Here is a 106,580-nt window from a genome sequence, read left to right on the forward strand (position 1 = left end):
ACTTTGAAATAGTGTTCCCGTTCCTCTATGACCCGAAAACATCAGGACTCGAAAGAACTTCATTTGCCCTCATGCTACAGTGTCATTTAATTCAATATCCTGGTCAATTGACCCATGTGGTTTAATAATTTTAACTTCCACCGCAGCAGCGCCGCGCTGACCGCACTGTGTTTGGCGCAATGCGTGAAGTATTCCTAAAGTCTTGTAGGCGCTATGCGTTTCACGCCGACCGCTGCTGACCGCACTGTGTTTGACGCAATGCGTGAAGTATTCACGCAGTCTTGTAGGCGCTAATATGTGTTACATGCCGACCGCTGCGCCGAGGGTTTCTCCTTTTCATCTCAAGTCCTCGTCATCATCGCTCTCTGCACCGCGCCGCTCCAGGCCAAATTGCGTGTTTGGTTTCTCTCTTAACTCGACTAATTGAAGGTGCTGTCCTTTGTATCACCCGAAAGACGACAAAATTAGAAATTACTATGCTCTCAGGAAATGAGAAATTTTGTCGCCTTTTCTCGTTTGTAATTTTTTTTCTGAATCCGATCTTCTTTCATACCACATTCCAAAAACATTGCAAAATTTGCACTGGTAAAAAAAAACCTCTTGGTTCAAGAGTGCAGTTTCTTTTCGCCGGATTTAAGAGTCTTGACTCTTGTTTCAATGCAAAATCCGCTTGAAACAAAAGTTCAAGACTCTTAAATCCGGCGACAAGAAACTGCACTCTTAAGTCAATGCACCGCGGCATTGGTCCAAGAGGTTTTTTTTACCAGTGTGCCGCCATGGGCCGCCCCCCCCCCCCTAAAATCCCCCTAAATCCGGCTCTGGTCAGGGAAATCAGGGAATTTCATTTCCTAGATTTGGTGGCAACCTTTGGGTTAATTGCGTGCTATTTTTCTTCTACAGAGGTTTCTGTTTCGGTGGTCGGGGTGGCGGACGAGTCAGAGATGGAGTCGCGGTTTTTCAAGCTGTACCATAACAAGAGCCGAGAGCTGGCGACCAACCCCAACGCCAGCCTCCCCAGCGGCCTGGGCATCGTGTTCCAGGACCTGCCCTTCGACGGGTGCGAGCCCCTCCACCTCAACTACAAGATCAGGCCCGCCTCCAACCAGTTCAACACCGAGGAGCTCTTCCAGGAGTCCGAGATCCCTGCCGAACAAAACTGTGAGTTCTCACTTCCGTCCCCTTTTTCATCCGCTTCTCACCGATTTTCCTCGTGGATTTTTAAAATAATTGGATCGCGTTTAGCAGAAAGGAACAAAGCCACATCAGCTACTGCCAAATTTAATTCAGGGTTGCCACAGTCGGGGAAAACCTGGAAAAGTCAGGGAAAATGACAAAAACGCCAGGGAAAAATTGTTGAATCGCCTCTCCTCGCTATCTAGAATAGGTTTAACGTTTCGAGCAACAAATTTTACCTGACAATTATTTAATTTCATGTCTCTTTAAGCATCTGGCATATCTTTAACTGTCCAGAAATTTCATTAAAATGTGTCATGAAAATCAGAGAAGTGTCAGGGAAATTAAGTTTCTAAAATCTGGCAATCCTGTTACTCGGGCAATTTACTTTTTTACATGAACACGGTTGTGCGGACTCTCGTGCAAATTTTAGTGAATTTTCTGCATAGTACGAAGCACGTTTTCAAAGTTTTCATTTCCAGTCGCAATATTTTCTTTGCTGTACCAAAAGCCCCTCTTTGACAGTCAGAAATTTATTATACACTCGATTTTAAGTCCATTTTTTTTTCTTCTTTAAAAGTTGTCGTCGGTAAAAATTGAAATATTGCCAGGGAAAGCCTTGTGTCGCTGAAGTCACGCATGGTACCTGTACGCATGAGATCAGGAAGTGTTCAAGATCATCGCTGCCGTTGATTGCCGCAATTTGTGTGCATGTGCACGTAATATTCTACGAAAAACGCCAACCTCATCGGAGACTACATGACTGCATGGGTGCACCGTCTGAAGACAATTGGTTCCTCAGCGATGATTCGATCCTTGAATAAAGTTGCCCATGTCTTTGCAAGGCTTTTTGAGAAGGAGTCAAAGTATCGATGGTGAAATTTCCAAACCACGCATCTGAGCTAGAGGTGTTGTAACTTTCTGTCGTACTACGGTGTAAGAGAACAGGCAAAGCGTCCTCACAGTTAAAATCTCATGCGACGAACACTGCCATGCTACGGAAGAGCGCCGTATGAACATTCGAGAGTTGCCAAATTTCCTTAAATAAAACTATGTATTTTTGACGGCATTCATGCAAATTTTTCCTCTGAAATTTTCAGATATTTTAGATTAAATTGCGTACAAAACTGTCTGAAAATTTTGGGGGGAAATATTCACGATTTCTCCAAATTCGGTTTTTATCGAAGGATACTTGCCAACGTCTGAGGGCTCATACGGCGCTCTCCCTTAGCACGGCAGAACATTACACGAATTTTATTTCAACGTCTAGATGCAACTATTCGGGCTGTACGGATGTTCGTGTTGCATACACACAGGTGTGAAGGCGTTTTGAGTCTCCAGACACCAGTCGCTTCACCCGCAGCTCGCATATGAAATATATCAGGCTCCAAAGCATCTAATGGCCTTTGAAGGCACCTGACGTGAGTTTGAACGTACAATTTAAAGGTGTCAAGAAAACGATACATTTCTGGGAGTAAAAGGAAATAGAAAACTAAATTTTAGAATGTCAGAGAACATAAGTCAGGTAGGTTACATGAGTTAACGAAGGCGATAAAAATCAACAAACGAGAAAAAACGTGTTGTGAATCCTGCAGCGTCGTGTGGATTGAGAACTTTTTTTCCAGTGGTGTGGCGTGCTTTGCGATGTATCGATTGATCGGTCATTTAGACCTATGGTAAAGAATCGATGAACAGGATGTTCGCAGCAGACACCTTGATTATCGATTATTTAACATAGCTTTAAATGGGAGAGATATCGATAAATAGCAAAGCACGCCACGCCCGTGGTTTTTTCCTCTCTGACGTCGTCTTATTTGTCACGTGACTTTTGAGACTTCTTGTCGATCGGGGTAGAGTGTGCTTTTCCACCAATCGGAAGCCCGTTTGCGTCTGGTTTTCTTCTCGCGGGAAAACCGCCAATGCTCGTGAAACGGAAAGGAAACGATTAGATAGGCAGTACTCCCTGTTCCATCCAAAATTTTTACAGCTCTTGGTTTTTGGCGGCTATCCGTGCCAGTTTTCAAATAGAGCGTGTGCAAAATTGATTTTTCTCCTCCGACTTATGAATTTTACGACAATTTTGGCAACTGTGCAACTGCATGTCCTAATTTTTACAATTTTTTTTGTATGTAATTACAGCTCCGTACGTGAGGAACAGTTTTTTGCCCGTCTACTTGGCGCTGAATTTCGCCTACATCTATCAAAAAACTGGCGCCTTCATGCCAAGAGTAAGATCCTCTTGAATCTCAATGTCAATCAATGTCTTGGCGTAGATAACTTTGTAGTAGTGTAGTAGGACTTAAATAGAGCGTAAGTCCGAAAAGTTCATTGCGACGCGCTGAAGTCCGCGGTGGTATACGGTAGGCAGCGCTCTCATCAGTCGAAACACTGCCGTCAATTTCAATTTCGCGCCGTTGCGCTGGGTGCAAACGACCAATCACAATTTTTGGCGCGAAGAGAAGCTCCGCCTCACGCACGGCGCGAAATTCAAATTGACGGCAGTGTCCCGACTGAGCGCTCTTGCCAAATGCCACCACGGACTCCGGCGAGTCGCAATAAACTTTTCCGACTATCGCTAAAATCTGATTCTCATAATTATCTCAAGTATTACCTCGAACGAATTTTTACATTTTTCAATTTTTCCTCGGTAAGTTTATTGATATACTAAACCTCATCACTTCACAATGTTGTATTTTTTAGCTAGCTTTAAACCGTATTAACACGAGCATAAACATGGGCGGAACTGGGAATTTTCTGTGGGGGGGGGGGGGCATAGAAAGATATAGAACTTGGACGAAGGGAGGTCTGGGGGGACTCCCCAGCATTGTTTGGGGAAAATTTTTGAAAATTGGAACGTCTCTAGTGCAATTTTAAGCCATTTTCAATGACAATAAAATGGAATTAAATATTACAGATGACAGAAATTTTGCTGACTTGTTTTTAAAAATCTCATATCTTACTGTGGGTTTTGAAAACCACAACCTGATAGAGTCAAACTACATTCCACGCCCCTTAACCAGAGGAAGCTCCTCTCTTTGCGAAAAATTTTCATCTTCTGACATCTTTGTTCGATTATATTAGAATTAAGCTCATATTTATTACATTGCCTTTGCCTTTTACCTCAGAACTAATTAGTAGCTTGGTAGCTTTTGGCTCTAGATATATTTTGGAAAGGGCCAAGCAGAATTGTGGGGAGGGAGCGCCCCCCCCCCCCTATTTCCGCCCATGAGCATTAACCAAACTTCTTGCAACCAATTCCTTTGGACATGGTAGAGACTTTTCCATTGAAATCTCAAAATCTGATTTTTTGGACTCGGCTACCAAAATTTCTGCCTCCTTGAAAAAAGGTCCCTTTTCCCAAACGCAAAGGTCACAAATCGATTTCCTCCTGGTTGACATTCCATTTCTGGCATTTAATATGTTATGCTTAATTCTTATCTTTCAGTTTTATTTGGGGACCTCTTCCATTGCCATCGTATCAACACACGGTCAATACCTATGATGTCATCTACTTTCTTCCTCCCTGCTGTTACTATTGGGAGCTTTTTAATTTTAATTCCTCTCTTAATCAAAAATATCGTCCTAGAAAAAGAAACAGGAGGAAAAGTAAGTTTGTTCTTCCTACCATAATTGATTTCTGTTCTGGAATTCCATCGAAATCGAGTTGTATGTTGAATAATCAAGTATGTAGGTAACAGTAAATTTCATGATTCACATAAACAGAAATCATTTAAAAGTGAAAATAAATTATACAGGCTGTTTCAAACTTGCAAGAGATGCCTCGGAGAAAACAGTGAATAGAATTACAGTGAAGCAGGAATCGCTCATTTCTAATCATTTATTGAGACAAAACCCTTTTGGAATAGTAAAAGATTACTTAATTGCTCTGATTGTGAGTTAGAAAAAAAAAACACATCGCAGACCAACTAATTCTTTTATTGATGGTGAAACTTTTATTATATGTGGCTCCTTTCCGTTTGATGCAGTCCAATGCTCCGTAGTTTTGAACAGCAATGACTATGGAATATCATTACTCAACCCATCTTATTCTAGAACCACTTGTTCAATGTTTTTGAGCCCACAAAGATGCAAAAGTTGAGGTATATCATTGCATGTATGCGTCTGCTAATTTTCAAAAGGAAAGTGCAGCCTGTGTATGATTTAAAGGAGGAATGCTAGTGTAACATATATGGTGAAAGCTGTTTATCTAGTCTGTCGTCTTGTTGCATTGAATTTTTCAGGAATTGATGAGAATGATGGGATATCGAAACTGGATGCTATGGTTCGGTTGGTTGTTGAATACATTGACAGTCTGTTGTTTTTCAGCTGCAATGATCTCATTCCTTATGGTGACGGATGCTTTCTGCTCAGGGCCCATATTTCAAATGCTTGACGGATCAGTTCTCTTTGTGTTCCTGCTCTTATACTGTCTGGTCATCATTTTCTTTTGCTTTGCTCTGAGTCCCATTTTCTCAACATGTAAGTATAATTCATGGCCAACTTCAAATTAAATGAGAGGTGAGACTAGATGAAAAGTGTTTCCATTGGTTTTTTCAATTGTCATAGAATCATGTTTCAATGGTAAGGATATGAAGTAATGTAGGCGAAAAATAGAATAAATCACTATGCCTCAAATAGGTTAATCTGTGGATTATCGTAATTTTATTTTCAGCATTTATCATAATATTATCGGAGCTACAAATTATTATAAGTAAAAAAACTGCTTTGAATGCAAGCAATATAAAGTGAAATTTCTCAAATTTTGATGATTTAAGCAATTTTATCACAGCACACTGGCAATAAAATCCATGCCAGGCCGGCAGCAATAATGTCCATGTAGAATTTGGTAGACACACCGGTAGACAAGAGCGGAGTGAGTGCTAATATGCCCACCAACACTTATTCTGCGACCAGAAAAGTGAAGTTTACGTGCCTGTTGGCCATGGTTATTGCCAGCTGTGACAGGATAGAGCCAGGAAAGCTACACTTTTCCGTTCAGAGTTGTTGTCAGAACACTGAATTTCTACCAATTTTGCAAATTAACAAAGTTATTGTCCTTTGTTAAAAACCTTGCATGATGGCACTCATCATGGTAGAATGGACTGTTGTTTACTTCCAAGAGGACTAAATTAGATGCTTACATCATTTATTAATGACACTAAAATGAAAGAACGCTTGCGCATATAAACTTAGCAGTTTATATTATTGGTTTTTTCTCAGGTAATTTTCAAAGTATATTTTGATGTTTCAGCCAATATAATTAGTTTCAGCTAGTTAATGTGTATCAATCATTATAACATGCTCTATGACAATAGAACTAACTTGATTTCAAAAGTAGATAAATCAAAAATGTTTTGAAAAATTTTGAGAACATGTGGTCTGTTGGACAAAGAAAATTACACGAAGTTTTGAGAGGTCTGAAGGATTGGTTTTTCACCGCAACAGACAAAATGCTTGAAAAAATTTTCTCTCAACATTTTCTTCTAATTTCACCTTGAAGCAATTACAAATAGCAGTTTTAAAATCAGTAATATGCATTAAGATCTCTCACACCTTCATTTTCTATGAAGAAAAACATTTTTTGAATTTCCTAATTTTCTAAGAGAATAGACCACTTACATGAGAACAGCATTTTCTTATCGTTTCCCTCCTAGGAAAATAAAATTTGTGCGTCGACAAAAACCTTCTAAATCTGACTATTCTCATAGAAGAACATTCCGTCAAAAAATAAATCAGAGCATCCATTGCCAAAAGAAGCCGACATGATTTTTTCTCTCTCAAATTGAATCATAAGTTGTTTTTATATGCAATTTTCATCTTTTCCATTTTTTGAAAAAATGGATTTTTATACTTTCCCCAAGCATTGACTCTGTAATGCATTCTACAATATGCACAGTTAACCTTAGCATAAGTTAGAGTCCACGTCAAATAAGCTCATGCACTTTTAGAGTGTGAAAAAATCCGCCATCTGGATACTTTTATTTACTTTTAATGCTAAACTGAGAATAGCTGATCTTTTGTTGCACACTGGAAGTGTGTAAACTCAATCGTCGTGGACTCTAGTCACTGTCTACACTCTTTTTTGTTCTATACATTGTTGGTGTCACACTTGATTACAATTATTTGATAAATGGATTAGTGGTTGCAACTCTGAAAGTAGCTAATCTGTATTTTTTATCCTACAGGTGCAAATATTGTTTGAGAATGAGTCCTCACGAGATGAGAGCTACTGCCTCCTGAGGGCTTTTGTTGTATTACTCTTTGAAAATCGATTTGTCACTGATCCGATGTCTCTTGTGAACAGCTGTCAAGGCGATGTTTTGGGGGATCATCGTTTGGACCGTCACATGTGGAGTCCCAGAGCTCATGTTCAAAAGAAGTTCGTATAAAAATTTAATTTCTTTCGCTCACCTTTTCTTACCAAACGCAGTGCTCATCAAAGGCTGGCAGTCGATAATTTATTTAGAACGAAAAGGTATTGCAGTTTTTTATTTTTTCTCAGCCTTGCTTCTTGAGCTTTTCTTAGCGAGGGTCTCAGTTTCTTTGTAGTCAAATTTTTCCAAGTGGATCTAGCTCAACTTTTTAACACAACGGACAGGTTTACAACTTTGGAAGGAAAGCATTCAATGAATTAACACAGTTGCCGATGATCTCTGGCCAGTGTCTTTATCGATGGGTCCATTTTTTTTAATGTGGTTATCATTGTTTCCAGAAGGGAAACTGAATTTTTGAAGTCGCCCCATTGAAAGAGGAGACATTTTTACTTTATTATAACAAATGACAGCAATGTTTTAAGAAGTGAACGTAATTCACTTGCAAAAATTAAACTCAAAAGATCCTTTATGAAGGCGTTTTCAAAGATTTTGCGTAAAAAACTCCAGTTTACAGGGAATTTCATCTCAAAAGAAGGCAAAGGTTGCACTTCTCAAAGTACAGAGGGTTTTGTATCTTTGATTGTAGTTGTGCTATTTTTCTGGCAAAATAATCAAATTTCAATGGGCTTATTCATCTCTGTAACAACTTAATACAGGGTAAAGGTGCTGTAAAATATAAAAGCTCAAATAAAGAAAAAGCCAGGACGTTTTGGGTTTGTTACAACCTCATTTTCAATTGGAAAAAAAGAAGGTAAAAATAAGTCGCTGATTCATATTATTGTCTCGGACTCGCAATGATAGCGAAGCGACGACTCATTTTGTTTTCTGTTTTCCTAACCGAGAGTAAAGTGATCTTATGGCTGTACTATATATTGTTTGACCAATATTTTCAACTTGATCCAGATATCATCAAGTTTTCTTGAAAAGCCTGCTGTCTTTGGAGAAGCTAGGTCGAGGAGCGTTTGGTGTGGGCTAAAAAGTTCCTGATTTCCGCTTGAAATTGAGATTGTAACTAACTCAAAATATGTCGGTTTTTTTTTTTGTATTTTATTTTTTTAATTTTTCAGTGGCTTCAGTTGTTACAGCTTTTTAACTTAATGACGACTTGCACAAAATTTTTTGCCGGGAAAACATATTTTTTCAGAGGAACTCATTTGAACCATTGAACACCAAAAATTACTGATGAAATGTTAGAATCAAATAAACCACTGAGTTTCTACTGAAGATATAGATGAATGGCTGAACATGAGGTTAATATAAGACTGAGTTAAAATTAAAAACATCAACGGTTGGTTTCAGGATTAAAATGAAATAAATAAAGGGAATTATTTAATCCAACCAATTAATATCAGTCCATCCCATCTTTGCTTATTGTAACCTATCATTCATTTACAAATTTCAATGATTATCCTAAAGGATATCTTTCGGGACATTTCTTCCCTCAAATATTATAACTGAAATAAATGTCATCTATTCATATCGATTACTTTTTGTAAAATCAAATTTTATGAGAATTCAATGTCATCATCTGCTTTAATTCAGGCTATGGCGTCACATGGGATACCATTTTTCTGGAGCCATCCGATGGAAAAACATACTCCTTGATTACCATTTTTTACATCTTTGGTCTACATTGTTTAGTGTTGTGCATAGCAGCCTGGTACCTCGATTCTATTTGTCCTGGTCCATTTGGAGCCTCCAAACCTTGGAACTTTTTTTTGAAGGTAAATTATAAATCTTGAATGAGCTATCAGCAATTTAGCTCTCTGAGGGTATTATTTTCTGCCACAATACAGGAAAATCCTGAAGCCAATGAGAGGCCTAGATTTCTGAATAAGATGCACAATACAATCAAATGCTGTCCATCTTTTTACCAGGCCTTTTCTATAGTACATATTTAAATAGGCCACTCCCTTGGAATTCTTCATTCTATTTGCAAATAATTTCTTGACAAATTTTGTAGAAACATTTTTTCACAAATTGACGGCGGAACTGCGAAAATGTGTATCTTGGTTGCGGTGTTTCAGAATCTCTGATCCTATTTCATTGTTGAAAAAAAAGCCAAACTAACATCTTGGCTTGTAATTTTCACAGAACATTATTTGATTGAAGGAGAAAAATCACCAAGGTTTTTTACAGTAGCGCAACCAAGACTTGCATTTCTGCAGTTTCACCATCAATATCAAAATTATTAATTTTGAAACTGAATTGCTTTTTATTAAAAGAACTACTCATGCCCAATGCAATTGAGATCATTTGATGAGCAATTCTTTCTCGTAATCCGAAATTTGTGGTGTAAGTACCCGATAAGTTTCCTATAAGTCATTATCTCATGTTTTGTAGTATCTCATTTCTACTAGTTACAAGCTGCATGCACTAATATGACAGTTTGAAAATTTATCTCCTTATGTTTTCATCAGTGTTCTTTTTGGCGAACCTCATCATTAAAATCACTGCACATGGGGCTGCATGAGACAAAATATGGATGGAACGAAGCCTTTGAGCTACCCTCAAAAAAGTTGCAAGTGGGATTACAAGTGAGAAACCTTCAGAAGGCATTTTGCGGAGTCAGTGCGGTAGAAAATTTAAATCTGGACTTGTACAAAGATCAAATCACTGTCTTGCTAGGTCATAATGGTGCTGGAAAAACAACAGTCATGTCTATGCTCACAGGTGAGGCTCTATTTGGTTTGAACATATTCATTTTCATTTCCTTCTCTCTTTTTACTCTCTGCTCACTTTCAATATAGATAGATTGTGTGGATTTTGGAATTCAATTTTTGGAAATCATTGCTCTTGCAATTGGAAACTTTGGAATCAATATTTTTTTTCTTAGTATTAATCATTCAGAAGCAGTCTTGCCATGAAGATGTCAATGTCTATTAAATTCGTAAGTTTCAGTTTCCAATGACAATACAAGTGTTTCAGTTATTGTTCTCACCTTAAGAATCTTATTTTATGCCCTCAGTAAATCGTCACGTTTGGCCGAAGTATCACAAGTGCCATTCACACTTGGACGCTATGTTGCCGTACACCTTATTACAGCTTTAATTTTTCTTTCAAAATTTTGTACGGATTTTCATGAAAATTTCAAGGATTAATCTTTATGACAAAAGAAATACCAGGTATTTGCTTGAGATTTTGCTCATTCGATACTCTGTAAAATATTAGGCTTTGAGAATTTTGGCAACATAGTGTTTAAGCATAAAGGTGCTTGTAATACGTTGGCCAGAAGGTGAATAAATACTTTCCAATTAAGAAGGCTAAATTGTAGTAAGTACAGACGAGGAACAGATTTCCCGTTCCTCCATTGCTCAAAGTTTCAATCTTCCCTATTCATGATGTACGAAAAGTAAGGTCCAGGATTCTATTTATTTTGACTTGGAAAAATTCAATTAATAAATTAAGGTATTTTATCCTCAAACTTTGAATTTTTTCAGGCATGCTTTCTCCATCCTCAGGAGAGGTCATCGTGAATGACGTTGATATTTTAAAGAGTCCCTGTCTCTTTCGAGAGAATCTTGGCTTGTGCCCTCAACATAATCTACTTTTTAGTTATTTGACAGTTCTGGAGCATCTAATTTTCTTTGGCATGGTAAGCGCACCCCTCATCTTGTAGATTCTCTCATTTGCTACAAAATTTGACTTTATTGGAAAGAAATGTAGAAATTGTTGCTGTGAAATTTAATTTTTTATTAGAAATTTTACATTGATCTCGAAAAATAATGGTACAGTCGAAAGGAATTTTTGCAGGGTTGTCATATAGCTATTGTATCGTAAAAGTTTGTGAAAAAACTATAAAGCTCATTTAAAAGTTCAAAAAAATTTCCAAGGGGAGAAGAATCTAATCAAAAGCTGATAGTGAAGTTGGTGTAGCAAACCATGCCTTAAGCTGAGTTTAGCCTATCAGAAACGCTGTTTCTCCTGTCTGGCTACGTTATCAAAGTCCGCCAAAAGTATCATTTCAAACGAGCCCCATTTTTGGCATTTTCGTAATGCAAAAAATGGGGTTTCTTTGCCACTTAGGGTTAAAAAAACCTAAAAAAAATTCTAGAGGCTAAGTTCTTTGCGTATTTTTAGAATATGAATGGCAAATAAAAATGGAAGCCACTTACTCATCGGTAACACACTTTTTCAAGTTAGGAATTGTAAATAAACATGTAAAATAAACAGAGGATAAAAACAACATCTAACTCACAACAAAGTTTCAAATAAAACTGAGTTAGTATTTCACTTTTTTCCACAGATGAAAAAATTATCGAAAAGTGAAGCAACTGTGCAAGGTATGCAGTTATTGAAATTTTTACTGATGGAGAGCAAAAAGGATGCAAGGCCGACTCATCTCTCTGGTGGCATGAAACGCAAACTTTCTTTAGCAATAGCGCTGATGGGCTCTCCGAAGGTATTATAATGACTAAATTTTCTTGTCTTCTCGTCAATATTATTTATTTGAGTAATTACGTTAATCAGTTCTCTTTTTCAGTCCCAGAAAGTCTTAAAATTACATGAGCCTGCAGTGCCTGCATAATCTTCGTAATCAAATAATGAATTGGTTATTTCCATTTGTTGTTTTGAATTTCAAGTGCTTGACCTTTTTTGAGCTCTAAAACTCATCTTTCAAATTTTAAATTGCTTATTATTTTTGTTACCATTCTGTTTCGTTTGAGAAAAAATTGGTGGTTCGAGGTCAAAAGTCAAGTTTAATTCTTTACTCTCCTCAGTTCGAAAGTTTTTTTTTATTTTTTTCATACAATATATGAGACGCTGTGTGCAAGGTGGGCTCTTCTTGGTTTTGGTATTTCCAATTCTCTACTAATCTTTCATTTATTGGGAGGAAAATGAATGCATGAATTTCAATGAAATTTTACTGATTATTCTTCATGATTCTACAGTGTTTCATAGGAAGAATTCTTGAAAAAGAACCTATTGAAATCTTCTGTAACACATAAATTAGCTTTGTAGATTCTGAAACACCACAACCTAGAAGTGCCCTTAGCGCACTCAGCATCTCAGTTTTTAACCAATTATTCCAATTTTGCACATTCGCTCCTATTTTTCCTTTTGCTATTTTTTTTAGATTTTGATGTTAGATGAGCCTACCTCAGGGATGGACCCTGAATCTCGGCGAGAAATGTGGGATTTGCTCCTGGTCAGTACAGAACAATTTTATCATATTAACTAAAACATTGACATTTAATTAATTAGTTTAAATTTTAAAATGGTCAACTGAATGCATGCATATTAATTAGTTATAAAGTCGTAGAATTATTTTGATGAGTTCCTTATTTTCATCAAGGATAACAGAATGAAATCTATCATAATTGTATTTTTACGGACTCATGATGAAATCACTTTTTACTACTGAAGCACCATTTCTTCGAAGAATTTTAGTTCATAATTTGTATGAACGGAAATTTGTTTGTCTAATAACAGAGATAGATAAAGTTTATACTTTTCGTATTAGGAATGACTGAAAAGCAGAAAGACAAACTCATGATCTCGAAGTTTGATTAAGTTCTCAAAATTTAAATAAGAATCTAAATGAAAATATATTAATATTAAAATTGACTGTGTGCTTAAAAAATACATTGGTAAATATCTATACCTACATTGGTGGAAAAGCTCTTGTGAAAGTCTCCTTTTAAAAAAAGCTCCATGATAATAAATTATAGTATAATATATATAGATATATTTTAATAGATGAGAGGTAAGAGTTAAAAGGTTAAATCTACTCCAATTGAATTTACGCTCTCTCAGAGTTTGATAGAAGATGTATTGAATGTATTGAAGATTGATGATCCTCTCTCTCACTCTAGAGGGAGTAATTTTATTTGATGTGGACTCTGGTCACTTTAATTTTACCTTTTCCAGAAATTATGGGAAGTGTATTTTTCTATCAGCACCTTTCCGAGCTCAATAATATCACTATGGAATCAGATAGTACTGCCTACCTCCTTAAAGAAAGTGGCCACAACATTGCAATTATTTTTAAAAAAAGTGCGTTTTTGTAACTCATGAGTGCAGACACAGATATTAAAGCTATTGACTTACACTAAGATATGATTTTAGAATGGACACATTGTGCAGATGGATAGGCAAAAAATTCCCCAAACAATTTTTTTTATCAAATTCAAAAATTTTCTTTTTCTAAGAGACTTAAAGAGATTTTTCATCTCTGAATTAGATTTTTCAACTGAAGTTTTCTCCAAATTATATCGTAAATAAGTTTCAGGGGTTTATTTTGTTTCAGACCTTACGAGAAAACCGCACTATTTTAATTACGACACATCACTTGGAGGAAGCGGAAGCCCTAGGTGATCAAATAGCCATCATGTCAAAAGGCAGTGTCAAATGCTATGGAAGTCTAATGTTCCTTAAGAAAAAATTTGGTAAATTTCTTTTGTACAGTCTTAGAAATTTGTTATATCTGTTCATCTCCTCACTTTTGATTCCTTTATAAGTACCTGAGAAGCACTGATGGCGATACCTTGCCATTTGATCTGTAGATTACTGCAATTTTATTGACAGCAAGGACTACATTTTGCAACTGGGAACTACTATTTCTGGCTCATTTCACTAATGACACATGTGCGATTACCTAGTTTTTCTATGCAGATTGGTACCTACTTTTGTGGATGAGCCAGAAATAATAATGCTCAATTGCTAAATGTACTCCAACCTATCGTAAAATCGTCAGAAAAAATTTGTTACGTTTTACAATTTTTGTAATATGATAAGTATTACATAATGTATCGCAATTTTATCAACAATGGGTTTGTTATGGGTTAAAAAACTTTGATGTAAGTGCAATTATATAGTGATCAAATGTCAATTTTATTAACAAGAAAAAATGTCATCCTTATTGTGGTGAAATTGGCTTAAATTTTTCAAATGCTGATGATTGCTGCACTTTTATTTCTATAAGGTGGCAAAAATGTGCACCTTTATTGTTACAAATTGCAACTTCCCTGCTGAAAAATGCTACACGAGTATATGTGAAGCATCGCTGTAAGGACCTAGTAACATTAAATTATTTATCTCTTGATAAATCATCATCAGAAATTACTTACCTAATAAAGTGTAAAAAGTAACATAGCTCATATTTCATGATTGCCCTCAAGCTTTTTCAAAATTTATTCCCAACTTTTTTTAATTCTGATCAAACTCCATCAGATTTTCAATTTTCTTTACATCTCATTTTTTTACACATCTATATTTCCTCGTATTTGTCGATTTTATAGAATACTAAGTTCCCAACAATTGAAGAAAAAACACTAAGAAGTGGCCCGAACTGTATGTAACAAGGTGGAGAAATGATGCTGAGTCCACACCATTTCGCGGGGGGAAAAAAGCCAAGAAGTTCCAAAAATTATAATTAGAGTCAAAATTAAATTTTTGAAACTTCTTGGCTTTGTTTTCCCCGTGAAATGGTGTGGACCCAGCACCATTTCTCCACCTTGTTCCTAACAAATCTAGATCTGTTGGTTTTTTCTCAACAATCAGTAGGTAAGAGGGCAAATCAACGGTAAAACTTGATTGCTGTGTCAGACCTCCTGTTATGCTTATTTCTTTAAATGTAAGAATGCTCAACATCAACTCTTAAAATCTCCAGTGATTTTTTCTCTCTGTGTACAGTACACTCTGTGAAAATTTCAAGCAATCATGTTGAGTCATTCCCCTTTAAAAAAAATTTAAACGGGAGCAAAGATTTTGAAATATTGCAAACGAGGTATGTGGTGTGGGAATTTAACTGTCAGAATATGGTTTTCCATTTTCATATTTACCCAGCATCTTGGAATTTATCCCTTGTATCCTGTTTATTTAACCAAAACTTTTACTTTTCAGGAGCATGCTTCTATCTAAAAGTCAACAGAGAGAATTTGAACTTTGATACAAATGCTTTGACCTCACTCATACAGCAGTCCATCTCCAATGCTATTTTACACTCTGAAAACAGCTCACAACTAATTTATAAGCTGCCCATTGAGTCTATCGAGCAATTCCCCGACATGTTGGCAAAACTGGAACATAATCAAGGCTGTACAGGGATCTCCAATTTTAGTATTTCTTCCGCATCTCTTGAAGAAGTTTTCATTAAGTAAGTTTGTCTTATAAAAAGTCTTTGCCTCTAATCTTATTTTAAAGTTGAGCACCTTTTAAAATGTGGCCTATCACAAATGCCCATGGCCATGGATCGCAGCTACATACATGCCTCACTGTCAGTCTCCTCTTCACTCTTGTCAACCAGAGAAACCTCACGAGCTCCTCATGGATAGCATTGGTGCTGCCCCTTCTCAGAGTCATTGTATAAGAGTTTATTCTCAAAATATCATCTTGTTGTATCATCATTGTAATAAAACTGACAACTCAAATCGGTTTAAGGCTTTTGTTTTTAAATCATCATTTAGGAAGAAAAAAATCATCTCAACTAATTAAAGTTTTTTTATTCACGGAAAGATATTTTTTGTGCAGAGTTGGCGAAGAAAACGAAAATCAGATCAGCGCTGCTGTGGAGGACTCGAAGAATTTCTCAATGCACACATCTAACGGTCATTATAAAAGAGGTAAGTTCTTCAAGTCTCATTGTAAAATCTGTGCCCCCCCCCAAAAAAAATTTTTTTTCTGTATTAACTTGTCAGAGAAGGGCGCCGTGTAAGATATTGAAATTAAAAAATAAGACGGCAATTTCATGGTGAAATTCCTTCTTTTGAATCAGTTCCAATTTTTGTATAAACTCAAAACAACTTGTTAACAGGAAGCAGAAGTTTTAGTGTAGGTAACCATTTTCCTTGTTATATGGTCTCATTGAAGAAGACTTAGTACCACAATGGCATAGTTGCACTCATTTTCAAAATTGAAATGAAATAAGTTTGTTTAAAATTTTTTGATGACGTTTAGATTTTTAGTGAATTCTAAGATTGAAGATGATCAGACCAACAGAATTTTCCCTGTGACAACTTTAAATAATCAATTTTTGTTTGATGAATTCTAGTTTGTACACAAACATTCCTCTTGAAGATAACTCAAGAAAACTATGTATGTTTTAAAATGACGATGTTACCTTCATATGTTACAGAGATTGAATTGAGAAAAATGAGTCAATTTTCTTTATTCAGGCAACACTTTATGGCTTTCCTTGTCAAAAAATGGAAATTTACTCGTCGGAAGTGTCTCTTTTACCTTTTTTTCGTAAGTATCAATTACATCTGTTGCATCTTGCCTTTTTTAATTATGCCTCCATCTGTCCAATATCCGGCAAAAACAACCACTGTCCCTGAACATTTTATGAAAAATTGCCTATAATGTCAAGGACAAATGCGGAGTGAGAAAAAGTGAAAAGATCAGTAACAGAGATATTAGGAAAAGCACGGTACCCAAGTAGCATTTTTTAACAGAAAAATTGCTATTTGTTGCGATTTTGTCGGCAATAAAATCACTAAGATCATCAACATCTGAGCGATTATCCTCGATCTTGTTGCAATAAAATCGCGATTTTATCGCCCGGCAATTTATCGCGATATTATCGCAACAAAAATACGGCATTGCGCATATTATGTAAACCCCCCTCCCTCCCTTGGTAATTTTTCTGGCACTGAGGTTTTTTCCTGTTGGATGGAGAAGGAGAAGCAAAGTCTTAAGAATGTTAAATAGCACTCTTTTTCCATCATTGTTTCTTCTTGTCATTTCATTTTTAACTTCTGAGTTTCACAATTTTGTCTTTTATTCCATACCGTATTCATGCAGGGAGCTCTACCAATTCTCATGGGTTTTGCAGCTTGTGTTAATATGAACGCCTATATGTCAGAGCAAATCAAGCACTTCGATGCGTTGACTCTATCATTGAATGGGAAGGTTTACGGAGGGTTTATTCATTATCGCTCATATCTTGACACACCAAACACTGCCATAATGTTCAAGAACCTTGTAAAACCACCTCTGACAACTAAGGAGATACCAACAGAAAAGAATGTTTTTCGATGTAAGTAATCAATCGGATCTGTTTTTATTTTCAACAATGTCGTCCACCTACTTTCTCAATTATGGACTGATACTGATACTGATTAGATGCTCTTCAAACATATTTTCACATTATCACAATACAGTTTGACTTTAAGGCAAGTCTCAATTCAAAAAAACATTGGGAGTTAAGTGAGTAATGTGTCTGTAAGTTAAAAAGATAGTACCTATAAATAAGAATAAAAGTGAATTTCAAAAGCTTTGAAACAATATCAGAATGATCTAGTTATTGTAAACATTTCCAAAATCACTGCCTGCAAGAATTGTCAACTTTCATCGATTTGTTAAAACTTTACAGCTCAGTAAAATTTAAAAAAGAAAGTAGATAAGTTAAAAAATAGAAAAATGAAAATTTTTAATTTAGATCTTCAGACTCATTGACGGTTGAGCAAGTGGCAATGGGCGTAGTACCGCATTTCATGAAATTATGAGAGGAGCGGTTTTTTTTTTTGTCTGTTCTAATTTTGTCTACAATGTCACAGGAAGCAAAATTGTATATTTTTCATTGTCTTTGGTCACCACCAAAGCGAATCGGTACTTTTCACGCCAAAATACTTAGATTCAGACGCAAACTTAAGTGAAAGTAGCAGCACCTTTTTGCCTTTTTTTGTACTGAAATGATGATACATGTACTTTTTTTTTCTGACTTAGATTTACTGAACATCGGTGAAAGCGACATGATAAAATATTTCAATGAGCATGTCGGTGCAGTTGAGTTCAGGGAAAATAAAACGATTGTCATCTTCAATCAGCACATGATACATTCTCTGCCTATTCTCTTAAATTTGGTGTATAACTCTGTGTCACAGACCAAGTTGGAGAGGTTTCAGATAACAACATCTGTACAACCCATCTTCAGAACGGTGAGTCTTTGGATTTCATGGAGTCACTTTCAGCAAATTTTATTCTCTGTCATTTTACCTATCAAATAATTTAAAGGAAATAGTACCATTCTTGCAGGAATGGTCCTCCGGTCAAAGAAAAAGAGTTCAATTTCTGTCTCCATCAAGTTTATGAGGGATGTTAGATTTTATGCTCGTAATATCAGATGAAATTAAGAAATTACATAAGCTATAATTCCAAAATTTTTGCTATTCTAATATCTATAGAACTGTAAAATTATTTCCATTTATTTATCACGTTAATAATTTTTGGTCTTTTAAGCGTACTTTTGACAAATTGTCACCTAAAATTTAACCCAGTTCAATGTCAGTTTAAAACATGCACTGGTTTACTGTTTCAGGATCCATTTCAAAAAGCTTTTGAAGAGCAAAAACGGAAGTTGACGTTGTTGTTCATGTGGGTTGTGGTATTTGCATCGTCAATCATGACATTTGCTGGATGTTTTATACTGTTTCCTCACACCGAGCGCGTGAATTTTTCAAAACAGCTTCAGATGATGACTGGAGCATCACCTTTCACATACTGGCTTTCTTCTTTTATCGTAGACTACTGTTACACTGCAAGTGTGCTAGCTGTTACTTTGGCCAGTATTTACCTGTTTGACCAGTACGGAATTTTAAGCCACTCTCCAGAATTCGGTCAGTGCACTCTATAGACAGGAGATTTCTCAATTAGTTCAGAGGAATCAATTTTTACTTTACAATACAATTTTTACCTACCTGCAGAAATCTAGGAGAAATTAATTCGTTCAAAAAAATTAGGTAGAGTCATTGCTCTAGATGAAAACTGTGTATTTACAGGAAATTTTGTTGAGTCTAGCGTAAAAATAGATGGTTGCGTCCTGGAATCTTTTGGGGAAATCACATTTTTTTAAAAAGCGCAATGTTGCTGAAAGTCAAAACTAAGAAAAATCCTGATACACTTGGAAAACCAACTGCAAACAAAGTGTCCAAAATATCAAGACCCAATTAATGCCATGATTGACGGGTTTTTAAGTTAGCAGGTTCTTTGCATAAGAAATTTTACATTAGAATAAATGAGTAGAGCTGGAGTTTCGATAATCGAGCCTCCATTGAGAAATGAAAGATCAGATTTCACGCTTTTGTCTATACAAATTCCTCTATAAGAGTCAAAAGTGAAGCTTATTTGAGGCTCATTGCGTTTTAGCAATGCACTTGTTTTTCTGGCGAAAAATTTTACCAGTCCATTACCAATATATTTTTGTAAAATGACCTCATTCAACTTCGCATCAAGTAAGAATAGGTTTTGAATCTCTCAATGCATGTACTAAGAGCGCCTTAAAGCTCTCTCATTCAAAATATAAACTACTTACAACTTTAAATGCAGTTCCATTTAGTGGAATAACTCAAATTGCTCACTGCATTTCTTTTATTATAAAAATACTTTTGTAGTCTCCTAATTAGAATTTCACAAATTTTCGGTTTTATTGTTCCAGATCTTTTGGTAGTAGCAGTATTTTTATATGGCTTTGTCGCGGTATTGTTTGCTTATGTCTGCTCTTACTTTCAAACAAAGTTTGCTACAGCATTCTTCACCTATTTTGTCATCAGTACTGTCCTAGGTAATTATTTTCATTTTAGCTATTTCAAATGTGAAGATCAGGGTCTCTCCGCAAAATTCTTTAAAATTTTTTAAAAACTTTCCCTTAGTTTTATTATTGATAATCATAGTTCTCTATTGTATTCCCATATTTGATCCATAAAGAGTAGGTACTTCAATTCCCTTTCATTTAATTCCACAGTAAGATCATGAAGAAATTGCAGGTGTACTTACATATTTATTTTGTTGCATATATTAGTTCTATAATGAGCTTTGTATAAATTTGAGGATCTCTCGGGTGAAAAGTCTCTTCGATGGAAATTATGTTTCTCTTAACTTGCCCACCTCGCAACGTCTAATGAAACCTGTTACTCTTTAATGTTTGTGTTTCTTGAGTTTTCTAGAGGATCAATGTTGAATTATAACCTTTTGACTCATTTCTTATAGATCATTTAATTTCAGACCAAGTGCACTCCAAAATTTTCGTTTTGTATTGACTGATTTTTCTGATGTGTTTTCTTAGGAAGTATCTGTGCCTGTGTCATATTCAATTTCCAAGAGCTGGACTATTATTTCCGGAAAAGTTCACTCAAGATGACCATTGCACACTACATTCTCCTATTACTCCCTCACTACTCCATCTCCATGATATTGTTCAACTATATTTTTGTGGCCTGGAACAATAAATGTCGCTTTCGGTTGATTGAGACTGAAGATCCATGCATCGGTTAGTACAAGTAATTTGGTAGTCTTGCAACTTGAAGTCATGAAACTTCGTCAAATGTTCAGTATATGAAAACTTAGACAATGGGCAGTTTGTAAAATATATCATGCTGAAAGTTAGATTTTTTTACCCCCTGACCCCCTTCCTCCTTGAAACTCACCTGTACCAATTGTACCATAGGTCTACCTTCCCTAATAAATATTATGATGAAATGCTTTGTTTGACTCCCCCTACTACAAAGAAGCGTTTTGTGATGAGTTTCGAATGAAAAATTACTGACTTGCATCTTAAATTTTTGACAAACGGTCGCTATCTACGCATCCATTCTAGTATTATGTAACACAGTTCTGAAGTCTTCCCACCATATGGTAGGCTCAGACCCTCTCCTTCTTCCAAAAGCACTACTTATTTCATTCACAGCCCTCAACTTAATATTTTAGTGCAAAAATCGGAACTTAACTTTTAAAAATTCTGGTTCCTAGGAAAAAATATTTGAAATACTGTCTCATGCTGACTTTTTCTTTCAGGTCCTTTTCATAATTGTAGTTAAGAAGTAAAGAACAATAACTAAGTACATGTTCACCAATTGGGTAAAAGGAGAAGACTCCCAGTCATCCATTGCTCCTATGGAATTCTCAATTTTTGGAATTCTGTATTTTTTGCATGACATTTTTTACCCATTTGTAACTCTTCCAAAGCCTGTGCAAAATGCAAATAACCCCGGTTTTCCAAAAATATCTGACAATTCGTTGACTTTTAACTGCAAATACCTATTTACTTTTTTGACAGCCACATAAGACAGAGAAACATAGGTACAGCCTAACTTTACCCAAATTTTTTTTTTTTGCAGAAAGAGACTACTGGGTTTTTCGAGATGGTGATGAGAAACAGTACGGAGTGAACGGGGGTTTTGTTGCAGTGGTGCTTGACATATTTTTCTACATACTAATCATCATATGTTTGGAGATGAACGTATTTAAAAAGTTGAACCATATTTGGAGCACATTCATTTTTGGATCACGCCTGCCGAACATTGAGATCGATGCAGAAGATTTTGATGTCCATCAGGAGAAAAAAATCGTTGAATACTTCCGAAAAAAGAATGGTATGTGCACTAATTTCATCAAGAAATATCTAATATCAATTCTAATATCTTTCAAGAATTCCTCACAGATTCGGTTTGAATTAAAAGAGCGATCTTGTTATGGTTTTTATGTGATTAACTGGCATAATAATAAGCGACAAGAAGACATGATGGCTTGCATACAGTTTGGGATTAAAATAGTGTCATCAATGAAGAAGATTTTTTAACCATGATTGTATACCAAATCTGAGGGTTGGATATTTTAGTCTAGTGGATCCTCCTTTTTTCATAGATCTTCAAAAGTTAATATTTAACATAAAAATTCCGTTGCCATAGTGATTGATATCTAGTTGATAAATCCCTGTTCTTGTATATTTTTACAGGTGTTTAAGGGAAGTTTTGAAGCAAACTTTTTAGATTCTCAATTCAGTAGAACTTTTTCTAAGTTGAAATTCACCCAAAAACTAAGGTTCTTGGATACAAAAAATTCTTTTGTCGTTTGAAAAATTTAATTTATCTACTGATACAATTATACTTCCTCCATGTTACAACTTCAATCAGTTCATTTTTTCTTTTGTTATATTTATTTCAATTTTGTCTGCTCCATTTTACGCAGGATTTCCATTTCATATTTCAGGATTACACGACTCAGTACTTATGGTGGACAATTTACAAAAGAAATTTTCACGAAACTTCACCGCTGTGCGCGGCGTGAATTTCATCGTGAAACCAGGTGAATGCTTCGGAGTGCTTGGCGTTAATGGTGCTGGAAAAACAACCACGTTTCGACTGCTAACAGGAGACCTAATACCTACCCAAGGCGATTGCGTAGCTCTAGATACACGAATGAGCTTAAATTCCAAGAAGTATCAATCTCACATTGGTTACTGTCCTCAGTTTGATGCCCTCAACGAAGTTTTAACTGCTGAGGAAATTCTAACACTCTTCGCCACCTTGCGAGGCATCAGCCAGTCAGAAATTGAGAAAGAGGTCAACTTTTGGCTCTCGGAACTCAACTTGGAATCGCTGAGGTCGCGTAGGTGTGGCTACTTTAGCGGAGGTGTCAAACGTAGGCTGAGCACTGCTGCTGCACTGATCGGCGATCCTAAACTGGTCGTTTTGGACGAGCCAACAAGTGGTGTGGATCCTGTCTCTCGGCGGAATCTATGGTCAGCATTGATGAAATGCCGTCGAAAAGGTCAGTCGATAATTGTGACCTCGCACAGTATGGACGAGTGCGAAGAGATCTGTGATCGGCTGACTATCATGGTTTCCGGAAAAATGAAGTGTATTGGCAGCATTCCGCACTTGAAGAAGAAGTTTGGCCAAGGCTACACTGTCATGATAAAGCTGAAACTCCCACATTTTGGCAAAGTCGAAGTGTGTAGGTTGAAAGACGCGATGGAGAGTTTGTTTGTATCAAAAATAGTTCTCAAAGATGAGCACCTGTGTTTGCTCAACTATCATGTGACTGATCCTAAGGTTCCGTTGTCAGAATTATATTCAAAGTTACTGAGCATACAGAACAGGTTCTCAGTCGTTGAGGACTTTACCATTAGTGAGACAACATTAGAGCAAGTTTTTATTGCTTTCGCAAAGAACAAAGTGTCCATCAAATCGTGATTTTTTCTATTATTATTAAAGTTAGTATTTTTTATAAGTCTAATTTATTTCAATCAATATCAGAAAGGACTCCTTGCTTCGGCTATTTAGAAAATACTCTTTTGTCTCGTGTTCTTTTTTGTTGTTTTTAAAAGAAAATTAATAAATAGTAAATTAGTCTTTAAATCTCAAGAAAATTCAAGTGTTCTGAACTTGATTTGTAAATCCACTTCAAAGTCCCCATCTTACTGCCGGCCATTGCTGAAGAAATCTTATTTTTTAGTCGCTTACACAGTGAATTCACAAAATGTGCTCATTGCCAAATTACCTATTTGCTACTTATTGAAAAAATTGCCCTCTTCTTGGAAAAATGCTTCTGCCTTCCTTTTTATCAAGGTTTTAAAAATCTCTCAGTATTTTAATAAAAGAGAATTAAGTACTTTTTTTTAGTGAATCAGTCCAAGCAGGGTTCTTAAAAATCTTCAACCATTTTGTGCATGTACTTAATTGAATTTTTCAACTTGTAGGCCTCACTAAACTAACGTAACCTTCTTCCAGAAATTTTTGGAAGGTTAAAATTTTGAGGAGTGATTTTTGGCATGTATTTCTACAAAAATACAAACTTTGGTCATATCTACAGGCGGTCCAGGTAGGTCCTTTTTTGGGATGACCCTTAAATGAGTAAATGAGTAAAAAAATGTCTTGTTAAGGACTGCAATAGCATTAAAACCCCACAATCTTAATAAAATGTATTAAGGTTGCTTTAGCATGATGTTGTTCAACTGCTATATTAAGATAGAAACTTGTAAGAGAAATTTTCAGAGAAGTATTGCTACAGTTCAATCGCTCAGTTCGAAATCGACCCTTATCGGAAAAATAAAATTTTTCAGGAGACAATAAAAACTGCTGAACAGCCAGAAAAGGAGTGTATATTTGCCAAAAAAAAAAATTAACATGGTAAAAAATACCCGAGTTAGGTCATTTTCGGACAAAGAGATTCAATTGAGGTATAGCCACCATGGAGAAAGGTCCGTCCTCCCCGAGAAATCATAAAAAAACTTGATCATATGAAAAACAATATTTATTAAAACATATAATAAAACTTTTGAAAGTACATGCCCAGGACTTTGCCAAAACAACTTGAAAGAAAATGATTCGCGACACACTTTATTACACTTACAAAAATTACACATAGAAATAGTCCAACTTTACAAACAATTACAATCGTTTCGTAAAAACTGATGTACAATAATTGCAGATAAAATCACAATTGAGAGTATTCTCACTGATAGCTCACCTGCATCGCAAAATGCAAATTTTATTAACAAAATAGTACCGCCTCCACCGATAGTGAATTGAACGGAATTTTCTGTCCTTCATACATACCAACAGATTTAGAGGAAAATATTTTCATGCCTTATTGTTGCCGAGTATTGCTTAGCTGAGTTCAAAACCAGCACCTGATTGAATGGCATAAAGGAGTTTATCTTTTAGCGACTGGTAGTCTGTGAATTCAGGTAGTTTCAGAAGATTCATACACGTGCTTGATGTTGGGAGCCGATCCACAGATGAGCCTGCAAGTTGTATGCAAAATGGTGGATCCAGTTCCTGCCCAAAAATCATTTAAATTTTATTTAAAACTTGTCACATTTAAGATGAATATTTGCGGGTTGGCACAGAATTTAGGAAATTAATTTCCCTGACACATTTTGGTAAAATTCTCTGGCAATCAAAGATATGCCAGATGGTCAGAAAGACACAATTTGAAATAGTTTTCAGGCAAAAGTTGTTGTTCGAAACATCTAATTTAATTCAGAAAGTGAATAAAGGTGACTTAACAATTTCATCCTGACACTTTTGTCATTTTTCCTAATATTTCAAGGTTATTTCTAACATTTAAAATTCCTTGACATTCCCCTGTGACAGGCCCCAGGGTTGACTGTGGCAACCCTGTGTTTTTAGTACCATCGGTTGTTACTTTTTGGAAAGAGATGAAGACTGCCGTTATTCTACATATCATCTCTCATCTTGGAAAATAGATGGTGCACAATTTAAAAGAGTCATTGTTGCAGGAAATAACTGGAAAATTTCTACAATGCTGTAAGTCCTTAAAAAATTTTTTTACACCAGGACAGGGCTGGATACAATGTTGCATCAATATTTCTGCAAAATCCGAAATTCAAAGAGGCAAATACACACTCTAATTTCCGTTGTAATGGCAAAAATTGACAGGAAGCACTTAATGAAGTATAACTTCTTTGGAGAGAATTGATGACAAGAACACTGGCATCCACCTCCATCGTCAACCAAAATGCCTTAATTGCAAGCAGCCTTTTTTTCTCAAAGATATTTTTTTGGCTTACAGTATCAAATTTTCTTACCTTAAATCCTAGTAATGGAGGCCGCGAGCAACTTGTCACAAATTTCAACACTTGCTTCTTCTGCACCTCACTAAAATCCTCCATAACCCTCCAAAATAAGTCAATTGTGGGATGTTTATCAGAGAAACCACCTAAAACAGAATTAAAAACAGCATTTTCTGAGTTATAATTAAGTCCTCACTCTAGATGTCAATTTCTGAAGGAGCTCTACAGAAAACCCAAAATAAAAATTATCTGAACCCGTGTTCCTCAATTTTTTTAGACTAACTGAGATGACAGTTATGAACCCATTTGCTAATAGAGAGTTAGTTAGTTAATTTATTTTTAGACATTCAGCATCTTAGGCTATAAACCTGTTTAAAAAAAATATGGAAGATGGGCGCATATACAAATATTCAGATTTTTAAATTAAGGTAGGCAAAAAGTTTCAATAGTTTGGTTGTGACATTGGGTTCATCGCAGGTTAGTGGGTTTGTATTCCTTTTGGCTGTTGGTGAGTAAATCGATGAGTGGAGATCCCTGAGGGCAGAGCAGTCCATAATCACGTGTTTGACGGTGAGAGGTGATAAATTGCAGAAGTTACAGATGCGTTCATCTTCTTTGCAGATGATATGATTGTGACTGAAAAAACTGTGACGAATCCTGAGACTCGCAATTTGAACTTCACATGATGTCGTTTTGTGGTATGATGTTCTTGGATATGGTATAGGGGCTCTACAGAGACGATGCAATATAAATACAACATATAACATATATACTCGTGAGGGGCACCTCAAAACAACTGTGCATAGATGAGTTGACTCAAACAATTAATAGGCGAGTTCGCCCAATTTCTCAATAGATAGCAATGATAGCACCATGGATATTGCTCTACAGATCATTCAAAAGTATTCTGTTGCCCTTCTGATTACTCATACTGCTGGGTTTGGCGGGCAAAAAATGCTAGTTCAGGAGTGATAAGATATTTTGCTTATGAAACAGGATTTTCGCTAACAATATTTGACGAATGAACACAACATTGCAGGGTTTCCGACTGTCTATGAAAATAATAAAGAGCAAAAAATTTTCAGTCAGTACTAAGTTAAAAGCTTTTGCAAGCTTAATTTAATTGACTGCTCAAAAACAACCTCTTTTTCAAGCACTAATGGTATTTCTTTCTCTTCTTTAATGGGAAACAATTAAAACTAAAATTGAATGAATATTTGTCACGAGTAGGGACTTTAGAAGCAACGATTTCAGTGTGAAGAGGCTGAATGAAGTTTCAATACTCACCACTATAATAGGTGTGACTTTTTAAATCAGCTAAATCTACAGGAACCTCAGCGCCAGAAATCAGTACTTGAAGCTCTTTGCTGTTGAACATATACAACCAATCTAACGGAATGACATTTGCTAATCCCTGAAAAAAGAATCATGATCATCAGAATTTGAGTTCAAAAATAATCAACCAGCGAACATATGAACAAAAATAAGGCCAACAATTTTTACACAGCATTTTAAATGGACTTTCCGTATAAATAGGAATTACCCAAAAAAACCATTGAAGTTCATGCCTTCATTCGAACTTAAGCAGAAAGTAGTGCTGCGTATTACATCATTGACATAATCTACCCTCTATTTCGGTGTCTTGTCTCATCCAGTAGTTGATTTCCGAACTTCCTTTTCTGAGAATTTTTTTCAACGTAAGATTTGAGGAGGAAATGAAAGACGTTTTTTTCTAAACCTCAGACCTTGTCTAAGGGTCCATCATAATCAGGTATTGAAAAAATCATATTTAACATGGATTTTTGCTACGCTCCAAATTCAAGATCTTTCTCTCCTAGTTTCTAAGTATCAGTCCAATAAAGAATTTTGAAAAGAAAACTTTATTTTATAATAAACCCAAAACTTACTTGCTTGAAAGCAGAAACTTGCGCCCTAATCTGTTTATTCAGTTTGTAATCTGCCATTTGATGAATGTATTCTATCCTATTGGCGTTGGTTACAGGGATGTTTGAACCTCCTGGTTTTAATTCATTCACCTGTCAAAAGAGAAAGAACTCAAAATCAATGAAAGAGGAAAAAGGATGAACTGCTGCAAAGTTTTACGACTATGTTTAAAAAAAAGTACAGACAATGTTTAGCATAATTGAGGCAGAGGTTCCATCACTTGCCTGCCTCAGGACGTAAAAATTTGGAAAGGTCCTAAAAATTTGGAAGGACGGAAACTTTTTAAGGGTTAATAGTCAAATATTAAAGGGAAAAAGAGGAAAAAAGGTCGTAAATTAGGAACTTGAACCGTAAACTTTTGAACCGATAGGACGGTTGGTGGACAGTCAAAATTCCACCAACCGTTCTATCGGTTTAGCGTTTTAAACTGCACCGACTCTTTTAATGGGTTGCTAAAGCTGTTCTTCACAACGCCCTTGATAAGATGAATGTACAGGCTAATAGTAGCCTGACTATATAGCCAGCTATGATGATTCAAATAGTTGCCAAGGTGGGAAATGCAAAAATGGACAAAATCCGAGTATATTTATGAGAGAGCTTACAAAGACGCTTTTTGAAGCCCGGATATACTTCAGAGGGATCGGCAAAGGGTTAAAGAAAATCCTACTTTTTACAAAGCGGTTAGTTCATTTACGCTCATACACATTAATTTCAAATCAATCAGTAAAACCCTTGTGAAAATTTTTGAAAAGAGAGATAAAAAAGTCAGTTTTACCTTGCACTCTCCAAAATCATTGGTCATAACGGTAAAGTCCAAACCAAGATCCGCTACATCTCCATCGTATGTTTTAAGATAAAGTAGATTTCGGTAAATGACCGGATCTAGAGACGCTAGATTGTGAAAATCGACATCGCAATTCCGTCCTGTTATTTTTGATAGGAAAAACTCAGCCAAGGGAAGTTCAACCAGTAAGTTTTCATACATAGCCTAAAAAAATCCGACAGGGAAAAACTTGAATACAAACTTAGACTTGGAGTTCAAAAATACTTTAAGAATGTATCATTTTCACTTTTTTCCTGGAACTTATTTTAGTTGAATTTTATTAACAGATCCAGTAAAGATTTGTTACCTGCCTGTTCAAGCTGTGCCAATTTAGCGTGATAATAAAATTTTATTTTGATGCTTTTACAAGGTCAACGATAGCAGTCCAAATACCGAGTAAAATTTGTCTTAGCCTTCTAAGTTATCGGCAAAGGTCCCATTCTCCATGGATGGTCATAATTACAGTAATTTATTTTGAAATTAGCTTTTGTTGCAAAATTCCTTAGATTTTGAAAAATGATGAGAACTCAATCAAGAGGTGCCATACCTTTCCCAACATTCGGCCTATGAAAAAGTAATGTGGTTGAAAGTTTTGATGCAGCAGATGAACGTTTGGGTTGGGGTACAATAGATTGTCGGTGGTCAGTCTGAAGAACCCTCGGTTGGGGTCAAATGCTGTTTTCAACAACTCAGCTAGAAACTCACGGAAAAGACCTCCTCCATCGATGCCCACTTCATCAACCCCTATTGTACTTGTTAATTGGACACGCATGACGTTCCGCAGATCTGGTTCTGAAACAAAGAATTTTGAATTGATGTTATAATACAGGACGTTATTTTGGTTACTTACTGTAGTATAAATCTTTGCAATAGAGGAAAAATTACTCTCTTAATTGTTTGGTAAGTTATACTCTTGGTTCTAATGACAATAACAAGGAAATGAGACTGAGCTTATTCTTCAATAGCTTAATATAGAGTGTTTCGAAAGTCCCGCACCACCTCTTTAATCTCTAGGGTTCTTGCTTCTTTTCTGAATGATCCCTGCAAAAATATTGTGTCCCTCTAAAAATGTTGGAGGGTTCTCAGAGGTCATTTTCTTTGAGTTAAGAAAAAAACACTCGAAAAATTTCAATTCTCTATCCCAATTTGTTAGAAAGTTACATGGGTAATGCATGGTGCTGGTGGTACGGAACTTCTGGATCATCCTGTACAATAAAGCTGTTGCAGTTTTTTTCTCTATTTATCTATTTATTCATTATTACTATTATTAGAGAGTACATAAAAAGAGAGAATGCCTAAGTTTTTCATTTCATATTTACTCAAATTTTAGCTGAGAAAGACTTTTAAAGTCGCCAAAAATGCAACTCTGTTTGAAATGGCAAAACATCGTGCCAACAAATCTCATGAAGGATTGGCCTTCGTTTATTATTTAACCCTTGTTTGTTTATTTACTTTTAGGTCACAATTGTAAAAGGAAGTCATGTTTCATGAGCATGCTTGCACTAATACTACTGTTTGAAGTGAATATTTGTATCCCTTATTTGAAATATTATCATTTGTTAGTGATTTGAATGGTACGATGGCCATGTTGCATCGGATTTAACATGGTTGAAACCATGGGTTGCCGCCTCATTAGACATTATAAGCTTTGAGCTAATGAGGAACGTTCTTTTTGTTACAACTTTAAGCCTCTTTTGGTCAGCCAGATACCTATTTCGAACTTTATAAAACTTGAAAATGCGGTTCTCACAAGAATCTTCGTCAGAAATGTCTCCTTCCAAGGTAATTCCTGGATCTTACGACGCCCTGTTAGTGCTCAGTGCAAGTGCTCTTAAATAAAAACTTATAAAACATCCAAAATGCAGTAGGTTTAGATTTTACTCACCATTTTCTAGGGATAATTTTTCAAAAGCATCCTCATACAGGTAATTCCGACGTACGCCTATTCTAATTTCCGAGCCATCGAAGAAATGAGAGGAGAGCCCGCGATGGATCATTTTATCCTTGTAAACCATGTTTTGAAACACTACCACACGTTCTTGGAATGGAATTGTGAATGGCAGCTCTTTGAGAATCGTCATGACCCTGATTTCTTTCGTTGATGGTGGAGGTCCTTCCTCTGCAAATCGTGATGATAAACACCAATTTTAAACATACGACAAAAATTTGAAAGGCTCCTAACCAAAAAAAAAGGCTAGAAGTGTTCAGTTACCATGTTAACAGTTAAAATTCTCCAAGATAAACTCTCGTTCCACATTGCGAGGGGCTTGAAAATTTGTTACTTTCGTATCTTCAGTTTTTATGTCACATGCTTGAGAAAGAACAAGACTTTTCTTAGGAGAGGGGGAAAAAAGGAGAAGAAAAATACGAAAAATACAGATTTGAAATGAATAAACCGAGCAGAGTAAATCTGAACTAAAGCTAAAATTGTTTTTTACCCTGAGAACCACTGTGGGGAAAAAACAGAAGCTTTGAAACTTTTTTTAGGCATGATCAGACTTCCATTCTATAAACTGCGAGACCTCCTAATTTTGCATAACTGATAAATTCATATATCACTAGCTCTTTTCCTTTTGTGGAGATATAATATAATTTTTTTCAACTATAAATTGAACTGAACAAGTGTGCATCCGCATTTGATCTTTTCCATGATCTTGAAACGTTTTTCGAGAGGAATCTACAGAAAAAAAACAAGTGTGCTTTTCCTCTGCTGAATAGGCACCTATTTGAAATAAAATAAACTTCAACGGTGCTTGATTATAATACTGGTTACAGTTTACCGAAAATTTAACAGAGAGCTTTCAAAGTTAAAAAGACAAAACTTTTCATGCTTGAAGTGAATGTTGTACAGCTGTATGCTGGTCACTTCAGTATTTTTCATTGCGTTTCATGAATTCATCCTTGTGTAATTTTTAGTGCAAGCTAACAAAGCTTGCACAAAAAGCAAAGCTTGCAAAGCTTTTGTTGGCAAATGAATATGAACATGAGTATCCTCCTAAAAAGAACTAAAAATCAAGGGTGCTGAGGATGTCCAATCTTGAGGTCTGCAGATCTTGTTAGATTTGAGGTATATCTTGGGCCATAAGACAATTTGACTTTCTTTATTACTCATCATCATAAAACTAGATCAAACCACCTATTATTTTGTTGTGAAATTCGGCATTCTTTTTTATGAAGTTAGACATCATTCTATGAAACAAAAAGAAGTTAGTCGATAAGCAAAAATACTGGATCACGAGAGGCACCTTGCTCTTTGAAATTTGTTACACCCCTGCTGAGAAGAAAAAGTTTTACTAAAAATGAATGATTAAAGCTCTTCTAATCTTCTATCCCCTACAAATCATCTCAAATCTCTAAATCTAAACCTAATTAACACTCCTATTCTTCTATACCTAAAACAAACTAACAAATTACCCTCTTAATATTTCCAGACCCCATCCAAGGCCGCAGGATCTACCCGATAAAACGCATTAAAACCATAAAAAAAAAAAAAATGAATGATAAAGCACACCTCAGCACTTACTTCACATACAATGTGTTAAAAATGAGAGAGAAAGAGAGAAAAAATTTACCTAGCTCCTCTCTTGTTAGACTGGGTCTTTCCATGAAAGGACGATACAAAGCTCGCAGCCTGCCTCTTCTATGCATTGAGAGAGTCGTGGGTTTTTCAAACTGGTGCAAAGATATGTTACTGCTTACCCAATGATTGTCTGGACAGAACTGTCGACGCAAATCACGGGCGTTCAAATTCCTTAATAGCGCAACGCAAACCTGTAAAGTTCATTTCTTTAGAGAAGCAGTTACAAGTTTGACAATGTTTTGTAATTCATCGATTAGTAAAAAGTTGGTTTCATAATTAAAATCACGGTATCTTTCGACTATTTTTTTTAATGTCTCAAGGATTTTAGAAGACAAACCAAATGAGCGATTATCACTCTGGTTGCATTCAATTGGTAGCTTACTGCAATTTTATCAATGAACATTTTTTCCATATATTATAGAAAATGAAAATTGCGATTTAAAACAATTTACTGAATCAAAATCACTACTTTATCAATGCTCATTATTGACAATATTATCTTTGAAATAATCATGATGAGTTTAGATAAAATTGCGATTGGGCGGCAATTGACTACTGATGATCCTAAAAATAGAAAGCAGTCGTAAACTTACTTTGAACAGATGAGCCCATACAACAGTATCAACAGACTCAAAAGTACTGGAGGAAGATGAGAAGCCTTCAAATCTGTACTGGTCTCGAACACTGGGTCGTGTTTCAGGGTAAGCCAGCTCCACGAGACCCAAAGTTACATCCCTCAAAATTAATGTCATCTGAACCAGTGACGAAAGAGAGAAAGGCATGAGTCCACCTGTAAAAATTCAAATTCACAGAAACTTTAAAATTCAGAAGACTGTACTAAATAGAATTAGGGAGAGAAGATACTTTGGGACATCAGTAAAACAAATAACAGCTTTGTGTTCTTGGAATTGACTTAAAATGACAAAAACATCATGATACAGAATAAAACGTCTCTGATGGACATCTCTAAAATTGCGGGAGGACGTTAAAGAACCTCACAGTGAATTTTTCAGAATCTTTTGAAAATTAACTGTTCTTGTTAGACCAACAGTGCCAATCCATAGTTATTTGTGAGAGAGCCTGTCAAAAAATTGTCCTTTTTCGTGGAAACCCAATTCAGAACCAAATCCACCAAAACCAGTCCAGATTTATTTGCGAGAGCGCCCATCACAAGATTGCCCCTTTTCGGAGGAACTTAGAGACTTTGTTAAAATGTGGCCAAAACGAAACCTCATGATGAGATAATCTTCCACTAAAAGTTTTGGCTTGAGTTCAAAAATCATTTTAGCTATAAAGCAATAAAGTTCAAATTTTTTTACCATTGAAAAATGCTGTTATTTTGAAGTTCCTTAATTGAAAAAACAACTTTGGTTGGTCCCATATTATTTTCTGAGGCACAATATCTTATCAGTTGCCGTTGCTGTGCATCCGGAAATAAAAACAAATTGACTAAAGTTATTTTTTCAAGCAAGGAACTTCAAAATATTACCACTGCTTTCGTACAAGAAGAAATGTACTTTCTCCACAATGAAAAACTGAGTCCGAACTTACTCGGTTGCTGCTGATCATCATTGTAGAATTCACCATCATGCAAAGTAGCATTGAGCAGAGAGAATAATGCGCAAAACGTTGCCAGGAGAGGGACGATACGGTCCGCATCAGTAGGAGTTAACATAATTCCAAAAGAAAGATCAGAAAGTAGAGATGAGGAGTTCCCAAATAAAGTTGCTTGCCTTACAGACAAGATGGCATTCCACAGTTTGGCTAGGAAACTTGGCTGCAGAGCAAGCAGATATAAAATTCTGAAATTGAAAAATATTATTTTTACACAAAAATCGCAAATGCTCTGAAAGAGGACAAGTAGTGACCAGTCTATTGCATCATGGCCAATACCCATTGGGTTGCTGGACAGATTTACACAATAACATACTGTTATATATAAAGACCGAAGAGTTAAAGGAAACCAAAAACATTATCAATTGATCAATCGTAAACTAATTTGTAGGATGATTTTACCGAGACAAAATAAAATGTTCTCTGAAACACTGAAATAGGGCAAAAGTGATACGTTCCTTTGTGTAAGAGATGATGAGCTTGTTAGTGGGTTTCTTGCCTACGAACGCGTTCTAAAGTCTTTTTCTTTCAGTCACTAACTGAAAGAATTTCAGTTGTATTGCAACTGGTTACCTTACAGGCATACAATACCTGTTATACAGCAGATTGTATCTAGATTTTGAAGCCCTCTCTATACATTGCTGCAATTTACTTTGAAGAAATAATGTTGTTAGAAAGACCCCATGATTTCTACCGAAAATTTTCTCACACTGATATTTTTTTTCTTTTTGGACACTTCAAAAATCCCCAGGTGGTAATCTTGCGCTTTCCAGTTATAGCCCTATCTTCTTGCAGTCCCTCATCATCAACCAGCCCCAAACAACTATTATTTGAGACCATCTTTGGGTCGCCTAGCCAAAAATCGCATGGTTTTAAAAAATCTTGAAATTTCTTTACAGATGGAATTGTTTTATTCTCTCTACTCCTGAATATATCATTCAACCCCCACCAACCCCCATTTTTTCGCTTCAAGAAAGGAATATATACTGAAGCAGTCGTTTGAAGGCTCTTTAGTCCCATTTGAGTTTGATTTTAAAAATAAATTTCATGATATGAGTATCATTTCACATCATGAAAAATGAATTGCTTACTTGTACTGATGAACTGCTTGTTTCTGTGAAATCAAGAGGTTATGGCACAATTTACAAAGAGACTGCATGACATGGCTATCATCACAATGCTCCACAGCTTGAAGCAAATAGTTGACCCTGTTAGGATTGTTTATCAGCGCACTACATTCACGCAGTAGCTGAAAAAAAAGTAAAAGGTTAGAATGAGGATGGTGAAAATAAAGGTGATTAACTTATAGTGAACCAGAGAAAACAAATCTCATAACGTCTTTATATGATACATTTTATAATTGCATATAAAGTTAAACACAGAATCAAACACTAGTGTTAGAATATCAACTTAAATAAGTTGGAAAAATGTTATTGACTTTCAGACCTACAAGCTTTTAAAGTTTGTGATTGCATTTTGCTTATAACTCAACATTTCACTATGAGTACCTAGTTTTTACTCAAAGATTATCAATTTTTGGCCCATTCATTAGACTTTAAGAAAAATTTTGCTATGAAAACACGTTAACTTAACTAAACTTATAACATGTGTACGTCTACTCACCAATTTATCAAGATTCCCACAAAATTGTTAAAGAGAACAAAATTTATATATGGTGCAGAAAAAAGGGAGAATACATACTTGGGCTTCATGTTTATTCCTATATGCATTTTCAATGTCCGCTTCTTCATCAGAGGAGCTATCTTCATTATCTTCTGTGTTGGACTTTCGTAAACCATGCAATTTTGTTATGTTACAGCTGAGTAACGCTAAAACTTGCAGATGCTCTGACAGTATTTCCCAGCTGACGTTTTCAGCTGCTGAACAAGAGAGAAATGTCCATATTTTAGAAATTATTAAAATTAAACAAAATTATTTGAAAGTTGATCATTTGTCATCAAATGGTAGGGGTCTACCAACAATGGACTTTTTTAAAAAGTACTTTTCTGTTTTGAGTACTGATCTTTTGGCAGCTGGATTAAAAGTATCATTATACTTCAGTCGTGGTGGAAATCGAAGTTGAAACCTTTAATTACCAAGACAGGGGCCCTTTACACATAGAACTGCTATGAGCAGAAGGAATCTACCTGCAGGAGGGTTTTAAACGCCTAAGTGAGCTTGAAATTGAATAGAATCTTGAGTGGTTTATGCTAATGATACTCGTTCCATGCATTGTAAGATTTTCCAATCTTGTCTGCATCCCAATCATGCATGTGTTTTCAGTCCTAAACTGCCACGCACATATCTTTTTTCAAAATTGATGAGGTGGTCAAAAATTTTAAAACGCTCCTTAAGAATGTTTTGATTAGAAGTCCTTTGGAATTTCCACAAATATGTTACATGCAAGTAAGGAATACCTTAGGAGGTTTCAAGTCAAAGCAATATCAATATGCATATTATTAAAATTCACCCCTAAATGAGGGAAAATCATATTGATGTTAAATTTAGAGATAAGATAAAAATTTCTACTTCCAAGATAGACTTGCCTTCATTATGTTTTTGCATCCATCATATCAATGGCTAAAGTGCAAGGCCTTGTACCTCTAATGCAATGTCTCAAAATTTCCGCTCCATTTTTATCTTTCGAAGAAAACCAAGCTTTTAGCTTGAAATTTATGCAGAGTACACTGCTAAAATAGAAGAAAAATCGAGGAAATTTTCAAGAAGTTACATTGACTAGTTTTCCAAAGAAAGAATAAAGTATGACAGGTAGTCTGGAATGTTGCAAACGGAGTTACAAGGTTCTAAACTTTGGCCATTGATTTTAAGTTTTGCCTCTAATACTAGGTCTGAGATACAAGTCAGATATATAAACATTTACACTTAAATAATAAGTTTAACTGTGCCTATGAAAAAAAAAAAAAAGACGGCCACCAAAATTATTCGAGCCATGACTTACCCATGCATTGTTCTGTGAGGGCTAGGACAGAATAAAGTAGATTGCTCGAGTAACTGATGTTCTCTGAAGTACGGATAAATTGTAAGAACTGCTGATGAGGGAAACCAGACCATGAAGAAAATGCGGGTAAGAAGAACATTTTTACGGGTTCCGACAATGGGTGCACAAAAAAGTTATTTGCGAATTCTTCGTACACTAAATTACTAAGAAAAAAAAGAAATACTTATTAGAGCGGTTTTTCTTAAAAACAAAATATACAGAAGAAAAGCCTTTTCTGAAAAATACTGATGAAATAACACCCCAATACCCCAACCACTGATTATCCCACGCTTCAGTTATCTGAAGTAGTCATGACTGACAATGAGTTTTTGGTTATGACAAGTTGGCTGATACAACAAAAACCGATTTTTTGGCCGAACAGTGTAAGTGGTTTTTTGCGTTTCTTTCCCATTGAATGACTATGTTTTACAAATCCAATGTAAAATTAGCCAACCTTGTATTTTTTGGTTACATAGAAATGACATTTTTTCAGTCTTTTCTAGGTGATTTTGATTATGTGACGCAGCCCTCACCGTAAATCGTCGGTTAATAGGAGCACTATTACTGTATCTGGACCAAACCAAAAGACTAAATTAATAATCTTTTAATAAAATTATTTAGTTTGACCATTTTGGAAATATTGCTGGTTACACTTTAATCAAACTTCATAGTTTATGCGTACAAATCATCATCTGAGCCAAAATAGTGCCAATTTTACACCATCCTCAAGAAATGAGAGAATGATAGACGGAGAAAACTTTTGCATGAAACAGATTTTTGTGAAGTAGACTCCATGAAATTCAATAACATTCCAAACAGTAAGTTGAAGGTGGTTTAGTTTATAACAGTGTAAATAGTTGGCACGAAATTACACTTAAATTCAACAGTTTTGAGCTCTGATCATGGCAAATTAAATCTTTAAAATGTAAATTCTGGAGAACAAGGTTTCCTGAACTTCAAAATATGTGCAGCCAGGACTCTGGTTTAATGTAACCCTTTTGGGGCATTTTTCAATTAAAAATTTTTTGGTGAGGTCTTTTTTAACCTGGCTAATAATTGCATCTAGTGAAATCTTGAGCACTCAAGCTTGAAAGAATCTAGTTTCCTCATATTGCTTTAATAAGAGAGAATAGAAATCAAGATGGAGCCGATTCTGAAAATTTTGAAGATGAGGCTTCTTCTTTGGTTCTGTAGCCATTGAGGGTTAGGCTTAGTTAAACCATCAGAGGTAAGTAAAATAAAACTATGACAGAAGAGCTTTACCAGGAAACAACTGCAGTCTGTGCAAGTAAAGACGAGTAAAGATACACATGGAATCCATGCCAAATAAGATAATATATAAATAAATTCAGCAAAATGGAGGAATGTTGTCTTCATTTTTGCACATAGTTCCAATGTGAAAATAGTAGGTTTTCTTTCTAACAACAAAAGTGTTCAAACTTGGTTGACGTGAACTCTAAAAGGAGTTCATGGGTAAAGAGGAATTTTTGCACTAAACTTCAGCCATGTATTGTAAATAATATTGAATAAAATTGAAATTGATGCCAAGTGACCTACCTAAATTTTTGATTGACACTATTTGAACTTAAAGCTATGGGTTTGACAACTAAATCAAAGAGGCAGCCTGCAAGCGGCGTTGGTGGTGATGGAGAGACATTCAATAAAGGAGGCGTTTTGGCATCTAAAAATTCCTTCAGCCTTCCAAAAAACCCCCGAGATACTAGAAACTCAAGGATCTGAAAAAGAGAAAAGTTTCAGGTATTGAATTTGATAGTCACACAAAGCAAAAAATTAGTTCTCGAACAGCCATTTTATTAGTGAAACTGCGTAATCAAAATTTAGAATTCCATTTTATTTTATTAAGTTGGTTGTGGTGCTACCTAACACTTGGTTACTTTGTCTTTTTTAATTTTGCACACTGTCTTGTGAACCATTGCTGGCAAGAAAGTTCAAACAATCGATGTAAAAGTTATGCTGTGAGACCAAATCGAATATTAATTTTACATGATAAATATTAATTATACGTGTCACAAGAGTGAAGCAAGCACCAACAAATGAAGAGGCAACTTTAACGTTGACCGTCTAATTTTGCCTTTCTACTATTTCTGAAATATTTCGTCCAGTTTGAAGGCCTTTAAAATATAAACTGACATTGGCCATAACTCGTCCAGCACTCTTGCCATTGTTAGCCTTGCAAGAAAAATGTGAAGATTGGGCGATGATGCTGCCTGGTAGAACCAGAGCGAAAGCATTGTGATAATGCTTTCAAACTTATTTTGCCAGTCAGGATGTCATTAGCTGGCAAATGACATCATCAGTACACCTCCTATCATTGGCTGTAACATACATACTCCATTTAGAAGGAATAATCTTCAAAAAATGCTTTCTACTTCCTAAGTAACATAGATTACCTACAATAAATTACAGTATTTAGTATTACAAGAAAATTAGGATTTTTTTGTGTCACAATATATCTCATTTTAATGTTTTCCCCCCATGAAAATTGCAATATGAAAGTATAATCTTGTTGTAATTTTTAAACAGCTTAAACAGGAAGTTGAAGTTCTCACCTCAACTAGATGTTGTGTAGATGTTTCTTTGCTGACAGAGCTGTCATTCACTTCTGATGTGAATACTTCTAAAACTCGCAAGGGAGCTGCAACTGATTCAATATCAATTTTTAACAGCTGAAGATTTAGGAAAAGGAGACGCTTGAGTCTCCAACGCCATGGAGATGACTTGTTTTGACAACTAGAAACATTCACGGCTGGAGATAATTTTAGTAAGTGTTTCGCCAACCAAATCTGAAAGAAAAATTTTCAAGTCAAAACCAATGTACTTAGTATTTAGAAGAAAATTCTGACCAGTTCTGGCCATTCCACCATTTCTGCTTACCTGAAGAATCAAGATTACAGCAATCTAATGATTAAGGAAAGAAGTGCCCATCAACGTAAACTCCCAAACAACGTAACTTGTTTGCAGTGATTTAAAATCTCTGCTATTATATTGTTTACAAGGAGAACAAATCAACATTATACCTTGAAATTTTTTCCAGATTTTACTTGCACCGGGAAGAAAAGTCATAGAAATTTTGGGACCAAGACATTGAGTCCTTTTCCATATGAAAAATAAAGTGTGACAGGAAGTCAATGACGTCGCAAACCAGGATCCGTGGTTTGGGAGTTTCATCGTTGATGTGTTACGAGCACATCCAGACTTTTAAGCAGATGTAGACTGGCCCAGCTAAAAATGGGCAGGTCTAGACTTGCCCGGGTAGACATGAATCTGCCCATATGAAAAATAGTTGTGGGGAAGGCTGCATTTCAATAGGTAACTTTTCACATTTCGAGGTATGTAAGGGTGAAACATTTTTTCGTAAAAATGTTCTTCCATTGGAGATAATTATGTAAAGTGGCAACAAAGTCATGGATAGTAATGATGATGATGATGGTGATGATGTGATATGGTACTCTAGAATAGTATCTACAGATTAAGTTTACTGACCAATCGATGGTTATCCACTTCAGCTTTGTAGAAAAACAAAAGCCGTGTTGATAGCTGTCCCAGGGCATTGAGATCAACTGACTGGCGCTCCGACTGCTTCACAGCTTGGTCAAACTCGCTACGGAGAATTGCCTTGACTTTTTGACGGGCAATGAAACTTCGAATTGCAGCTTGGAGTTGAACTGCACAGACCAAGCGCTTTCTGTCATCCTGAAAATAGGGATAGACGTTGGGTCAAGCTGACATTGCACCGCATTAACTGTTCGATTTTGACAGATCTCTTTTGCCAGAGAAGATTGCTCTTGTCAATTAGTAGGTACTGGACTTTGATTAAATTGGTTCTTCAATTCTACTTACATCATATGAGAAAATCCTCAATATCAGGCTGGAAACCTGAATCCAACCCAGGAAGAAATGTTGATTAAAACTTGAAATTTAAGAGGATAGGTGAATTCATACTCAAGACCCCTGTTTGAAGGCTCAATAAAACATTCATAGCTCGTCGTATCAATTGATGGAACATCAGTACAAACAGGGCTTAGCCATCAGAAGATCTGGCAGTTCTTGTTCAATGCGAACAGTTTTATAATTTTGTCGGGAGAGTTTTGAGGACGACAAATATTCCCGAAGATTGTAGCATGAAAGGAGAGAGCAACTTGGAGGATAATTTGATGAGCATGGATGATTCAAGAAGATTCTTAGATAAGAAAGCAAAACAAACCTCTCTCTTCTTCCTGTCAAAGTGAGCTTTCTGGAGGAGTTCATCTCTTTCCTGTTTCCGACTGGCTCCAGCTAAATTCTGCTCCGGTAGTCTCCGAAATTGGCCCTCAAAACTATACATTTTTCACCAGTTGAGTGCATTAATTCACGAAATTGCGATTCATTAAACTTTTACAAGATGACAAAAACAAAGAATTAACCTTATCACCACGGTAGAGGAAGAACATTGACAACAGCCATGATCAGCTGTGATTGGCTCTCTGATTAGGCATGCTGACGACACTCCTGCATTCTGAGAAAAAACTGGAGTGAGTACAATGTCTACGTCATGAGACCGTGGGGTACCAAATGCTAGACCTGGTTTCATTCAGTTTAGTTTTAAAAATCCCCCCCTCATTGTCCCCCTGTGAGCTTTTACGGTTTACGGTTTTCACTTCACTCATTATCAGTTTCTCCTCTTATTTGCGCTGCTTTTCTCTGTTTCCGTGCTGTAGTTCATAGTTTCATCAAGTGAAAGTGTGGAAATATTATGGATCCTTACTGATGTGCTTTTTAGAGTTCTTCTTCCTATGAGACATTCCTGGGTGATAGTGATTCAGGTTTGTTTGCTTTCTTACTCAGCTCGGTGAACTATCCACTTCAATTCTGGAACACTGCTTATTCTCAGTGCTTAAAGTTCTAACTTTTGTATGCAGGTGTCAGCGACTTTAATGTATCACTATTCACCTGTCCTATCAGTCTTACTTTTGCGATTTGCCAATTCATCATTCTAGGTTAGGTGTGAACGACAAGTTGATTCAAACTTCTTGGAGAAGGTTGATGATTAAAATGTTTTAATGATTCAATTGGGCTGATCTTATGAGTTTTAATTGCCGTTACTGTATGTAGTATTCAAGCAATTTTGCCTGATTGATCGCTTGCTTACTTCTGTGTACTTAACAAATTCTAACAAATTGTGCGTTAAAAGTAAGACAAGTTCAAATTCTTGTTCACCAAAACTCATTATCATGTCCATCAAACATTTCCCTCCTGTGGCCAGGTTGATGCATCATCACTGTAAGCAATGAAGAGAGCGTCTCTTTTGCCGGTAATTGGTCTGTTCCTAGTAATTTTACTGAAATGTTTCACTCGCAGCACTTGCAAGAGACGTATGCTAGAGCTCGCTCATTGTGTGGTGTAACATTCGTCAGATCTTTACTATATTAGGACTCATCAGTGGTACCACCTCAATGCATGCACTGTTTTGCAACTTGCGGAGGGGCGCTATTTTGGAACTAATCAGGGATTGATACTCGTCGCAACATATAATACTTAAGCGAAATCTAACCTTAGGAGAGTTTGTAAGTCTCTGAAAAATCAGACTTTTGATAAACAAAATTGAACGAGGAAATCTTGAATTGAATACAAAATTTGAGCAAATTAGACACGAAATGAATATTCATTTTCTTCTTTGTCAATTCCGTGAACTAAATTTGTTGCCAAATCTTAGGAGACAAAGAACTGGGAAAACATTGTTAATTGACGTCGTGTGGCTGAAAATATAAATCTGTAACTTTTGTGAATGCAACCATGACCCAGAAGTCTTGGCTGTTCTGTAAATATAACTTTTCAAACCAAAATCTAACAAGTCTCTCTCTGAAATTAATTTGAAAATTTTTGTAAAGATCAAAAAAAGAAAAGAAAATATGAATAAAATCAATGACACACTGCTCTCATTGATTTTTTTCTATTTTTGTGTTGATTTTATAACCACACTGCAGCACATAAAATTCGAAATTTCTTAAATGAAGAAACAGGTACATGTTATTCTACTATTAGTACATACTGTCTCCTCATCCACAGCCAGTTTAAGACTTCAGATTTGAAATGTTAGTAATGTCAACTGCTTTATCCCAGGTGTTTCTTCTAGTTATCATAAAGTGGTATTATTTCTATTTCTTGTTTTCTCTTCCTAATTACCCGTCGTGTTTAATTTTTTTAATTTTTTTTTTTTCCTCTTTGTTTTCATTTTTTATTTTATTTTTTTAATTTTATTTTCTTGTTTTTGTTATCTAAGTACCTACTCTCTCTTTTTTAAATTTCTTTTCCATCGTTTTTTAACATTTTTGATCCATGAGTTTTTATAATTTTCTCTTCTTTTAGCTTATATTTTTTTATTTTAGTTTCTACTTTTATTTTTTTGTTAATTTTCCTTTTTTTTATTGCTTTTCTTTTACTTTCTTTATTCTTACGTTTCTTAACTTTGCTTACTTAGTTTTCTTTTTATTTCTTTTTTCCAAAAGAGAAAGTTTTTACTTCCGTTTCACTTTTAATAACATTAATTCTTTGCAACAAAAACAGTTATCAGGTATCTTTTTGTATAATGTCTGTAAAGCCATGCGGTTGCATTTAAGCATTCATTGTTGTAAAAAAGGATCAAGTAATATTTCAACCTGTTGCATTTATTTGTTTAAATTAAAGGGGGGAAAATCTTGTATTTTAATAGCAGAATATCTGGCAATGTTGTAATTATTCCCCCCCCCCCCCTTATACGTAATGAAAGTAGTGGAAGGAGAAATGCCAAATTCATTTGTATCCTCCCATACTCAGTGATAGCTGCTCGAAATTGTTCATAGAAGAAACAGTAAGGCCACAGCTCATGTTCATTCTGTTTTGTTGTTTGTTTATCTTTTTGAGATTGTGAGTTAAGGTCATAAGCACCAGCTAATGGTTCTTCCTCATGTACAACAGAGTTTCTTGCCAGCATGTCATACTGTATAGAGTGCTCTATGTTCTTCATTTATGGCAATTTATCTCATTCCTCTTTTTTCTGAACCTATGGCTCCTTTAAAATTAAAGGGTTTTTTTTGGTTGAAAAGTTTATTGAAAAGTGTTCCTTGCTATGACCTCTCAATCTAATTCATGTCTGTAATTTCCATGTTTTCAACTGCATCTTTAAAGTAACCTACACATTCCAGGCTCTTGCTCATTAAAAAAACTGAAATTCTAGTCAGCAAAAAATCTCTAAGAGGTTTGGATTGGCATTCTTTCTGGGAACACCTTTGTCAACTATTATCCTTGATATCTATTTAAAAGAGCAAGAAAGGATTACCTGGAGTATAGAATCCCCCAAAAACCTAATTTTTCGTTTGTGCAAGACCCTATATCAGGGTATATGGATGGTGAAACAACAGAACCTTGCATCCTGGTTCGAGATGCCATATTTCATTTTTTTTTTTTTTTTTTTTTTTTGAAAAATGACCGAACATAACATAACTCAAAATTTTGGTTGACTATCCTTTGCTTTCTCAAGAATACCCACTAAGAATTTGGTTAAAAAAATAATGGTAGCAGTCTCTCAAGGAAATGAAGTACCAAGGAATGGGAATTCTTTGAAAAAGAAAAACAGTAACCTTATTTAAGTAGTATCCAATCTGCTATTTTTCTATGAAAAGAAAAAAAGAAGAAAAAAATATACTCTAATTACATCATGGTAAAGATATCACATCCATGTCAGTCTTGAACCATGCATGAGTGAATGAGACTTATCAAGCTTTTTTTAATCTCTCTCTCTCCATTGTTCCTTATCATTGTGTGTATTAATCATCCCAATTACCAGCTGTTATTATCCATTTAACAGCTCATATTTTGTTTATCTTAATTTTTCACACATCTGTAATCTTTCAATGGTTTATTTTGAATGTCAGTTGCATCCAAACAGCTCTTTTCTTTTTTTTTTTTTTTTTTTTTTTTTTTTTTTTTTGGAGTCACATATTTTATTTGTTTTTTTTTATTACAAATTGGAATGGGGCCAACAGCAGCCCCACCCGAAATGGGAAGATTCGTATCATACAAATTTTGAAGTGCTTGACAAATAGTAAAGGGCACTCCTTAATCTAGCATTACAGTTGGATTTCTTATTACTATTAAAAATAATTTGTCTATTGTATTTAACTCTTTGTATCTAATTGTGATTAAAAAATTCCATCAAAATTACTTAAAATACTAATGTTACCGCCGGAACCATCCTTACGGATATCACATCGGGGGGGGGGGGGGGGGGGCGGCTCCCTTTCTTTTTTTCTTCTTTTTTTTTTCTTTGGAGTCACATATAGGTTTCTACGGTCAATGGGGGAAAAGGTGAACATCTCCTCACGCCTCTTAACAGAATTTTCAAATCTATAGTTTTCCTAAAATTCCTCATTTTAGATCATATCTTTCCACAGTAATCCCAGAGGCGTCATTTCAGCCAAATCTAACAGATAGCGAGCAAGAGTCGTTACGGGTTACGGGGACACAAAATTTGCAAGGGGGGAGGGGGAGCCTCAAAATATCTGTGAGAATGCCTTAAAATTCATTTAAATTTACCGAAATCTCTCTGTATTTTAATCTGTCATTTTTTTTCTCATTGCCCCCAGGGACGAGCATATGGTGAATCGAATGTTTCTTGTCTCCAAGAACCAGTAATTAAGAGGGCCTGTCTACCAAGTCAAGTGGTTAATTGAAAGGCTCAGCTGCTGCTGTCTCACCACGAGTCATATAAGTTCATGTCATCATGAAGGTAATTTGACACCACTTGATCATTAGCTCCTCTGTCCCTTCATAAATACTTATTGTCCTTAGTCTGCAGCGACTGAAATGTCAGTAGACTTGAATCACTGACCTGCTGCAAACCCTGTTACCTTACCTGTCTATCTCGTTTTTTCTGTTTCTTTCTTTGAATAAAGAATTCATCGTTGGTAAGAGTTGAATAATGTGTACCTTTCATTTTGATGTCATGAACCCTCACTTATACTATCATTTTCAGAGGAAACCAACTAACACTCTCTCTCTCTCTCTCGATTTTGTCGGTGGATTTTATTCTTTAATCAATAATATTCACAGAAAATCCCAAGAAGGTATTTTGATGGGGGTTTTTTCCAAAAATTTTAACGTACCTAATCGAAGATTTTGAAACATTGCAATGGAGTTGCATGTTTTTTGACTATAGCTATTTTGGACAGAATTTGAACTAATAGCATTGCAATAATGTTAAGATCTAGTTAAGAAAACCAGAAAATTTAGAAGGTTTCAATTTATACAACAAAGTGTCAATTAAATGAGAAAATCATTCTTGAACTTTGATTATTAACATGGTTGCCACAGTTAGGGAATTTTTAAAAGTTCGGGGAAACCTAGAAAGGTCTGAGGGAATGATGGAAGTGTCCAGGTAAGATTGTTAAGTCAAAATTTTCTTTTTGAATGGGCTTGATGTTGTTAACAACAAATTTTGCCAGAAAATTATTTCAATCATATATTTGTAATCATCCAATATACTCAATCGTCATTTACCAAAATTGGTCCAGAAAATCAAGGAAATGTCAGGAAATTTCATTTTCTAAATCCTGTGGTAACCCTGTATTGAATGAATACATGCATAACTGCGCAACTTACATGGAATAACTTTCATGCCTAGAAATGCACTCCAAACCGAAACTCATGAATTGCATTTCCGGCTGTTTCTTCCAGGTTCGAGTTGTCTATGATTTCCAAGGAGAACCCAACTCATCAGAACTGTCAGTAACAAGTGGAGAAATCCTAACGGTTACAAGACAAGATGTCGGTGAAGGGTGGTGGGAGGGGACCAACCACCTTGGCCGAACTGGGCTGTTTCCAGCAGCGTATGTTGAGGTCAGTTGGATTTTTTCACTACATGCGCACGAATTTATCCAAATTCCAAGCAGCAGCCTCTTTTTGCATCTTGTAGTTTGAAACCTATCTTTTAGTGTATTTTTTTGTCTTGACTACGATCAAAATGTGAAAATTTACAGCATAGCACACCCTTAAGAATTCTATAACTCTTGGTATTTAGTTTATCAAAAGTATCGTAAAACAAAAATCACAAAAGAGGTGCACTGAGCAACTGGGGAAGTATATTCAAGAAATGAAGTAAAAGTAAAATATCAGGGATTTTCCAGAAATGAAGTAAATTTTTAAATCCTTGAAATCTATCAACATTGCAGAAACTTAGAAAAATATAACTTGGCGACTAATATCAGCCATTTAGCCATTCGGTTGTGCAGAGCTAGGTACACTCAAAAAAACATGTTGGTGGAATAGTTTCTTTTTAATTTTAAGTTACTTGTAAGTAAGTAGGTATTTGTATGATTCAAACATAATCAGGGACTTTTTAAATGATTTGGATAGTATTTTTCACTCCTAAAAGTCGATTTTCTTTTATTTGGCTTTTTTGGATCAGAATTTTTTTCCTTACAATTCTGAGATAAAACTGCGGGAATAGAAATTCAATTTTCTCTGGTCATTGATGCTGGTCGTTTGTGTGTCCATCAGATTCACTGATCTTTTTCAACCTTTTCCTTGTTGGTTTATTTAGCATCCATCGATTGTCAACTCTGTTTGAGCAGATCATTTTGAGGTGTAGCAATACTGGTTTGTTTAGCTCACCTTTGCAACAAACAAAAAAAAAAAATCAATTTTGAATACCATAATTTAAGCCCATTTTTCTTTTGTCGTGCAGGAAGTCAAAGTCAGCGTGCCTCCTGCAGTTCCTCCCCCACCTCTACCGAAAGACTGGGAAACCAATTCAAATAACGCTGATAATCTCTACTGCAATACCCAGCAGGTATGTTGTCATTTAAGCATGCATTTACTCTTTGAACTTTGCACGTTACAGGCCATGTGCCATGAGCAATCTAGGTTGTAAAAATGGAAAACAAAAAGGAATTAGATATTTTTCTTCAAAATGTGTGTACATGATTGCTTTACTGATAGAGAAACCAGCAGCTCAACCAGAAAGTTTTCATGGAGAAGGAGTCGACAGTCAAAAATTCCTCATGGGGAGGGATCCTGAAGATAAAATTCTGAAGAACCAGGAAAAATTAAGTTTTTTGGGGAAAATTTTTCAATCGAGAGGAAGGTTTAGATCTGCTAGACTCCTCCCACTCCCTTGCTCTAGTGCTACCACTGAAAGGGAATAGTAGTTAGTGGAAGCAAGTTGCATACAAAAATTGAACTTCGATTTTCGATGGAGTTTTTTTTAGCTTCAAATGAGTTGTAATCCTTCTAAGATCTCAAGGAATATGATGTGAGTAGTTTAGTTCATTTTCTTCAATAGAGGACTTGGAGTGGCTGTATAACAATCCAACAATTTTTAGCTCTGAACTTGTCAAATCAAATCTATGGTCTCTTTTACAACTGCACGTTTTGCCCACCAAGTTGAAACCAGCAAATTCCTATATGATATTTCTGGACCTTTTTTTTTTTTTGCTGAAATGTTTGAGTTTTTTAGCACTATGAGTCCCTCTCTGTAGATAGTCACAATTTTTCTTTTCAAAAGGAGCAGTAGTGAGCGAGGAAAAAAAACCATTGCTTTTGCGATCCGACAGAAATATCTGCTACCCACAGTTACCTTTGACTCATACACCACTCATGCTCATACCAATACACCTTTAACTCATACTTTTGCAAGGTACAGGAATTTTAACTGATTGATTTTGCCAAGCTTTGGCTTTAGCCGTTTTGGCTCTAGCTTGCATAATTAAGTTTTACACTAATTTAATTTATCATTTTAATTAAGTAAGGTTAGAGATGCAGTATACATGCGTTCTTTGCATTCCACGTGAAATGAAAGTTTTCTTCTAATCGGATTCACTTTTTTAACACATTTATTTTAGACATATGAACCTGTAGATTTCTGGGATGATGACTGGGACGATGATTCAGAGAGTGGAGCGCCACCAGCTTTGCCGCCGAGTAACACAGGCATCAGCAACTATACACCATCCATCAGTGATGCAAGTTCAATAGGTACAAAAAAACTCATGATTATACCATCCCATTTAGCTATCTCTGAGTGATGCCAAGTTAACAGCTTAAAGACATTTTTCAGCTCAATAGGATGCAAGTATTTTTACCTAAGATTTAAAAATAGCTACATGAACAGTCAGAAAGCTACAACTTGGTTTCTACGTATTCCCTCTTGTGTCCAGAACCTATGCGTTTGCAACGTTAAGAGAAAAGTTAATCATCGAAACATGATTACTCGTTATCAAATTGCATTTTATCAAAACCATGTGAAGATGTGCAACTTTTAAATTGGTTTAATTTCATGACATGATTTTCAGGCACATCTCAACTTGTTAGAATTTGACCGGATGAATGCAAACTCCAAATCTTGATAGAACCTGCTTCAGTGGAGGGCAGAACTAATTAAAATGTGAAGAATTTCTCTTTGAGTCAATTTGGGGGTGGAACCTTTCCAATATCATGGACGAGCTGCTCGAAAATTTCTGTTTCAATTATCATAGACAGTAATATTGACTCAAATTCATTGTGTAGCTTAAGTATCATAGGAAAATTAAACAAATTGGTAAAAAAGAAATTTAAAATTGCCAACTGGGAAGTATACATAACTCCTTCAGGAAATATCCAAAAACAAAACAGATTAAGAAGTAATCTGAATGATCTATTACTACCTTGATGGTAAAAGCTTAAGGACCAGTAAATACCAGGACAAATCGACTAAATTTGGTCTGATTGCAAAATTGAATAATAAAAATTTAAACCAATGTGCTCAAATCAACAATGGAGCAGGTACAATGGTACATAATGAGCGATGAGAATGTAAAAAAGAAATCAAATTAAATTGAGATTTTCTATGTGCCAAATCAAGAGAAATTCCTTCTAAATGTTTTTGAGTGCAAATTTTCTTGATGTCCTAGCCTTAACATTGACGCTAATAGAAACTTCATCGTTTCATCCTTTTTCAGCTGGTGATGGCAAAGGCACCATTAATAAGAAAAGCAGCCGATTTACCAACTTTCATAAGGCTGGTGGAGACAGTTACATCATGGGCACTCTGAAAGTGCCGGTACCAGATTCAGAAATTGTTCGAATCATAGAAAACTCATATGGCGAAGGCTACGGTAGTGTGATCGTATGGGAAACTATTGACAAACCTTATGCCGTCATGGTGGCCTCTCCCAAAAAAGATTCCAAGTTTAAAGGCTTGAAAAGCTTCATCGCGTATCAGCTAACCCCAACATTCAACAATATTCAAGTCTCCAGACGGTACAAACATTTCGACTGGCTTCATGAACGGCTGGAAGAAAAGTTCAGCCTTATTCCAATCCCTCCACTGCCAGATAAGCAAATTTCAGGTAATACTTCCGAGTATTTAGTTGTAAATTTGTCATTACCTAGTCTGTTCTCACAATAATAATTTATGAAGAAAAAATGCTAAAAATTTGTGTACTGCAAGGCTTGAAATGTTAAAAACCCTTTAGAGGCAGAATATCATGCAAAAGTTTTTTTTTTTTTTTTTTTTATGCTTTTTGCAGTTGAAAATGAGCCTGTGATAGCTCAAAACGCTTCAGTTTTTCAGTATTTTTTAAAATTTCAACTTTATTTTACTTGTGTTTTTGCCTTACACTTTATGTATGTTTCTCCATGATGTTTGAATAATATAGTTTAAAAAGTCCAATGTGTAAATACTGAAAAAAATACATGTAAGATTTAATTATTTTTTTTTTTTTCAAGTAAACCTAAATGAACATGAGAGAGGTCATGAAGATGTTAAGTGAAATTTTTGCTTTTTCAAATAAAACGAGTCTCAAGTTGAAAATCACTTGGATTTACTGACCCGAAAAAATAAAAACTGGTTTTGAAAGTAGAACTTAATTACGACTCAGTTTTCTTGAGTATAATACTTTGAGCCTTGCTCCTCTCAAAATAAAAAAATATGTTTGTGATGAGAAAAATCCTATGTTATTTTCAGAATCAGGGCTGAAAAATTTGTAAGAATCATGTAGCCGAAGCGCAGCACTTTAAAAATAAATTGTTCGTAGACTTGTGTAATTTATGCTCCCTATCAGTACTGAATCGAAGTTAACCTCTCTCATTTTATTCCTCTGGATATTAGAGAGCAATTTCTGTTCAAAACACTGAAGTCCAATCGCACTATCCGATTTTTCAAAATTTACTAACCTGATAAACTTTTCTCCGTGCCCCAGGGTCTTTTTTCCATTGGACACAGTCCAGGTGTCAAAATTCGCGAAACAATTTTTAAAATTGAAGAAGTTCAAATTATTAGGACTAAATCTTTTTGATCTCCTAATTTTTCTCTGTAAACTTGAATCAATAATTTTGTTTCAGGGCGTTATGATGAGCAGTTTATCGAGCGGAGAAAAAACCAGTTGCAGGCTTTTGTCTCGTGCGTTTGTCGGCATCCAGTTTTGTCTCGGTGCAAAGTGTGGGAACACTTCATCACATGCACTGACGAGAAACTGTGGAAAGATGGTAAACGAAAAGCAGAAAAAGATAAACTTTTAGGAGCAAATTATTTCCTTGCAGTGAAGGCTCCTGAGAAGGCACTCAACCCAGGCACCTTGTAAGTATTGGACTTTTTAGCATGTGCTTGGAAATGAAACAAATTTGTGGATTAAAACACCAATGGATCATTGAAATCAAGGGCTGGCAGCTTTATGGAATTTTGTGAAGACAAAAAAGATAAGACTCCAAGAAAATATGGAGTTGTGTGCCGCTTTTTTCTTTAAGATGAAAATCTCGTTATTTCCTATCTCCCTAATCTTATTGGCTTCTCATTTCATGTAAAGTATCCTCTGTGAAGAATGGCACTCAAAATTTCAGAATTTTTACTCCCCTCCATGGCAGACGTTTCACGAAAAGTTGAGTATGCACGACCCCCTTCCTCTGGCATATGGTACTACGGAGCACTATGGTATTATGTTATGGCATATGGAGAGAGGATCCAGTCAGCCAAGCATAATATGTGTGCAAATTTAGGCAAAAATAGTAAACACTGCTTTGATCTGAAGCAGCCTGTATCATAAAATTTGGCGGATGTGATCCGATATAAGTGAGTTTAGTGAGTGTATTTTGGTGAAGTGCTTTTGAATGTTCTCCTCTAGGCACACAAACAAATTGAACTGTTTATTTTCCAGTTAAGTGAACACAAACAACATTGTGAAGAAAGAAAGTTATACTGAATTCGCTGAAAAATTTGGCAAAATTGATAGAAAATTGATCAATACTTTTGTGATTTTCCCTAATTCGAGAAAGTGGTGCTGATGTTTATTGGAAAGTTATTGCTTTTATGTTGAGGGATCTCATAGCAGTGTATAACTGAATGTCTGATTTTCCATTTAAAAAATAAGTAAAAAAGCAGGTGTTCATTTTTAGCTCATTTCTTAGTGCTAGCTTGATTTTATATTTGACCTTAGGGATCAGGACACTGAGAGCTGTTCGAGGTATATCCACAGCCTTGATGGAGCAGCAAAGAATCTTTTTGCCGTGGCTGGAGATCAGTCTAAGAAGAATGTTGCTATGTATAAGCGAGAGTTCCAAAAAGTAGGACATGCTTTTTATTCTCTCGGCCAAGTATTGGGAACCGAGGAACGAACAGGTAAATGCGTTTTCATTTCTTCCCGTTTTTTACTGATCATCATTATGTGGTTTGACAGAAACTTCTTATTTATTTTTGGTACTTTATCTGTTGCAAAAATATAACATGCAAATATCCTGGGCCGAAGTCATTCCCACTATTACAAGAGTCTGAATTGTAAAGCCTGAAGCTGAAATTTTCCTGGCTACATTATTGAATCCTAGAGTTCACCATTTTTGGATGTGATTGAAAATGAACATCAAATTTCTTGAGGTTTGAACAGCTATTTTCCCTCTAAACTTCCATAAACTATTTCTAGCTGTCCCAGATCCAATGTGCCTGAAATCTTCAAAATAAAAATCTCTGAATTTATTTGAAACATGATTTAGTAGGCTTCAAGTCACTACTATGAATACAAATGATGAGCCTTTAAATCGATCTTAAAGTTCTTAAAGAAGTAATTTTTCTCTTTTTTGGATTCGTGACAGTAAATTATTTATCAAAAGTAAAGTAGAAATACTTACCGTTTTGGTCATGTAAGACCAATAAAGTCAGGAATTTTTCTACTGGAAATGTGGTAATGGACCCCAGGTCTGGGGAGGGGGGGGGGGGGGTAACAGAAGAATGTTTGAATACTTTTAACCTAGAGAAATCAGAAAATGTCTCCAAAAACTGTAAAAACTCATATAGTCCAATTGTAACTCCCAGTCTTTACCCAAACAATGATGGAGCAACGGATACACTGATTCTGTTGCTAGAATTTTGTTTTTTAGCCCAGCTTTTTGTTTTGACTTTTTTGTCAGAACTCAAAGAAATAAAATACTGAGGAAAAATGAAATAAATTTGCCAATTGTTCATCAACCTTGGCAGTTTTATGATTTCACATCTAACTCGGACGCCCGATCTTTAAAACCCGCCATTGGTTAATTTATCCATTTATTTTATCTCATCAGGGTACGATAGATCCAGCATAACAGCTGCGATCAAGAAAACTGGTGATACTTACAACGACATAGGGAAGCTGTTTGAAGAGCAAGCCAAGTTGGATTGGGAGCCTCTAGGGGACACGTTACACATACTCAAGGGTATTACAGCATCCTTTCCAGAAATGTTGACGGTTCACAAGGTGAGGTATTCAGAATAATTTCAAGTATCCTTTTTATTCAAGTCATTTTCAACAGAATTGAAACAAGCCGAATATTCTTCATAAAAAAATGTTAAATCGAGATGAAAGGAGATCAAATATCAAGGAAGTATTTAGTTTCAATGTGCTGAATGTTTCTAGTAATCTGGTATTTTTACTGCTCGAAAAAGTGACTGCTTTCATCGCAAAATGTACTATGTCGGTGGCTGAAGAACAATGTGTACCACTTATCTGCTAACCGGCAATTTTTAAGGATGAAGAAATCTCGCCATTTTTGTAATTTTGAGGATAGGTTTGCAATTTTTCTTACACATTACAGCACCAATACAGGGCTTACATGCAAGATTAGAAAAAACTGGAAACATCAGTTAGTGTATAGCATACTGTAGAATACGGCAAAGTTGCAAAGTAATTTTCATCAAAATTGTCGGTTAAGCGGTATCGTTCCTTAGCCCCTGATATGTCTCCTCTTTTCAAAGAAAAAAAATTAAAAAAATGACTACATATCTCGTACATTACCCCTTGACCGAAAATTTATCTATTGTTTTTCGCAATCCATGAATCATTATTTTGAATTGGGCCTTTTTCGCTCCTCTGCAAAAATCATAGACCACAAGGATAGAAAGGCTGACTATCACATGGTTAACTTAATTGAATTTATTAAATGATGAATCTCATGAAACCAAGAAGTGAGAATCCTATGAGAAAACCTACGTAGGGAAAATCCATTTTAAAATAAAAATTGTCATACTTGAGATCTGAAACAGTCCATTGCATTGTTATTCTCTACTTTTATGGAAGAAAAACAAAATACAAAATTACATTATTCAACCATAACATAAACAAAACTCATTCTTTGTGATCATGTTTTGAGCAAGTGTTTTGTATCTGAAACTTAAATTCCAACTTTTCAGTCCAATTCAATAAAAATCACTCTTCTGAAAAGTTAGTTTCCAAAAACCAAGGTCCTCTCCGCAGGATAAATACAACTCTCTAGTTTATTCCAGCTAAAAAATTATCATTCCTCACCACTTTCCTTCATCATTTCAGGGAGCAATCCAAAAGAAGAAGGAGTGTGAAAAACTCTACTCTGAACAGAAAATGGATCATGACCAGCTTGCAGAAGTATCACGCCGAACAGATACGGTATCTTATGCCCTTCTTGCAGAAATTAATTACTTTCATGCGGATCAGACTGCCCAGCTGAATGAAAGCATCAAGTCTTTTCTAACAGAACAGATCACATTCTATCAAAAAGTAAGTTCCTAGAAGCATTTAATTATCTTTGAGCTAAGTTCAGCGGAAAGGAACCAAGTCCCATTTTCAAGAAAATTAAATTATATCAATCCTGCTCTGGAACAACTGTCACTAGTTTCTCACTTTTTCTGCCAAATGATCAAAGCTTATAAAATTCTGTAGTGTTCCTAAAGGGACTGAAAGCGAATTTTTGCTGTTGAGTCTTAGGAAAAGAGAAATCAATCCACATCTTTTCTCTGCTTGGATTTGACAGAACTTGGTTACTTTTTGCTGATGACAGTATATTTTTAAATTGATATTTAACTGAACCACTAGATAAGCTTAGGAAAGAAAGTCGCGGTGGTTTAAGTAGTCGAGGCAGTTTGCTACCACCCTTGAGGTCCTTGGTTTGATCTCTGTTGGTGACAGATACATCAGGATACTGAACAACCCTCATTCTTTATTGATGAAGACTGTGTCCCTCCTATATACAGGAGGGGCACGGTCTTCATCCTTCCCTGTTTGTTCTTTAGAGGTGGCAGGGTGAGGTTGGGTCATCGCCAATGGGAAGTCATCAGTTTGTATTATTCGACTGTGTTGTAATTAAATCACGGATCAAGTGTTCGTGATTGCCAGCATCACCAATTATTGTGAGATTTGTCCAACTGAGTCCAACTCTGGATGGGCACAGTTATGCTCCAAAATTGTGTAAGTCTTAATTTTTACAACAGTCGTTGCTATGACCTACCCAGGAGTTTGTTCCTTTGCAAATATTTTTACCTCTTTCTTGTTGGTTGAGATCATCAAGGAAGAAAATGTCGAAAAATGCGGAGGCTTTAGAATGTTGTATTGTTTTCTGCTGACAAAGAAGCCAAATTCATTTTGTTTTGCTCATTCAAAATATCATCCTCAGGGACGCAAACCAGATGAAGTGTTTTTGCCGTAAGGCCAAAGATCTAGCTTGTTTGGTAGGACATTGTCCAATTTTATGGCAACATGTACAATTTACCCCACCTGGTTAAAGTGGTTACCAAAGGAGAAAAGAAGAAAAAAAATAATCCATTTTGAAAATTGCCTCACATTTGCTGCGATGGATCACAAGGTCAGATATTTCTTGCACCTCTTGTCATCCTTATCAGTGTTAATTTTCTACCTCTCAAATTCATATTTCTTTTTCAGGTTGTCGTAAAACTCCAGGAAGCTCTACACAAATTTGAGGAATAACCTCTGTCATGTCTAAATAATTCGACCAAAATGTCTTGTCTGTGATATTCTGTATGCCTACTTGTAAGACTACCTTTTTTAGATGTTGTTAATCATTGAACTTTTTTTTCTTTCTCTCTTTCGTCTGTAAATATAACATTTAATAGTGACTGCTGCTTAAGGTGGCAGTCCATCGCTCTTGAAGACTCTATGAATTACAGCAAACTTACATTGATAGTCAGCAAACATAAACACACATGAAATTATTAAAATAAACCCAAAATATCGATTTTACTCGCTATTTTCTGAAAAATAAGACCCCTTCTCTTTAGCGGCACATTTTGACCAGAAATAACCTAGTTTAGGCAAATAATAGAAGTAAAAATTCTATGTTCAATCTCGCTAATCCAAGTGCACTACTGTTTCCTCTCTGATAATTTTAGCTCCAATTTTAAGCCTCTGCAAGAGGTTTGACAATAGATAAGTAAATTGTGCCTCTAGATGGTATGGAACTATTTGTCACTGAAAATTAATAGCGGAATCATCATCGTAGTAAATATAATGATGATGATTGTGCACTGGAGATGAATATTCATTCAAAAGTCGCAAATATCCGCTGATCAAGATGATCTTTGTATTTTGGTCAGAATGGTTTTTATTGTTTTGTACACTTCTATGTTTTTTTAATTCTTCTGAGGCTTTTTAAATCATCGGAATGGAAAATTTCCAATTTTAGGTACAATTTAGTACCATTGTATGGTCATTGGTTAGATTATTTTATTTTATCTGCACTGTGGGATGACTGATGTAAAGTCTTTTTTAGAAAGTGTTGTTTTAAATAATGCCCTAATTATTTCAGAGTTTTTACCGCCGTTTTTGTGGTTTATTTTTTCTAAAGCTCAATATTTTATGAAAATACAAAAAGGAAGAATACTTGACTTTCTTAATCGTAATGGAAAAAATCAGAATTGTCGCTAGTCCACAAAAATCAATGTGATTTAATTATCCCTATAAAAAATTGTACTAACCAATCAATCATCTAACTTTATTTTTATCAGCATGCATTTACCGATGTATTATTCTAGTATTTACTTTTACTCTGTTTCAAACAAGATGCTGCGTCTTGGTCACTGGCTGTGGTCAAACTGGAGTTGAGGTTATTAAATACATAACTTTTGCATATGAGTTTAAAGAATTATTCGCCCAAAACAAAGAGAAAGAAAGGAAGAAATATAAACAGGATTTGTCTGTGAAGATAGAATCACATTTTAAAGCACATTAAGCTAATTTTATTTAAAGTTCCAAACTCAAATGAAGTGACAGCTGCAAGGTTTGAGCATAAAAATAGTCCCAAAGCTCAAATTAAAATTTGCTTAATTGAGAACTCAGATTCGAACAAAGCACTTCCCCATTGCAGTGCGACAGAATCTCCACCAATACTTCTTTTTTTGCAAGGAGTCTATTAAACTTGAGAAAAGTTCTAAAGATATCGTCATATATTATGAATATTCGGTCAAATTTTCATCCCCCTTGAGCACTTTTTTCTCTGTTAAGTTCAAGTAAAAAGAAATTCTGAAATACTGAAATTAAGAAGTGCCCTTTTCACACACAAGTCTTAGACGAAGTTACTTATCAGATTCTCTTTTTTTTACTGTGGACAAATCTTGTTTTTATTGCTGTGAATTTTGCTCTTTTTTTCGTCCTTAATTTTTGCTTATAATTCCTGAGACTCATAGGAGTAAGCAATCATCTTTTTTAGTCAAAAATTTACCCTCATTTTTCATTAAATTGATGCAATTCATCATATGCAAGGTAGTTTGCTCACAACCGGACTGAGAGACGGATCATCTTAAAACAAACAGCTTATCTGAGACTATATGAATAGTCCAGATCTGATCTGGACTTGTGTATCGGATCTATTAATGTACCTATTTTACTTTCCAGGATAATCTTATCTCAATTTATTTACATGTCTCAGAGATTGAATCCTGTTTATTTTTTGCAATTTATTTTTCATTGAAACATAATTTTACCAATGGCTGTCGTCATTCTCTTGAAAAGTTGAGTATTCTGTACACTGGCATTTATTTTTATACACAATAGCAGTAATTTTTTATCTATTCAGTTAAGTGTTTTGCAACCCATTTAAAGTGGTGTCGAAAAAGTAATTTTTCTCTCGTCGATATTAATCATTACAACAACGACTAGAAAAATTGCCAGCATTTATTAGGTATATTATAAATGATTCTTTCAGTGCAAATTGTTCTTCATATTTTTTGGTGTGTTTAAAGGGGTAATGCGATTCATGAAACTTTTGATGTTAGTTCGATTTTTTAGCTTTTAATTTTGGAGAAGCATGTGTTCAGAGTCTCTCCATGTTTGTATTGCTTTACGGAGAAAAATATCACTTTTATATCACTGAAGATTCATACTGAAGCTTGAAGTATAAATATCAATGGCCAAAAAGCAAAACTATGAATCTCAACTGCCGTGTTTAAACATTTCCGCTCCTATTTTACTTTTTTGATGAGAAACAAGTTAACTTTATAGCATGAAATTTATGAAGAATCTTCACCTTTCAGAGAAGAATAGCAAGAAAGTTTTCAAGAAATTACATCAACCGGTTTCTCAAAGGAAAAATAAAGTATGATAGGAAGTCTGCGATGTCACAAACGGAGATACGTTGTTCCGCACTTTGGTCATTTACATACGATTTTACCACCTTAAATTATAGTGTATGATCCTTGCCAAAGGAGTTTCATACTTTTGCTGAAAGTCTCATCTGTGACTTTTTTTTCTTAAAATCTTGCTTTTTGCTCCCTAATTGTATAGCTTGCTATAAAATCTTGATAAGATAAATAGAAAACAGAATTCTAGTATTTATTTCATAGTAAAACCATCTCATCAAATTATTGAAACACAAAAATTTTAATTTATTCTACTGGACTTGGTGCAATTTGGAGATGGCGTCTGGTAAGATAAATGAAACCAAGTAAATTTCTGTAATGTAAGATAAAGGTATCATTCTCTGTCTGTATTCAAATTTGCTTGTGAAAGTTTTTTTGAAGTCTTAATCCTATTAATTTTATAAATTCGCAATCTAATCTGCAATGAATAATGTCACTGTATCTATTTTATTGCAGTTCTTTTTAAAATGTATGTCGAACTTCTCAAATCATAGAGATAAGTTTTTTATACGATCACCCTTTTTATTTTACTATCTTGCCACCATCATTTTTACTTAAGCTTTTATCTAATTTTACATATTCATTCTTGCTGGTTGATGCCTAGAGTCTCTCATCACCCAGATCAGAGGGTGTAGATTAGGTCGCTTGGAACCTTTGACGTCCCAACTTTCTTACCCTAATTTAAGATTTTTTTGAGTTTTCGAGAACTAACCTAAGTGCAAACCTAGGAAGGATTGAATCCATTTTATGGCAGGAATTATTCACCACAACTAGCAAATAAGTTTTTGTCTCACTTTGCTCTAAGCGATTTTATTACCGGTGTAGAAGAATGGATTTCTAGACATGGTAGGAGCTGCAGCATCAGATGGTTTGATTTCTCATTGAAATACCATATAAAACTCTGTGTTATCACATTACAAATTTCCAAGAGGAGTTCTTGAGAAAGATTATGGCATTTATAATTTGAATTACAGAACTCTCTTCTTAGAGATAAGTTCAAAATCATTGTAAGTCAAATTGGCTCTTCAGAATTAATTCGTGCATCCAATCAGTTATGCAAGACTTAAGTACTTAATTTTTAGAAAACTTCCATCCCTGCTTTCATTCACTCATCAACTTATCGACAAAAATTAGCTGACAAAGAAAGCTTGATAATAAAGTTTATCGGAATTAGTCTAGCGCTTGGTTTGATGTCAGTAGACTTTAGTTTCCTGCAGCCTGATTGTTGAAATTTTTTGTTTGTCGGGATGACATAGATGACACAGGTTAAAAGGCAGAGCGTGATTGGTCGGCTATGTCTTATCGCTGTTTTTTCGTGTCTTTGTCTGGTGGAGTGGACAACATACTGTCGGAAACTTAAGAGATGCTGTTATCTTGTTGTGAGTTCAACCCGACATAGACATGACAAAGCAGCGATAAAACATAGCCGACCAATCATGCTCCGCCTTTTAACCTATGTCATCTGTGTCGTCCCGACAAACAAAAAATTTCAACATTCAGGCTGCTGGGGAGCAAGGAGTTTTAATAGATGGACACAGAAAATGCAAATTTCTCCATTATGAGTTGCTTTTTAAATGTTCAATGTGTCTACTTTTTACTCGGTAAAATTTTTTCTGAGAAAACCTGTGTTGCGTTGCTGAAGTTTTAACCCTGTCTAGTAGTCTATTTTAGTACAAAAAGTCACGAAAACTTAAGCTTGCCTTTTTCTCTCTTATATTTTAGTTTTTTAAACTATTTTATTATGACTATATAAATGTCTGCATGAATTTTATCATTTTCATTTCATTCCTCAAAATTTTATGTTTAGATTTGTGAGGAAACTTTGAAACAATCTTGCCAATGTCTGGAAGCCTCAGTGTTCTGTTAAAGCTGATTTCTAATAACGGTGTGCCTTTTGTGTCATTCCGAGCATAGAATTTTGCATGGTGGCTAAGAGGAGTTAAGCTTCATCACTTTATCAATGGTGTAGCCTTATAGAATTAATGAAACTAATCACTGAAAATATGTAAGAATCATATCATAAAATAAATGTAAAATGTTAAATTTTTCTGATTATATTGGCCAGAAGAGTCATGGCTTAAATGTTAAAAACTTATGCACCCATCCTTTGCACAAACTAAAGGACTCATCGTAGGAATAGTTGATTGTTGCCCTTCATAGAATGTCTGCCTGATGATATTTGTAGTTAATGGATCATTTCAGGACACATCATAGATCAGATCTTGAGATTTTCAAGGAATTTTATGCAGAAATAGCTGAGAACTAGAAGAATCAGTGTCAGTTCCAGAGCCCCAGTTTGTGCAAGGGACATGTGCTTTCCTTTAGGTCTTAGACCTAGAGTAAATGTCAGACTTAACCCATTCGACTAACACTTTTTATCCTAAATTTTTTTAACATCCCAAAGGTTACTTGGTTAGCGTTATGCAAACCTGTCTCATTCACCTTGAGAGTTTTGAAAAAAGACCTGGGTCCAAAAAATAACTAACCTACACCCAAGTTTTTCTATTTCATTGTGCACTAACACCTGTCACTACCTTTTTCCTCCTGAAATTTAGCACGATCCTCCGCTTTCAGGATTCAACTATCAGCATCAGCATGTCTAACAAAAAAATGGAAGTCATGAAACGTGAATGACATTGTAAGGGACCCCTGGAATTTGCTCATCATTTAAAGAGATCCAGCAACAGAAAAATCTCATTGAAATAGATCTTTGGAAGCTTTGGAAACTTTCAGTTTCTAAGCTGAAGTCGGAGCAGTACCTTTGGATGGTTAGTTTTCAACCTCGAAAAATAGTTTCCTTCACCAAACGTTTGTAATCGTGAACTCAAATGACCTTTCATCTTGATGTCAAGGAACTTATTTACCGAAAATAAATATTTTCGAAATTTGAAAAAATTAAAACCTACATAAATCAAAAACCTGTTCCCCATTATTTTCTCATTCAATAATCCTCCTATTCCACATGGCAAAATCTTAGCAAATGTTGCTATCGGTTTATCAAGACGTTGGGCACAGAAAAGGCTCTTTGGTTCAGGTGTTTCAGAATCACCACTGCTAATTTACATTTCAGAGAGGAATTTACTAGGTAAATTTCCTGAAATTCACCCAGCAATTAAGAGCATTTTAAAGTCATTGAGAATATTTGAGAAACGAATTACATACATTTGCCTTGATCATAATTGATAAAAAGGTAGCAAAGATTCTGAGACACTGCAACTGAGAATTGTCCTTTCTGCACCCAGCGTTTCATTTTATAGAGAACCGAATTAGTGATATCATAATCTGAATAAATACTGAGCACCTAATATGTAAGTATTATAAAATGTCAATTTAGTTTAATTTTTTGAGGGTGTGCACGAATATGCAAAGAAAAAAAATTCACCTATTCTCTACAGTCTACTGTATGAAGATTATTGCCTCAAGTTGTTCTCTTTCACCCAATCATCATGCAAATATTTCCTGTTCCATCGATTGCAGAGTGAAATAAACAAAATTATCCAGTCTCCTTAAACCTCGGAATTTCATATTCCTTATTGGCTCAAGAGGTCTGGTGCTCAGTAAACCCAATTTAAATTTTCTGAATTGCATAGATAGTGAACACAATTCATTTTTCCAGAAATTAAAATGGATCAAATGTATTAAGAATGGATTGAGTTTCTTGAAATTGATTAATTTTAGCCTTGGAAACAAACATGAAAGTAGCAATGCAGCATGTGATTATCTATCGAAGCTAGAATTCCTCAAAAAAGTGTAAATAAACATGGAACGCCGGAAACAAGGAGCGCTGGCCAATCAGAACCCTGTTTTTTTTTTATTTGTTATGCTCTCATTCGTCAATATTTAAGCGGGAATAAGTAATTCACAGGATTGCAGTAGAGATAGCGCTCATATAAATTTTGGCGGGAACTAAGACGTAAGGCGGGAGGGGGATGTCAAAGCTGAAACCACTGCTCTAATACGCACTCCGTCTTAACAAACAAATCGAGAGTAATTAGGTAACCTAAGCGCACTAATCGTTCTTAATTTGTGGCTCTAACAAATCTCTTATTGACAATGATAAAAATAGGAGAGAGGAAAAAATATGGACTGAAATCTCTCATGCAATAAATGCGTGTATCGTTCCCGTTTGCGGTGCCTAATAATAATAATCTACGTTCCAATTTTATTTTTTTAAGAAGAACGAATCGACATCATGACCTGGAATTATTGCAGAATATTTCTCCTACGAGAGAAAAAAAATCTGGGAAATTTTCATGGTCAGACGATAGTTTTTGATAGGGGGCTGTAAATAAATTGGAGAATAGGACGAAATCAAGTCGATCCAAAATTTTATTGGTGGGTCAATTTATACATTCTGTAAAATTTTTCGCAACAGCGCATAAAACATTAAAGGAACGAGAAATAAAAAGAAAAGAAAAAAAGTGCTTAAACTAGGTAAATTGAAATTAAACATCTACTAAAACCCATCGGTTCTTCAGGTCAACGGCTGGTTGAGGCCACTATGCAGAAGCAATCCTCCTATGAAACCGGTAGCAGTGTGTAACATACAAAGCATGTATTTTTGGGTACCTACACAGCTATACAACACGTATGTATTTATAACTTTTTTATCCCTTTTTTTTAGGTTGTAGTAAAAAGAATAAAAATTGAAGTCAGTGAAATATGAAAAATACAAAAAAATTGTGCCTTAAAATTGGAACAATATACAATTTATTTGTAATAGTGTCTCACTTAGGATTTTAGGGCTGATATTTGTGCAGGTGTCGTGCAAGAAGCGGAATTGCCATGGGAGATAAGTATCCAGTGTGTAGGGATGGACGAATATCGAATTCGAATGCCAATATTCGAAACTTTTCGAGTGCGATTATTGCGAATATTTGAGAATTCGAATCTTGCGATTGCGAATAGTTCGGATGCGAATATTCGAATATTTTCGATTATTGCTTCGATTTTTGATTGTTTATGAACCGTGAGAGATAAAATGACACTTTTGAATGCGATTATTCGAATATGCGAATGCGATTATTTGAATATACGAATTATTCGAATTTGCGAATGCGAATACTTCACCGAAAAAAATAATATGCTGTTTTAGCATCTAGGATGTCAAAAATGTGTCTGGTGATCCCAAGATGCTGCCTTTACTGCCTCCGCAGTTAATTTTACATCCTGTGAATGCAAATTCAACTGCGGGGGCAGTAAAGGCAGCATCTTGGGATCACCAGACACATTTTTGACATCCTAAATGCTAAAACAGCAATTTATTTTTTTCGGTGTTCGGAAGCGAATATTCGAATGTGATGCGATTATCTCGGTGCCGATGATTCGAATATCGAATATTCGAATATCTAAATATTCGACCATCCCTACCGGTGTGGATATTGGTACTTTTGTGAGCCGACTCAGCTGGTAGTTCCGACCTCTGCGCGATTTGGACCGCGTTTAACAGAAAGGAACCAAGCCACATCAGCTATTGTTAAATTTAATTCGGCAATTTGAATTTATACGTGAAAACGGTTGTACGGATTTTTGTGCAAATTTCAGTGAATTTTTTCCGCAGTGCGAAGCAAATTCCTTTCAACGGAATCCGCACAAACGTTCTCACGTACGAAATTATATTGCCCTGTTAAATTTGGCAATAGCTGATGTGACTTGGTTCCTTTTCTGTTAAACGCGGTCCAATTCTCTCGATTAGATGTCTGCCACATTCAGATGAACTTACCTTAAAATATCTGATTTTTGCTCAATTCTTTTCAAGGAAAGAAGAGAGAAAAAGCGCGCTTTTTATCTTGACCTGAAATTATGTTTCTTGACTGGAAGTCTGCGACGTCGTAAACGGAGATAGGTGGTTTCGCACTCTAGCCATCGATATCCAAAAAGGAGTCACTGCACTACCGGGTTGTGAAATAGAGCAGTAAAAGCATTTCTGTATGAGCAACGGTTAGCACATGCTCCTTTGCCTCAAGGCTCATACCAGAAGGCAATAACCCCGGTAAAAATTAGCGATAAGAGCTGCATTTCAAAATACCATAGGAATTCGTATAGCCGGCTAAAGGAGGCTACAGAAAATCATATAGCTGGCTGTAGCATGCGGAGAAAATCATACGGCCGGACTATACGAAGCGATAAAAAATTATGCAGAAGGGCTATAATAGTTCCTGTCGCCGGGCTTTACACTTTATCGCCATCGGTTATAAAAGACTATAAGAAATTGTGTAGAAATTCGTGTGCTTTGGAAATCATTAAGTTTGATACGGAGCCAACATAATATTCACAAAACAATAACATTATATTTTCCTTTAATACATACTTTTTTTCATCAATTAAAATGAGAATAATCCATACAGGATGTGCAAACATTTCAAAATCATGAGTTGAAAAACGCTGACTCCGCAAGATTATATTGGAGCATAACACAGAGCGGAGCGGCGTGCTGCCAGCGATAAGCGCGCACCAGCGCCTACAAACCTAACTGGGATACTTCACGCATGGTGCAATGCGTGAAGTATCCCTGTTAGGTTTGTAGGCGCTAAGGCGCTTTTCGCGCTGGCTGCCCGCCCGCCGCGCCGCAGCGTGCCGCGGCGCTTGAAGCAACTATTTCACACCAGAGGTATTGCACAGTATCATACGAAATTGAAGGCGCTCCAACATATCAGGAATGGCAGGCATCCTTCAAAAGAACGGAGCCTTCCTCGCAAAATAAATCAAGATACTACGGCCCAAAAGTAAAGCGGTAGTCCAAAAACTCACTAAGTCCTAGCATCCGTAATTAGTAACATGTAGCATACGCTTTATCGCCTGGCTGTTGCTCAATCGCTATCGGCTATAAAAGGCTATAAGAAATTATGCAGCCGGCTATAGAAGCTCTTGAAAATCTTACAGCCGGCTTTAGGTCTATGGTATTTTGGAACACAGATTCTACTGCCAATTTTTACCAGGGAATGGCTCTTTACCGTAGGTATCACGGCAATGAATCGGACATATTTTGGAAACAACGTATGTATCATTGGTTTCCCTATGTAGATAAAAGCTTTTCTGAGCGAGCCAAATTATCATTTTGCTTAAAGGAGGGGTGGGGGGTGGGGGGGGGGGGGTCGAAAAACCGCAAATTTAAAGTCACGTAATTTAGAGACGGCTCCTAAGGTATTCGGAGCAAAAACCTACGGTCAATTTTTACCTAGGATTTTCTGAGGGAGATTTTTTTTGCATCTCGAGTCTTGGATCTTTTGACTCGATCTTCCTACTGAGTGTGCAAGAACAACTACAAGAATTCCGCTAAATCGCTGCGATGTGAAATCTCCCTGGAACGATATAGAATCCATCAGTGGCGTGGCGTGCTTTCCGATGTATCGATTGTTATGCTATTTAAACCTATGGAAAAAGATCGAAAAACAGGGTGTTCGCAGCGAACACCTTAATAATCGATTCTTTACCATAGGTTTAAATAGCATAGCAATCGATACATCGCAATTCACGCCACGCCACTGCAATCCATATAGAAAGGAGGCGTTACCGTCCCTCCAAGGAGTTCTCAGCTTGAGCCAAGGAGCTACCTTGCCAAGGCAACATTTCGCAGAGTTCAAAGTATCTATTCTAGGAGAAACTTTCCCCAGTAATGTTGATTAATTTTCCCCTGAGGCTAGCATAGTTTCTCTCTTAGATTGAGAAAACCTCGTGGTCCGATCGTGCTCCTAAAAGCATCTACCTTGGAGAGCATCGTGGTCAGTTTTTCCTGCGGGGCGAAATTGGGCATAACTTTTCCTTTCAACGGGCTGGCCAGCAAATTCCTAACGGTATCGTGGGAATAGCTGACATTGATCGAGATTCTCGTATTCAAAAGCCCTAGAACGAGATTCTTAACTGTCTCTCCGACGAGCAGGTAAACTTGCGCAAACGCGCTCATAATAGATAAGAAGTTCTCAGCTGCCATGAAGGAGTAGTCCCAGACCGCCGCCAGGATGTGCCAGACCTCGCGGTAGAAACTGGCGGTGAAAGGTGCGACGGCAGCGCTGGGGAGCGTTTCGCGGTAGAATTTGGAACTAGCTAGGGGTGCGATGCTTTCCACGATGGGAGTGAGGAGTTCTGCGATGGCTTTTCCTAGGCTGAGAAGGGCGCGCGGGACGGTCTCCAAGTAGTAGCTGGGGCTGAGGAGGACGATGACGAGGTTGGCGAGGGCGCGAGCGACGGTGGCGCTGATGGTAGCGAGAAGTGAAACTAGAGGGCCGTAAAAGCTGGGCCGGGTGAGGTTGACGAGGAAGTTCTTGAACTCGGTGAAGAAGCCATCGTGGTGGAAGCGGCCGCTGAACCAGAGGACCCCGTCGCCTTCCGACTGGGGTTCGATGAAGAGACACTCGATGGACTCCCGGAGGAAGGCCTTCAGGATCGGCGTCGAGTCGTAGTTGTAGTAGGCGCCTGGAATCAGAATGATTTCGGGTCAAACTTGATGGTTTCCTAAAATGAGATACCTAACGGATTAAAGTTGCACGTCAAGTGATCGTGCTTTGGTGGTCGAGTCCAATACGTGGCGAGTTACTCGCATCCCTTAGGATCCCCACGAATGACTCTCGTGGGGACTTAAACGCGCGGTAAGAAACCTAAACTAGGTTAATTAGGTATTTCATTAACTTCGTTTCTTTTTTTGGACGAAAGGGGGAAAAATCTACCTAACCATACAACGGTTGATTAACACTATCTTGGAGACTTGAACGCGCGGGAAGAAACCTATCCCAAGTAGAATTTTTCGACGGAAGAATCGCGATATATTGCGATTTTATCGGCGATAAAATCGGTAGGATTATCAACATCTGAGCGATTATCCTCGATCTTGTTGCAATAAAATCGCGATTTTATCGTAACAAAAATTGCGATATATGGCGATTTAATCTAGATTTTATCGATGAAAATTGATCGCGATTTTACCGAACAAAAAATTGCGATGCATAGCGATTTAATCGCCATGAATTGCAATTTTTTATTCGATAATATTGCGATCCATTTTCATCGATAAAATCTCTATTTGTCACGATCACTGCTACTTGGGATACTCGGTATAATACCTGGATGTATTGACGATACTATCTTACGTTTATTTCAAAGTAAGTTTGTAATAAAATCGATTTACTTGGCAAAGTAGACTGCCTCAGCAGTTACAGAATCGATTATTTATGATAAATTCAATTTATAAAAATAAGCTTTTTTACCAATGCCCAGTGCCTCTGTCGCTTAGCCTTTTAGGAAGTAACATTTGCTTATAGAAGGATAGCTATTCAAAGTAGGTATTCAAAAAGTCAATCAAATCATCCAAAACTGCTACGAAAGGGTAACATTCCCAAGTCTAAGGATTTGCGAGCTTTCACACTTCCCAGAAATAGGAATCGAAGTATCCACAAAAATTTAAAATTGAATCCTTAATCGAGTTCCAAAACAGCATTGATAGGGGGTTCTACGTACGTAGATCTTTAGACAGGATTGGTGCCCAGAAATAATGAATCGAAGTGAAGCTATACCTAGGCCTTATATGACACATCAACGTCGGAAATTTCGATTTTTGTCCGATAATAATTCGATTTCGGCTCGCAAAATCGATTCCGATTTTGAATCACCTCGAAAAATCGATTCGTTTTAATCGCGCACAAAATCGATTGAAAGTCGCTACCCCTAATGCATGCGTGGAGGGTGAAAATAGAGAAGTTGCAGGTGTCTGAAATTTGATGAATTTCGTGTTTGAGTGGAAACTACTGAGTGAACTGAACACGAGGATACCCTTGGTTCATGAATTGAACAATTATTGGAGAAGATATGACTAAATGACCTAATCTATTAAAATACATGCGTTTAAATGGGAAATGGCGCCAGATGACGTCACTGGGCGGTGCATTTTTTCACTTTTAAATATATTTTTATACCGTTTCCCATATCAGGAAAAAATTATAAAAAATACTGGGAAATCAGCTCTTCAAGCACTTTCAGGTGAAGCAATAAAAAGTTGACGTCACTGGGCGGTGCATTTTCTCACTTTTAAATATATTTTTATACCGTTTCCCATATCAGAAAAAAACTATAAAAAATACTGGGAAATCAGCTCTTCAAGCACTTTCAGGTGAAGCAATAAAAAATTGACGTCACTGGGCGGTGCATTTTCTCACTTTTAAATATATTTTTATACCGTTTCCCATATCAGAAAAAACCTATAAAAAATACTGGGAAATCAGCTCTTCAAGCACTTTCAGGTGAAGCAATAAAAAATTGACGTCACTGGGCGGTGCATTTTCTCACTTTTAAATATATTTTTATACCGTTTCCCATATCAGAAAAAAATTATAAAAAATACTGGGAAATCAGCTCTTCAAGCACTTTCAGGCGAAGCAATAAAAAATTGACGTCACTGGGCGGTGCATTTTCTCACTTTTAAATATATTTTTATACCGTTTCCCATATCAGAAAAAAATTATAAAAAATACTGGGAAATCAGCTCTTCAAGCACTTTCAGGTGAAGCAATAAAAAAATTTGCGCGCAAAGTCTAAATTGTATCTCAGCATGCGAATTTAGCTTACCTAGGATAGGTTTGATGGCCTCGGAAGCCTCGACGGCGTGGTAGTGGGGGATGGTGGGGAGGAGGTGGTGCATGACGTGTGTGTCGGTGATGTGATGGAGGAGGTGGTTGAAGACCCAGTAGTCGCGGTCGACGGTGGAGAGGGCGCCGCGGAGCCAGTCCCACTCCTGGGAGGCGTAGCGCGGGAGGGCCGGGTGCGTGTGGTTCAGGTAGGCCACCACCACCAGCCACCCGTTGAGGAACACGAACGGCATCAGGTAGTGGCAGGTCAACCACCACAGACCGAAAGTCGCGCCCAGGTAGTACAGGGTCCCGATCATGGTCACGATACCTGAAATTCAAATTTCATGGAATTTTAAAGATGAATAAATGAGGGGCTTGGAGGACAAGGCGCATAAGGCCTTGTCTCCACGGGACGTTTTCATGGGATTTGTCCCAAGTTCGAATCGCAGAAATGAAACTTCTGGGATTTTTCCCAGTCACCGTCTCCACGGGACGGGGCTCATGCAGTCCTGCGACTAGTTTTCGCGGGAAGATAAATTGGTTAAAGTCGAGTATTTAACCGGGATTAAAATAATAATTGCACTCAATTGACAATTAGACACATTATTTTAACTAAACAAACATTAACAATGTAGTAATGAATGAAATATCGCTCAATTCGTTTTCACTTCTTCTTCTTCTCTCAGTGGGTCCTAGGGGTACAAGTACCATACTTGGTACTGGGAAAAATATTGATTAACTCGATATTTTTCCCAACTTCGTAAGTGGGATTTTTCCCTGGGACAAATCTCGTGAAACGGCTCGTGGAGACAAGGCCTAGGTGCACACTCAAAAAACAAGTATGGGAAGAGTGACTTACCGGCCGAGTTATGGATCATGGAGCCATAAGATATAGTTCGTGGAGCCATGCTTATAGGTTCACGACCAATAAAGTATGGTTCAGAAAGCCATACTGTACACGGTGAGTCACTTTGGTTAGAAATTATGGATCTCCGAGCCATTTATTATGGGTCTCAGAGTCATATATACTTTTTTTTTGAGTGCAGTTTTTGAAAAAATTGAAATGTTATTGATTTCAAGTTAAATTAGTCTTAATGCATATTCTGTGAAAAATTCGCTCCCGAATTCGAATTTTTAAGTATTGAAAAGTCATTTTGAACTTTCTTTCCGCCATAAGGATCTATCTGTTTTCGAAGCTTCTAACACGTATTTCTTGAAATGGTAAAAATTGCACTTATGCGCCTTGTCCTCCAAGCCCCTCAAATGATAGATATCGACGGTGAAACTACCAAACCACGTATCTCGGTTTGCGACGTCGCAGACTTCCTGTCATACTTTATTTTTTAAATGAAAAACTACTTAACATCCAGTTTTGAAAATTTCTGTGATTTTTCCTCTTTGTGCGGAGAAATTTTCCGTGAAAATTTCAAGGAATGATATTGATTTGGTCTACTTCAAAAAAATAAAATGTGAGCGTAGATTTTTAAACACCGCAAACGAGATACGTGGTTTGGTAGTTTCACCGTCGATTTATTATATACACACAGATAGCAGTGGCGTGGCGTGCTTTGTGAAATATCGATTGTTACGCCATTTAAACCTATGGAAAAGGATCGATAAACAGCGTGTTCGCAGCGAACACCTTAATAATCGATTCTTCACCATAGGTTTAAATGGCATAACAATCGATACATCGCAATTCACGCCACGCCACTGACAGATAGATAAATACACATACACACAGATAGATAAATATACACTAGAAATCCCTTCATAAATATTGAAATTGTTCATCTGAATGTCACTGAACAGTCAGTGTCGCACATTCTGCCATCAGGTTCTTCAATAATCTTCCACTGAAATTAAGAGAACTATTGGAAGACTGCGGGAAGTTAACGCTTTTTTCAAGGGTTTAAACACCCTCTTAGTTTGTAAAGCATTTTATTCCCTAAATGTTTTATATAATGATGTTTAAAATGTGCTCAAAGTGCTCAAAAGTGCGCATGGCTCCAACAGCCAATCAAAACGCCTTCAATCATGGAGAGTAGGCAAGAAACACACTTCAAAGTTCGAATAATTGCGTACGCCGCTTTTGGCAGTGCCCTTCGCGGAACAGAGTACGTTGCACGTTCGTGTCCTCGAACAACGAGGCATAGGATGTTTTCAAAGATGAAACACAAATGAACATCTAAATTCTGTCTCGACTTTTATGACGCTGTGTTTTGTTTAAGCCCTGTCCCGATCAGGGTTGACCCGAAAAAAGTATAGTTGATGGCTCCAAATACTCATTCATAAGTTGGTACCACCGAAAATCCTCCACGAATTCTACCCAGAATCCATAAGAAAAGCTGTATCCAGATCTTAAATTAAATTAGCTATTATGCTCCAATCAATTTTTATTCTATTGCTCGAGAAGAAGTTTGATTATTTTCCGCTATACAAGGTAGATTTTGCCTGCAATAAGAATTCTCGATATAACGATGTAAGTTTTTTTAAAAATTCTGCAAACACCACAATGATGCTATACCGGGTTTTTGTTATAATCAATTCCAATGCTCAAAAAAGCTCGCTTTACTGGATTATACGAAGCATATTATGCTTATACCTACATTATATGTTGCGCGCTGGGCATTGAAACGAACAAATGTGTAATGAAACACAACAAATTGAACGAATTATTGGACGCTTCAGATCGAAAATCCCTGGTGCATGCGTCATAAGTCGTCGCTCCCTAGACGAAGGAACGTAACCCTATTCCGAGGTTGCATAAGTTACTCAAATAATTCAATTTTGTAAAGAAATATGCTGCCGTACTAAGGAAGAACGCCGTATGAGCCTTCAGGCTTTGCCAAATTTCCTTTGATAAAATACGAATTTATCGGGAAAGTTATGGATATTTTTCTCGCAGATTTTCACACAATATTGTTCGCAGTTTATTCTAAAATACCTGAAAATTCCAAGTACCACTATATGTATAACTTACTTACAAATTAAACATTTTATCGGTGGAAATTTGGCAACTCTCGAATGTTCATATGGCGTTTTTCCTTAGCACGGCAGTATGACTCCGCATCCTCGTGAAAAATTTTGTTGATTTCCGCAGGTTATCAGAGGACTAATCCGACTAAGCCAAATTGCGTGTTTAGTTCCTCTCTTAACTCGACTAATTAAAGATGCTGTCTCTTTTATCACCGAAAAACGATAAAATTAGACATTACTATGCTCTCAGGAAAGAGAGATTTTGTCCTCTTTTCTCATTGATAATTTTTTTTCTGAATCCGACTTTTTTTATACCTACATTTAAAAAAATTGCAAAATTTGCCACCCCCTTTTGCCGCCATGGGCCGCGGCCCATGTGGCCACCCCCTTAATCCGGCCCTGATTTCCATCCCACCTGTCTCCGAAAGGCCAGTGCAATGTCTCTTTGTTTCTGGAGGAGAGGTGGAGACGGGTACTTACCTAAATCGGAAAGAAGGACCTTGAGGCGGTGGGAGTCGCGGAAAATTGGGCTGAAGGGATCGAAGTGGGAGGCGAGGCCCTCGTAGCTGCGGCCGGTGATGTTGATGGCCAAGTAAAGGGGCCACCCGGCGGCCATAGAGAGCACAGACTTGAGGATCCGACCGGCAGGGTTTTCCGTCAGCCTGTGCAGCGTCCCCAGACCGGACCTTTGCTTCGGGCAGAATAACTGGAAATGAAAATACAAATGATTAGAATTTGAAGGTGTCTCAGAGTTATTGATATAATCGGCAAACTCAGAGAGAAGTATTATGTGCGCACTGAAAAAAAAATCTCGGTGTATTTACTAAGAAAAGGGTAAAATTACCAAGAATTCAGGGTTCTATTTGATCCCAGTTTTTTCTCGGTAAAATTACCATTTATGGAATCGGTAATTTTACCGAGAAATCTCCGTAAAATTATTGAACTTTCTCGGTAATTTTACTGGATCTTGGTAAAAACGCCAATATTTTTTATCGACTGTGGTAGAACCGAGATAAAATGGCAAAGTTACCGGGAATTGATTACCAATAAAAGTGGTATTCTTGCATGAAAAAAACAGTAAAAATACCGGTTTTTAGGTAAGCTTACCAGTCTGTCTTGGTAAAATTACCAATAGTTGGTAAAAAAGTGAGATGGTAAAGGTACCAACGGACCGTGGTAAAAACGCCGAGAATTTTTTTTCAGTGCGATGCAGGGCCGGACTGGCAGGGGTCCTGTAGCACCCCAGGCCCCCTGCCCCACGGACCCCCTGAGCGATTTTTATTATTATTCTAGATCCTCGATAAGGGTCTCTGAAGTTTAAAATACGGATTTGAAGAGGTCCTAAGATTGAAATTTTGGGTATAATGCGGCTTTTAAATTTTATAATTCGGGGTCCCTGATGACATGCACTCCGCGGCATCGGAGCGCTAATCTGACCCTGATACGATGGAAGGCAACAAGAGGATTTAGCCATTGTGTCACTGCATGGAGAGTTAAATTATCAGTGTTCGAAAAGGCATGAGGAAAACTTTCCCAGCACGTCCGTGTAGGTATGACGGTTGTCGTAACAAAGAGTTCTATTGGGACAATGAGAATACAAGTTGGCTCGAAAAGATATTGGATGAGCGCTTCTTGAGGAGTTGAGAACTAAGCGCAGTAGCTTGATTGGTCCCTTGTGCAGAAGGAGTATACGGTGAAATTGAAAATACACGGAGAGATTGATAAGAAACGCCAATATTATACCATAAATCGTGCCGTCATTACTGCCGTGCTAAGGTGAAACGCCCCATGAACATTCGGGAGTTGCCGAATTTCCTTCGATAAAAAGTTAATTTATGAGGAAAGTTATGAATATTTTTCTGGGAAATTTTCAAGAACTTCAGGTGAAATTGCGAACAAAATTATCTGAAAAATTGGCGGAAAAATATTTAATTCGTGATTTGCCAACAGAAATTTGGCAGCGCCTGAAGGTTCATACGGCGTTTTTCCTTAGCACGGCAGATTGGGGGTCGCTCATGAAATACGTGACACTCTAGGGATAGTCGAAAATAACGTTACGCCATTTCGATGTTACGTGTTGGATGATTAAGACTTACGCCATAAAAGCGTCGATGGATGAGGGGGGATTGAAAAATCCAAAATTTAGCGTTACGTATTTAATGAACGGCCCCTGACATCAAAAATTACTTCCCTAACTTTTCTGGCTTTGCGTTTAAGTCTCCGAAGAAGTGCTAATAATGTGTATTGCACGTGCATGCATAAACATGCGTGTTTTTGGTCGAAAAATTCGAAAAACGTTACGTATTTCACGATTGGTCCCTTATGGCAAAAATCACTTATCTAACTTTTCTAGCCTTGCGTTTAGGTCTCCAGAGGAGCACAAACAATTTGTAGCACTTCTATGATGAAACGTATTTCTCGTTCTTAAATCAATTTGTCCAGGCTCAAAACGTGAAGTGATAGATTCATATGTATGGTAAAAAGTTTTCAGCCCCTGGGTGGCTCTAACTGTTTTGCCATCGGATTAAAGCGCGCTTATATCAGCGCCTGCGATTGCGCTCCACGCGGCAAGCAGCAGTATTTTGATTTTAGCAGAGATTAATTGCTATAGTCTGTGAATATTACTCTTCGAAATTTTCAGATAGTTTTATTCTAGATCAGGTGTAAATGATTTGAGACTCTTGGGAGAAAATCTTCATAATTTTCTTCAAAAATAAACATTTGATCGGAGGAAATTTGACACCTCCCTGAATGTTCATACGACATTTTTCCTCAGCTCGGCAGAGAGAGAGACCATGGATTTTGGAATTTTTGGAGCTTTCATGATAGTTTATGTTACGAACTGGAGTACCTGTATGGGAATAGTAAGGGCAGGTCGAAATATGGAGCTCTTAGGGACCAAAATGGCAGCCAACTGGCTAACACGTTAAACAGACTAGAAAAATGCCACTGTCAATCTTCAGATTCCAATATCAACCCAAGACGGATAAAAATGCTAGTAAATGAGAGTTCTCCCGTAAAAATTAGTAAATGTTTGCCAAAAGTAGGTCAAATCCGTGCTTTACAAACGAGGGGTCGTAACAATTCTGCCGTGCTAAGGAAAAACGCCGTATGAAAATTAGAGAGTTGCCACATTTCCTCCTCAAAAATGTTAATTTTTTTAGGATAGTTATGAATATTTTCTCTTGAAGTTTTCAGATGATTTAAATCTGGTCGTGAATGAAAATCTCTAAAAAATTCAAAGAAAAATGTTCACAGAATTTCCTGAAAATTTATATTTTATCGAAGGAAATTTTGCAACGTCTGAAGGCTCATACGGCGTTCTTCCTTAGCACGGCAGAAGTGAGGGGCTTGGCGGACAGGGCGCATGAGTGAAGTTTTTGCCCCTTCAATAAATACGCGTTTAAAATTGCAAAATTGCATGGAGCCTTATGGCGGCAAGAAAGTTCGAACTCACTTTTTGATGCTTAAAAATTGGATTTTCGAGGTGAATTTATCACAGATTATAAATTTATACTATAGTTTTAGTTGAAATTATTAATATCTCAATCAGTTCAAAATCTGCACCTATCCCACTTGTCTTTCAAGCCCCTTAATTGAAATGATGAATCATTTTGGATAGTTGCAATTCATAGTTTGGCTGCCCTTTCGGCAAGGTAAGTGAAACGAACCCCGCCGTCCGACCCTTCCGGCCAGAACTCGGCTTTCGGCTCCCGCCGCTAGAGCTGTGGCGCGAAGTTTGAATTTCAATAATTTTGCAGTCTTGGCTGCATTTTTATCAACTGGCTGATTTTTATCAACAGCAGGCGGTCATGTTTGTTTTCGGCCAAAACTGCAAAACTGTTGAAATTTAAACTTCGCGCCACAACTCTAGCGGCGGGAGCCGGAAGGGTCGGGAGAGCCATAGAGTACATAGAGTCGTAATGTAAGTGGGAGAGCTGGCGCCACTTTTAAGCATTTTCCATGTCCCGAATTCCGAGACTCCTGTGTGACGTCGGGTCACTTTTTCGATGCATAATCGATTGTTTGCGATACACGGGTACCCGGCCATCCGATGACAACAACAACAACAACAACAACAACAACAACAACAAAAAATGAGATAGGAATTACCACGTATTCCACACCGCCATTTTGGATCGAACATGTATCGAAAAAGTGACCCGAACCTGGCGCACACCGGGCTCGGAACTCGTCGAGCAGAACATGGCGCCAGCTCTCCCATTTATTACGACTCTATGCACTCTATGGGAAGAGCATACCTTTGGGTTCCATAACCTAACCTCCAAATTATCGGCTTGTCCGTGCTCTTCCCGTACATGCACACTTAAGTACGAACCTCATCGTGTTCAGCGGATCCGGTGTTGGCGTGATGGCGGGCATGCGAGACCTGGAGCGAGAAGTAGGGGACGAGGAGCGAGGTGTGGATGGCGAAGCCGACGGCGTCGTTGACGCGCTTGTAGCGGCTGAAGGCGTGGTGCCCGCACTCGTGGGCCAAGACCCAGAGGCCGATCATGAGGGTGCCTTGCAGGAACCAGTGGAGCGGCCAGGCCAGGAGGGCGCCCCACCACGGCAGCGCCGGGATGAGGGCGCTCCCGGCGACGCCCAGCAAGACGTAGGCGCCCACGTCGGCGAGCACGTGGGCGGCCGAGCGCGGGAGGGAGCGCTCGAAGCAGTGCGCCGGGACGGCCCGCTTCAGGTCGGCCAGCGTGAACGGAGGCCGCGCGGTCGGCGCCCGTCGTCTCGGCGCCTCCGGCAGGTGGTTCCCGTTGCAGTCTGACTGAACGCCCATCTGAAAGAATAAAATTATACTTTTTACAGAAAATAAGCTATCGTTGTTCTCTTGAAGTTTGAAAACGTTTTGGAAAACTTTCAATTTTTTTATTTTTTAAAATTTACTGTGAGGTTTTCCTCCGTTCCAAAGTTAACTTAGTTACACCCTATAGTTGCATATAACGTAAAATTTACGAAAAATAAAATTACAATGTTTACAGACAATAAGCTATCGTCGGTCTCTTAAAGTTTGAAAACGTTTTTGAAAACTTTCCCCCCCCCCCCCCATTTACTGTGAGGTTTTCCTCCGTTCCAAATTTAACGTAATTACACCCTAGTTAAACATAACGTAAAATTTACGAAAAATGAAATTACAATGTTTCCAGACAATAAGCTATCGTCAGGCCCGCCACATCCCATCTCGGGCCGAGGTACCAGTTTTAAGGTCCGGGCCCCAAGCACGGAGGGGGGAGGGAGTCCGAGGGGCATCCACCAAGAAATTTTAGAATTTATACGACTAATCGGACGCATTTTGAAGCTTCCATAAAGAACTTTTCCATCAATTTCTGCGGAATAATTATGTTTTTTTTTTTTTTTTTTTTTTTTTTTTTTTTTTTTTTTTTTTTTTTTTTTTTTCTACTTTCAGCACAAAATACTTGCGAATTGTTGCATTCAAAACATCTGGAAAATTTTTATTTTTTTTTTGGAGGGGGCATATGATACCTTTTTCAGTTCTAGGAGGGCCAGGCCCCCCTGGACTCCCCCTTTGTTTGTCTATGGCAAGGGAGTTGAGCCATGAGCCATTGAAGTCGAGGATGCCCAGTCTGGAGACTCTTAGCATCTGACGACGGAGGAAAATGAAACGCAGTTACTAAAAATATCCCTCTATACTGAAAATCTTGAAAATAGATAGACATTTTTTAAGAAGTATACCTCTTTGAAAATTTAAGAAGAATTCTACAGTGCCCCAGCGTGTTTCTGAAAATCTATTCACCTTTAACGAAATTTTTAAGGTAAATTTTTCACTTTTTCTTACGAAACAAGGGTTGCATGTGGATTCGTAGTGGTTTTTAACGGGTAACGCGGGCCCCCTCCGGGGCCCGGGCCCCGGTACCAGGGACCCAGTATCCCCCCCCCCCTTATGGTGGGCCTGGCTATCGTTGTTCTCTTAAAGTTTGAAAACGTTTTGGAAAACTTTCGATTGTTTTTTTTTCCATTTACCGTGAAGTTTTCCTCCGTTCCAAAGTTAACTTAGTTACACCCTAGTTGCCCATAACGTACAATTTACGAAAAATAAAATTACAATTTTTTCAGAAAATAAGCTATTGTCGTTCTCTTGAAGTTTGAAAACGTTTTAGAAAACTTTCAATTCTTTTATCTTTTAAAATTTACTGTGTGGTTTTCCTCCGATCCAAAGTTAACTTAAGTACACTCCAGTTGCACATAACTTAAAATTTACGAAAGGAAATAGGTATTAAAAAGCACATGGAAAGAGTAATCAAATACGCCAAAAACGAAATGTCGATGTACTAATTTTTACGAGAAAAATACGTAAATGGTACGAATTACCGTACTTTACCTCATTGATCACAAATTTTTTACGTAAAATTCTTGAGTTCCAACATTTACGACCTCTTTCCATGTTTCTTTACGTACAACTTCCGAGCTCGTAAAAATGACCGGTTTTACACTTTTCCTCGAGATTTTTATAAGGTGTGCTATCAGGGTATTTATTTGAAGAAATGTGGATTCAACCTCTTTTTCTTTGGTATAGTGAATGCTTTCAGTCACTACGGCAAATTTTAAACCCGTATTTCAGCAAAATGTGTTCGATATTTCGATGTTGGCTCACTAACTATTGCCTCGTCTCTACGAAACGTTTCATTGGATTTGTTCCAAGGAAAAATCTCACTTGCAAAGTTGGAAAAAATATTAAGTTAATCAATGATGAACTCAGTACCAAGCAGAGTCTTCATGGAGTCCCAAGAGCGACTCGGAGAGAAGAGGACGAAGAAATTTTATCGTTTTTTTAACGGGGTAAAAGTCCGCAGAAGTTTCATTCCAGCGATTCGAACTTGGGACAAATCCCATAAAACGTCCCGTGGGACAAGGCTGCAATCGATGGTGAAACTGCAGAAATGTGTACATCAGTATGCGGCGATACAGATTTCCCGGCATGCTTTATTTTTTACACGGAAAACCACTAAATGTCATTTCTTGAAAACTTTCGGTGATTTATTTTTCTTCTTTGTGAAGAATATTCTATGAAAATTTTGAGCCATGATGTTAGTTCATACTCCTTTTAAAAAATAAAATAAGGGCGGTGATTTTGAAACACCGCAACCGAGATGCAGTTTTTTTAGCACCTCATTTTTGCAGTTTCACCATCGCTATCATATATCCGGGATTCGGAACTTTTTGTTGCAATGACTCCCACTTCATGACCGTCAACAGTTCCGGGATTTCTTTTAGATTTTTTCACAAGTTCCAAAAAAGTTCCGGAAAATGCAAAAGATCCGGAACATTTCGGGAATGGAGATGTTGCATAAGTGAGGGATTTGCGATCTGACCATTGATTCTTATGTAAAAGTTCGCAAGAAACACGATGGTGCCACTGGTTTTCTCTGAAATCATCTCCCAAGCTCAAAAAAAGCTCTCAAGTTGGGGCCAAAATGGAGGGGATATCCCACCCTACCCTGAGAGTCCACCTCTACATCAAAACAAACTCTCCATGCAAAGATAGGGAGCAAATACATTAGCAGTGATGCCGTGTTTTCAGTTTTGGAGTCCCCAAATAAAGTGGCAACCCTGCCAATGTATTTGCTCCCTATCTTTGCATGGTGAGTTTGTCTTGATGTAGAGGTGGACTCTCAGGGTAGGGTGGGATATCTCCTCCATTTTGGCCTCACTTTGAGAGCTTTTTTGAGCTTGAGAGATGATTTCAGAGAAACCCAGTGGCACCATCGTGTTTCTTGCGAACTTTTACATGAGAATCAATGGTCAAATCGCAAATCCCTCCCGCATGCAACATTTCCATTTCAAAAGTTCCGCTAAAAATTCAGGGAAATCTCAAAAGCTCCGGAATTCGGGACTAGTTCCGGGGAATGAGAGCACTGATCGCTATGTGGATTTATTTTAAAGGGGGCAATATTAACCCCGAATTTTGTCTCTTACCTTGTAATCACGGCTGTAAGCACGGCTGGCTTTTCCGATCCTAACGTCGCGTTGGCACTCCTTCGATCCACCCGGAAACCCGAACCTTGCGCCCGAACCCACACTACCGAAGTTGGTTGCAAGAGTGATCGTCCTCCAATTTGAGGCCTTATATTTGAACTGCGACTTTGCGAGTTTCACCCCCTTGGCGGATTTCCAGCACCCCCCCCCCCCCCTCCTCCCGGTGGCCCGAGCCTTTTCGGAGCTGAGTATTCAAATCGATAGAGAAATTAATAGTAATGTAAAATTATGATCGTTAGGCGAGATACGCGGCCTATCTCATTTGAATATCCATCATTTTCCTGCCCTGGATTTTGTCCATCTCTAACGAACAGGCTCGGGTGAGGAGAGAGATGGGCGGTTGCCGAGCTTTGCAGAAAATCATCCATTTTCCCACGAGGAGATCCATTTTTCCAGGGAGAGTATGGACGATTCTGCCGTGCTAAGGAAAAACGCCGTATGAACATTTGAGAGTTGCCAAATTTCCTCTGGTTAAATTATTATTTTTGAGAAAAGGCATCCGTGTTTTTCCTTGTAACTTTCAGGAACTTTAGGTGAAATTGTGAAAAATATTATCCGAGAAATCGGAAGAAAAATATGCATAAGTTCACTAGGAAATTCGAGTTATATCAAAGAAAATTTGACAACGCCTGAGGGCTCATGCGGCGTTCTTCCTTAGCACGGCAGAATTGGTCTCATGGAGACCCTCAAGGACCCCAAAAAATGGTGATGACTCTTGATTGGAGGGGGTTGTTGCCAACCCGTGGCGTTATCACTCAGTGGCGTGGCGTGCTTTGCGATATATCGATTGTTACGCCATTTAAACCTATGGAAAATGATCGATGAACAGGGAGTTTGCAGCGAACACCTTTGTAATCGATTATTTGCCATAGGTATAAATGTCACAACAATCGATTTATCGCAAAGCACGCCACGCCACTGTTATCACTTGCTGCACTCGTAGCCATAGGCGGTTCTAGACCTTCATGCTTGGGGGTGCGCAGAGGTGGAAAATGTCGGAGACCGGCCCCGAAGGGGACGGGCGCTTAGGGGAGGCCTAAGTTTCGGCCCTCAAGTTTTATCCCTTTCCTACCCTCCTTTCTCTTTTTCTCTCCTTCATTTCTACTTAAATACCTATAAATTCAATGTAGAAAATTTTTAGAAAAACTGTCCATCAAAACTACAATCTTACCATAAAAAACAGTAGAATCTTTGTAAAACACGGCTATCAATATTAATTCTGTTTAAAACATTTTCAATCAATGTCTGGGATTTTTTCTCAGTGTGAGCGAATGCAGAATCTTTAGAAGCAGAAGGTCTTTTTTATATTAAATTCTGTACTGGTTAAAAAGCAATAAATAGAGGTGAAGGTAGAAGATGAAAATGTACGATAGAAGTGAAGGTAATTATATTTATCTGTGCACTTCAATTTTCGATTTCATAATACGATTTTATTCTCGACGTTTTTACTTGCCCGAAAGCCTCTTTCACAGTTCCGGTAACCGTACTTAATTTTTGCTTGGGGGTGCCCGGCACCCACTGGCACCCCCGTAGAACCTCCCATGCTCGTAGCCCATCTTGTTATGGTAGGGGTCTAAGTTGGAACGAGTTTTTCAAACGTGAATAATGTGCGAATTTGGCTCTAGAACTGAATTAATACGCATATCCATTTAATTCATCAATTAGGCCCATTTCTATCATTTTGAATTATCTTCATGCGGCGTCCGCCACTTCTCTGGTTCCTAGGAGCTCTATGGATCTTAAGATGGTGGAGCCAACTTTGCGGGCCTGTTATTGAAATTGATAGACAAAGCTATAGACAATGAAGACAAAAAAGATATCGTGGGATCCTATTGGTAGAAGCGGGTGGTTGCAATGGACAAAGGAGGTAAGTAATAGACTACTAACGGCAACCGACAAGAGACCCGACAGTTAGTCCATCAGTATCCCCCTAAGTCTATGAAAACCACCTGTTTCAATCAATAGGATCGCTCCATACTCCCTATGTCATCTTTGTCTATAGCGTTGTCTATCAATTTCAATTATCAGTCCGCAATGACCATTAACCCACGATGAAGGCACCTATTTCACCTCGTATAACTCCAAGTAAAATATGCGCATTTTATCAAACAATTCGGCAACTTTGGAGAGATGGATGGACCTTGCGAGCCACTGAAAATCCGAATCGTTGTCATGGAAGAGGCTATGCCAGTTTTTGAATATGCAGTGCGAGGTCGCCAGATCTCACACCGATTTTTCAGCAAAAAACTGACTAATTTAAAGAAAGAAAAAATGTTAATATGAAATGAAAGGCGTCTTGCAGCTTCTGTTCTTCGTAGAAAATATTCTGATGGAACAACTCGAAATTATTATAAATGTGAGCCCTGAATCATAAAAACGGAAAGAATGAATTTTACTTTGAAATTGCGTTTTTTAAAAAGTTACTCGTTCCTTTCTGAAAGGCAGTTGCGAACAATCGAATGATCGGTGAATTTCGGAGTGATTCACATTAAATAGGCGCAGAAGTTTAAGTTACTTTTTAGATTTTTACAGGAACAATCTGCGATGTAATAGATTTTTCCAGTAAAAATACTACAAATTTCCGAACCACTTCCCCGAGAAAAACTATTGTCATCGAAAGATTTAAATTTAATTTGCGACATCAATACGTTTGAATGCGTTATATATCAACAAGTGCGTGGAAAGAACACTGGGAGATATTCATTCGTCTCAGCTCGATTTTACATTACCCCTTTGAATAGCAGAGCTCCTAGTTGCACCTTCAAATTACGTTTGGTACAATCATTCCTAATAACTCGTAGGACTCGCAAAGAATTGTGTTGATGGAGATAATTTTGCGGAGATTCTTCTTGAGGAAATAGGTTTAAAAACAAATGTTCAATGGTGGCCTCGTGTTGCTCAGAAATCGCGCGGTTTCTCATGGAAAAATTTTAAATCCTCATTTGCTTACACATATACGCACTACGGACTCTTTCGTGTTTTCGTGCAATGACATTAAAAAAGTTGGAGTATACTTCATTACGGTATTTCGTGTGACAAATATATCGGACCTAAAGGATCTGGGTGATTCATTTTCTTTGAAGATATCCGAGCTCAACTTCAGCCCTCCACTAAAGTATCACTCAATTCAGCAGCGTTAAAGCTTTGTTCTTCATCAAAGAGGTAAGTTTTTTCTGAATTTTTAGATAGGCTCAGGACTGGATTAGCACTCAGAGGCCCGGGATGCTAGCAAGTCGCAATGGTCGCATACTCTCTAAATTGAAGGCGGTTCACGGTTCCCAAAAACTGAAGGATTCATTTACGGCTCTGACCCCCCCCCCCCCTCACCCCCATCATTTTATTCGAAGGCAGCAAAAGTATTAAAATAACTCTTGAATTAACCATGTTATTCATAAGGTCATTAAATGACATGACAATTAACTACATATCTGAAAAAAACAGAAGCCTCTCGAATCCTTCCGAAAAAACAACAACAACCCAAATCGATCACTTTTCACGCCGGGTAGGCAGTCCCTCTTGAATGACAGATTAAGAAGAACGAATTTAAGAGGGTCTTCTGACATGAATGTTAGGAGTCGATTTTTAAATATTTAAAAAAGAAAAAAAAACTTGTGCGTAGTTGACGAATCAGTTGGAATGGTCTTAAGGTTTCAGGGGCCTCATTACCCTAGAAATCCTGTCTTAAAGCTTTACAAATCTACAATTTGAACTCTTAGGGGCCCTCAAGAAACTTCGACCGTGTAAGTCGGCAACCAAGTATCTCGGATTCCGACGTCGCAAACTTCCAGAGTCGGACTGGCTCGCGTAGACCCTTGGCTGGTGCAATGTGATATTTCCCGGTTGGCCATCCCCTACGAGGAGGGGGGCTCCGACAATTTTGGCAAAACAGCACAAGTTCACGCTATTTTCAGGTTCAAAGTTTATTAATCGTACAGAGTAAAAATTTCAAAATTGAACGTATTGAAGAAAGCGATAGACTTCTGAAATTAAAGAAAAAATAAAATATTAAAGCCACTAGACGCATCCAAGCACCATTATTTCCAAAAGAACCGAGCTAGTGCTGCGATTTACAAGAGCTGAGAAGACGTGGGTCTGTAAATCCATCCTGAAAAAGAATTAGACGTGAACCAGAAAAAAGAAGAAAGAATTGAGTATCAACACAGGTGAAGGCGGGAGGGACGTATTCAAGCCTCTTTTTAACTATTCTCCCGAATTTGAGCAACACCTCGTTGACAGCATATAGCAGAGCACTGAGAGTTCACGCATCGCGTCATGGCGCCTTCAATTTTTCAGATGCAGCACGGACGTCCATCAAGTACGAATAGTTGTATCTCTGCGCCGTCGTAAACGCGCATCCTTTCCCTCGCTCCGTTTCCATATCGATTTCGTTTTCGTTTGCCTTATTTGTAGTGGTGCTTGAAGCACTACGTGAGTAACACAGCCGAAGAAAAGGAACGTGCATTCGAGCCTCGTTTTTTAACTTTTCTTACGAATCGAACTAGCAGCATAGAGCAGAGCATTGAGAGTTCACGACTCACGCCATCGCTCCTTAAATTTTTCAAATGCAATAGGGACATCCTTGGTTGCTCGAAATATGCTATGGTATGTCTAAGTAAATAGTCATTTTGAAAAGGAAGAAACATATTTAAGGGTTTCTCAAGAGCTCTGTAAAGGGAAAGGGTGCATTTTAATCGACCAAAGCAAAGGTTGTGGCTGTCTTAAACTACCTGTATACATATCGACGGTGAAACTACCAAACCACGTATCTCGGTTTGCGACGTCGCAGACTTCCTGTCATACTTTATTTTTTAAATGAAAAACTACTTAACGTCCAGTCTTGAAAATTTCTGTGATTTTTCCTCTTCGTGCGGAGAAAATTCTGTGAAAATTTCAAGGAATGATATTGATTTGGTCTACCTCAAAAAAATAAAATGCGAGCGTAGATTTTTAAACACCGCAAACGAGATACGTGGTTTGGTAGTTTCACCGTCGATATGTGTATACCTACATGTATACACATTGGGATTAAAAAATACCGTAGCCGAATTTTTTTTACAAAACAAAAAATGATAAAGAAATAAAATTATGTAATGCGTAAATAACCGCACCCTCACTTGCATAAATTATCATTCCTTTAAACACGTTTCGGGGGCTCTGCCCTCATCTACTCGGAAGGAAGATTTTTCCGTGAAGGGTCACATATTATTTTAGCTAAACTTTCAAGTGTCGGGGGTTGAGGGGAGGATAAACACACCTCTGCATCCACATGCGTGCAGTTGGCGCCGCATAAGTAGGTAATATCTTTTGTTACTAATCATTATCAACCGTAGAGTTCGGTATGGGACCTGACCGTAAGATTTTAAGATAATTTTTAATAAATTCCCAAACCAGTGTAGATCCGCTTGACTCATCCGAAACGACAGTGGCTTTGCCGTCTTGAATTAATGGCGAAAATTTGCACTGCTTGAAAGTATAGCTTTAATCAGAGGCAACTCGAAAGCTATGACGTTACAATTGCTAAATGTCAATTTGTTTAATTATTCATATCCCCGTCGTGATTTAAACTGTGCCACCATTTTCAGTATTGCGGCATAAAATACAAGCTTTGTCTCTCCGAACTACTTTTTCCGACCCTATTAGAATATTCTACTCGTTACGATAGGTTTTTACACATCCCGTGCTCATTTTCAGAGCAATACGTGCGTCTTATAGGCAGGTTCGCGGCTTCGAAGACGGTCGCTCCAGATTAAGTATTGAATTTGAAAGTATAATACTGTCGGCTCATTGTGGCGATTAGAGTTGAATTCTAGAAGTTCTTGCGCCTTGCGTTTGCGGAAAAGCTGAATTCCCAAGATCTTTCCGTGGATGATAAAGTTCATTTTGGAGAGGTTTGACGTATTACCGAGGAAAATTCGAAATTATCAGAGTAAGTATCGTGATCTCTCAATGGAAAGTATGTTCGGGTAAAAGAAAAAACTGAGGAATGCAAATTTCACATCAGTAGATTACAAAATCAATGGAGGGTCTCCATCAATGCCTACCGTAAATTTTCTGATCCCCTGAATTTTATTATTATTGTTTTTTTTTTTCATAGTTCGTTCTGCCATTCCACGGGGCCGATTTCCATTGTTTTTGCTGCTATCGAGGGATCAGTTTCAAAAGGAGCCCGCTTTTAAGGTGATTCGATGGACGCCATATTTTGTGTCAGAACGGCATGCGATATATCGCATCAATTGGTTCAATTTTTTTCAGTTACTCATCATTTTCCTCAAATTTTGAGATCGCAATTCTGTTGTCAGGAGACTAGCAGCACTCACTTACCAATTTTAACAAAGAAATTCAACGTAATAAAGGCGTGGTTTTTTTTTAGAGAGAAAACATCCCATTCGATACTGATATCGAAACTGCACTCGAATGCGATATTTTCTCTCTAAAAAAACCACGCCTTTATTACGTTGAATTTGTTTGTGAAAATTACGGTAAGTGAGTGCTTTAGTCTCCTGACAACAGAATTGCGATCTCAAAATTCGAGAAAAATTATTAGTTGCTGAAAAAATAGAGCCAATCGATGCGATATATCGCACGTCGTTCTGACACAAAATATGGCGTCCATCGAATCACCTTAATGGGTGAAAATAGGAACATTTCGTGAAGGGGGGGTGTACCTCATCAAGGTAGGTGTGGAGGGCACAAAAGACACTCAACGAACCCTGGTAAAAATTGGCAGTAGAATGTGTGTTCCAAAATACTATGGACCGAAAGCCGGCTGTAAGATTTCCAATAGCTTCTGTATCTGGCTGTACAATTTCTTATAGTCTTTTATAGTCGATGGCGATTATGCAACAGCCAGACGATAAAGTTTATTCTAAAGGTTACTAAATACAGATACTAGGACTTAGTTAGTTTTTCTTGATTTATTTTGCGAGGAAAGCACCGTACTTTTGAGGGATGCCTGTCATTCTTAATATGTTGGAGCAGTTGGAGCACCTTCAATTTCTTATGATACTGTGCAAGATGCCGTGGCACGCTGCGGCGCGGCGGGCAGGCAGAGAGCGCAAAACGCGCATTGGCGCCTACAAACCTAACAGGGATACTTCACGCATTGCGCAATGCGTGAAGTATCCCTGTTAGGATTGTAGGCGCCAGTGCGTCGCCGCTCCGCTTTGTGCGGGGCTCTAATATTTAATCTGGCGGAGTCAGCGTTATTCAACTCATGATTTTGAAATGTTTGCACATCCTGTATAGATTATTCTCATTTTAATTGATGAAAAAAAAAAAATATGTTTTAAAGGAAAATATAATGTGTGTTTTGTAAATATTAAGGTAGTTCCGTATCAAACTTATAGCCCGACTGTATACTTTTTTATAGCTTCGTATAGCCCAGCTATATGATTTGCTCCGCTTTCTACAGCTAGCTATATGATTTTCAATAGCCTTCTTTTGTCGGCTATAAGAACTCCTATGGTATTTTGAAACGCAGCTCCTATCGCCAATTTTTACCAAGGAACGGAGATCTGCCTGAGTATGCGGGATTCTCCTGGCTCTAAAGGAGAGTTCGACGAATTCTCCTAGTTTTAAAAGGGGGTCCGGAGAAAATTTTGAAAAGTTGAGTTGTCTCAGGAGCAGCTTTGAGCTGTTCTCACTGAATTATTGATACAAATAAGAGTCGCTCTCACAGCGCTCTCCGGCGCTCTACGACGCCAAGCCGCCACAAAACTCGATCCTCCCACAAGTCACCAGGGAGTTGGCATTCCCTCATCTCATCCATAACCCCTTATCGCCAACCTTTCACCGGGCGTCCCTCCCCTTCGTCTCCGCCCAGGAGGAACCCAATCAACCATCTTTTTTGGCAGCCTTTCTTCAGTCATCCTGTTGACATGACCGTACCAGACAAGCTGTTTGGTCATGACGTCGAACACGATGTCATTCTCGACTTCCATTATCTGGCGCACTCTATCATTACGGACCCGATCTCTACTAGAAATTTCTGCTGACCTCCTCCAGAAATCCATCTCCGTTGCTCTTGGCATATAGCCTGTGTCCGTTTCTTCAGCTGCCAAACTTCACATCCGTACGTTTATATACTTTTGACTATAGCGTTGTAAATTTTCCTATGAAACATTCATCCAATTTCAATTTCCAAGATGAAAAATGTGTCTTGCACTCACTTAGCATGAGAGGGAAGAGAGGGGGTTTACAAATCATAGATTCCCGCAGGAGGAAATCAAACGGTCCCACGGGCCCCGCCCCGCTTTTTTTCCCGCCAATTTTTCGCCTCGCTTTTGACGATCATGTAAATGAGAACGGCTCTCGTTGAAATTTCATGGGACCATTCCCTAACGTGCACGCGATGAATGACCCATTAAAACATTTCGGTATAAAACATGAAACATTCATTCGAAGTCCTTTTTTTTTTTTTTTTTTTAGCATTTCGGATTTTCTTCGACGTTTTCCGGGGGAGTCCCGTGGAGCTGCGGATTTTTCAGGCTTTGCGCGCTGGATTAGGAACCAGAAAGGACCTGTTTCGGGACTTTTTAGCACACCGCGCGGTGGCCGAAATTCGCATAAATCAGGGAGAAATTGCGATAGGACTCGCCGGGGTTTTTCTACCGCCCGAAAATTAAGCGCTATGCTGCCGTGCTGAGGAAAAACGCCGTATGAACCTTCAGGCGTTGCCAAATATCCTTTCATAAAACACGAATTTCCTGGTAAACATATGAATATTTTCCTCCCAATTTTTCATATAATTTTGTTGGCAATTTCACCTATAATTCTTGAAAATTTCAAGGAAAAATATTTATATCTTGCCTAAAAAATGAAAATTTTATATAAGGCAATTTAGCGATTCTCGAATGTTTATACGGCGTTCTTCCTCAGTACAGCAGAATACTCAGTCATTTCCATAAATCAAATCGTGGCCAGTTTTTCACTTGCGATGCATTCATGGCTCGAGTTCAGTAGAGAGGAACGGAGCCCGGGCACAAAATTGTAAACTCGCTTACCTACACTGGGAAACCTACGCCGAATAGGTCGTTTTGCCTGTTCTTCAGGTTAAACTCAATCCGAGCGATGTGAAAATGGTTTTGAATCTATTTTACATTAATCAATAAGCAATAAGATCGCCCGTTCGAAATTAGACAGGTGTCGGTCAAGGCCTCTTCGCTAGCTCACGCAATGATGCCGTGATGCTGTCTCACCGAGAGCGAGAGGAGAGCCGCGAATGCAAAAAAGAAGTCTTGAGGAAATGATAGACCCAAGCGCCTGAGCGGAATATTAAAATATTCCGTCAACTAATCCTCCGTTTTTCGTGAAATCATCAATAATCATCCGAAAGACGCTCAAAAATTGTTCGGGTGATTAATAAATGGACGATTTCGAGTTCGGATTGGATGTGCTCTCCTCGATTACCTCCCCCTCCCCCTCCCCCTCCCCTTAAGAGCATTACGCAATTTATAAACGGCCTCTTTGTTACCGTTTTAAGAACATTCTCTAAACATTTCGCAAGGAAGTATCTGGAGATATTCTGATGAAAAAATGAAGCTGAGGAGTCGTTTCTCAGTCGCCAATTCTTCTAACGCGTGTAAAATTTCGCGGAGTCGGCCAGGGCCGGATTCACCTACTTGCCGCCCATGGGCCGCCTATATTTTGCCGTCCCCTTCTCATTCATTTTGAAACTCGATAAAAACCATTAAATGAACGTGCCAGCGGAGGAGGGGTGCATAAGACGCGTTTTCTCGTGTTGAACACATTTTTTGGGAAAGCCCTGTCAACACTACTAGCAAAAGTTCTTAACTTTGCGCGAAAGTTAAGTTCCGTAAAGGCCTTCCATTCATAAAAAATGAACAAAAAAAATTATGAAAGAACAAACATAAATGTGGATTGATGATTTTAACTTCCGCCGCCGCGCCTCGCAGACCGCACTGTGTTTGACGCAATGCGTGAAGTATTCACGCAGTCTTGTAGGCGCTATGCCTCTTCACGCTGACCACACTGTGTTTGGCGCAATGCGTGAAGTATTCATACATTCTTGTAGGCGCTATCCCTTTCACGCTGACCGCACTGTGTTGGACGCAATGCGTGAAGTATTCGTGCAGTCTTGTAGGCGCTAATATATGTTACATGCCGATCGCCGCGCCGAGGGCTTCTCCTTTTCATCTCAAGTCCTCGGTATCATTTCTCTCTAAGTCACGCCGTTCCAGGCCAAATTGGTTTCTCTCGTAACTCGGCTTATTGAGGGTGCCGTCTCTTGTATCACTAAGAGACGACAAAAGTAGAAATTACTATACTCTCAGGAAATAAGAGATTTTGTCCCCTTTTCTCGTTTGTAATTTTGTTTTTATAAATCCGATTTTTTTTATACCTACACTTAAAAAATTGCAAATTTTTGCCGCCCCTTAGATTTCCCGCCATGGGCCGCGGCCCATGTGGCCACTCCCCTTAATCCGGCCCTGGAGTCAGCAATCGAGGGGGTGCGCTCTAGGGTGAAAACATCTCATTAAATTTTGAAATCGAGCGATCTCACGTACAGAATGGGCCACTAGATAAGGGACGAATTTCAGCTCTGATACATGTTCCTTAACCGAAATTTCACGTAGAACACGATGCACATAACGGAATTTACTTCTTACGAAGATATCTAATGATTCTTAATGTGTGAATTCAAACCACACGCTCATGAAAACTCAACGCGATTCCGCGTGATTCACATCGCGCGCTAAACGTTATCATGACAGTCTCTGCGATATACAAATCTGGCAACCTCAACCTTGACGCTTTGGCTCAGCTATAGCAAATTGCTTATAGTTTGAACAACACATGGTGAGACATGAACATTGCTCGACTGAGAAACTTACTGAAACCGTTGTAGTGCGCGATTTGACTCACGTAGAGCTTTGAGTTTCTTGTGAGCGGGCAGTTCAAATTCCTCGTAACCAATGTGAAATGAAAAAGTTAATATCTCCGTTATGATTGGTTTGAGTAATTTTCGTTGTGCGAATCGTGCTCTACGTGAAATTTTGAGCGGGGAACATTTATCAGAATGCTTAAATTCGTACCATGTATAGTGGTTCATTCTAAAAGATGTTCAAATGTACAAGTATGAAAACCGGATTGCACATTATATCAGCCCGACGATACAGAGTGTTTGAAATTCTGTCAATTTTGTTCGGAAACGTCATTTTGCTCCAGTCCTTTTTTCTCGCGTCCTTGTACTTTCTTGTAAGTTTCACACAAGAATAAAAAGTAAAATTGAAAATATAATGTAAAGAAAATCAACATTGTAGCATTTTTGATGTTATTAGCGTGAGCTGCATACTTGCAATCACCCGACCCTTGAAATGAATGTTCCGTATTTTTCATAAACACAGCTTTAAGAATTTCGCGGAATTATGTGTGGAGCGATTTTTCTGTCTTACACCAGCTATCATATCAAATTCGGAAAATTCCTCTTAAATTGGCAACAAAGCTTTGCATAAGTATTTTAAATTTCTCTCCTGGTTCTCTTTCCTTCTTTTCCTTTCTTTTTCCGTTTTTCGACGTTAATATATTAAGGATATTTTATCCTTTGAGGAATTACGATTATACCCCTTTAGAAACTCAAAAGATGAGTCAGTAGCTTTGATCCTCATGAAATATTTATGAAAACTTGAAAAAAGCCGATAATTTTATAGCGCTGATAAGTAGATGATTGGTGAAAAATTTTTTAAAAAGTAAAATAAAAAACCTTTAGTTTTTAGTGAGTTTAGTGTCCGAGGAGTTCAGAGGTTTTTTTTAACGTAATGTGGAATAGACCAGGAGAAATTATGTGATGTTAATAGATAATTCAGAATAATTTAAGCATGGCTTCGTTGAAGTGACCTAGAAATTCACTTTATTTCTAACGTAAAATTGTCCTCCAAGTGTAATGTGAGAATGAATTATTGGCAATCATCCTCGGAAAACGAAATTGTTATGCTTTCCTTCAAAAATGACAGTTTAGAATTGATTTCCACGGCCATATACAGGATGAGCGGGTAAGGATATTCTGTGACTGAGAAAAAAAAAGGACATCGAAACATTGGGAGGATTAACAATTTTATTTTGTTCAAATAACCTTCTTACTCTTTCATTCGAAACTTGATAACAATTTTTAGAAAATGTAAGGCGCGTACACAATAATGACCTAGTTTTCAGATTTTTAAGCGACATAATATCAACACCTTAACTTACTCCTTTGATCATGGAAGGAAATACATTAATGCATTTCGCAGCACTCAATTTCCAATGTCAAACATTCTATATGTATGAAATGCTATCAGAAAGAATGATGCGAATGTTTCAACTATAATGTAGCTTAAACTGCATATCGACGGTGAAACTACCAAACCACGTATCTCGTTTGCGGTGTTTAAAAATCTACGCAAGCATTTTATTTTTTTTGAAGTAAACCAAATCAATATCGTTCCTTGAAATTCTCACAGAATTTTCTCCGCACGAAGAGGGAAAATTACAGAAATTTTCAAGACTTAACATTGAGTAGTTTTTCATTAAAAAAATAAAGTATGACAGGAAGTCTGCGACGTCGCAAACCGAGATACGTGGTTTGGTAGTTTCACCGTCGATATCCATCGAGATGAGGGAAGATTTAATTTCATTTTGCGCCCCTCTTTTCTAAAACCGCTCGATGATGGTCGCTGGTTTTTCTCATTTTTTGCTGCTCCCAGAAATCCTTATTTCCCTAATTTCGTCACAGTAAACTATAGTTTAACAATAAATTTGAAATGAAAAACAGGCGTAAAATTCATAAAAGTTGCCTAAGTACGTAGCATTCTTCAACGAAAAAATCGCAATATTTGGAAATTAAGTTGAGATTTTTTTACGATTTTTTTTGGCGAAAAAATCGCTAAGATCATCAACATCCAAGCGATTATCCTCAGTCTCGTCGCAATTTTATCTCTAAGAAATTGCGTTCGATAAAATCGAAATCAGAATTTATCAAAATTTCTTGTTCGACAATATTGCGATAAATCGCCGTCGATAAAATCGAGTTTTTTTTTGCAAATTTATGCGATGAAATCGCAATTATCCGATATCATAGCAATAAATCGACGTTGCCAAAATCACGTTACATTCTCCAATTAAATCACAACTTATCGCGATCACTGCTTTTTGGGTGAATGGGTTAAAACGGAGAAAACTGTCCAAAGATAGCACATTTTTAAAGTTTTGCGCTGCAGTTTTTCCTCCACCCTCCTAACTCACGTCAGTGGCGTGGCGTATTTTGCGATGTATCAATTGATCAAACCAATGGAAAAGGATCGATAGACAGGGTGTTCGCAACGAACACCTTAATAATCGATTCTTTACCATAGCTTCAAACGGAGAGATATCGATAGTCGATCATTCACGCCACGCCACTGACTCACGTTAGTTTGTAATCTCCAAAACCATTCTTATCAGCCTGTGTCACACTATCTAAATACTCCATCAAAATTTCAGGGTCAAGTGCTGTGATTGGTCCAAGTCATCGAATTAGCCAATCACAACACCCGGCCTTGATATTTTGATGGCTAACTTTGATAGTGTGACACAGGCTATTCCACTCTCCGTCGGATTGGTCATGATCTCTATAGCCACATTCTCACTAGAGTCCCTGTATACTGAGAGTCAAGACAACACCCCCTCATGGAGTCACAAACGGGAATAAAGATTACAGAAATTGAACGTTTTTCGTAATCTTTGATCGGCACATTCTCAAATTCCTTTCTCCGTTCCTTCTCTCATCCCGTTTGCTCCTTGCCAAACCCGCAATGGAGATGTTGCATGAGTGAGGAATTTGCGATTTGAATGGAAAAGTTCGCGAGACACACGGTGGTGCCACTGGTTTTCTCTGAAATCAACAGCCCTGTCAATGTATTTGCTCCCTGTCTTTGCATGGAGAGTTTGTCTTGATGCAGAGGAGGACTCTCAGGATAGCTTGGGATATCCCCTCCATTTTGGCCTCAACTTGAGAGCTTTTTTTGAGCTTTAGAGTTGATTTCAGAGAAAACCAGTGGCACCATCGTGTTTCTCGCGATCTTGTACAGAAGAATCAACAGTCAAATCGCAAATTCCTCACACATGCAACATCTCCATTCCCTGGTCCGTTCCAGATTATAATCTTTGCAATCGGTGAAAATGTATTCTTTATTGCCGTTCGTGACACTGTGAAGGCCTAAAATACGGGAACCAATCATAAATGTATTCACATTGTCTTGACCCTCACTATAAAGGCACTCTAATTCTCACTACATGTCGAAGAGTCCCTCGTACCAGTAGACCCCTCTCTGGTCGACGTCCTCGCGGACGAAGACGCACTCCTTGACGACCTGGTAGAGGGCTCGATGCGGGGGCGTGGCGTCGCTGTGGTAGTACTCGCCGAGCACGGGTTTCAGCGCCTCCGTCGCCTCGCGCAAGTGGTAGTGCGGGATCCGCGGGAAGACGTGGTGTACCATGTGGAAATTGAGGCCATCGTGAAACACCCAGTTGAGAAGCGGCCCGAAGTCACGGTCCATCGTGCAGGTCAGCGTTCCCAGGAGCCAGTCCCACGTGTCCTGGAATTTAGGTCAAAACCATCAAAATTTTGGAAAAAAATAAAGTAATGCGACTAATTATGATTTTGCCTACAATCCAAAAGTGGCAAAAAACCCTGCACCTCTTAATTGGAATACGCCGCTAACTCTGCCGTACCAAGAAAAAACGCCGATAAATCTTCAGGCGTTGCCAAATTTCCATTTATAAAACACGAGTTTCCTGGTAAAGTTATCAATATTTTTCTTCCAATTTTTCAAATAATGTTGCTTTCAATTTCACCTGAAGCTCCTGCAAATTTCAAGGAAAAATATTCATAACTTTCCTCCAAAATAAACATTTTACCGAAGGTAACTTGGCAACTCTCGAATGTTTATACGGCGTTTTTCCTTAGCACGGCAGAAGGACGAACACGTGTCTCGCGAGTTTTATGGGGCCGGTAAATGCATGCTTAGGATCTGGGTCAAAAAGAACCAGACACCAAATTGAAAAGCAGAGAAAAATCGAGTGCCAACACAATCGGAGATAGGAGGTTCGTACTCGCGCCTCGTTTTTAACTTTTCTCCCGAATCTGAGCGACGAATTGGCAGCGTAGAGCGGAGTATTGCGAATTCACGCCTCACGCCATCGCGCCTTCAATTTTGCAGATGCAACACGGACACCCATCAAGCACGAATAGTTGTATCTCTGCGCCGTCATCAACGCGCGTCATTTTCTTTGCTCCATGTTGTATTTGTTTTCGTTTGCCTTATTTATATAAGTGCTTCAAAGGCTACGTGAACAACGCAACCGAAGATAGGAGGGACATATTTTGGCCTCTTTTTTAACTTATCTCCCGAATCTGACTGACACCTCACTGGCAATGTAGAGTGTATCATTGCGATCGCGAGTTCACGCCTCACGCCATCGCGCCTTCAATTTTGCAGATGCAACACGGACACCCATCAAGCACGAATAGTTGTATCTCTGCGCCGTCATCAACGCGCGTCATTTTCTTTGCTCCATGTTGTATTTGTTTTCGTTTGCCTTATTTATATAAGTGCTTCAAAGGCTACGTGAACAACACAGCCAAAGATAGGAGGGCATAATCTGGCCTCTTTTTTAATTTTTTCCCGAATCTGAGGACGAAACTGTCAGGGGTTGGGCCTCAAAGCAGCCGAAGAGGAGGGATTTCTAATTAGATAAAGACTGACCTCGTCATAGTGCGCCAGTGCCGGGTGAGCATGATTGAGCGTGGAGGCAACTAGCCAAGCGTTGACGACCATGTACGGGGCCCAATAGCGAATGGCCAACCAAGCGACGCCGTGCACGTTCACTAGCCAGGCGAGTGCAACTAGCACGGCGAGCACTCCGGTGTCGGACAAGAGTACCCAGAGGCGCATGCGTCGCGGGATCATAGGGCTGAACGGCCAGAAGTGGTTGTTCCGTTGAGGGTAGCGGCGTCCTGTGATGTGGAACAGTAGGTATGCCGGGTACCCTATCGTCAACATCAGCCCTATGATGAGAATCCGGCCCAAGCGGTTGTTCAGGAACCTTGAAAATAAAAAGGGGGCTTTTCAATATTTTGGACGCGAACAAAAAAAAATCCGGCCGTGGGAGTCGTGCTTACGGACTATGCTGCCGTGCTACCCTGGTAAAAATCGGCAGTAGAATCTGTGTTCCAAAATACCATAGACCCACGGCCGGCTGTAACATTTCCAATAGCTTCTATAGCCGGCTACACAATTTCTTTTAGCCTTTTATAGCCGATGGCGATTAAGCAACTCACAGCCAGGCGATAAAGTGTATGCTAAACGTCACTAATTACGGATGCTAGGACTTTGTGAGTTTTTGGACCACTGCTCTCTTTTTGGGCCGTAGTATCTTGATTTATTTTGCGAGGAAAGCTCCGCACTTTTGATGGATGCGTTTCGTATGATACTGTGCAATACCTCTGATGTGAAATAGTTGCTTCAAGCGCCGTGGCACGCTGCGGTGCGGCAGGCGGGCAGCCAGCGCGAAACGCGCATTGGCGCCTACAAACCTAACAGGGATACTTCACGCGTTGCGCAATGCGTGAAGTATCCCTGTTAGGTTTGTAGGCGCCAGTGCGTCGCCGCTCCGCTTCGTGTTAGGCTCTAATATTTAATCTGGCGGAGTCAGCGTTATTCAACTCATGATTTTGAAATGTTTGCACATCCTGTATGGATTATTCTCGTTTTAATTGATGAAAAAAAATATGTAATAAAGGAAAATATAACGTGTGTTTTGTATATATTAAGGTGGTTCCGTATCAAACTTAATGATTTCCAAAGCACACGAATTTCTACACAATTTCTTATAGCCTTTTATAATCGATGGCGAAAAAGCAACAGCCAGGCGAGAAAGTATATAAAGCCCGACTATAGGAACTATAGCCCACCTGCATAATTTTTTATCGCTTCGTATAGCCCGACCGTATAAGAATTCCTATGGTATTTTGAAACGTAGGTCTTATCGCCAATTTTTACCAAGGTAAGGAAGAACTCCGTATGAACCTTCAGATGTAGTCAAATTTCCTTCATTAAAACAAGATTTTCTTTATGAACTTAAGAATCTTTTCCTTCCAATTGTTCAGATGATTTAGTTCGCAATTCCCTCTAACGCTTCTGAAAATTTCAAAGATAAGAGATCATAACTTTTCTTGAAAATAGACATTTTATCGGAGAAAATTTGGCAACTCTTGAATGCTCATGCGGCATTTTTCCTTAGCACGGCAGTATAGAGGCATACTCCAAGAAGCGGTGGTTGCAGTAAGTTGCGATTTGATCGGAAAATGCATCACGATTTTACAGACGTCTATTATTGCAATATCATCATAAAAAAATTGCGATAAATTGTGATTTCATCGCATACATTTGTGATAAACTCCCAATTGAATCGACGGTGATTTATCGAAATATTATCGAACAAAAAATCGTGATAAATTGAGATAAAATTCCGATTTTCTAGAACGCGATTTTATAAAAATAAAATTTTGACAAGATCGAGGATCATCTCTCAGATGTTGATGGTGCTAGCGATTTTATCGCCAAAAAGTGTAAAAAAAAATCCCAATTTAATTTCAAAATATTGCGATTTTTCCGTTGAAAAATACCATTTGGGATCGTCGTCGTGCGGGACTCAGACGTCGAAAGTTCCAGGTGTAGTACTCCGAGCAGTCGAATTTATGGTTCCACTGCCGTGCTAAAGAAAAATGCCGTATGAGCCTTCAGACGTTGCCAAGTTTCCTCCGATATTAAAAACCGAATTTACTGGGAAATTTGTGAATATTATTTTCCAAAACTTTCATAAAATTATGTATGCAACTTGATCTAAAATATATATCTGAAAATTTTAAGGAAAAGTATGCTTAAATTGTGTAAAAAAACATGTCTTATCAAAAGAAATTTGGCAACTCTCGAATGTTCATACGGCGTTCTTCTTTATAGCACGGCCGCGGCAGTCCAGCACTCGAGACTTCCGGCCTTTAAGTCACGAACGGTCGGTACGTCTGTACGTGGGGACCATGCCCCATGGCCGCTACGCGACCCAACCCCCTTTTGTTCTACTTCCCATATTAAGATAATTCGATGGGCGCCAAATTTTGTGTCACAACGGTATGCGATATATCGCATCAATTAGTTCAATTTTTTTAGCTACGCGTCATTTTTCTCAAATTTTGAGATCGCAATTCTGTTGTCAGGAGACTAAAGAACTCACTTACCAACTTTCACAAACAAATTCAACGTATAATAAAGGCGTGGTTTTTTTTAAAGGAAAAATGTCGCATTCGAGTGGAGTTTCAATATCAGTATCAGGTACGATATTTTTCCTCTAAAAAGAGCCACGCCTTCATTACGTTGACTTTGTTTGTCAAAATTGGGAAGTGAATTCTTTGGTCTCCTGACAACAGAATTGCGATCTCAAAATTCATGGGAAATGACAAGTAGCTGACAAAATGGAACGGATCGATGCGGTATCGCACGTCGCTCTGGCACAAAAAATGGCGTTCGTCGAAACACCCTAACACAGAATGAAGATGTTGCATCTGTGAGGAATTTGCGATTTAACTGTTGATTCGAATGTAAAAGTTCGCGAGAAGTACGATGGTGCCACTGGTTTTCTCTGAAATCAACTCCCAAACTCAATAAGCGCTCTTAGGTTGAAGCCAAAATGAAGGGGATATTAGAAGCTATCCTGAGAGTCCACCTCTACATCAAGACAAACTCTCCATGCAAAGATAGGAAGCAAATACATTGACAGGGCTGCCACTTTATTTGGGGACTCCAAAACTGAGAACACGGCAACCGCCCTGCTAATGTATTTGCTCCCTATCTTTGCATAGAGAGCTTGTCTGGATGTAGAGGTGGACTCTCAGGAGAGCGTGGGATATCCCCTCCATTTTGGCCCCAACTTGAGAGCTTTTTTTGAGCTTGGGAGATGATTTCAGAGAAAACCAGTGGCACCGTCGTGTTTCTCGCGAACGTTTACATCAGAATCAATGGTCAAATCGCAAATTCCTCACACATGCAACAGCTCCATTCCAGTTACTTTTTCTAACTGCTGTGTTGTCCACCCACGTATTCTCTTACCTCCGAGCTTTCGAGGGCCTCTGTTTCGGGACGACAGCCTCATCTTTCTCGAGAGTGCCCGTGTTGGCGTGGTGCTTGATGTGCGAGCACTTCCACGGGAAATACGGCACGAGGAGACCTGTGAAAACGACGAATCCGACCGCATCGTTGATCCACTTGTGGTTGCTGAAGGCGTCGTGGATGCACTCGTGGCCGTGAAACCACAGTCCGAAGGCCACGGTCCCCGCCGCGGCCCAGTAGATAGGCCACGCCACCCATTGAAGCGGCCACGCGAGGGAGGGAATGTACGTGTCAGCCGAGAGGAAGAGGGCGCACAATAAGGCCACGTCGCGCGCCAGGTAGTAGCAAGACCTGCGGGACAGGGATTGACAAATTGCAATCAGCAAGAATCAGAGAAATGCCTCGTAGAAGTTGGACTTTGATTTCGATCTTGGGAAGAAAAATCAAAGATTTTACCAGGAAATATGACTAGGTATCAATAGAGATGTTGCATGTGAGAGGGATTTGCGATTTGACCATTGATTCCTATGTAAAAGTTCGCGAGAAACACGATGGTTCCACTGGTTTTCTCTGCAATCATCTCCCAAGCTGAAAAGAAGCTCTCAAAGTGATGCTAAAATGGAGGGGATATCCCACCCTACCCTGAGAGTCCACCTCTACATCAAAACAAACTCTCCATGCAAAGATAGGGAGCAAATACAGTAGCAGGGCTGCCACTTTATTTGGGGACTCTAAAACTGAAAACACGGCCTCACTGCTAATGTATTTGCTCCCTATCTTTGCATGGAGAGTTTGTCTTGATGCAGAGGTGGACTCTCAGGATAGCGTGGGATATCCCCTCCATTTTGGCCTCAACTTGAGAGCTTTTTTTGAGCTTGAGAGTTGATTTCGGGGAAAACCAATGGCACCATCGTGTTTTTCGCAAACTTTCACATAAGAAACAATGGTCAAATCGCAAATCCCTCGCACATGCAACATCTCCATTCTATTATTTAAGTCTTAAAAGTAAAAAAAAGTAAGTAAAAAGTCTTAAAAATAAGCGTAGCTAGAAACATAATGTGGGGGGGGGGGGACCAGGGCCCAATTACCCTTCACGAGTATTTACTACGAGGGTGGCAATACACGATTACGAATTTTCCGGAGGGGGTGAGGGTGCGCAAGATTTCCAACGTGAAACCCGGATGAAAGCAAAGTGGAAGAAACCAAGGGTGCACTGGAAAAAAAAACACATTGGATCTAGAGTCCAGACTCTTAAAACATCGACAAGAAAAAATACTCTTGATTCAATCAGATTTAAGCTTAAATTAAGAACCAAGCCTCTTAATTTGAGCGGATTTCCTTTTGATTTAAGCTTAAATCTGATTGAATCAGGAGTCCTTTTTCTTGTCAATGTTTTCAAGAGTCTGGACTCTAGATCCATGTGTTTTTTTTTTTGTTTTTTTTTCCAGTGTGACACTACCGCGGTGGATGACGTCAAAGGGCGATATCTCGGCTAATATTGAAAGTAGAAAGTTGCAGTTTGGACGCTCCATATTTTTGGACGCATATTTTCAGCTAATCTTCAAGAATCAAGTATCACAACACGACTCTGTGGCCAGCGTATTTGACCCATTGCCAACTCTTCTCTGGAGACTTAAACGCAAGGCTAGAAAAGTAAGACAAGTAATTTGTCATATTAGGGACCAGTCATAAAATACGTTAGGCTTAGTTTTGGATTTTTCGACTCCCTCCCCCTCCCCCCTTGTCGTTTTTGAAACGTACATGTTCCGAAAACGAAGGATTGGGTGAACCATAAAATTTAATATTCACTGGGTCGGATTCACATGGCCCACTCGATCCGATCGAATCCGAGGCGTATATAGATCGTATTCGATACATCAAACGGGTGAGATTGTATCGATATCGATTGGTTCAAAACATAAGCATAGCCTCAAAAGTAAATTCAGAATTCTGAGAGAATGGGTCTTTTGTAACAGATTTTTTATTCCCTTGAGTACCAAATGCCAATGGAAAGTGAAATTGTCAGGAAATCTCTCATTTTCAGCTTTTCCAACTTAAATCCTGACAGTTTGGTTTAAGGTTAAGTTCTATTGTTTTGAACCAAACGATACATCGAACCATTATCGAATACGGTCACTGCCGTGCTAGGGAAGAACGCCGTATGAGCATTCGAGAGTTGCCAAATTTCCCTTGATAAAACATGTATTTTTGACGACATTCATGCACAATTTTCTTTGAAATTTTCAGATGTTTTAGATTAAATTGCGCACTAAACTGTCTGACATTTTTGGAAACAAATATTCCCAATTTTTCCAGTAAATTCAGTCTGTATCGAAGGAAACTTGGCGACATCTGGATGCTCATACGGCGTTCTTCCTTAGCACGGCAGTATACGCGTCGGATTTGATTGAATCGAGTGGTAAGATAATGAGACGAGCGAAAGATAGACCAACCGTAGGAGGGAGCTTTCAAAGCAATGTTTCGGCACACGAGACTTGAGTTCTCCGAGAGTGAAGGGTGGTTTGGTCGAAGGGACGCGCCTTCGGAGGTACTGTCCAGGGCTCTGCTCCATTACCCGTACGATCCCTGCCGAATGCAAGTCGTCCCACTCAGAATGTCCACAGCACAGTCAGCACACCCATCGACACGCGTTTTTTTCTTACTCTGCTTCAAACAAAACTTATATCACGATCGAATGAGCACTGTTTTAATTGTTCAGTCCTCAGCCGTCATGCGCATGCCTTGCACTTACGTAAGCGGAACATCCGAGGTTCGCAAATTTACAGTTTTCAATTATACAATTTAAACTACCTCTACTTTAGATACATTATTCATGTAAAATCTATTGAGTGCGCTTGTCTTTGCATGTGTAAATGTCATGGCGGGTTCTAAAATCGTACGTGCGCGTGACCGTATATGCCTAGATGCCATGCATTTGATTTTTTTTCAGGAGAGAGATTCTCACCCGAGCCGCTCCCAGGGTTGGTGCAATGTACACTAATCGGGAAAACGGATCGTAAAATAACCACCAGAGAGATCGCTGAAGAGAAAAAATTAGCCTAAATGTCACATTAGGTGAATTATTGACGGGTGGCCCAATCCAAAATATTCTAATTCATAACCAATCTTTCCTTTTGCATAAGGATGAGTTCCCCATTCCGCGCACATGCAGCGGAAAATGACAAGTTATCTGAAGCAGCCTCTGCGTAACTAGTTTTTCATGCTAATTTTAAGGGTTACTATTCGTTTAAAAAATTAAACCTGATAGATTTTGCAACCTGAGGAACAATAAGAGCTTAGCAGACAGGTTGACTCGCAAATTCTCCACCAGATTAGGTTGCCAGGTGGTGTAATAAATGTGCATATTTTGCATCGAGTCATACGGAATAAAATGCTCATCTTACAGCACAATCTGCTCATTACGCGCCAAACCTTGCATGACTCCATTTTTCTTTTGCTCTACTCTCTCCCCTCCACCTTCCTTTAACGTGGAATACTGCCCGTTGATTGGTTGGTGTCGGTGACGTATGCACGGCTTTGTAATTGAAAAGGACGAATGATCGTTGTCGTCATCAGCCAGCTACCACCTCTCCAAGCCCTGATTCCGCCTTCTGCATATGCCATGCAGTGGCAGTCGTTTCTCAATAATAATTTTTAGAACAGGCTAGAGATTCACGTTTCTACAGGGGTCTCTTTCTCGGGGTTACTTCTTTCGTACTTCTTTTTGCAGAGTTGTGAATGGCCGCGAAGTTACTAAGGCGCGAAGTTAAAAAAAACTATATCGATGGTGAAACTGCAGATTTGCGTACCTCGGTTTGCAGCGTTTTCATACTTTATTTTCTACATGGAAAACTACTGAGCGTGATTTTTCTTCTCAATATAAAGAATATTCTGTGGAAACTTCATGGTGCTGGTTCGACTCCCCTTTTATAAAAGTAAAATAATAGCAGAGAATCGAGACACCGCAACCAAGGTATACGCATTTTCGCAGTTTTACCATCGATATATACTAATACTACCACATCCTATATCCCAAGTGGCATTTTTCAAGGGAAAAATCGCGAAATATATGACAATTTATCGGCGATAAAATCGCTAGGATCGTCAACATCAGGGACGGATCCAGCAGTCTAGCAACAACAGATTCCCTCTATTTAAATCTATGTTAAATAATCAATTCTTCTCGAGGCACCTGGCCCCTCCAAGAATCGATACATTGCTATAGGTTTAAATGGAGAAAAACAGTGTTGCCAATTTGCTGGATCCGCCAATGATAAACATCTGAGCAATCCTCGCGATCTTGTTGCAACGAAATCGCGATTTTATTGCCCGGCAATTTATCGCGATATTATCGAAACAAAAATTGCGATATATAGCGATTTTATCGACGAAAATTGATCGCGATTTTATCGAACAAAAAATTGCGATGCATAGCGATTTAATCGTCATAAATCGCAATTTTTTATTCGATAATATTGTGATAAATTACCACCGATAAAATCGCTATTTGTCACGACCACTGCTACTTGGGATGGATAGATTTAGCCGTAATCAACCTACACTGAAAAAAAAATCTCGGTGTATTTACTAAGAAAAGGGTAAAGCTACCAAGAATCCAGGGTTCTATTTGATCCCAGTTTTTTCTTGGTAAAATTACCATTTATGGAATTGGTAATTTTACCGAGAAATCTCGGTAAAATTATTGAACTTTCTCGGTAATTTTCCTGGACCTTGATAAAAACGCCAATATTTTTTATCGACTGTGGTAGAATTACCGAGCTAAAATGGCAAAATTACCGGGAATTGATTACCAATAAAAGTGGTATTCTTACCTGAGAAAAACAGTAAAAATACCGGTTTTTAGGTAAGCTTACCCGTCTGTCTTGGTAAAATTATCAATAATTGGTAAAAAAGTGAGATGGTAAAGGTACCAACGGACCTTGGTAAAAACGCCGAGAATTTTTTTTCAGTGTAAGTGCATTTCACGTTGCCTAATTTTCCTTATCTTTTATTTTTTCAACAAAGAACTTAACGACTTAACGCATGCAAACTTTCAGTGAATATACCTTAGATTATGAGAGGTATACTCACAAAATGTTTTGGGATGTTGTGGGATGTTTTGGGGTGGGGCATCTTCGGGGGGTTGGGCTTCTTGGACGATTGAAAATTTCAAGGAAAAATCATCATGGAATGTGTAAGTTGATTGGATCATATTTTCCAGGAATGAAAAATTTACTTAGTTGGCCGGAGGACCGGGAGCATAAACTCCACATGGCAACATTCGAATTGAGAGCGTTACAACGACGCTTATTGGGGATGAAGGATGATACGTTTTCTATCCAGAGAACCAGACGTCATTTGGGACGTCACTGAATATTTGAAGTCTAATTTTGTAAGATTAAACATTACTATTTTATTAAAGTTCACGGACTGCTTGTGAATGGCTTCTCTTGGCTTCCCTCGCGAATCCAGAGTTTTTGGCAAACAAGGTGCAGAGATACAACTATTCGTACATACTGGATGTCCGTGTTGCATCTGCAAAACTGAAGGCGCGATGGCGGTATGCGTGAACTCGCAATGCTCCTTAATGCTCATATTTTAATGATATTTTCATTAATCCTTAGATGCTGAAGCCCGGTCAAAGTGACGGGAGACTTGTTTAAAAAACTGGCCACGCGAGTTATGAGGGACCGCGGTAGGTACGAGCCGTAGATGTAGGCCTGTAAATATTCGTGCATTCAAAAAAGAATCAAACCTCAAATTGAAAAAAGAAGAAAAAATTGAGGAAAAACAGAGTCGAGACGTAATCGGGCATTTTAAATTTTTTTCTCGAATCTGAGCGACATTTCACTGGCAGCCTAGAGAGGAGCATTGCGAGTTCACGCATACGCCATCGCGCCTTCAATTTTGCAGATGCAACACGGACATCCATTATGTACGAATAGTTGTATCTCTGCGCCGTTATCAAAGCGCCTCCTTACTTTGCTCTTTTTCCATACTGTGTTTGTTTCGGTTCGTCTTGTTTTTATTTTCAGCGGTATTTGCCTGTATGAGCAACACACCCAAAAAATAGGAGAGCCGTAATAATCGTGGATCTCGTTTCATAACTTTCCTCACGACACTGCACTGGCAGCATAAAGCGGAGCTGCGGAACATTCCGAATTCACAGCTGGCGGCATCGTGCCTTCAAATTTGCAGATGCAACACAGACACCCATCAAGCACTAATAGTTGTATCTCTGCGCCGTCTTTCCATTCGCTCTACTTCCATATTGTGTTAGTTTCGTTTGTCTCATTTGTAGGGGTGCTTCAAGGGCTACTTGAGCAACACAGCCGAAAATAGGATGTGCCCTAATCAATTATCACTTTGAAAAGAAAAAAAAATGTTAGAGGTCTCTCAAGAGATCAAAAGGGCTCATACGTCTAAAAATTAACTGTACTAATGTCACTAAAAGTTTCAGTGTTGTGTTTCAGTGATGGGTCAGTTGCGCTGATCACAGAATCGTGTTTTGACGCTTATTTTTGTAGATTAGCTAAAAATAATAATTTGTAAATTTGAATGAAAACCAAGGTGTTGTAATGAATATTTATTAATTACTGAGGCACCTTTCGGTTTACGCCATCTTCGGAGTACATATTCATCGGAACATAAATATATCACAGTTATTTTACAGTAGTTGTCACAAGCTTAACAATATATACATCATGGACATCATACGAAAAGTCTAAGTTACGAGAAAGTCAAATAGTTCAGAGCGTCACTCCTGATAAAATCGTAAACTTTCGAATCATATGCAGCTGATTGTGGCTACGTGCACTCATGTGAGTGAATGTTGAAATTGGTCACTGAAGCATACCTAATTTTATCTATTAAGTAGCGTTTAACTTTAAACTTTGATGTTAGTTTTAAAAAAATGAAAACCTCCTAATGAAATGCACTCCTTGCGAGTACCTATAATTTCTACACATCTTGCACATCACACAATAAGCCCATTCTTTTCTCAATGCGAAGTAAGTAAGATTCGAGGAGAAAAAAATTTTGAACATTTCTAGATTGCGTAATTATTGCCTTCCTTAATGTGGTGCAGTTGACACACCACCTCAAATGACACGAAATTTTAGCTGGTGTATACCGACGCTGAAATTTCGAATAAAAATGTTGGTATGACCTCATATTATTACGTCAATTATAGACTGCTGAAAATCTTTCAAATTGTAGCGATAAAATTATCAACTAAATGGAAGTTCAAGTGTTGTATTTTTA

The 106,580-nt window shown here is 37.8% G+C and overlaps 6 protein-coding genes across 10 annotated transcripts; 2 read left to right on the top strand and 4 right to left on the bottom strand.

Moving 5' to 3' along the window:
• Positions 1 to 4,622: 4,622 nt before the first annotated feature.
• Positions 4,623 to 23,495, top strand: LOC109038644 (phospholipid-transporting ATPase ABCA3). Of its 4 annotated transcripts, none has more exons than XM_072305760.1 (19): positions 4,623 to 4,779; positions 5,415 to 5,652; positions 7,478 to 7,648; positions 9,090 to 9,271; positions 9,968 to 10,220; positions 10,988 to 11,142; positions 11,794 to 11,949; positions 12,625 to 12,696; positions 13,798 to 13,936; positions 15,393 to 15,645; positions 16,020 to 16,111; positions 16,624 to 16,736; positions 17,292 to 17,526; positions 18,216 to 18,427; positions 18,808 to 19,105; positions 19,924 to 20,049; positions 20,551 to 20,754; positions 21,602 to 21,856; positions 22,473 to 23,495. In XM_072305760.1, exons 1-19 carry the CDS (start codon positions 4,672 to 4,674, stop codon positions 23,456 to 23,458), a joined length of 4,248 nt encoding a protein of 1,415 aa, XP_072161861.1. In that variant the 5' UTR covers positions 4,623 to 4,671; the 3' UTR covers positions 23,459 to 23,495. The 4 variants fall into 4 exon arrangements, with proteins under 4 accessions (XP_072161861.1, XP_072161862.1, XP_072161864.1 ...); XM_072305761.1 differs by having other exon boundaries at positions 7,478 to 7,552; XM_072305763.1 differs by lacking the exon at positions 4,623 to 4,779 and having other exon boundaries at positions 5,515 to 5,652; positions 7,359 to 7,648.
• A 1,005-nt stretch (positions 23,496 to 24,500) lies between these two features.
• Positions 24,501 to 41,233, bottom strand: LOC109038646 (ubiquitin-protein ligase E3C). 2 transcript variants are annotated; one of them, XM_019053771.2, is made up of 17 exons: positions 40,988 to 41,233; positions 40,267 to 40,476; positions 39,333 to 39,566; positions 38,320 to 38,498; positions 36,724 to 36,926; positions 35,466 to 35,641; positions 34,856 to 35,013; positions 33,702 to 33,952; positions 32,744 to 32,940; positions 32,143 to 32,341; positions 30,456 to 30,689; positions 29,118 to 29,362; positions 28,523 to 28,735; positions 27,711 to 27,839; positions 27,091 to 27,217; positions 25,819 to 25,949; positions 24,501 to 25,045 (listed from the first exon to the last, which is right to left on the bottom strand). In XM_019053771.2, exons 1-17 carry the CDS (start codon positions 41,105 to 41,107, stop codon positions 24,875 to 24,877), a joined length of 3,177 nt encoding a protein of 1,058 aa, XP_018909316.2. In that variant the 5' UTR covers positions 41,108 to 41,233; the 3' UTR covers positions 24,501 to 24,874. The 2 variants fall into 2 exon arrangements, with proteins under 2 accessions (XP_018909316.2, XP_018909315.2); XM_019053770.2 differs by having other exon boundaries at positions 35,466 to 35,644.
• A 147-nt stretch (positions 41,234 to 41,380) lies between these two features.
• Positions 41,381 to 61,554, top strand: LOC109038648 (sorting nexin 33-like protein SH3PX1). Its single transcript, XM_019053774.2, has 11 exons — positions 41,381 to 41,585; positions 45,384 to 45,526; positions 46,474 to 46,635; positions 47,483 to 47,587; positions 48,639 to 48,771; positions 49,734 to 50,123; positions 51,118 to 51,352; positions 52,206 to 52,387; positions 53,320 to 53,492; positions 54,561 to 54,767; positions 55,926 to 61,554. The coding sequence occupies exons 2-11, from the start codon at positions 45,521 to 45,523 to the stop codon at positions 55,968 to 55,970; spliced, it is 1,638 nt and encodes a 545-aa protein (XP_018909319.1). The 5' UTR covers positions 41,381 to 41,585; positions 45,384 to 45,520; the 3' UTR covers positions 55,971 to 61,554.
• A 4,718-nt stretch (positions 61,555 to 66,272) lies between these two features.
• On the bottom strand, positions 66,273 to 76,963 carry LOC109038609 (uncharacterized). The gene is made up of 4 exons (XM_072305765.1): positions 76,511 to 76,963; positions 72,652 to 72,877; positions 69,191 to 69,520; positions 66,273 to 67,048 (listed from the first exon to the last, which is right to left on the bottom strand). Exons 1-4 carry the CDS (start codon positions 76,961 to 76,963, stop codon positions 66,276 to 66,278), a joined length of 1,782 nt encoding a protein of 593 aa, XP_072161866.1. The 3' UTR covers positions 66,273 to 66,275.
• A 15,836-nt stretch (positions 76,964 to 92,799) lies between these two features.
• LOC140225811 (uncharacterized) lies at positions 92,800 to 98,035 on the bottom strand. Its single transcript, XM_072305755.1, has one exon. It carries the CDS (start codon positions 94,707 to 94,709, stop codon positions 94,443 to 94,445), a length of 267 nt encoding a protein of 88 aa, XP_072161856.1. The 5' UTR covers positions 94,710 to 98,035; the 3' UTR covers positions 92,800 to 94,442.
• On the bottom strand, positions 95,859 to 101,889 carry LOC140225814 (uncharacterized). The gene is made up of 3 exons (XM_072305766.1): positions 101,771 to 101,889; positions 99,318 to 99,668; positions 95,859 to 96,258 (listed from the first exon to the last, which is right to left on the bottom strand). Exons 1-3 carry the CDS (start codon positions 101,887 to 101,889, stop codon positions 95,859 to 95,861), a joined length of 870 nt encoding a protein of 289 aa, XP_072161867.1.
• Positions 101,890 to 106,580: the final 4,691 nt, after the last annotated feature.

The sequence above is a fragment of the Bemisia tabaci genome, unplaced genomic scaffold (assembly GCF_918797505.1).
Source record: "Bemisia tabaci unplaced genomic scaffold, PGI_BMITA_v3".
Classification (NCBI taxonomy): domain Eukaryota; kingdom Metazoa; phylum Arthropoda; class Insecta; order Hemiptera; family Aleyrodidae; genus Bemisia; species Bemisia tabaci.

Bases quoted from the DNA above. Each gene is read 5' to 3' on its own strand.
- LOC140225811 (XM_072305755.1), bottom strand. From the start codon at position 94,709: ATGGACCGTGACTTCGGGCCGCTTCTCAACTGGGTGTTTCACGATGGC.
- LOC109038609 (XM_072305765.1), bottom strand. From the start codon at position 76,963: ATGGGCGTTCAGTCAGACTGCAACGGGAACCACCTGCCGGAGGCGCCG. The intron at 69,521-72,651 runs GTAAGTACCCGT...TTTGAATTTCAG, and splicing joins GGTCCTTCTTTCCGATTTAG to GTATCGTGACCATGATCGGG. The intron at 67,049-69,190 runs GTAAGCTAAATT...TTCTGATTCCAG, and splicing joins GGCCATCAAACCTATCCTAG to GCGCCTACTACAACTACGAC.
- LOC109038644 (XM_072305760.1), top strand. From the start codon at position 4,672: ATGATGTCATCTACTTTCTTCCTCCCTGCTGTTACTATTGGGAGCTTT. The intron at 11,950-12,624 runs GTATTATAATGA...TATTTTTTTTAG, and splicing joins CGCTGATGGGCTCTCCGAAG to ATTTTGATGTTAGATGAGCC. The intron at 21,857-22,472 runs GTATGTGCACTA...TTCATATTTCAG, and splicing joins ATACTTCCGAAAAAAGAATG to GATTACACGACTCAGTACTT.
- LOC109038646 (XM_019053770.2), bottom strand. From the start codon at position 41,107: ATGTATAGTTTTGAGGGCCAATTTCGGAGACTACCGGAGCAGAATTTA. The intron at 28,736-29,117 runs GTATGGCACCTC...GGATTTTTTTAG, and splicing joins TAGGCCGAATGTTGGGAAAG to GCTATGTATGAAAACTTACT. The intron at 27,840-28,522 runs GTAAAACTGACT...CTCTTTTGACAG, and splicing joins ATGATTTTGGAGAGTGCAAG to GTGAATGAATTAAAACCAGG.
- LOC140225814 (XM_072305766.1), bottom strand. From the start codon at position 101,889: ATGGAGCAGAGCCCTGGACAGTACCTCCGAAGGCGCGTCCCTTCGACC. The intron at 99,669-101,770 runs GTTGGTCTATCT...CCTGTCCCGCAG, and splicing joins TTTGAAAGCTCCCTCCTACG to GTCTTGCTACTACCTGGCGC. The intron at 96,259-99,317 runs GTAAGAGAATAC...TTTATTTTCAAG, and splicing joins AGGCCCTCGAAAGCTCGGAG to GTTCCTGAACAACCGCTTGG.
- LOC109038648 (XM_019053774.2), top strand. The intron at 47,588-48,638 runs GTATGTTGTCAT...CATTTATTTTAG, and splicing joins TCTACTGCAATACCCAGCAG to ACATATGAACCTGTAGATTT. The intron at 54,768-55,925 runs GTAAGTTCCTAG...TTTCTTTTTCAG, and splicing joins AGATCACATTCTATCAAAAA to GTTGTCGTAAAACTCCAGGA.